Here is a 144,179-nt window from a genome sequence, read left to right on the forward strand (position 1 = left end):
GGAGAGCATTATACTAAGTGAAATAAGCCAGTCAGAGAAAGACAGGTTCCATGTGATTTCACTCATATGTGAAATCTAATGAACAAGATGAACTAACAAGCAAAATAGAGACAGACTTATAGATAGAGAGCAGGATGACAGCTGTCAGGGGAAGGCTGGGTGTGGAGAATACAAAGATTAAGCAAAAAAGAAAAACAAAGAGAAAAAAATTATGGACACAAGCAGTGTGATGAAAAGCTGGGTAAATGGGTTGTTCGGGAGTTAGAGGGAGGTATAAGGAGGATAAATGGTGAAATTTATAACACATCATCAGTGTATAGATGATGTGTTGTAGAATTGTGCACCTGAATCCTATATAGATTTGTTCATCAGTGTCTTCCCAATAAATTCAATAAAGAGGAAAAAATAAAATTAAAACAATTACCCTACAATTTTTCAGATTAAAACAACAAATGTATTATCTCACAGTTTCTGTAGGTCTGAAATTTGGGTGTGGTGTGGTTGGGCGATTCTGGCTCAGGGTCTCTTATGAGGTTACCATCAAACTGACAGCCAAGTCTACAATCAGCTCAAGGCTTAACTGGGGCTGTAAGATTTGGTTTTGGCTTTTTCACGTGGCTATTGAGAGGCCAGCTGGCTGTTGGCCACACTTCAGTTCCTTGCTATATGGACTCTCCATTGGGCTGCTTCCCCCAGAGTGAATGATCCAGCACAGGAAGGGAACTCATCACGGAAACCATCATTTTTTTGGAATCTAATCTCCAGATGTGACATACCATCACTTCTGCTGTATGCTATTGGTCACATAGACCACCCCTGGTGCGGTGTGGGAGGGTGTGAATCCTGGGAGTGGAGGAGTTGTTGGGGGCCTCTGTGCAGGCTGTCTACCACAAGGTATATGAGATGTCCAAGGGGAAATGTCATATAGACTGTTGGGTATATTTTACTGTAGCTCCCAGAAAAGATCTGGGCTACACATAATTATTTCAAAGTCATTCATCATGACATATGAAGCTGTTGGAAATGTAGGAGAACCCAGGGAGAGAAACAGATAAGGAAGGAAGAGAACCCTGGACCCAGTCTGGAAAAGCCCAACATTTAGAGAGCAGTGGAGGGGCCAGCAAAGGAAGATGGCCAGTGAGGATGGAGCAAACATTTGGAGATCAGTGGAGGAGGATCCAGCAGAGGAAGATGGCCATTGGGGATGGAGGCATACCAGAACAATGTGTATGCTGGCATTGACTTAAATGAAGGCAGGAAATACCTTGAATATGGCTAAAGTGAAAGAATTTCTGAAAACAAAAGCAATTTAATACACTTTAAAATGAGTATTTAAATTTTGACCCAGATAGAATCAAAGAACAAGGGATTGCATATACAGCTAGAACATTTAAAGTCTTGAAAAGTCTATGCTTGTGTACTTATTGCCCCCTTGGCCTGAGGGTTGGCTATAAGCTCTCTGGGGTTGTAGTAGTATGTAGAAAATCCCTATGTAAGGCTTTTAAAGGTTGATCTTGGAAATTAAGCTTGTAGACAAGATAATAAACTGTATTGTATGGGAGGAGCTACTGACTTTGGAAAAATATCCATCCTTGTTTTCATATGCTTTAAGTGCTATATGAGGAGTCTTTTTCTTCAATTGTCTTAAATATATCCAAAACACTAAGCTGATTAAGCTGTGCTCAGTGGTTCTATGAACTTCACTGTTAATAAGAGGACCTGAGATGGTTGTTGAATATGTTTTTCATATACCAGATGTAGCCTCCTTCCTCTGTTTTCTTTAGCTGCTCTTTGCAGTGGTCGCCAACCTTTTGGACCTCACAGACCACCAGTTGGCAACTGCTGCTCCAAAGGTTTCCTTAAACCAACCTTTCAGACCTCACGGACCACCAGTGGTCTGTGGACCACCGGTTGGCGACTGCTGCTTAGAGTATATTTTCAATTGTCCGGGTTTTTATAAAGAATTACATTTTACAAAATACCTTACACATTCCTCCTTTAACAAAAAAGAAAGAAGAAAGAAAGAAAGAAAGAAAGAAAGAAAGAAAGAAAGAAAGAAAGAAAGAAAGAAAGAAAGAAAGAAAGAAAGAAAAAAGTCTGTTCTCACTTGACCACCAGGCCAAACTGGCTTTGTGGTTCTACCTGCTTCATGAAAACAATATCTGCATATACCAGTGATGGCGAACCTTTTGAGCTCAGCGTGTCAGCATTTTGAAAAACCCTAACTTAACTCTGGTGCCGTGTCACACATAGAAACTTTTTTTATATTTGCAACCATAGTGAAACAAAGATTTATATTTTTGATATTTATTTTATATATTTAAATGCCATTTAACAAAAAAAAAAATCAACCAAAAAAATGAGTTCGCGTGTCACCTCTGACACGCTTGTCATAGGTTCGCCATCACTGGCCTATACAAATACCTCTGCCTGCACAACATGAGTCATGAGTGTTAACCATTTCTCTGTCCCCTCCAATTTAGGCATGGCCATGTAACTTATTTTGGTCAATCAAATATATGCGAAGTGACATGTGTTACTTGCAGATGGAAGCTTTAAAAGCCAGTGAGAGATTTGTCACATATTCTTTCCCTCTTCCAGAAAGACCAATTTTTAGATCATGGCTATTCTGTCAGCTTGGGTCGTGGGATGAAGACAATGAGCAGAATCCCCGTCACTCTGTGTTAGACACAGTGTGAACCAGAAATAAGCATTTGTTTTGATAAAGCCCTCTGCTTTTGGGATTTGGTTGTTAATGAAGCATACCCTAAGCCCAGGGGTGGGCAAACTTTTTGACTCGAGGGCCACAGTGGGTTCTTAAACTGGACCGGAGGGCCGGAACAAAAGCATGGATGGAGTGTTTGTGTGAACTAATATAAATTCAAAGTAAACATCATTACATAAAAGGGTATTGTCTTTTTTTTCAATAGTTTTATTCATTTCAAACGGGCTGGATCCGGCCTGCGGGCCGTAGTTTGCCCACGGCTGCCCTAGCCTATCCTAACTAATATACTCAGGTAAGGTCTGAGACACATCCTGTAAGGATTACAGGTCTCCAATTTATCAGACACCTTGGAGCCTAAGAGGGAGCCTAATTTAATAGGTGAAACACCTTAAAAGAAGACTGAGCCCTCCCTGAAGGGATAGCTTCTCCTTGTTGGCTTCATGAAGTAGGCAGCCATATTGAGTAAGCTCACATGGACAAGAGCTTTAAATGAACTTGCTAGACTGAATGCTTTTGTCCATTTCCCTCCCCCCAATTTATATGTTAAAGCCTAATGACTGATATGATAGTATTCAGAAGTGGTGCCTTTAGGAGATGATTAGGTCATCAGGATGGAGCGATCATGAATGGGATTAGTGCCTTTATAAAACAGGCCTAAGACAAATCCCTTAACTCTCTGCCGTGTGCCACAGCAAGATCCTGTCTCCAGAAACAAGGAAGTGGGCCCTCACCAGACACTGAATCTTGATCTTGGGCTTCCCAGCCCCCAGAATTGTGAAAAATAAAGTTCTGTTGTTTATCAGTCTATAGTACTTTGCTGTAGCAGTCCAAATAAAAAGCAGTCTGCATTAGCTGGTACTAAGTAAGCTCTCAGGAATTGTAGACAACCACTATGACCCAAGGACAGCCTTCATCTGAGAGGTAGCAATTAGCTGGGAAAATACATAGACAGTCGTAATAAAATAAATTCTGCAAAGAAACGAAATGAGCTTCAAAGCAGTCTTCCAGTTAAGCCTCCAAATGACAATGCAGCCCAGTGGACACCCTGACTGCAGCCTTGTGAGACCCAGAGCAAAGGAAACAGCTGAGCATGCCCAGACTCCTGCCCTATGAAAATGTGAAATAATAAATGTGTATGTTTTAAAGTGCAAAGTTGGTAGTGATCTGTTATAGGGCAAGATAAAACTAATATACTAATAAAGGATCTTTACTTTAATGCTCCCCCCCCCCGCCCCCGCACTATCTACATAATTAGATATTGTTTCTTTGGAATTTCAAAAAATGTGAGTACCCATTATCCCACTTTTATCCAACACCACTTTGTAGTATCAAAGAAAAAAACTTAAAACTCTAAATATTGGAAAGAAAACTGTCACGATTTATAAATTATACGTCTGTCCATGTAGAAAATCCAAAAAAAAATCTGCAGATAAATTATTTGAGTAAGAAAAAATGAGAGTTTAGCAAGATACTGAATCCAAGCTCAAAATGCAACGTAGCAATTTTATTTCTACAAGCTAACAACAAAAAGGAAATAAAATTGATTTTTTAAATAATTATTATAGGATCAAAAGTGTCAAATAAATGATAATAAATCTAAAAATATATATACAAGACTTCTATGGTAAATATTTTAAACATTGAGAATTAATGAGATCGACTATTAAGTAGTTTGAAAAATTCAATATGAACTTTTTCTCCACAATTTATTTATAAATTCAATGCAATTCCATCAAAACCCTTGCTGTGTATTGGTAGAGCTTGACTAGTTGATTATAAAAGATATATGGAGCACTTTCTTGCTTTCTTTTTTCTTTTTTAAAACATTTTGATTCAAAGGCCTGGGGACAAAATCAGGGAGGTGTTGTGCCCAGAGTGAGGCGCTGGAGCCTGGATGGAAGAGAAAGGTTTAAGCCTGGGAGGGCCTCCTTGCACAGTGTTGGAGCTCAAGTCAGAGCATCCCTGAAAGGTGAATGACAGGATGAGAGGTCAACGACTGAACAAGGTCAGGAGGCATCCAACAGAGGCAGGGCAGCCCAGCTTGAGCTTTCAGAGCCTGATGGGGCAAATCATCTGCAGAAGAGGTGGCCTGGCAGGGCTCTGAGGAAGGATGGGGTGAAGAGAGCATACGCTTTGGAGGGACAGCAGTTAGAGACCATCTAGTGTGGAGTGTTACAATTCAAGTGGGAGTGAGGAGGAGATGTCTGCATGTGGCAGGGACGACAGAGACTAGTTACAAACAAGACGATTGAACAAATAATCAAAGATACTGATGAAGGGAGCCAGCTTACTGTCAGGAAAGAAAGTTAAAATTGAAAGGGAAAAACTAGAATGAACCATGTGGGATTGGATTGGAATGGAAATATTGGTAAGAGCGCCTGCTTTTCAATATATTTTTTATGCAGAACTGCAGATTAATGTATGCACGTGTGTATGTGTATTTATGTATACACATATGACCCCTGCTGCTCACTGAGGGAGCCTATGAACAATGACAACCCCAATAGCGATATGCACTCCTACCACAATTAGTGCCCAGATCTGGTTTCTAAACATCACTGGACCCTGAAAGGAATCAGGGCTTTTATGAAAACTGACTGACTCTAGGGCTAGGCAAAAAGCTACAGGATGAGCTTGAAACATCTTATTGTCCAGAGAGTAAGGAAATGCTCAAAGAATAATAGGGACAGGTAAAAAAGACATGAAGTCACCTTGAAATGGCTACCACTGGCCCAATTTTGGGGAAATTAAGCACCAAAATAATAAGCTTTTCCTTCTCCCTCACTTGTTCATTTGTTTGGTTTGGCTTTATGTATTTATCAATGTAGAAGCAATGAAAGAATAAGAATATCATCATTTGGCAAACAACGTAATAACTAATTTAAACAAGAATCACCAATGGATGTTATATAAACTGGGAGAAATTCTGAGGAATAACCAAATATTTACGGAGACTCAAATTACCTCCACACCAGATATGTGTGAAATACAAAAGGTAAATAGTACTTTTACTGTGGACAAACCTGGCAGACACTTCTTAATCACATGATCAAAGTGAATGCTGTAAGTAATGGAGCTGAGCATGTGCCTGCAGATTTGCTGCATGAGGAGAACTTAGCATCGCTTGTGACATTCTTGCCCAAATGGCATAACCTGAAGCTACATGAGGAAACTTCATACAGACCTTGGCGGAAAGTCTACAAATAACTGGCTTTTACTCTTCAAACTGTAAAAGTCATGAAAAGTTAAGGAAGCCTAAAGAATTGTCCCAGATTGAAGAAGACTAGAGAAACAGGACAATTGGACACCCACATCATTTTGAGTTTTCTTTTACTATAAAGGCTATTACTGAGATGATTGGAAAAAACTGAATAAGACCTAATATTAAATATTAATACTGAACCAATTTTAATTCCCCAATTTTGAGAATTGTACTACAGTTCCTTTTTCTTAGGAATTACACACTAAAGTATTTAGGAGTGAAGAGGCACCATGTCTAAAACTTACAAATGCTTCATATATTATACATATTATATATATATTATATGGTATATTTGATATTTCTAATGGTACTATAACAATTGTAATATATCCAAACTTTGATGGTAGCTGTAACAGTGGATATAAAAATGATGTCTGTCTAAATCTTTAGGACAAAATCCTATCTAATAAAGAGGTAATATGCAAATTGACCATCACTCCAATATAAAAGATGGCCACCCCCATGTGGACACAAGATGGCCAGCAGGGGAAGGCAGTTGTGGGCAATCAGGCCAGCAGGGGAGGGCAATTGGGGGGGACCAGGCCATCAGGAAAGGGCAGTTAGGGGTGACTGGGCCATCAGGGGAGGGCAGTTGGGGGAGATCAGGCCTGCAGGGGAAGGCAGTTAGGGGCAACCAGGCTGGCGAAGGAGGGAAGTTAGGGGTGACCAGGCCATCAGGGGAGGGCAGTAGGGGGCGATCAGGCCTGCAGGGGAGGGCAGTTAGGGGCAATCGGGCTGGCAGGGAAGCAGTTAGGCGTTGATCAGGCTGGCAGGGGAGTGGTTAGGGGGTGATCAGGCTGGCAGGCAGAAGCGGTTAGGGGCAATCAGGCAGGCAGGAAGGCGAGTGGTTGGGAGCCAGCAGTCCTGGATTGTGAGAGGGATCCCAGATTGGAGAGGGTGCAGGCTGGGCTGAGGGACACAATTCTCTCCCCCCCGCCCCCAACCCCGTGCACGAATTTCATGCACTGGGCCTCTAGTATAGTGGTACAATTGAAAAATTCACAAAAGCTATCAATTATATAGCTAGAGTGTGAATGACAACTTGTTTGTTTGGGTGTTGTTCAAAGAGCTGGCATTTTGATAGTTTGAGTATGTAAAGCTCAACAGTGCTGGCTTTAGCCTACAAAATTTGCTTAAAAGTTAATTAGATGCCAGGAAACAGAGTTTAAAATACTATATATATTTTCATCACACAAATGTGATCCAAAAGTATTTTTCTTTAATAAAGATTTTACATGTCATGAGTTTAATGGAAAATAATAAAAATATTTTGTAAATAGTCCAGTAAATACACTTTTACTATTTATGTTTCAGATCATATAATTTTTCTTCAAAATCTGTACATATTCTCGTGACGTTTTCAAAAGTAAATCTTGATATGAATTTGACTGGTCAACTAATCCTACAGGACAAGCTCTATAGGATTCAGATTCAAATTCAGCAGCATCTGGAAAAAAAAGAAAGAGTTATATTCTTTACCTAAACTATAAATAAGTAAAAGTGTTAAGAAGAAGACAAACATCTATATATGATTACAGTACATAACATAAGATTTATTATGAAATATAATTTGCCCATGGTTGCACACTGAATTGGTTGATATTGTGGTTATCAAAGCTTCTAGTTTTCTTGCCCTTCATTCATTTATTCAACAACATGCACTAAGGTAGTATGACAAGCGCTGGAGTTACAAGACAAAGGTGACAGAGTCAAACTGAAAAGACAGATAAGTAGGCAGTTTCCACTCAGAGTCATATGTACTGCAAAAAAACACAAACAGGGCACCACTGGAGTACACAGAAGGGACATCTCAGTTTTGTGTCAATCTTGCTGGCTTTTTGGTAGAGGGATTGGTAAGTTCATACCTGAAGGACAAGGAAAAAGTATGCCAGAAAGTGAAATGCAGCAGATGCCAAGATTAGAGGTGAGGATGAGCACTGTAGAATTATAAGTAGTCCAGTTTGCTAGATGCTAGAGCAAAGGGCAGAGTAGGGTAAGTAGCATCTAGAAATAAGACTGAATTATGTGGCAAGAACTAAATGGATTGTGGTATTTTTACTCCATGCAAAGGAATCTGGAGATTTTCCTGAGGGTAAAAGGTAAAAAAATGACAAAGTCAATGCCTGGAGATCTAAATGTCTCCCCTCGGGTGAGAGCTATATGAACTGTAACTGCTTGACTAAGTATTACATCACTAGCGAAAACATGAGAAGTGGACGAAGCCCAGTTTTCTGACAGCTTCAGTGTGTATGTTGACAGTTCCATAGGGATGGCAGAGGAAAGGAAGGGGACAGCCAGAAATGAAAAGAGATACATGGACTTCTGAAATTTTTAAAAAGCTATGGAATGTGATGAATAAATGCAGAATAAGTGTATTCTTCCTTATGAATATTTATGCTTTCACATTTTTCATTCATTATGTATAAGAAAACATTTAATGCAGTCTATGTTACCCAAACATGGAAACAAATGCCACTTACTGTTTACAGTGAATTTCAGAAATCAATGCTACCTAATTTGATTAATAAATTTTGGCAACATACCTTCTTTTAGTTCTCTAGTTAGAGTTTCTTCAAAGTCCTGCTGCATCTGCAATAAGTCAAATATTATTTGTTGTATTTAGGTAAAACATGAGACATTATAATAGGAATGATAAACAGCCTATGAAAGATATCCCTTAGAGACCAGACCTAACTTGGGGATTATATAAATAGAAAAATAATCACATAACTAAAATAAAATAAATTCTTATTATAATTTTAGATAATGGAAACATGTATGTGTAATGCTATTTAGATTAATCTGATAAAATTATAATTAATATTGGTCTATTGCATAAACCTGATCTCACTGGTACAAAGAAGCTTAAACATGTCAAGCCATATTTTACACATAATGCATAACTCTCAAATTCTTAGTAAAACTGCCCTTTATAAAAATTTAATCAGAGACTTCCTGGCAAGATGGCAGTGTAGGTAAATGTAGTACTCGAATCCTCCCACAACCACATCAAAACTACAACTAAACTACAGAACAACCGTCATTCAGAACTGCCTGAAATCTATCTGAATGAAAGTTCTCCAACCAGGGATTTAAATAAGAAGCCACATTGAGACTGGTGCGAGGGGAGGACAGTGGAAACAGGTTGGTCCCACACCTACATGTGGAGGATAAAAATCAGCGGAGATATCTTGGCTACCGAGGTCCCCCTGAGGAGTGAGGGATCCCAGCCTCACATCAGGTACCCCAGCCCAGGGTTCAAGTGCCAGGAAGAGAAATCCCCATAACTTCTGGCTATAACAACCAGCAGGGATTGTGGCTGAGGAAGACTGAGGGCTGCTGGGAGTCCCAGGCAGTTCCTCTTAAAGGGACCATGCACAGACTTATGCTAGACTCACAGCCTCTGAACTCTAGTGCTGTGGCAGCAGCTCCATATGAGGAGGAACGGAATTGTCTGGCATCAGGGCAAGAGCTGGAGATGCAGCTTTCTGCCAGACAAAACTGCTGGCAGAGGCCATTGTTCTTATTCTAAGACCCACCCCGCTCTCCCACTGGCACAGAGAGGGCAGGCAGGCATCATATCTGAGGCTCCATCAACCAGGCTTGCACTGTTTGCATGCCCTGGTGATTCCTCGAGACCCCACCAAAACCAACATGTGACACCACCCAAGCTGTTTCCAGAAAGGGAAGGGGTAAGGGAAAGGAAAACAGGGCAGTTCTATTCCCTAAGCAGAAAAGTCAGCAGTCTCAAGGCTTGGCAAGATAAAGTGCTTCTCATGTGTTCTGGGAAGGCCACAACAAAGTAAAAAGGGACCTTGAGAATGAATCTATAGCAAAATATTTAGCAAAGGAATTTTGAAACCTATATACAGGAGGGTATATAACTCCTCGGACCCCCACCCAACTCACTCTTCAGATTAGCTGAGAGCCCAGAGCCCTCTGCACTTCATAAGCCAGATGTATAGGCTTGCTCTCTTTGCTCTTTAATAAAGGTGCATGTTTTTATTGCTTTAATAAATTGGCTTTACACAGCGCAGTCAAGGTCCCTCGTATTAATTCATTTATATGAGAAGACAAGGATTGAGGTTGGAGACAGCCCTCTCCCACTGACTCGGGGCTGTCCAGTATACCTCTCTGGTGTCTGTGAGAGGTGCCTCTAACAAAACAAATTCTGGAGCTAAAGAAGTCAATAAATGAAGAATGGATATATTAATAACAATGACACACAATGAAAACTAGTTGCTATTTCAAGCCTCCCTATCACTGCCATCTTAGTCATCAGTCATTCAAGGGCTAACAAGGCATACAGACATAGTGAACTTCATTTTAAAAATTCACAGATAAAAAATAAATTAAAAAAATTTTTAATTCAAGTATTTCCTTAATTTAACTATATAGAAAATGTAAAACTGCTCAGTAACACATTTGATAAAAATTGAAATAAAAATGCTATAAATAAAATAGCAATTAAAAATGTTTTCTCCCATTAAGAAGATGGCAAAAATTCTCATTTAAAAACAGAAATTAATCCTTTTAGTGTTACAAGTTTATTTAATTCATAAAAGGATTTATCTCAGTTTCATTTAAATAACTAACATCCAGATATGGATAAGTGCTTGGATGTCAATCATTCACTTATGCTTAGGGGTGAAAAAACCAGGGTGCAGCAAAACTTTAAAATTGTTATGAACCATCACCAAACACAAACCCATTAGAAAGGACGCTAAAGCATCTCCAAGCATTGATCATTAGGCAATAATACTTAATTTCTAAAATAAAACTTTAATGCAGTTTTTCAAGAAATTTAAAATGTATCACTTTAGTCACATTTATTAATAAAGTTAACGATAGGTATTTTTTATAAATGACAGGTTCAGGGACTTAAAAAAGACTGTAAAATTTCAGTCTCCTTTCTATGTAAGCAAAACAATGAAGACTTTTACTTAGTGTGCATTAGTCAATTAAACAACTCAATTTCACCAAATTAAATGCAAGAATTGTATAAAAAATCTGAAACCCAAGGGAAAAAAGATAATGTAACAAACCTTGATCAAGTAAGTCTCTATGCTGTTATTTGAAATCCGTGGCCTTGAGGTAGGAATCACCATGTTTTCTCTTGGAAGAGAATGTCCATAGAGTACAAAACTATTATTAAAGTTTCCAACACCAGGTGTCTCCAGGACTGGCCTCGTATTAGGAACACTGAGTAAAGATCTGTTCTGCTGTTTCTGCAGGAGAAGTTCGGTGCTGACCTCTGCTAGCCTCTCATTAGTCCTGTGGAGATAGAAAAAAAATGCTTAGTACTTACCTTTTCCCTAAGTGACTTACATTTTTTTAAGTTGCCACAATAGTAAATGGAATTCCCCATTAAACAGGATTTTAACACTGAAAATGTGTCAGAGCAGAACTACTATATGTAAGAATAGGTTCTAAATTGTTCTAAAGAAATACCTGTGTGGAATGGGGGTTCCTAACTAACAAGTAATCTAAAGTACAGAGGAGAGAGAAATGACTATTACTGATGTGAATGGCTCATCAAATAATACTTGCTGCCTTTTGTAAGGGCTATACTCAGAGATTCTTGAAGATGCCTTTGGACACACTTAGTGAACCAGTTTAGAGATTAAAAAAACACCTCTCTAAGATATTGTCAAGCATTTGCTTTCATCACCCTTGTACAATACACTCATTACCTTGGAGATTTTAATCATTTTGCCAAGGCATAATTTAGAACAACCACCTCTAAGGCAGAACAAGATAGCCGAGTAAATTGGTTCCAACCTGGGGCACACACCCCACAGGGGGGCAATTCGAGAATGAGTTATTAACAGTGAATTTTTTGCATTTCTTATGGTTCTAGCGACCTCATATACAGTATATAAACATACATTGACACATTTATGCATTTCAGTTCTCTATTTGTATGTTTTGAAACTTTATTTGTTATTTTTTTATATCACTTCATATTATTATTTTTTAACAATTTTTTTAGTGATTTCTTCTTCAATACTTCAACTGTCCTTTTGTTCTTTTTTTTTTTCATTGATGCCATATTCTTTGGAAGCTTGTTTAGACCAAGTTAATGGCCTTTTAGGCTTCCTCCACATGAATAAAAGTTCACTTTTTTAATAATAAGAATTATATGTCACAGGGGGTGGAGGGCACCAGGATTTTAGAGATGCTTAGGTGGGGCATGGCCAAAAAAAGTTGGGAACCACACTGGCCTAGCTGGTGATCAAAATGAATGAAAACAGCTCTGGAGGCAATCAGCATATAACACTGTTACCAAGGCATGAGAGGTGGGATCTGCCCTTTGTCTTCCACATCCCCCTCAGACAGACCACCTTATCACTTTTAGCCACTTCGTTAATTATACTGCCCTTCACCCCATGTTAATCTTTCCCTATTTAACACATATATCTCTATGTAAGGATAGTTTTCTCAAGGTGCCCTGTAGTGATAATAACAAAGGTCACAATCAAGAAAGTAAATTTGCCAAATGCCAGAATGTGTCCAATACTTAACCCTTTGGATTTAAGTTATTAACTTCAAAAAAAATAGTTAAACTCGTTAATATTTCTATTTAGGGAAATTCTGACAATTTTATAATAATATTGCTGTCTAAATTATAAAACTTTCAAAGCACTTAGCTTAAAGACTAGTAGATCAGGTTAGCTACATGAAAATATTAAGGGGAAAAATCATAAAGGCACATAAAACCAAAAATGAGGGAGACGCAAACTGTTCTGAACAAAGATTTGAAGGATAAGTTCATTTACTAACATCATTTTCCAAAATTATACTACTTAGTTTCCATGTTCTACTAATCTCATGAACCTGGTTCAATAAAAATTATGCTTTAGAAACTAATTAATGAGGTAAATTTATTTTCTCTGATTCTGCCTTTTGTCGTCCACACCTGTTTTGACTTACTCGTTTAGTTTATTTGCCAATGACTTTCTACCTTCTAATTCTTCTAGGTAGAGTTGCTTATATTTTTCCAAATCTATTTCTTTAGAATCTTGATATGTTTTCATTTTGAAGAGTTCATATTCCAGATCTTTAATTCTGAGTTCCAACTGACTTCTTATTGAAGTAATATGATTCTCTCTTAACTGCTCTAGATTTTCTTGAGATGCTGCTTGTGTCTAAAGCAATAAAAAGGATATATTTTAAAATAAGTATAATCTGAATATTTATATTTGTTTCCTTTATTTTGAGTCAATGATTAAGGGAGCATCTTTAAACATGAAAAAAAGCTTAAGTTTTAAAAATTTAATATCAAAGTTAACAAAACTAAATCTACATTATAAAGATAAAGTCTTTCTTTTATTAGTACTCATACATTTGGATAATTCAAGACTAATAGAATCAATTTAAAATTTTAAAAATTGAACAATATACCTTAACTAGAGGCCCAGTGCACAAAATTCGTGCACTGGGTGGGGGGGGACCCCCTCAGCCTGGCCTGCACCCTCTCTCAGTCCAGGACCCCTCAGCAGACATCCCTCTTGCAGTTTGGGACACCTCACTCCTTACCACTCAGCTCGCTGTTCCTTAGTGCTGCCACAGAGGCAGGAGAGGCTCCTGCCACTGCTAATGCGCTCGCCAGCCATGAGCCCAGCTTCTGGCTGAGCAGCACTCCCCCTGTGGAAACACACTGACCACCAGGGGGCAGCTCCTGCATTGAGCATCTGCCCCCCGAGTATTCAGTATGCATCATAGCGACTGGTCGTCCTGGTCGTTCTACCGTAACGGTCGCTTAGGCTTTTATTATATAGACTAGAGGCCGGTGCACAAAAATTTGTGCACTTGGGTGGGGGTGGGGGGTCCCTCAGCCTGGCCTGAGCCCTCTCACAGTCTGGGACCCCTCAGGGGATGACCATCTGCTGGCTTAGGTCCGCTCCCTGGGGGGATTGGGCCTAAGATAGCAATCAGACATCCCTCTGGCAGCCCAGCAGCCCTTGGGGGATGTCCACTTGCCAGCGGGAAGCAGGCCTAAACTGCAGTCAGACATCCTTAGCGCTACTGAGGAGGCAGGAGAGGCTCCCACCACCACTGTTGTACTGGCAGCCATCAGCCTGGCTTGTGGCTGAGCAGAGCTCCTCCCATGTGAGAGCGACCTGACTACCAGAGGGCAGCTCCTGCGTTGAGCGTCTGCCCCCTGGTGGTCAGTGTGTCATAGTGACCAGTCATTCCCAGTCTTTCTGCTGTTAGGGTCAGTTTTCATATTACCCTTTTACTATATAGGATAGAGGCCTGGTGCATGGGTGGGGGCTGGCTGGTTTGCCCTGAAGGGTGTCCCGGATCAGGGTAGGGGTCCCGCTTGGGTGCCTGGCCAGCCTGGATGAGGTGCTGATGGCTGTTTGCAGCTGGTCACACCCACTTCAGGGTGGGGGTCCCACTTGGGTGCCTGGCGAGCCTGGATGAGGGGAGGATGGCTGTTTGCAGCTGGTCGCACCCCCTTCAGGGTGGGGGTCCCCACTGGGGTGCCTGGCCAGTCTGGGTCAGGGGCTGAGGGCCATTTTCAGGCTGCCGGGTGACTGAAGCTCCCAACCTCTCCTTTTTTTCTTTTTTTTTTATTCTGGGATTTATTTACCTTCTATGGCTGTCACTGGAGCTGAGAGCCAGCTTTAGCTCTGAGGCTCGGCTCCAGCTCTGAGACCTCGGCTGTTGAAAGCAGGCATCTGGGTTTGTTTGGGTTCTATAATTGTAACACTGTTGCGGTCCTGATAGCTCGAGCTCTGACAGCTGAAAGCAGGTTTCTGGGGATTGTTTAACTTCTATAATTGCAACATAGTTGCTTAGAGTGCAAGCTCAGAGGCCGGCAGCGGCAGGCAGGGAACCTTGGCTTCCTCTATCACTGAAGCATGCAAGCCTCCTGTTCGCTTCAGCTGCCTGGCTGCTGGCCGCCATCTTGGTTGGCAGTTAATTTGCATATCGCCCTGATTAACCAATGGGAAGGGTAGTGAAGTTATGGCTAATTACCATGTTTCTCTATTATTAGATAGGATAATGGTATAATTTTTAAATTACATTTTTTTCTTTTCTTCCTAATAGTCTTGTTTTACATTATTGGTCTTAAAAATAAAATTATCCTTTAATAAAAACAATTCTGAAAGATTAATTTGGTGATAATGATGAAAAAGTAAATATTGGAAGGAGAAACAAAAGCCACCTTCCTTCCAGAAATCTACAAAACAAACTGCTATTAAGGGAAGTAGGAAAATACATACAAGGTAATTTACAGTGAAATGAATTAAAGCACATTAAGATCAATAAATTAACCTGTAAAAATAGATTGACTTCTTTTAATTTTTCTACTACATCCTGTCTTGCTCTTTCTTCAATCTTCCGTTTATACTGTTCTACTTCACCAAATTCTACCACATTCATTTCTAAAAGTCTATTGAGGTTTACTACTTCTTGTTTCCACTTCTTTTTTTCATTCTCTAGCTTTTCACATTTCTTTTGTATTGCTTTCATAGATAATAACTCCTGTTGAAGAAATTTATTTTTTTCATCCAGATGTATACACTTTGAAGATGCACTTTCCAGTTTTGCTGTAAGATCATCATTCTGCAAGAATAAAATAATATAGTTTGGTTATGAAGGTGTAGACTAAGAATAGTCTAACTCAACACCAGTATCAAATTTTGAAGCAAATTTAGTTGCAATCAAATGTTATCTGTACTGTTGTAGAGTCTTAGAATGTGGAATTTTGAATTATTCAAGATTAAGACCAAAGTTAAAACCATCAGGAGTCACAAAAATATAATTATTGTCATCTTTGCCACACAATGTGTACACTTGATTTTATACTCTTTTTTCTATGACTGTTTCATGTCTTTCCTCCACAAAATGACTATAGGTCACCTCTTAGTAGAAAGTCTTTACCTCTTCCCCAATATTAATTCTCCATATTTTTTAAAGACGTTTTAGGGATATCATATTGAGATATTTAGACCTGAATAAATAAATGCCTCCCCAAATAAGATTTTCAAAATAAGACTTTAATTAATGAATCTTATAAATACAGATTCTAATGTCATAGACTGAACTACCAATGTTTGATGCTAAGTTGAATTGTATTCAAGAAGAAATGATTACCAGGGTTAAATAGAAATCACATCTGCCACTATAAAGTGAGATGAGCCGTACATTTTTAAGAAAAATAACAACAAAAAGGCTTAGTTTAGTAGTGCTATCTTGAAATTGTTATTTTCCACAAAATAAGAGAACATACTAAACAACAACAACACAACAAAAACTTGCTGGAAATTCAGTCCTGACTTTGGGAAAACTACTTTCTTTAGATATGATGATGATTTAGCCAGACAAGGTGAATATTGTGGAGTTTCTAAAACACATCTACAAATTCTTTGGCACATCTCCATGAAATAGGTGCCTACTACTAACAGTTTCTAGTGAATAGAATAGGGTGGCACTGCTGTATGACTGCTATGTCTGGTGATACTCTCTCCCTCTAGGGAAGCTCACCCTGAGAACCCAGCCACCATCTTGTAAAGAACGAAGCAGCCCAGGCCACATAGCCAGTCCTCGTATAGGTGTCCAGCTGAGACTGCCCCAGCGAATGACCCAGCAAGAAGCCTGCTGCACCTGATAGGTGAATGAACAAGCCTTAAGATGATTCCAGGTCCCAGTTTCAAGTTATCCCAGCTGATGGCAAGTCAAAAAGAAATGAGCTGGCCTTACTGAGCCTGGCCTCACTGCAGATTTGTGAACAAAATTAATGCTGTTTTGAGCTACTAGCTTTGGAGGTGTTTTATTTAGCAGCAATCAATAACTGGCACAGATACTGACATTAAAAATAGAGTGTTAACACTAAAAGAGAAAAAAACACACACATGTGGAGGTACCTTTGAATAGGAGGCAGGTGGAACCTGAGATAATGTAGAGAAGCATGAGAATGAAAACCAAAGGGCCTCCAAGAAACAGTGAGTGGAGGCCTGATGGTCCCTAAAGAGGCTGACAGCAAGGGCTTCTAGGCAAGTGAACAAAATGACACTGAAACGAGGATGACAGGGATTCTCACCATGAAGCAGCTGAAAGTGAAATTGATGAGAAAGATAAGCTAAAGAAAGACTATCCTATATAATAAAACCCTAATATGCTAAGTGCCCTGTCATTCAGACGGGCATTAAACCAATCAAAGCAAGATATGCTAATGATATGCTAACGCTGCTCAACTGCTCGCAATGATATGCACTGACCACCAGGGGACAGACTGTTGACCGGTCGACCAGTCGCTATGACTGGCACTGATCACCAAGGGGCAGATGTTCCAACTGGTAGGTTAGTTTGCTGCTGGTGTCTGGCAGATCAGGACTGAGCAAGATGGGCCAGATACATCCTAGAACCCTCCTATGGTCCCTCCCCGGCTGGCCAACTTCCCGCATCCCTCCCCGGCCCTGATCATGCACCAGTGGGGTCTCTCGGCCTGGCCTGCACCTTCTTGCAATCCGGGACCCCTTGGGGGATGTTAGAGAGCTGGTTTTGGCCCAATCCCACAGGCCAGGCTGAGGGACCCCACTGGTGCATGAATTTGTGCACCTGGCCTCTAGTTAAATATAAGAGAACCAGGACTTACGGTTTCAAATATCCATTTTCCATTTATAGCTTCTCCCACATGTCCAATAATCAAATAATTTTAAAATAAACAAATGGCTTCTGGGCTAACATCAAATCCAGGGTGCTTCCTGGGAAACAGTCTAAGGATGACTAAGCAAGACTATAAAACCCTTAAGATCTCAGAGAGATTTATGTGGTACCTCACATTCCTCTAAGGATTTTCAGAATGTAAGAATTTTAAAGGCATTGTCCTCCAGGAAGCCCAAGCTATCTGAAAAACATTTATGAAAGTGGCTTTTCTAATGGCATGAACCCAATAAAATTCACAGGAAACTCAAAGCTTCTAAGAGAACTGTGGTAGCAAAACCCTGTTTGCTAGCTTGGACTAAAGGAGACCAAGACCATAAAGACCTGTGGGTGTTAGATGATGTTCTACAGGGAGGAAGCAGGCTAAGAAAGAGCTGAAAGCACAGGTCACTTCTTATGAAAAGGACAGAACAAAGAGCTCAGAGGGAACAGCCACGGCCATGGAGAATCATTCCATGTTCAGAACTAAGTTTTCATTTCCTCAGTGAGGAAACAGAGAAAATTATGAAATCATTTTAAATCTTAGTAGTAAAACAAATGCAGTGTTTTTTGGCACCATTTAAATACAATTTCTCCTCTACCGTACTTCAAACTTGTCTGTATTGGAGAGTAAGACCACCTCATCTTTATGTTATACTGCAATACTTCACCATAGCACACAAATTTGCTTTAAAATTTTGACATTTCAAATTGAGAGATTTCCAAAGAGGAAAGGTGACAGTCCAGATTTTAATCTTTTCCTCCCTAGGCAGTAAAATCTATCAATGAGTCTATGGATTAGGAGTTAAACATAGTGAAATAGATGACTAAGTCATATTAACATAAGAAACATTCAAACCTGTAAATAATTTTTGTAAATTTGTTTGAGCCAGGAAGCAGAATCTCAATGCATTGAGACAATACTCCTGAGAAAGGTGGTTTTTCACCTATTTTTATAAATTACCATAAAAGGTAGAGACATAACTGGGTTACATGTAATCCATTGGTGACAGAATAGGGAGACAGGAGAAATCAAAGGATAGGGGGGTCCTCTGGGATTGGGTAAAAAGTAAAATGATAGACACAAGTTTCTTTTACATAGGTGGGTATAGGATAGTTAAGTCAACAATTAACATAACAATAATCCTATATAATAAAGAACTAATATGCAAATGGTTATCATGCCATCAGGGTCATCACACTGTCACACTGTAATGGCTCAGACACTCAACACTGGGGAGAGAGGGATGGGGACCAGCCAGGCTGTGGCCCTGGAGAGGGATAAGCCACATGCCCAGCTGTTCCGGGTGCCAGTAGCTGTGCCTGTGCCTGCAGCCCAGGAGAGGGACAATCCACACGCCCCACAGTCCCCGTGGTCCTGGGTGCCAGTGGTTGTGCCTGTGGCCCAGGAGAGGGGCAAGCCATCTGTCCACGGTCCCCTGCGGCTGTGGCCGGCCCGGGAGAAGCCAGCCTGGGTCCTGGGTGCCTGTGGCTGGCCAGAGGGAGGGAAGCCCGAGTGCCTGCGACCAGTCGGAGGAGAGAATCCTGAGTCCCGGGTGTGGAGCGAGGCAGAGGCAGTTAGGGGCGATCAGGTCAGCAGGGAAGCAGTTAGGGGCTATCAGGCAGGCAGGCAGAGGTGGTTAGGGGCAATCAGTCAGGAAGGCAGAGGAGTTAGGGATGATCAGGCAAGCAGGAAGGTGAGTAGTTAGGAGCCAGCGGTCCTGGATTGCGAGAGGCAGTTGGACATCCCCCGAGGGGGTGTGGAGAGGGTGTGGGCTGAGCTGAAGGACTGCCTCTCCCTCTACCCCCCACCCCCCCCCCCGTGCATGAGTTTCATACACCAGGCCTCTAGTAATGAGATATTTTGTGGTCTCCATCCTGAGGGGTCTGAAAAAAAGGGAAGTTACAAGTTACCCTGACATTCCAAAGATATGTTATTTAGATGCAAAAAGACATTAGGCTCAGTTAAGATCAAAATTGATCCTTGTCAGGGAAGACACCAGCCTAAGATATGACTACCTACCATGCCGGGAGCCGGTCCATCCTTGCTGTTTCAAGGGACCTGGCATATATGGCATACGGTTCTTAATATGCTTGCTCACCTTCTTGGCGCTGTGTTTTAACCAAGGTCACCTCTCCGAGAAAGGTTGAATCCCCAGGTAGGGATTTTCCCCTGAAGTTAGGGAGGGAATAAAACCCCTCAACTAAGTGCCAGGCGGGTAATTAATCCCTTTAACTACGAACAATCATGCTTAAACTACATAATCTTTTCTCCCTGGAATGGAGATAAGAAACGCCCTAACCTTTGTAATAGAGATTGATAGGATTGAATCAACTGGTATAAATACAGTTGTAACAAGACAGAAATACTCAGAACTCAGAACTCAGGAGACAGAACTCAGAACACAGAACTGAGAACACAGGGCTTGGAAGACAGGACCAAGAGAGACAGAGCCTAGGCACAGAACCTACACAGAACGTTCTCTAGAGACAGAAGAACTTCGCTGGAGAGAGCATGCCGGAGGATCCTGGAGAGGGACTGGCTTTGGAGCCTAGAGACAGAGCCTAGCGGGAGAACATGGTAAGGGATCCTGGACTGAACCTGACTACAGAGATTGGCAGGAGAACCTGACTGGAACCTGGACACTGAACCTGACTGGAGAACCTGGACCGAACCTGGCTGGAGACCCTGACAAGAGAACCTGGCTATGATGATCACCTGAACACTGCCTCCATGTCCTTCCTTCTTCGCCGACTCCGTCTACACCTTTGGGAACCCCTGGACCCGCTGGGGCTGAACCCCGGCATATGGCGCCCGAACAGGGACCCCTAGGTAAGCGCCCCACACTCGGGACGGATCGGACTCCACCGTAGGAATAGGGTAGATAGTCTTCGCCGACTCCGTCCACACCTTTGGGAACCCATGGAACAGGATTCCCCTAGGTAAGCCGCCCCATTGAGAACCTCCACACTCGGGACGGATCAGACTCCACCGTAGGAAGAGGGTGGATAGTCTTCGCCGACTCCGTCCACACCTTTGGGAACACCTGGAAAAGGATTCCCCTAGGTAAGCCCCCCCCCATTGAGAACCCCCACACTCGGGACGGATAGGACTCCACCAGGGTGCTACAGACCCCCCTATAGAGGATAAGTAGGGTAAGAAGGTGGATAGTACAGAACTTAGATTGAGAAGATGTGCCATACTGAGTCCAAAGAAAGAAGACTCTGTATTGATTCTTAGATTGAGAAGATGTGCCATACTGAGTCCAAAGAAAGAAGACTCTGTATTGATCTTTAGATTAAGAAGATGTGCCATACTGAGTCTAAAGAAAAAAGACTCCGTATTGATCTTTTAACATATATGCTTGTTAGCAGAGGAATTAAGGTTACTCCCAGTCAGACAGAACATTTTATACAAGAAATACGTCCATGCTTTTCTGAGGAAGGAAAGGTGCCGGAAAGGTAAATGTAGAGGCATGGGAGAAGGTAGGCCCAAGGAGCCTTATCCTTAACCCCACTGCAGCCTTTCCACCCCGGGAAAGTGCAGGATTGGCAAGCTCTCCCTGGGGTGATAGATCAGGACTCAGGTAATAGCAGAAAGCGCCAATCCTACTCTTAAAATGGATACAAGAGAGCGTTTGAGGTTTTTCTTTTTAATGCCTGCTTTTAAAAAATAAAAAAGGGGGAATTTGCCGGGAGCCGGTCCATCCTTGCTGTTTCAAGGGACCTGGCATATATGGCATACGGTTCTTAATATGCTTGCTCACCTTCTTGGCGCTGTGTTTTAACCAAGGTCACCTCTCCGAGAAAGGTTGAATCCCCAGGTAGGGATTTTCCCCTGAAGTTAGGGAGGGAATAAAACCCCTCAACTAAGTGCCAGGCGGGTAATTAATCCCTTTAACTACGAACAATCATGCTTAAACTACATAATCTTTTCTCCCTGGAATGGAGATAAGAAACGCCCTAACCTTTGTAATAGAGATTGATAGGATTGAATCAACTGGTATAAATACAGTTGTAACAAGACAGAAATACTCAGAACTCAGAACTCAGAACTCAGGAGACAGAACTCAGAACACAGAACTGAGAACACAGGGCTTGGAAGACATGACCAAGAGAGACAGAGCCTAGGCACACAACCTACACAGAGCGTTCTCTAGAGACAGAAGAACTTCACTGGAGATCCAGAGCAGAACCTCTCTGGAGATCCAGACCAGAACTTGGCTGGAGATCCGGGCTAGAGATCCTGGCTAGGCTGCTGATCAACTGAACGCTGTCTCCGTGTCATTCCTTCTTCGCCGACTCCGTCCACACCTTTGGGGACCCCTGGACCTGCTGGGGTTGGACCCCGGCACTACCATACCTGCTTTTGGTTAAAGTTTAATTTCAGAACATTCTTTGTGGTTATTTTAGGTCTCTGAGTTTGCAAGGCCACCATGCAGGCATTTTCTGAGCTAGTCAGGTTAGCATGTGGCCCCTTTTCATCCAGTCAGCAGATCCTGTTACCAGAATTTCATGGAAATGGGAGTGAAGTGGGAGGCACTGGGTTAGAGATTAAACTTTTGCATGGAGAAAAAAGGAGTAGATATTACCTTTGTAAGCCTACTTTTCCATCACGTCACAGAGTCAGCAAAACATAAGCTGGCCACAGACTTCATCAAGAAGCAAAAAAAATCTTCACAAAAGTAGAGTTAAAAACATTCCACTACACTGACTTTTTATTATTACTAGAGGCCCGGTGCACAGATTTGTCCATGGGGGGGGGGGGTGTTCCCCTCAGCCTGGCCTGCACCCTCTTGCAATCCAGGACCATTTCGGGGAAGTCTGACTGCCAGTTTAGGCTAGACCTGCAGGGATTGGGCCTAAACTGGCAGTCAGACATCCCCTGAGGGATGCAGCTGTGCGCCAAGAAGCAGGCGGCCAGGGAGGAGCCTGAGCCAGCGTCGCACCACTCACGCACATCCCAGTCCGCTGTGCCTGCCACCGCAGCTTGGTAGCACTGCCACAGAGTCGGAAGAGGCTCCCGCCACTACTGTGCTTGCCAGACATGAGCCCAGCTTCTGGATGAGCAGGCACTCCCTGGGAATGCACTGACCACCAGGGGGCAGCTCCTGCATTGAACATCTGCCCCCTGGTGGTCAGTGTGCATCATAGCAACTGGTTGACCAGTCGTTCCAGTTGTAACAGTCGCTTAGCATTTTATATAGAGAGACTAGAGGCCTGGTGCACAAAAATTTGTGCACTCGGGAGGGAGGGGGCGTCCCTCAGCCCGGCTTGTGCCCTCTCGCAGTCTGGGACCCCTCGGGAAATAATGACCTGCTGGCTTAAGCCTGCTCCCGGGTGGCAGAGGGCAGGCCCAATCCCTAGGTACAGCCCCTGGTCGGGTTCAGAGCAGGGCTGATTGAGGAGTTGGGGCGCCGCCCCCTGTCATGCACAGAGCAGGGCGGATTGGGAGGTTGCGATGCCACCCGCAGTCACGCTCAGGGTAGGGCCGATTGAGGGGCTGGGGCACCACCCCCTGTCACACTCAAGGCAGGGTCGATGGGGAGGTTGTGGCGCCACCCCCTGTCATGCACAGAGCAGGGCCAATCAGGGGGTTGGGGCACTGCCCCCTGTCACTCACAGAGCAGGGCCCATCAGAGGGTTTGGGGCTCTGTACCCTGTCACGCATGGAGCAGGGTCGATTAGGGGGTTGGGGAGCTCCCCCCTGTCACGCACAGAGCAGGGCCCATCAGGGGTTTGGGGAGCTCCCCCGTCATGCACAGAGTAGGGCCGATAGGGGAATTGGAGCACTGCCCCCTGTCACAGAGCTGCAGGGCGAGCAGGGGGTTTGGGCGCTGCCCCCTGTCACGCTGATCCTGGTGCTGGAGGGCCTCGCGGCTCCGCTGATCCTGGTGCAGGGAGGCATATTACCCTTTTACTATATAGGATAGAGGCCTGGTGCACGGGTGGGGGCCGGCTGGTTTGCCCTGAAGGGTGTCCTGGATCAGGGTGGGGGTCCCCACTGGGGTGCCTGGCCAGCCTGGATGAGGGGATGATGGCTGTTTGCAGCTGGTCACATTCCCTTCAGGGTGGGGGTCCCCACTGGGGTGCCTGGCCAGTCTGGGTGAGGGGCTGAGGGCTGTTTTCAGGCTGGCGGGTGACTGAAGCTCCCAACCCCTCCTTTTTTTCTTTTTCTTTTTTTTATTCTGGGCCAGCTTTAGCTCTGAGGCTTGGCTCCAGCTCTTAGGCCTCCGCTGCTGAAAGCAGGTGTCTGGTTTGTTTGGGTTCTAGAATCGAAACACTGTTTCAACTCCAGCTCTGAGATCCCGGCTGGCTGAAAGCAGGTTTCTGGGGTTTTGTTTAGCTTCTATATTTGTAACAATGTTTCAAACTGCAAGCTCAGAGGCTGGCAGCGGCAGGCGGGAAACATTGGAGTCCTCCGTCACTGAAGCAAGCAAGCCTCATGTTCGCTTCAAGCTGCCTGGCTGCCGGCTGCCATCTTGGCTGGCAGTTAATTTGCATATCGCCCTGATTAGCCAATGGGAAGGGTAGCAGAAGTATGGCTAATTACCATGTTTCTCTTTTATTAGATAGGATACTAGAGGCCTGATGCACAAAATTCATGCAAGGGGCTGGGCCCCCGCCACCACTGCGGCTGTCTTGGCCCCTGCCACCGCAGCAGCTGCCTCTGCCTTGGCTGTGGCACTGGGGGCCTCTGCTGCCTCTGCCTCGGCCCCCGCCTGCCACTGTGGCCAGGGGCCTCTGCTTTGGCCCCTGCCACCGTGGCTTCATCCAGAAGGTCGTCCAGTCTAGTAAGCATATTACGCTTTTATTATTATAAAATAACTGGTAATATGCAAAATGACTGGGAAGGAGTTCTCATAAAATTTGATTTGGTACTGGCATAAGGACAGACTTATAGATCAATGAACTAGAAGGGAGAATTCAAAAATTAACCCTCACATTATCACCTAGAGCTTTCCAACAAGGATGCCAAACAAGTAAATCAGACATGAATAGTCTTTTTTTAACAAATTGTACTGGGACAACTGGATATTCACAGCTAAATAATAAAATTAGACATCTAACTCATACTATACATAAAAATTAACTCAAAATGTAAATGCTAAAACTACAAAACTCTTTGAAGGAAACATAGATGTGTATTTGGATGTCTTTTTAGTTGTGAAACCAAAAGACAAAAATAGATTAACTGGACTTCAAAATCAAAAACTTCTGAGCTTTAATAGATACCATCAAGAAAGTGAAAAGGTGAACTGAATGGAAGGAATATTTGAAAATCCTTTATCTAATAAGGAATTTTTAACTAGGATATATAAAGAACTCTTACAATTCAATAATAAAAAATCCAATTAAAATCAGGCAAAGGAATTGAATAGACAGTTCTTCAAAGAAGATATATGAATGGGTAATAAGCACAAGAAAAGATGGTCAACATGATTAGCCACTGGAAAAGTACAAATCAAAACCACAAAAAGATGTCACTTCACACCCATCAGGATGGCTACAATCAAGACAGGCAATGATAGTGTTGGCAAGAATGTGGAGGAATTGGAACTCCCATACATGCATATGAAAATGTAAAATGGTGCAGCTACTTTGGAAAACAGTCTGGCTGTTCCACAAAAGGTTAAAGATATGAATCAGCAATTCCATTTTATAAGTATATTCCTAAGAGAATGAAAATATATGTCCACATAAAAACTTGGGCATGGATGTTCATAGCAGCATTATTAACCAAGCCAAAAAGTGGTAACAGAAAGATCCATCAAATGATGAACACACAGGAAAATGTGGTTGCTCCAGACAATGAAATGTTATTCAGCAATAAACAGAAATGAAGTACTGATGATACATGCTCCAAAATAGATGTGCCTTAAAAACACTATGCTAATTAAAAGAGGCAGTCAGAAGGACCACGTATTGTGTGATTCCATTGACAGGAAATGTGCAGAATAGACAAATCTATAGAGACCAAGAGTAGAGTGGTGGTTCCTTAGGACTCGGAAGAGGAGAAAGTGGACACCCTGCACCGGCTTACTTTTTAAGGTGATACTAACGGGCATAGGGCTATTTTTTAAGGTGATGAAAATGTTCTAAAATTTATTTGTGATGATCATTGTATAACTCTTTGAATGTAGAAAAAGCCACTGCATTGTACATTTCAAATGAGTGAACTGCATGGTATTTGCATTATATCTCAATAAAGCTGTTACCCCCCCAAAAAAATTTTGATTTGGTGCTGGTGCCTGAGGACCTGTAATGAAATGGTATGCTTCTTATCAGGGTTCAAGATAGGAGAGTTAACAATATGCCCTTTTAATAGAAAAGTGATCAGGAAAAAAGCTCTTTTTCACTGATATCAAGTCTACAAAATTAATAGAAAAATCTATATTTCATTGCTCAAAGCATCAAGTGATATATATTTTCCCAACTTAGGTGATCTGTGGTCCCAAAACTGATTTAAAAATTACCTTATGTTTTAATATATTAATCTGAATATCCATTTCAACTTGATTCGGTTTTAAATCTCCAGGGAAACTAAGCTCTTCATTTTCATATTCATTTAACTTCCTTTTTGTAATTTTTAAGAGTTTCTTAAATCTGCAGAAATGTGTAAAATGAGTAAGTCAAATTCTTTAAGGATACATATTTAATAATTATTTAAACAGATATTATGTTCTGTAATATAAACCTATAAATTATATCCTTTCATTTGTCCCAATTTAATATTGTTTGAAACTATACTACTAAATTATATTATATAATAACATGAAAAAAATTTCATGACATATATGATAGAGTTAATATTGTAACTACATAGAAATCTTATAAATAAATTATTAATATTAATTTTAGTATATTAAATAAAACATTAACCTATAATTAAATATCAACTAGAAACCAGAGATCACTATCCAAGGTAAAATAGGAAAGTATAATTACATGTGAATGTTTGAAAAGACACGAAAATACCTTTGATACCTACTGACAAGAAGAAGAAAAGAAGAAAAGTACCAACAAAAAACATCAAGGAGGTCTTTCAAAATAGAAAGAGAAGCAGGAAAGAAAAATATTTGAAGTCTGAGTTGAAGGGAAATTCGGAAAGGGGCAGGGCTCTAGAAGAAAGTAAATCAGAGATAATGTGTAACAGTCTCTTCAACAGACTTTTTAAAAAAATAAAGATTTTAAAGCCATCAACTTTTTTCTTATATATATACATTTTTTATTGATTTCAGAAAGGGAGGGAGAGGGAGAGATAGAAACATCAATGATGAGAAAGAATCATTGATTGGCTGCTTCCTGCACGCCCCACACTGGGGATCAAGCCTGCAATCCAGGCACGTGCCCTTACCAGGAATTGAACCATGACCTCCTGGTTCATAGGTCGAGGCTCAATCACTGAACAACACCAGCCAGGCTCAAGACTGTTTTAGGAAAAGATACTTGCTAGCACAATCTTAACAAAATGAAAGGGATACAAAACAACTAGAGAAAGACAGTTAAATGAGGGAAAACACTGATGAGAATGAGAGGACAAACTTAAGTGCTCAGCGAATAAATAGGAAAGAAGCCATGTGGGGACTTCCCAGACACTGGGAAAGACCATTATTATTATTATTATTATTGTTATTAGCAGTAATTTAATCTTCACCCAAGGATGTTTTTATTGATTTTTAGAGAGAAAGAGGAAAAGAAAGCAAGAGAAACATCCATTAGTTGCCTCCCATGTATACCCTGACTGGGAATCGAACCCGCAATCTAGGTATGTGTCCTGGCCGACAATCTAACCTGTAACCTTTTGGTGCATGGGATGAAGCTCCTACTAACTGAGCCACCTGGCCAGGGCCTATTTTTTTATTTTATTGATTAATAAAAACATGATTATACAACTTTCTAAAGTCATATATACATTTTTGTATATGTGATATATTTATCACTAAAAATGGAGAAAGACATGTAAGCCAAAGCAAGATAATGTTTGATGCTGTTAAGCAATGACACAGATATTAAACTATTTGAATGCTGAAGGAAAGCACACTCCTAAATGAAGGAAAGATTACCACAGAGAGCAAAGATATCTTGCAAAAATAAAAATTCAAGGTAGACTTGAAAAGTGCAGTTGACAGGATATGTAAAAGGTATCCTCATTACCTTTAGGAATCAGTAAAGACTAAATACAATATTTTGGCACTCAAAAAAGTTTCAGATTGTTCTCTGAGTTTCTTAAGTAAATTTTTAAATAGGGTAATTTGTTTAAGTATGAAAATTACAGAGAGAATATAAATTTGTATTTTGGCTTTAATAAAGTAAAATGACAGCTGAATATTAATGAATGCTAGGAATGTTCTGAAATATTAAAATCTTACCTGGTAATCTCTTTTTCTAATTGATCATTTTTCTTCAGTTCTTGATCCAAGCTATATTCCAAAGACTGTTTTGACTCAATATATTTCTTTAACTGTTCCTTTTCATCCTGAGACTGAAAAACATTTTTAAAGAAAATTAACTTTTTAAAATCTAAAGACTCACCCTTCTTTCTTAAAAATATAATTTCTCATGAGTTCATGAATAATATGTGTAAACAGGTTTATAAACCTGATGCCAATAAGGTAGATTTAAAAACTAATGCCTTTTTACAGCTGCTTAAATTGATTTTATATTTTCATCACTTTTTTTCTGGAATTTAAATTGCCAGCATTTGTTAAAACAGAGGTTTTTATATATAAAATACTAAGTCTTAAAATTTTTTTTAAGAGAATGGCTATATTGACATTTTAGTTTCTAAAGATGCCTTAGAAACATTTTCAACAATAGTTCAAGATATTCTAGGTTCTATTAAATCCCATCTTACTAAAATAATCTTTGAAATTCCCACAGTATCCATTTCTTTATAATGACAATCTGACTTTAGGATGAGCTAAAGACTCTCATTCTCTGTAAACTTTCTTCCAGAGGGTTCAATTTCTCCTTTTCTATTAAACATGTTTCTCTTTAAATAAAGTTTGTCTTCTCTATATTTTACAAAAACATAACTTTTACTTGATTCTTATAGCTTTTCTACCATCCTGTTTTCCCTTTTGATTAAACTCTAATATTCTATAATGCAAGGTCTCATCTGCATATTCATATTTTCAATACTTATTCTCTTCTTTTACATAAGAATCTGATTTTCAATCCTATAATTGCACTAAAAAAATTTGAGGGCCATCTTTTTCTTTAGTCCTGATCTTGCCTTACTTCTCAGCAGTAACTGATAACAATGATTACACACACACCTTCCCTCTACTCCTCTAACCCCAATTTGTTTCCAAATAGTAACCCTGATGTATAGGTATTGACTCTATTACTTTTTAAAAAATTCTGAGTTCCTTAAATTTCAACACTTCAAACCAGATTCCCTAGTCAACATTTCTAATTTGATCCCTTTACTGAGGTTATCTGTACTTTTCTTTCTCCCTTCTAGTTCCCAATAGACAATATCCTTAACCACACACTTATAAACCATAACTTTGTATGGGTTACCTTTGTAGATAGGTAATCTTGTACATTTTATGTTCTTATTGGTGTTATTTTTTTAAAATATATTTTATTGACTTTTTACAGAGAGAAAGGGAGAGAGATAGTTAGAAACATCTATGAGAGAGAAACATCGATAAGCTGCCTCCTGCACACTCCCCACTGGGTATGAGCCTGCAACCAAGGTATATGCCCTTGGCCGGAATCGAACCTGGGACCCTTGAGTCCTCAGGCTGACGCTCTATCCACTGAGCCAAACCAGTCAGGGCAATATTGGTGTTATTTTGAGTGTAGTATTATTTTTCTGATCTTGGGGCCACCTTCAGCCTTAGGATGTTGACCAGCATTCTGTATCTGGTTTTCCTCTTATAATGCAAATGTTTTTCACAAGCATCAGATCATCAATTATTTGCCTTTCTAAAAAACTAGAAGCCAGTGCACAAATTTGTACACAGTTGGGGTCCGGCCGGGCCACCCTGATCAGGGCCTATCAGGCCGGGCCAGCCAGGGGGAGGAGCTGCCATGGGCGGTTGGCCAGCCGGCCCTGCCCCCTGGTTGAACTCCCGGTCGAGGGGAAAATTTTCATATTAGCCTTTGATTATCCTATATATAATAAAAGCCCAATATGATAAGTGTCCAGTCGTTCAGTCGTCCGTCCAACCAACAAAATGTAACATGCTAATGATATGCTAAGGCAGCTCAACTGCTCGCTATGATGTGAACTGACCATCAGGGGGCAGACACTCCAACCATTAGGTTAGCTTGCTGCTGGGGTTCAGCCGATTGGGACAGCAAGACAGGCCGGCCATGCCCTCGAGCCCTCCTATGATCCCTCCCCAGCTGGCCAACCTCCCGCCTCCCTCCCTGGCCCCAATCATGCACTGGTGGGGTCCCTTGGCCTGGCCTGCGTCCTCTCGCAATCTGGGATCCCTTGGGGGATGTTGGAGGGCCAGTTTTGGCCCGATCCCGCAGGCCTATGGAAGTTTTCTGAAGTTCTTTTCATGTGCATACTCAACTATATAGTTTAAAGGTTTGAGAAAACTAGAGCTATCTTCTTGCCAATTCAGACTCTTCACCTCAATATTGTGTTGGTCAAATATCCTAACCCAGATAGTCTCTGGCTTGAGAATTCATGAGATGAGAACCTTCCAGAGAAGTTAGGTCTATTGATTAAATTGGTTGAAATGTTTACTCTATAAATTTTTTATTCACAGGGTAGGCCTTAAGGTGGCTAATAATTCTATGTCATAAACCTAACTGGAATCTACAAAAAAAATTCCTCATTATTTTTGTATAAGTTTAATCAATTTTGGGTATTCTTACAAATTTTTCAATTTTTGATACCTTAAGAGATTTTTGTATGAAATTTTAAGGTGACAACTCCTGGCACTCTAATTCACAGAAGACTCCTTATCAATATATCATTTCACTTGTATGAAAAGTATGCTAATACAATATGACTTATTCATATAAAGTCTAGAAAAAAGTAATTTTAAATGTTTCTTCAGCCATAATAAGGACCAGTGAACATAATGTTCTAGTTCCCCTGATAAGTATATCTTGAATAATGAAACTGCATGAACCTAGCTATTGAGACTGAAAGAAACTAGTTGGTAGGTGCATCTACCAGACTGCTTAAACTTCGGGTTCACAGTGCAATCTTCTGATCTTAAATCATAGGTAGCCTCTCCTACAGAGGAGAGTATGAATGGAAGGAGAAACCTGTTCTGCTGGATAATTAGTTATGCAGTTTTCACCATTCATTAAAAAATTGAAATACTGGATCACACACCCATCTTTTCTGAGATTGGATTGTTCAATCTTTGAAAGGCTGATTAGCACAAGTGAATGGAAAATAAATAATCTGCAAATTTGTAGTGCTAGAAGTAATATGTTGCTATGTAAGGCCCTGATTGAGCAGCCTTTCCTACTTTTCATTGGCATCTCTTTTCTTTTTAAAAATCCAGCAAAGGGCCCACCTAGTGTGGTTCAGTGGCTGAGTGTCTACCTGTGGACCATGAGGTTGCAGTTTGAGGCACATGCCTGGGTTGTGAGCCTGACCCCCAGTGTGGGGCATACAGGAAACAGCCAATCAATGATTTTCTCTCATCATTAATGTTTCTATTTCTCTCTCCCTCTCCCTTCGTCTTTGAAATCAATAAAAATGTATTTTTTTAAAAACTGGAAAAATCCAGCAAAGGGAAAAAATATACTCCTTTCAAAAAACACTTGCATGATGACCTAGTATTCATTCTTGATGAAGAGAACAAACTAGAACATTAAAAGTAATTCATTTACAAAATCTCACTGGAGGGTTTTTATTACAAGAGAAATTCAGAATTGTAGATTAGATCATTACTCAAATTTCTGGACTCAAATAAATATCTGTAATGTCTATATCAGCATTATTAACAATAGCCAGAAGCTGGAAAAAACCAAATGTTGGACAAATGAATAAAGAAAATGTGATATACATCAAACATTGCTTCTAGATCACAATATTTTTATTAAAATCTTACTATAAAAACCATTAATTTTATGACTTCAGTAAACTTCATCTATAAAGAGGAATTACATTACTAGAATATAATAAATATGAATACAATAAATACTTTAATCTGTGAGACTTTCATGTTGTCCAAAATATCTTATATACTACTACTAGAGAATAAAAATTCATTTTCAGTGTGTGGAAATTAAGAGACTGACTTACCGAATTTTTCCCCAACAGGTTTGTCTGAAGCTGTTCAATTTTGTGTGCTTGTTTTTTTATTGTAACTTTTAACTTGTCATTTTCAATTTCAAGCCTAAAATATATATTTTGCAAATAATTATTCTCACACATAATATAAAAATACCAAATAATTTCTGAAAAAGACTTCTGAAGGTGCAATTACATAAAATCTTAAAATTTAAAAAGTAGATGATTTGGCAATTAGGCCATTTTTCTAGTTGTGTTTTGTGGATAATGTGCAAAATTTAGAGACAATGTACACAAATTACGTATTTCAAAATAGCTCAAAGCTAAAATATTTATCCAGCTTAACACAAATGTTTTTCCTACAATAACTGATCTATTTCTCATATTATACTGCTCATTTGCTTTATAAACATTTTCTGTGCTGTTTTAAATTATACTTTTGCATGTGCTCTTGCGTCTCCTCCGCACATTTTACAGCCGCAGTACATCGATCTTGTGCTTCTTGCAGCTAAAAGAAAGAGAAAAAAATACTTTTAACTACTGATAGTCTAGTACAAATCTACCAGTTTTTGTAACTAAAATTTTACTGCATCACAGCCACACTCTTTCATGTGCACTTTTTTATGGCTACTTTGTGCCAAACAGCAGAGCTGAGTTGTGACAACAGAGACCTCATGGCCCACAAAGCCTAAAATATTTACTACCTGGCCCTTTCCAGAAAAGTTCACCACCTCTCCTCTAGTACTAAAACAAAAACATTATTCAGGTTTTAAAATTATATCTATCAAATAAATATACAAATTTATAAATTGGTCAAATGGGTTAAAATAGAAAATTACCTTATGATAAACATTTATATTTTGTATTCCAAGAACCATATCAACTATAATTTTAAATATTCACAAATGTGAATGGCCATGGCTATTCCAGTGCGTATGAGAGTTAACATGCCGCTTTCGTTGACACCTAGAAGTTTCATGGAATAGCTTGAGACAAACTCTAAACAGGAGCCAGAATGCCTGTGTTTGCATCCCAAATCCCCCAGTTATTAGCTGTGTGAACTTGAGCAAATTACTTAAAATTCTTGTGTTAGTTTCTTCATCTGTAAAATGGAGATAATAATGGCATTTACATCACTAGGATGTTGGGAAGATTAAATTAGGGAATATACATAAAGTACTTAGAAGAGTATGTGGCTCATGGTACACGCTAAGGGTTTGTAGTTAGCATTATTATTGTTGTATATTTTATATTCTAATAAAATTTTATACTTTAGGCAAATGGCATGTCAATGGAAGTGGTCTCTTGTATAAGTTACTCTGAAACTTTCACCAATTCTACTAGCCAATAATAATTTTCTGCTTATAATCTACACTAATAAAATAGAAAAATGTTAATTGGCGTACGGCGATACCCTTTTCATTGGCTAATCAGGGCTATATGCAAATTAACTGCCAACTAAGATTGGCAGTTAACTGCCAACAAGATGGTGGTTAATTTGCATATGTAGGCACAATGCAGGGAGGCGAAAGGGAAAGCAGGAAGAAGCCCCCTGCCACTGACAGTGATCAGAAACCCAGGGGGGAGCTAAGCCCCCTGCCCCCCAGCCATGATCCGAGAATCAGGCGCCTTTTCCGCCCTGGCCAGTGATAGCAGGAAGTAGGGGTGGAACCAGCGATGGGAGTCCCGGTCAAAGCTGGCAGTCCCGGGAGCTAGGGGTCCCTTGCCTGGGCCTAAAGCGAAGCCCACGATCGCGGGGCTGCTGCAGCTGCGGGTCCCCGCTGCCCAGGCTGGACACCTAGGACAGAGGTGTTAGGCCTGGGCAGGGGCGGAGCCTGCAACCACGGGGAGCTGGGGGTCCCCTGCCCAGGCCTGACACCTCTGCCAGAGGCCTCAGGCCTGGTCAAGGGGCCGATCCGGTGATTGGTGATCGGAGGGTGATGAGGGTCAACTCCTCTGGCCGAGGCATCAGGCCTGGGCGGGGGCCGGAGCCAGTGATCAGGGGGAGATGGGAGTCCCCTGTCCAAGCCTGACACCTCTGGCGGAGGCGTCAGGCCTGGGCAAGGGGCCAATCAGGCGATCGGAGGGTGATGGGGGTCTACGCCTCTGGCCGAGGCATCAGGCCTGGGCAAGGGGCAGAGCCAGCAATCGGAGGGGTCTGGGGGTCCCCTGCCCAGGCCTGACGCCTGGGCCAGAGGCATCAGGCCTGGGCTGGGGGCAGAACCAGTGATGGGGGGAAATGAGGGTCCCCTGCCCAGGCCTGACGCCTCTGGCCCAGGCGTCAGGCTGGGCAAAGGGCTGATCCTGCAATTGGAAGGTGATGGGGGTCAACGCCTGAGGGCTCCCAGTATGTGAGAGGGGGCAGGCTGGGCTGAGGGACACTCCCCCCCCCCACACACACACCCAGTGCACGAATTTCGTGCACCGGGCCCCTAGTAATTTATAACATACTTCCTCTCTGCACTTCTCAGTGGACAATCATCACGAGCTACAATGCAAACACGAGCTACTTCCTGGACTGAGAACATGACTTACAGGAGAAAGCCGCTAACATGGAGCTAGCGGACTCTATTGCTAAATCAAAGTTCCCAAACCCATTCATTCCCAGGAACTGTTTATGTTGGGCTGCTTTAGTAAGTACTCTGATAATTAGGTTAAGGTGATGTGGTATAGCATACCAGAAAAGCTGTTCCAGTGTTTACAAAGTGCTATAAATCTGTATATCCCAGTTCTGGCTGCATAGTCAAGGAAGGCTGATTTACATTTTTTTTTCTTACAGTGAGGGTAAAAAAGATGAGCTTCTGAATAAACAATTCTCTATTATATTTATATTTAATTGCTTAAAATACATTGAAAACAAATGATTAATTATATCAACATCTACAAGAAGAAAGTATGGTGTAGTATAAAGTATTTAATTTTATCCTAATAATTGTTAAGCTAAAATATTTTCAAGGTATACAAGGATAGGAACCATCATATCTAATAATATGCCCCCCAAAACAAACTTATACTTAGAAAGACAAGATTATCTTTCGTGAAAATAATGAAAACAATGTAAAACTAAGGGCCAAATTGTTCTGGACAGACAAGATGACAAGTGCTGAAAAGAATGAGGTCACTGAGTGTTTGAACAGTCAGAGCATGCCTCATGGAGAAGGAGAGATTGCACATACATGAGATACACAGAACAGGCAAATCTATAGAGATAGAAAGTAGACTGGTTGTTGCCTGCTGCAGGGTGAGATGAGAAGCTGGTAGTGACATCTAAAAGGTGTGGAGTTGGTTATTTTGGAATAATACAGATATTCCATAATTGACTGAGGTGATAGGTAGACAACTCTCTAACTATGTTAAAAAATATTGAATTATACAATTTAAATGGGCAAATTATATGATATGTGAATTACATTAATACAGGTGTGTTTTTTAATCCAATGGTGGATCTAATTTTTGTTTTCTTAGTTGTCTGTTGTACATACTATAATGATCTGAATATTTCCATGTTTTTATAATATTTCTAAGGGAGAGAAATCAAGGATATGCCTACTTCAACTGTTTTGTATAATGAACTTCCTGTATAAGTTATTCTGAAATCTATGATAAAGATTCTAGATCCATTCACCAAAGTGAAGATAAGAAATAAAAAAATTTTCTGCAACATCCCATTAAATATTATCCTCTGATTTCACCTGGCTGTCTCATCATGATAATGGAGATATCACTAAAAATACTTTTTAGTAGAAAAAAGTCTCTTGACTTCTATGAAGAATCATGCATTTTTCTCAACTTTCCTAAGGGCAAATATTATAAGAAAAAAAACCTATAAAATGTAAGTAGCAGAATTAAAGCCAGGGTCTAAGAAATAAATGCATTATAAAGACAATAAAATTATAATTAATTACAATAAATATACAAAAGAAAGCTGCCCATGAAAAGTAGTACCCTAAAACACTTTATTATTTAACCAGCTACAGATTAACTGACAGGTTAAATTTCATACATACCTGACTTCTGCTTTGATCTAGTTCCTTCTTTAACTCTTGTTTCTCATCTTCTAAATTCATACGATAACGTGATGTAACCTCCAGTGAGGCCTCTGACATAGACTGTTTTTTCAGTGTATCAGCCAGTTCTTGTTGAAGTTGTCTCACAGCTGCCTAGGTAAGATATTTCTGATTTTATAAATTATATTATTTTTAAATTGTTAATAATAAATAACTTCACATACAGGATGAAGCAAAAGAAGGTTTAAAGTTGTGAATACGTGAAACACTGAGTTTATTCTTGTATTGTTATTTCATCAATTATTGTATTTTTCTCTGTCTGAACAACTATAAACCTACTTTTGTCCCATTCTGTTTATACTTTGTTAGAGTCACATGTTATTAGCATCAACACTAATAAAAGAGAAAAATGGTAATTGGCGTACGGCGATACCCTTTTCATTGGCTAATCAGGGCTATATGCAAATTAACTGCCAACAAGATGGCGGTTAATTTGCATATGTAGGCACAATGCAGGGAGGCGAAAGGGAAAGCAGGAAGAAGCCCCCTGCCACTGACAGTGATTGGAAACCCAGGGGGGAGCTAAGAGCTGGGGGGCAGGGCAAAGGCGGCCCTGGGGCCGCCTTTGCCCTGCCCCCCAGCCATGATCGGAGAATCAGGTGCCTTTTCCGCCCTGGCCAGTGATAGCAGGAAGTAGGGGTGGAGCCAGCGATGGGAGCTGGGCACGGTCGAAGCTGGCAGTCCCAGGAGCTAGGGGTCCCTTGCCTGGGCCTAAAGCGAAGCCCACGATCGCGGGGCCGCTGCAGCTGCGGGTCCCCGCTGCCTGGGCCGGACGCCTCAGCCAGAGGCGTCAGGCCTGGGCAAGGGGCCGATCCTGCGATTGGAGGGTGATGGGGGTCAACGCCTGAGGGCTCCCAGTATGTGAGAGGGGGCAGGCTGGGCTGAGGGACACTCCCCCCCCCCCCCCACACACACACCCAGTGCACGAATTTCGTGCACCGGGCCCCTAGTAATATATAACTGGAAAAATATCACCACCTACATCAATTTGCCTTCTTTTTCTCATATGGACACATTTCTGTTTGCTCAATCAGGTTAAAGACAGAGAAAATGTAATCCTCTTGCCTAATCAGTATTAGGTTACTCAGACAATTGATTCAACCCCCTTCCCCCTTCATAATTCCCCCCTCATGAATCTCAAATCTTTATAATCTACTGATGTCTGAAAGAGAAGTGGGTATATAGGTGAATCAAGTGGTGGGACATTCAATATTGCAGAACATTCTCTCTCTTTTTTCTTTTATCAGAGGCTTCAAGTAAGTTTAGAGTTCCTTGCATATTCAATCTCCTGCTCAAATCCTTCCAATAGTTTCCTATCTTAAAAGAAAAGTGAAGTCATTCCAATGGCCTTGACCTCCCTCCCTGCTACACATAAATCCTGCCACCCCTCACTAGTCTGAATAGAGATACAATGCCAAATTAATAAATCACAGAAAGCTACAATTTTCTCTTTGGAGAAACTTATCTTTAAACGATAGTAATTTGGCCTTGAAGTGAGAAATATGAGTAAATTACTTGTAAAATATTCAAAGAAAACCACAAATAGTAGTGGAAAGATTAAATCAAGTATAGTTTTGCTAAAACTCGTCATACTTGACCCAAAATATGACTTGATTAAATAGATACTGCCGAAACCGGTTTGGCACAGTGGATAGAGCGTCGGCCTGCAGACTGAAAGGTCCCAGGTTCGATTCAGGTCAAGGGCATGTACCTGGGTTGCGGGCACATCCCCAGTAGGAGATGTGCAGGAGGCAGCTAATCGATGTTTCTCTCTCATCGATGTTTCTGACTCTCTCTCTGTCTCCCTTCCTCTCTGTAAAAAATCAATAAAATATATTTAAAAAAAAAATAAATAGATACTTCTAAAGAATTGACAGGTCATAAGAATATATTACTTGAGACTGAAACACTTCCAAATTCCATTCAAATTGACATGAATAAAAATAACATTATAACTACTAAAATGTCTAAGAAGCCACTCAAGGAAAGATATTATGCGATATAACATCTACACTTCAGTTCATCTGAGAAATCTGAACTTAACTGTCAAGATAATACATTTAATTGAATCTTAATTTCAAAATGCTAATTTTAGGTATAGCATTTCTATTTATCTGCTTTCCAACGGTATTAAAATATGGTGACAGAAAGATTAAAATTATTATTTATCAGTATAAGACTAAATTATTAATATCAATCTATAAACCTATTAACAATCTATAACTTAAACTCTTAAAATTTCATGGGCAACACAATGTCTCTACTCAAAACAAAGTACCTCTCAGGTTTAATGTTCATTTGCTGGATACAATGTCTTCTTTTAAGCTGATCGAGCAAATACATTTGTAATCTATATATGTTTAATATTCAGCTAGATTCAACATTTAGCCATCATCAAATATTACTTTGAATTTTCTTTTAGAAAATTTGAAAAATATTTATCTTTCAGGATACTTACATCTCTTTCTGCTTTATCATTTTCATACTGATACATTCTTTCTTTTAAATGATTACATTCATTGATTAACTCCTTATTTCTTTCATTCAGCATAAGACCTTGCTTTTCACTTTCGGCTTGAAATATTTTTATGATATCCTGAAACTGATCTTGGATATTAATGACTGTCTTTTCTTTACTGTCAGCTTTGTTGTGAGCATCATCCAGTTGCTGTCGAAGCAACATATTTTCACTCTGTAGGTGAGATAACCTCTCCTCTAAGGATCCCTGCTTTCCAACATATTTATTCACTTTACCTTGTTCCTTTTGATACATGTGTTCAATTTCCTTCTTTTGACACTGTGTTTGGCTTAGGTCTCTTTGTACACCTTCTAAAACCAATGTTCTTTCTCTGAGAGCATCTCTTGTGTGATGAAGCTCAATTTCTAGGCTATTGAGTTTACTTTCTGCTTTAGAAAGCTGTTGAGCAAGAACTTCATTGCTATCGTTTAGGTTAGACATATCAAATTTCATTTTGTCCCGTAAACAAAACCATTCATCTCTTTCTCGCTGGAAAGCAAACTGTAGGTCTCTTTTTGATGTCTGACAGTGCTCATGATCCTGTATAGCAGTGGCCAGTCTAGACCGGTATGATTCAACTTCTGCTTCCAGTCTTTCTCTATTTTGTTTTTCATTCTCCAGTTTAGAGTTTAGCATTGTATTCTCAGCTGTCAGAACATCAAGTTGTCCGTTATGTTGAAATGCTGTTCTTGTTAATGTTTCCTCATTCAGTTTTATTGTCTTTTGAAGATGGTCATTCTTTTCTTTGACAATTGCAATGTCCTCAACATATTTCTTTTCCATTTCCTGGTTCTGATTTTTTACTGTGTCTATTTCCAGTCTTAGCTTGGTAATTTCATCCTGCAACATGTGATTTTCATGCAACAAAGTTTTTTCTTTTTCATAATTATCAGAAACCTAAGTAATACAAAGAAGACTTTAAGCTAACACTCATTGAAATGACATATCATGATATCTTCTAAAATTAAAGGGTAACCTATATGTTTATATAATAAAAAAGGTTGCAATAAGTGGATACCCACTAGAAAAAATGGAGTTGGATCCAAATCTCTAAATTTATATAATTCCCCAAAGTTCAAAAATTTAATATATGATGATGAATCCATAAAAGTGAAAGAGGAATCATAAGAGAATTTTTAAGAGTCTCAAAATTAGAAAGGTCTTTCTCTGAATTATCACAAACCCTGAAGGCATAAAACAAAAGATTAATGAATCTGATTACATTTAAAAATTGAGTGCATGGTCTCAGCCCTGGCAGTGTGGCTCAGTTGGTTGGAGCATCATCCCATGGACCAAAGGGTCTCAGATCCAATCCCCAGTCAGGTCTTGTGCAGGAAGCAACCAATCAATGTTTCTCTTCACATTGATGTCTCTGTCTCTCTGTCTCTCTCTGTCTCTCTCTCCTTTGTTCTCTCTCTAAAACCTATTTTAAAAACTTAAACAAACAAGAAACAGAAAGAAAAGGTTCATAGGATTTATATTAGCAGGTGGAAATCTTTAAAATAAAATAAAATAAATAAATATTGACTGTACATGCTGAATATACAGCTACCCCACAGTAAGAATATTAACCCTGCATATATTAGGACAGATTAAATTTCCTATAATTCTTTTTTTCCTGAGAATAATCCATATACTACTTTTCTAATACTTTCATAGTCAGTTATAAGAACTACATCTACTAATAACTGATCATCTAGGCATTGTCCTAAGCACTTGTACATATATCACTGAACTCATTCATTTATCACAATCTTGAATGGAGAGGTTAAAAAGACAAGCAAATTTAGGATTTTGTGTATTGTGCACAAACACAGAGATAGGCTTTTAAAATCCTCTATACTTTCCATTATATACAGTATTGGTTTTTTAAACATATGCACACAAATATATGTACAAGACCATTTGAAAATTAGTAAACAAAATACCTCAGAAGTCATTTTCTTATGAGCTATTTCTATTTCCTTTTCTTTGCATAGGTGATTGGTCAGAATTCCATCTTGTAATATTCTGGCATTCTGTTCTCTAGAAAGTTGCCTCTGAATGTCATTTCGTTCTTCTACAACCTAGAGACACATTTCATTAGGTTTTTGCACTCATACCATTAAGAAGTTATAAGCTTAAGAGCAGAACCTTTAAAAATCTGTTCAAAGAAGATAGCCTTTTTAAACACAAGGATCTTACCTTCCATGAAAAATTCAAATCTTAACTTAAATCACAGCTAACTTGTTAAAGAGCAAAAAAAACAGTGCTGTGAAATGTCTTTACGAGACATTTGACTTCTATCACGGTCTCAAGGCAACCCAGCCTGCATGCTAAACATTTTAAAAAGCCAAAATTAGTATTTATGTTAATGGTTAAACTCAATTTACCTTCCATTTCTTCATTTAGAAAAGATAAACATAGCATTTATTAGATGTCAAGAGTTGCAATAAATTGATAGTTTTAATTATATGTGTCATAGTTCATATTTTAAATGAGATAACATTTTTTAATTGTTTTAAACTTAAATAATATAAATTAAACCAAAGGGACATTATAAATATTGATGAAATACTATAAGAAATAAGAAATTTCACCAAAGATAAATTTACCTGATTTAAATTCTTTCTTATAATTTTCAATTCCATCTCTAGTGTTCTAAGAGTGGTTTCAAGTTGTTGGTTCACTTCAACTTCTTTAATATATTGCTCTTCTTTATTTCTTAACTGCTCCCTAATTTTGTCATATAACAAATCAGTATTTCTTCTCTTCTCTTTTTCTTCTTTTAAGGTAAATCTGCAGTTAAATACACATCTTAAAATTCATTTTATTAGAAAATAAAATGTACATTTTAAATATTTTATTGATTTTTTACAGAGCGGAAGGGAGAAGGATAGAGAGTTAGAAACATCGATGAGAGAGAAACATCGAAAAATGTCCATTTTATAATATGGTTGTACATATGTTGGTTTATTATCCTAATTAAATTTCTATGTTCTTGCATGTTTTTATTTCTCATTTAAATCTCTTCTAAAAGTTATATATACCTGAAAGGCAGCAATGAGAAAACATTCTTCTACTTATTAAGCTTTAGTCAATAGTAACTCTGGTAAATAATATAGGAAAGGAAATTTGAAATTATTCAGTGAAGGTAAAGTTGAAATTAGCCTATTTCCGCAGTCATAATTACTCTTCCATTAGGAAAAATAACTTAGTTACTAATTAGAAGGAGCAGTTGTGTACAAACAAGTTTATAAATTCACTAGAAATAAAATTTCAGCTTGACAAAATATATAGGTACCCCTAAAATGATTTACAGTGAAAGTCAGCATCTGCAGATATCTTTTACAGAAGACATCCACTGACTACTGTACTCTAAGACTAGTCTAGGAGTCTATTATCTGTTACTCTATACTTTCTGTTGTTGTTTTTTTTAGAAGACTTTCTTCTTTGCCAAGGATATGCTTACTGATTTGAAAGAGAGGGCAAGAGAGAGAGAGAGACAGAGAGAGAGAGAGAGAGAGGGAGAGAGAGGGGGGGGAGAGAGAGAGAGAGAGAGAGAGAGAGAGAGAGAGAGAGAGAGAAACATCATTGTGAGAAAGAACATTGATTGGTTGCCCTGACCGGGGGTTAAAACCCACAACCTAGGTATGTGCCTTGACCAGGAATTGAACCCACAACCTTTAGGTGTATGGGATGATGCTCCAACCAACTGAGCCACACCTTCTCTTGTTGGTCATTATTTACTTTATAGTTCACTTTAAAATCCTTATTAGCACAAAATAGAATTCATATTAAGTCAACAATAAAGAGTAATACATATTTTCAGTATGGCCCTTTTAATTAATTTTATCTATGTATAAGATGTTGAATAAACTAATCAGTCATCACTTTCTATTTTACTTTTCATTTCATGCATAGATCACAACTAAAACTGCATTAGTTTTTTTTTAATTTTCTGTCTTGATAAAAGTGATCATTTAATAACTCTTTTGGTGGGAATGTAAATTAGTACAAATTACCTTGATAACAATTTAGAAATATGAATTAAAATCCTTTTTAAAAGTTCTTACATGTAACCAAATAATAATACTCTATTAAATAATTTATTCAGAGTATATAATAAAAAAATATAGAAACAAACATATATGAGACATTCCTGGAAGCATTAATTATAATACACAATAATGAAAAACAATGAAAATTCAATTTATTAAATAAATAATGAGGTTTCCATTTGGTGAACTTTTATATGGTCATTCAAATGATATATAAAAATATACATTAACTTATTACTAGAAGTATGCACTATTAAAAATTGCTATATTATTTCCAAAAATGTCATACTCCATACCACTAAAGAAATGTTCTTCCCTATAAAATCTTAGAAGGTAAGAAGGCAGTTATAAAACTTTTCCTACATATATGTAGAATAAAAGTAAATATTCAAATATTTCTTTAAAACCAAATTATTCAATACCTCAAATTGCAGAGTTCTTGTTCCCATTCCACCTTTTGATGCTCTAATTGTGTTTTCATTTCTTTTGTTTCTGATAGCTCCTTCTGCAGTCCACTAATCCTCTTTTCCATTTTTTTAATTTTTCCAGTAAGCATTTCACAGTGATTTTTTCTAAGTTCTATTAATCGTTCATATGAAAGAACTGCATCCTGGATTTTCAATAAGCTAATAGAATCTGCATAAGAAAGAAAACAAAAATAGAAAGATATATGAATTATTTTTGTGTATAAAGAACTGTGCATATTCACATTCATTCATACATTGAAGGGGACCTATCCTGTGGAAGACTAAGCTCTGCACATAAAACAGACAAAACCCCTGGCTCTTATTTAGCTGAAAGTCTAGCAGCGGAGAAAGACAAATAAAATGATCATCATAAATCAGATAGATACCTAGAAAACAGAGTTCTATGGTCACATAACAGAACTTGATCTAGACTGGGCCCAGGGAAGATTTCCCCATGAGTGGATGGCTACATTGACAAAGGCAGGATGAGCAGGAAGCCGTCAGACAAAGGAAGAAGGAGAGTATACTCTACAGCACATGCAAAAGTTCTATGCAATCTGTCTCTAGCAAGATGGAGTAACAGGTATTGATTTACCTTCCTACCTGAAATGAGCCAAAACGAAACAGACAAAACACATTAAAAACTTATTTGCAAGACAATGGACTTCAGGCAATGAAGGGCAATGATTCCTGAAACAAATGAAGTGAGCCTAACCAATGTCCCAGCTCACTGCCTTGAGAGAATTTCCAGGCCACAACGCAGGGAGAAGGAACTGAGGTAGAGTCCACCAGACTCCTTGACTTAGGTGATGAAGCTGATGGTCTGGTAAAACAACGGCAAGTGGAGATCACAGGTCTAGACCCTGGGGAAGAGGGAGCGGAACAGAAAAACCCTGGAGATCTGCAGAGGGTACTCAGCTGAGTAATGCATAATGCATACTTGTGAGGAAATCACTTGAGACCAGGGAAAACAAACATCTGAAAAGAGTAGAGGAAACAGTGCCTGGTACTCACTCAGCACCAGGAATACTGTCTATTCCCATTAGCCAGGCTGAAAAGCTCATAACTCTCAGGACAATGAATAGAGCAGGCAGAAAGGACTCTCCTTAGTACCTAAGAGAAAGCCCAGAATTGGCAGACAAAAGAATGGGGGACTAAGCTACTTCCCATGGGACAGTAAAACTCAGCTGAAGCAAACAAACTCAGTTCACTTCACATTTTTTTAAAATGCCTTTTTCTTCCTCTTTTCTCTTTTTTTCCTTCTGTTTTTTGTTTTCCTTTTTCTCTTTTTTTCCTTTCTTCCTCCTTTTTTAAACTGATCTTATTTATCTGTCTACTTTACTAATCTGTTATTATTCTAGTCTCTGTTTTGTTCACATATCTAATTTCCTCTTCTCTGTTCCTTTCCTCTTTCCCTTTCTCTTTCCTTTTTTCCCCTCGCTACTCAATTTTTTTATTTCTTTTTTCTCTCTTCTCTTTCTCTTTTCTTCTCCTAATGTCTTAACTTCACTTCCTAAATTTAGACCTATCTGGTTTCTCCTCTATACTCCTTTTCAAAATTTTTTTTCTTGTCTTCTCATTTCTTTTCTCCCTCTGTTATTCTAAACCATGGTCCTTCTCCTATTCCTCTAAGTCCTTAACCTTATTTTCTTTATTTACGTCCTGCATCTACAGATTTTGTCTACTCTGCCCCCTCCTTGCTGGGTGTGTTTTGTTCATGCTTTTTGGTTTGTTTGTCTGTTTTGTTGTGTTTTCTCCCCATATCTTTTCTTTCTTTTTTTCTATCATACGTATACTCTTTCCAAATTCTCTTTTCTCTGGTGGTCACTTTTGTTGGGGCCATAAGGGTCTTGTGTACAGTCTTGTTCTGTTTCTTCTGTGTCATGTCTTGTATTGTTGTATTTTGTGCTGTTCAGTCAGCACCTCCACAACAATGGCTGGCATGATATAGTAGGGAGTGAACCACATAATCAGACACCCTGATTGGAGACTTCATCCACGAATGGGACAATAGCACATTCAAAACCCAACTACAACAGGAGAACCCAAATTCACAAGTACAGGGCCTCCCTAGAATACCCCGCTCAGGAGACCTGAGAAACTGTACCACTGGATCCCACAAAACATCTACTACATAAAATCAATTTGAGTGGAATAGCAATTTGATCTAATATATAGAAACAACTTGAGTAGCATAGCAATTTGATCTTATACAGAAACAAATACAAAGAAACAGCAAAAAATGGGGAGACAAAGAAACAACCCCCAAATGAAAGGAAAGGAGAAATCACTAGAAATGGAACTAAATGAAACAGAGGCAAGTAATTTTTCAGAGAAAGAATTCAGAGTAATGGTTATAAGGATGCTCAAATGTCTGGATGACAAATATACATAAACCAGTTAGAATTATAAGGAGCTGAATGAGAAATACACCACCATGAGTAAGAATCAAGAGGAAATGAAGAATGGCATAGCTGTAATAAAGGATACCATGAAAGGTTTCAATAGTAGATTAGAAGACTGAATCAGTGAGTTAGAAGACAAGGTAGAAAAAAAAAAACACTCATTCAGAGCAGCTGGAAACAAAAATTAAAAAGCAGGAGGAGAGTCTAAGGAAAGTTTGAGACAACATGAAATGAAACAACATCTACATAATAGTGGTCCCAGAAGGAGAGGAACCTGAGCAAAGAATAGAAACTTGTTCGAAGAAATAATGACAGAAAACTTCCCTGACTTTGGGAAGAAACAAGTCACACAAGTCCAGGAAGCACAGAAAGTCCCAAACAAGATGAACGCAAAAAGACCTACACCAAGACGCACGATAATTAAATTAGCAAATGTAAAAGACAAAGAACGAATATTAAAGGCTGCCAGAGAGAGACAGAAAGTTATCTACAAGGGATCTTCTATTAGACTATCAGATAATTTCTCAACAGAAACACATCAGGCAAGAATAGAATGAAAGTGATGAAAAGCAAGGAACTGAATCCAAGAATATTCTATCCGGCAAGGCTATCATTCAAAATTGAAGGTGAATTAGAAGCGATGCAGAGAAAAAAAAGCTAAGAGAGGTTATTACCACCAAACCAACAATGCATAAAATGCTAAAGGGACTGCTGCAAAAAGAAGAAATAGAAAGGGAGGAAGGAACACAGGCATAAAGAATAAAAATGGCAATAAGTACCTATCAATAATAACCTTAAATGTAAAGGAATTACATGCTCCAATCAAAGAACATAGGGTAGTAAATGGATAAGAAAACATGACCCATATATATATTGTCTACAAGAGACCAATCTCAGAACAAAGGACTCATACTGCCATTTGTGGCAACATAGATGGACCGTGAGAAGACTATGCTAAGCAAAGTAAGTCAGAAAAAGCTAAGAACCACATGATTTCACGCATGTGTGTTATAAAACTGAAACTCATAGACACAGACAACAGCATGGTGGTTACCAGAGGGAATGGGGTTGGGGTAGTAAAAGGTAAAGGGGGCCTAATATATGGTGATGGGAGACGATTTGACTTTGGGTGGTGGGCACACACTGCAATATAGATTATGTATCATAGAAATGTACACTTGAAACCTATATGATCTTATTAACCAATATCACCCCAATAAAATTAATTTTAAAAGAAACAAAAAACAGTAATGAAAGCCCTGGCTGGGTAGATTAGTTTGTTTGAGTGTTGTCCTGATGCAATCCCCAGTCAGGGCACATAAAAGAATGAACCAATGAATGAATAACTGGAATAACAAATCGAAGTTTTCTTTCTCTCCCTTCCACCCTCTCTAAAAACCAATTTTTAAAAAAAGGTAATGAAAGAGAAATTAGAAAAAATTTGAACTAAATTGCAATGAAAAACAAAACATTAGATTTTGTGGAAGGCTTCTACAATAATATTTATATAAAAATTTTAGCAATGAATGTCCATATTACAAATGAAGGAAGATCTCAAATTATGACCTTGGCTTACACCTTAAGAAACTAGAAACAGAAGAGTAAATTAAACTCAAAGCAAACAGAAGAAAGGAAATAATAAGCATCTATGGGGATCCTGTTCGAGGCGTCAGGTATGGGGGGAATGGCGTTCTCTCTTCTTGTGACCAGCGCGGAAAGAGAGAACTCGGAGGTTGCTGAAATCTTGAAATGAACGTGACGAGAAAAATTGAATAAGAAAAATTGAATAAGACAAGACTGAGACAGAAATAGAGGAAAGCTGGGACTGGGTGTGGCGTCTGCTCTCTGATATATGAACAGGGCCTAGAACCAGCGCAGCAACATTTATTTATAGCCAATTACCAGGAAGTTTCACTAAGGGTAAATAAAAGGGGGATGTGTGCGTTCTTGTAGCTTCCTCGTAAATAGTCACCTCTGGGTGGGTCCGAATCGCATTCTTTCCTGGTACTTGACTAGATTTAGATAAGAACGCTTTTCCTGGCACCTGGCTTTGAAGGTCAACTGAGGCATTCCCACCTCTTGGTTGGATATACCCCCAAGATAACGTTCTGCCTTCATCATGGGTTCAGTCAACATGAATTTAAAAGAAAGCCAGTGCCTTCCCTGGCAGAGGGCCTTCCACAGTAAATTAAACTCAAAGCAAACAGAAGAAAGGGAATAATAAGCGTCAAAGACTAAATCAATAAGGAAAAAACAATTAAAAAAGGAAAGAAGTCAATGAAACCAAGTGCTTTCTGAAGATCAGTAAAAGTAATAAACCTTCAGCTACTAGACTGATAAAGAAAAAGAGAGAAGATACAAGTTACCAATATCAGAAATCATATGACATTGCTACAGATCAGGGGTCCTCAAACTTTTTAAACAGGGGGCCAGTTCACTGTCCCTCAGACCGTTGGAGGGCCGGACTATAGTTTAAAAAAAAACTATGAAAAAATTCCTATGCACACTGCACATATCTTATTTTGATGTAAAAAAACAAAACGGAAACAAATACAATATTTGTATTTGCATGTGGCCCGCGGGCCGTAGTTTGAGGACCCCTGCTACAGATATTAAAAGAATAACAGAGTAATATAAAATTTATGTAAATAAATATGAGGATTCAGATAAAGTGGGTCAATTCCTTGAAAAGCAGAAATTACTGTAGCTCAATCAAGAAAGAACAGGTAAAAGAACCTAAAGTCCTGTTAAAGACCTTTCCAAAAAGGAAATTCCAGAACTAAATGCTATATGGTGAATTTTACCAAACATTTTGGAAAAAAAATAATACCAATTCCACACAAACTCTCTCAAAAAATGAAGAGTAGAAATATGCCCCAACTTATTCCCTAGTACCCTGAAACCAAAGCCAGACAAATATGTTATAAGAATGAAAACTATGTCATGAGCATGGAGGTAAAAATTCTGAACAAAACATCGAAAATCAAATTCAACAACAGATTAAAATAACAACTTGTCAGGACCAGATAGGGTTTATCCCAAAAATGCAGGGTAAGTTTAACATTCAAAATTCAATTAGGATAAAGGGGCCAAATATACGCTGATGGGAAGTAGACTTTGAGTGCAAAGCACACAATACAGTATACAGATGTATTGTAATGTTGTACACCTGAATTTCGTATTATGTTACTAACCAATATTACCTCAATAAATTTAAGTAAAAAAAGATCTTTCCATATCAGCACCAAATTTTTTTTTTCCAATTAAAAGATAAAAACAAATCCTATAATCACAGGAAGGAAAATTTTCAGTGGGAGTGGGACGTGAATCTTTAGCTAACTCATATATTATGCACATCTCAGACATCTAATATATAAAAGGCTAAGTGTCTGTCCTTCCTTCCGACTGGTAGCTATGATGTGCAATGACCACCAGGGTGCAGATGCTCCAACCAGTAGCTATGATGTGCATTGACCACCGGGAAGCAGACGCTCAACTTAGGAGCTGCCATGAGGCGCACTGGCCATTTAAAAATAAACAGCACCATGGACCTGGCGCTGACAAACCAACATTCAGCTTCCTCCAAGTGGGACACAGGCCCCGCCACCACCCTGGAGTAACACCCCACCAAATCGCAGCCAATGCTGCCAAGACCCCATGGCGGAAAATGTGGCCCACAGCCCAGCCCAGCCCAGAAATGGTCACTGTGGGAGCCAGATAATGATATCATGTAGCAATGCCCAGCTTCCTTTCCCTAGTGACTAGCCTCCTTGGAGTTTCTTCAGCCCAGGAACCTGACTTGCTTTAAACATTTTACAGTTTAATCAAAAGTTTGTGAAGCATTTTCCCATGCCTCATCTCATTTGATCTTCACAGAAGTCCTGGAGTAGGTAGATAGGAGAACCAGTAGAATCCTATTTTCTTTTCATTAGCAAGACAATGGAGATTTAGAAAGCATAGGAACTTTACCTGACTGAAAAGAAGTAAGAAATGGTAGAACTTGAAAATGACTTCAGGTTTTCTCACTGCACAGAATATAGTTAAACACTGCTGCACTTAAATATTTTACCCTTTGTTCTCCCTGTGTGATCTACAATAATAATCTGCTTCATGGTGATATTTACTGGTGTGTTGCTGACAATTACTTGAAAGAGAAGTTGGGGTGCTTCACTGGGCTGGAAAAAGTTTAGCTACATCAGAAAGCAGGTCTAATTAAGTTTATCTATACTAATAAAAGGGTAATATGCTAATTAGACCAGAGACCTTCCGGGAGACCGGATGTCCTTCCGGACAAAGCCATGGTTGGAAGGGCTGAGGCAGAGGCAGTTAGGGGCGAGCAGGCCAACAGGGGGGGCAGTTGGGGGTGAGTGGGCTGGCAGAGGGGGACACTTGGGGGTGAGCAGGCTGGCAGGGGGGCAGGTGGGGGTGGTCAGGCTGACAGGGGGGACAGTTGGGGGCTATCAGGCTGGCAGGGGGGCAGTTGGGGGTGATCAGGCTGGCAGGGGGGACAGTTGGGAGCGAGCAGGCCAGTGAGGGGGGGCAGCTGGGGGTGAGCAGGCTGGCAGGTGGGGGCAGTTGGGGGCCACAGGGCTCAGGCCTAAACTGGCAGTCAGATATTCTCCGAGGGGTTCCAGATTGGAGAGGGTGCAGGCCGGGCTGAGGGACACCCCACCCCCTGCATGAATTTCGTGCACTGGGCCACTAGTCTACACTAATAAAAGAGAAAAATGGTAATTGGCGTACGACGATACCCTTTTCATTGGCTAATCAGGGCTATATGCAAATTAACTGCCAACTAAGATTGGCAGTTAACTGCCAACAAGATGGCGGTTAATTTGCATATGTAGGCACAATGCAGGGAGGCGAAAGGGAAAGTAGGAAGAAGCCCCCTGCCACTGACAGTGATCGGAAACCCAGGGGGGAGCTAAGAGCTGGGGGGCAGGGCAAAGGCGGCCCTGGGGCCACCTTTGCCCTGCCCCCCAGCCATGATCGGAGAATCAGGTGCCTTTTCCACCCTGGCCAGTGATAGCAGGAAGTAGGGGTGGAGCCAGCGATGGGAGCTGGGCACGGTCGAAGCTGGCAGTCCCGGGAGCTAGGGGTCCCTTGCCTGGGCCTAAAGCGGAGCCCACGATCGCGGGGCCGCTGCAGCTGTGGGTCCCCGCTGCCCGGGCCGGAGGCCTCAGCCAGAGGCGTCCTGCAGGGGCAGGGGCGGAGCCCGCGCGATCGCGGCGCCCCCCGCTGCCACTGCAGGTCCCCGCTGCCCGGGCCGGACGCCTAGGCCAGAGGCGTCAGGCCTGGGCAAGGGGCCGATCCTGCGATTGGAGAGTGATGGGGGTCAATGCCTGAGGGCTCCCAGTATGTGAGAGGGGGCAGGCTGGGCTGAGGGACACTCCCCCACACACACACACCCAGTACACGAATTTCGTGCACCGGGCCCCTAGTCTATAGGTATAAAAGGCTAAGTGGACTCACACATGCACAATACATATAAAGCTCTTGCTGGCACCAATCACATGCTTGTGTTTTGATCCGTCATTGTGGATGGTAAATTTGGTTGATACGTCACTTCTATTATAGAGAAAGGGTGAATAGTGATATTGAAATATTTCTTCTAATTAATTTCCTTTCAATGTGGATGAATCTGTGCACCAGGATACTAGTTCCATTATAAAAGTCTACTAATTTTGTTGATTATTGTACTAAGAGTACAACTAGATGGATGTTTGTGAATCTCAGTGTGACCAATTTATCACAAGCAAAGTCAAATTTAGCTAATTATCCATTATAATACAATAGCAAATTAAGTTTTTATTTCGTTTAAGACTCTTTCAAATTACAGCTACTTAATCCAGCCTCTTACCAAGTGAGAGAGAAAAAAATGTTTTTCTTTTGAGCTGCATAGTCCTAAATTCGTCTTTAAAAAAATAGTTACAAATGGGTACAGGGTTTCTTTTCAGGGTGATGAAAATGTCCTTACATTGTGGTGATGGTTGTACAATTCTGTGAAAACACTAAAAACTACTTTATTGTGTTCTTTAAATTGATAATTTGTATGTCACATATTATATCTCAATAAAGGCATTTTTTAAAGTAAAAGGAAATCAACTATTACTCACCATATTAATAAACTTATGATCATATTAGTAGGGGGGGGGAGCACTAGACAAAATTCAAAAAGTATTCCTGATAAAAGCTTTCAGCAGACTAGGAATACAAGGAAACTTCTTCAATATGATAAGAAAAGATCTATGCGAACTCTACAGTTGACATCATAGGTAATAGTGAAAAGCTGAATTCTTGCCTAGGAACAACACAGGAATGACAGCTTTTACTCCTATTCAGCACTAAATCAGAGGTCCTAGTATAATTATGCAAGATAAAGAAACATAAGGCATCCATATGGGAAAGGAAGAAGTAAATCTGTCTTTGTTAGCAGACAACATGATCACATAATAAGACCCAGCAAACTCCCACCTGTGGGTCAGGTTGCTTATTTTAGTAAATTAATTTTTATGGAACTATAGTCATGTCCATTAATTTATGTATTATCTATGGCTACTCTCATGCTACAATGTCAGAGTTGATTAGGTGTAACAGAGAATATTACAAGTCTTAAATATTTCCTATCTTTAGTAAAATAGTAGTTTAAGAAAGAAAGTTTGACAACCTTTGTTTATGTAGAAAATCTACTGAAAAGCTACTAGAATAAATGAATTTAGCAAAGTGGAAGGATAGAGAATCAATGTACAAAAATCAACTGTATGTCTATATATTAGTAATGAACAATCAGAGATTAAAATTTAAGATACATTAATTACAACTGCATTGATAAATAAAAAATACTTATGAGTAATATAATAAAAGATGGAAAGACCTATACAATAAAATATTACTGAGAAAATAAAAGAAGACCTGTATGTTTTGATCAAGGGTAGACAATTCAATATTATTAAAAAGTCAATTTTTCAAAAATTAATCTGTGGATTCAACATGATCCAAACCTAATTTTGAGAATGCTAGCAGACTATCTTTAGAAATTGAAAAACTGATTTAAATTTCATGTGGAAATGCATCAAGAATCTAGAATAGCAAAATGACCATTAAAAATAACATATTATCTGATTTCAAGAATTTTTATAAACCTAAAGTAATTAAAATACATTGTTATTGGTATAAAGATGGCCAAATAGATCAATGGGACAGAATGGAGTCCAGAAATAAACCTACAAACATATGCTCAACTGATTTTGACAAAGGCACAGTAGCGTGAAGTAAATAAAATATAGCCTTTGTAACAAATGGTGCTGGAACAACTTGAATATCCATGAGCAAAAAAAAAATTAATTTGGATCCATACTCTGCATCATATGTAAAAGAGAACAGAAAGTGAATCATAGGTCTAAACACAAAACCTGTAAACCTTCTAAGGGAACTCTTTAAAGAAAATGTGACCTTGTGCTAGGCAAAGTATTCTTAGACATGAATAACAAAAGCAAAGTCTATAAAATAACAAAGGATAAATTGAGTTTCATCAAAAAGAGAAAGAGTTGCTCTTCAAAAGACACTGTGAAAACAACGAAAAGACAAGCCACAGATTGGGAAAAACCCTTAGAAAAAATATAACTGATAAAGGAATTGTATCTAGAATATATAAAGAATCCTCAAAATTCTACAAATAAGAAGACACCCTAATTTTCAAAATGGCAAAAGATCCAGATGGACAGTTCAGAGAAGATTTACAGATGGCAAATACACACATGAAAAGATGTTCAACATTATTGTTATTAGGGAAATGAATACTAAAACCATAATGATATATACACTACACACCCATCAGAATGGCTAAGGTTTTTAAAAACTGACAATACTAAATGTCTGTGAAGATATCATGCTCTGCTGGTGGGAATGGAAAGTGGTATAACTACTTCAGAAAACAATTTGGCAGTCTCTTAATAAGAGATATAAAGGGTCATGATGAGACTTTTAGGGGTGATGGATATGTTAACTATCTGGATTGTGCTGATGAATTCATATGTGTTCACATATATCAGAACTATAAAGTTATACACTTCATATATGTGTAGTTTACCTAACCAAGCTTTTGAAAAAAAAAGCTCTACTACAGGAAAAAAACACATAAGACATTGGCTATAACATTGGTTCTCAAGCTTCCTAATGCCGCAACCCTTTAATACAGTTCCTCGTGTTGTGGTGACCCCCAATTTCATTGTTACAAATTGAACATAACTAAAGCATAGTGATTAATCACAAAAACAAGATGTAATTATATATGTGTTTTCCGATGGTCTTAGGTGACCCCTGTGAAAGGGTAGTTCAACCCCCAAAGTGGTCGTGACCCACAGGTTGAGAACTGCTGACATAGATGATACAAAATGAAGCTAGAGGATTATGGCCTTTAATCTTAAAGCAATGAGAAATAATAGCTTGGTCTTAAACATGATGAGATCTGAATGTTTAAGTGTATAATAATAATGGTGGCAATATAGACCAAGGTTCCAGGAGGTGGGAAGGCATACAATCACTCATTTTATCTATATACTAGAGGCCCGATGCACAAAATTCATGCAAGGTGCTTGGCCCTAGCAGCCCCGGCTGCCTCAGCCAGCCCTTGCAGCCCTGGCTTCGTCCTGAAGGTCGTCGGGACAGTCATTCTGCTGTTTGGTCTAATTAGCATATTAGCTCTTTATTATATAGGATATATAAAAGCCTAAGCTACTGTTTGATAGTATGACCATTTGACCAGTAGCAATGATGCATACTTACCACCAGGGAGCAGATGCTCAACACACAGGCATGGAAACATGGAATAGACTAATGAATCTCAGAGGGAAGCGGGGAAGAGATTAACCAAAGATCTTATATGCATACTAGAGGCCCAATGCACAAATCTGTGCACTGGGCTGGTTTCAGCCTGATCCCCACAAGCCAGGCCGAGGGACCCCACAAGTGCATGAATCTGTGCACCGGGCCTCTAGTTATAACATAAAACATATTTCCCAGATAAATACCTCAACAATATATCCTCTGTGGTGCAGAACTAGACAAGGTGTGCATATATTTCTACATTATAAAGAAAAAGGCTTTACATTTATACAATGGTGTTACCTTTACAATTCATGCCAAGTTGTTCAATTAGCAACATGGAATTTTTATAATTGGAGTAAGGCACCTCGCAATGTTCTGAAATTATTTCAGATGACTGAGTTAAGTCATCAAGGTCATCCACGGAACCAATTTTCTCTTTAACCTACAAATAAATAATACTGTTTTCAAAATGTTGATAAAATATACTAAGTGTATACTGTAGGGATAAATATCCACCTTTTTATAAAAGCAAACACATAGGTATTCTTAAAAGAACTGATTGTTATCAAATAGGTACTTTTATCAATAACTAGTGTTTCTAAATTTTTAAAATAAATGTCTCTACAAAAAAGATTTTCTACTTTTCATTATATTTTTATAATGCATTTTTACTACAGATAATAGTTTTGATAATTTAACTTTTAAAATACCTTGTTCTCTTCACTAGATGTTTTCTCTTCACTAGATGTTTGCTTTGCTGACCTAAAAAAAAATATAAACATTTCTTTTCAGGCGAATATTAAATACTTAAAATACAAAGAATAGTTAACCTATTATTTCTTATATAAAATCTCTGAATTTGTAATTAACTTTCTATAAGGGGGATTAAACAATAAACAAAAAGAATAACTAACATTAAGGGACAAAGTAGATAATATTAACACAACCTATTAAAATTAGATCAAGATGATAGTCAAAGCAAAAGGAAAAACATAATGTTTATTAACAATATACCATGGTTTTTATTGTCATGTTCAATAAAAACAAGTTTTTATTGGCCCTGAGACCTATTTGGAAAGTATGACTTAAGTTCTTATGTGAAGGAAACCCTTTTATAGTAGTTATATTAGCTTCTTGAGGACTTACTATGCATTATTATGAGCATTTTACATGTCTTAGGAACATTTTATGTATGTATGTACGTATTTATTTATTTATTTATTTATTTAATTGTCTAAAGTTTTACATATGTCTCATTTTTCCCCAATTGACCCCCCACCCCCCAGCCATTCCCACCCGGGCAAGCCCCCACTGCCCCAGTGTCTGTGTCCATTGGTTATGCTAATATGCATGCATACAAGTCCTTTGGTTGCTCTCTAACCCCCTTCCCCTTCCCCTGCCATTTTTCTCTGGATATACTTTGTTTATCAAATTATGTTGATCATTATATCCCACATATGAGTGAGATCATGTGATATTTATCTGTCTCTGATTGGCTTATTTCGCTTAGCATAATGCTCTCCAGTTCCATGCATGCTGTTGCAAATGGTAAAAGTTCCTTCTTTCTTATAGCAGCATAGTATTCCATTGTGTAGATGTACCTTTTAGGAACATTTTAATCTTCACAAAAACTCTGGGAGGTAGGCAATATGTTAGGTATTTTACAGAGAAAGAAACTGAGGCACAGAAAGGCTAACTAGCCAGAGTCTACAGAGCTAGTCAATAGCAGAACCAGAATTCAAACACAGAAAATCTGGTTTCAGAACATGCGCTTCACAATATGCTTTGAAAGTAATACTTATTTTTAAGAACCTCATTTTTCCATGTATAAGACACCCTCATGTATAAGACGCAGCCCTTTTCCAACCCACAATTAAAAAAACCAATATTTTAAACATTTGCTGGTTTTCCTCTTAAGGCCTTCTGTTTTGGCATCTTAAGGAGTTGTTCTTCCTGTTTTCTCCAATGTCTAATCATACATACAGTGGAAGGAGGTCCAAACTGTCTTTCTGCAGCTCTATGTCCATGCTCTCTGGTATAGCTGATTACATTCAGCTTGAATCTTGCAGAGTAAGACAATCGCTTATCGGTATTTATCTTTTTATTTTTTTACATTTTTATGAACTCAAAACCCTCTGGTCTCTATTGCATCTGCACACTCTCCACCACCACCTTAATTAGGGCATCAGCTGACATCAGTAACAATAAGGCCTGTGATTGCAAACAGGAGGAAGCCTGTTTGATAAGGCATGGGCAGCTACGCACCTGCATGGTGCCCTCCTTGGCTGACTCCCGTGTATAAGATGCCCCTCAATTTTCAGTGTAATGATTTGAGAAAAAAATAGCACCTTATACACAGAAAAATATGGTACTATGATGGCAAATGAGTTTATATTATTATTCAATTTCTACCTATAATTATAAATAATTTCTAAATATACATATTTTTTAAATAAAAAGGAATTTATATCTAGGCCATATTGAAAATAGTTTTTCAATAAACTAAAGATTTTTTTAAAATTGATTTTGAGAGAAAGAGGAAGGGAGAGGGATAGAGAGATAGAAACATCAATGAGAGAGAAATATTGATTGGCTGCCTCTTGCATGCCCCTTAATGAGGATCGAATCCACAACCCAGGCATGTGCCCTGACTTGGAATCAAACCAGTAACCTCTTGGTTCATGGGTGAATGCTCAACCACTGAGCCATACCAGCCAGTTAAGATTTTTTTTGATAAACAAATTCACCAACAGTCATTCATTCATCCATTCAAAAATTTATATATGCATTAAACATACATATACTTATTGAGAATGTAGTATGTGTTAATGACACTGTTGTTAGAGAAGGCATGGTTTTTATATTTCAGAACTTTATAATCTAAAAGTGATAGATTGTTACTAGTTTATTTTTCCATTGTACATACATAAAATCTTCACCCTAGCCCAGTGATGGCGAACCTATGACACGCGTGTCAGAGGTGACATGCGAACTCATTTTTTTGGTTGATTTTTCTTTGTTAAATGGCATTTAAATATATAAAATAAATATTAAAAATATAAGTCTTTGTTTTACTATGGTTGCAAATATAAAAAAATTTCTATATGTGACACGGCACCAGAGTTAAGTTAGGGTTTTTCAAAATGCTGACACACCAAGCTCAAAAGGTTCGCCATCACTGCCCTAGCCTCATAATCTAAAAGACTATTAAGTTAATTTAACCTAATACTTTAGAGTATGTTACAAAATCATAGCTATTCATGATGATACTGTCAAAGGCACTATAATAGCTAGAATCTTTAAGGGATGATTAAATTCTATTCAGTATGGTCTCAATGTTTACGTTTATCATTACATAATTTTTAAAAATGTGTATGATCGTATAAATTTTAGGTAATTGTCTGCATATTCAACATATGAGAATAATCGAACCATGACTTCCTGGTTCTAGGTCAATGGTCAACCACTGGGCCACACGAGCTGAGCTACTTTATGCTGTTTTATTTCCAGAAAAAGTAATTATCGATAATATTCTTTCACCTAGAAACAAAAAATGTATAGATGTCACCTTCTACCATCCTAATCTATTTTATTTAAACATCTGTTATCATTCACTTGAGGTAGACTACCAGTTAGTGAATCAGCCTTCTCAAATGTTGGTGTAATCACAGGTTCTTCTAATGTCCATTTTTCATTTTTCTTTACTTCCTTCATTTGCAAGCCATTGACTACTACTTTTAAAAAATCCATTAAAGAAGTCAATGTTTTCTAATAACCCTACTGATAAAAAATTTTAAACTACTATAAAATTCCAAATCTTACCTATCTTAATAATCACTTATTAATTCATACAACTGTTACGAAGTACCAACCATAGGCATACACATCCCTTGCTAAAAAGACCTCAGAAATACAAGTATAATACTATGTGGTATTGTGGAGTTCACATATGAAAAGTTTTACGGGAACATAAGAAAGACTTTACAGAAGAGGAGGTCACCAGGAAAACAAATGGTAGAAAGCAATGCTACTTAGAGATCAGAATGTGAACATAAAAATTAGGCACATAGCATCAAGGTGTGTCCTAACTTGAAAGAAAAAGTATCCTATATAATAAAAGGGTAATATGCAAAAAGACCGAACGGCAGAACAACCAAACAACCAAAGAGTAATATGCTAATGATATGCTAAGGCTGCTCAACCACTCACTATGATGTGCACTGACCACCAGGGGGCAGACACTCGACGCAGGAGCTGCCAAGCGACAGCAGCTTTGCAGAGTGCCCTCTCCCACTCTGGGACCCCTCGGGGGATGTTGGAAAGCCGGTTTCTCCCCTATCCCTGTAGGCCAGGCCAAGGGACTCCGCCTGCCAGAGCGACCTCGCTTACTCTGCAGACACCCTTTGAGCCATGTCACCGCCCCAGGTGCGACTGGCTGGGGAGGGACTGCAGGAGGTTGGCTCCAGGGCATGTCTGGCCCATCTCGCAAAGTCCTGCCCGCCCTGCCAGCCACCTTCTAATTAATTTCCTTTCAATGTGCACAAATCCGTGCACCAGGCCACTTGTATATAATAAATGTCCTTAGAATGTGTGTGTATGTTTATACAAGTCATGTTTTCCTGTAGAATCTAGTTCTAGAAGTGAAGCTGTTGGGATAAAGGGATGACACATTTGAAATTTTGACACATGCTGCTAAATTTCCCTTCAAGAAAGATGTACCAATTTCATCTACCAACAGTGTGTGAGAATGCCTTTTTTCTCCCATTTGCCAAACATGGTTGTTATTTTTTAAATAAGATATTTATTATTATGACTTCAAAAAATGGTAGCTCATTGTTCGTTAATTTGAATTTTTCTGATTACCAGGCAAGGTTGAATATGCCTAGTAGAAATAGATAATTTGTTGATCATGAATATTAGCTCAAATTAGGATTTGTTTTATAGGGAAATAATTACCTACTGTCCCTCCTACTATTAAATATTGCTTTAGGCTTACCAATCAGCATCTTCATTCTCCATAGTAGGAAATTGCTGGTTATCAGTTTGTCCTCTCTTTCTTTGTTGAATCAATTCATCGCTGTCATCAGCATCAGCATTATGGAAGTTTTCTGTAACTTCCATTTCACAACCTCTGTGCATCTTTTTTTCTTCTTCAACCTTTAATGAAAGTTGGATATTAAGGATAATTGTTACCACTTTATTCATTAAAAAGACTTTTGTGTTTTCATTAATTTTATCATTTGTCTCTTAGTTTAACTGCCATAACTTATCAGTAAACATATTTTTGTGCTTATTTTAATTTTATCATTACAGGTCTTTGAAATTTTTATAAATTCTGCTTTATTTCTGTTTCAGTAAAAAAGCAAAATTTTCCAAGATTTCAGAAAGGGCTTTCTTAACTTTGTGCTCTTATTCACATCTACTTTTTACTACATAAAAGCTACCCCCCCCCCCCCCCCGCCCCATTCCCCTTGCATTTGTCTAGGAGAGGCAGAGAAATAAAAAGACAAAGACACAAAAAGTGTCCTCTTGTGTCTTTCCCACCTGGGTTTTGCATTGCACAGCCAGATTTAGAAGATGTGACATTGTGCTTCAGGAACAAATAGGAAGCTTTCATCTTTCTGAACGAAGCGAATTATATCAATACATACATTACCATAGTATATCATTTCAATTAAAATTTAGGAATTTGCTTGATTGATTTTAATGATTTTTGGCTCCTAATAATTTAAAGTTTGCCTCTTCAGTTATTTTTTATTCTTTTTTTAAAATTTTATTCTTCGGTTATAGTTTACATTCATTATTATTTTGTATTAGTTTCAGGTATGCAGCATAGTGGTTAGATAATCATAAAAATACTCATAGACACACACATAACATAAAAAAAAAATGAAAAAAAATTGTATCATCTCTTTTGGTGCCATAAATGTTAGGTAATGCATCTTTAGGAGCTTTGGGCAGATTATTTAACCTTTCTTGGTTTTATTCACATTATCAGCAAATATGGGGCTAAAGTAGATAATTACTTCTATCCCATACCTTCTAGCTATAACATTTTATTTATTCAATGTGAAATTTGGGGAGCATTGCTCATTTTCCAGAGTTCTACATTATCTAACAATTGCTCTGCTCCTGTAATGTGGTAAACTTTGGTTCATATATTTTTATAAATACCATCACTTTTTTGATAACCCCAGGATCTAAGAGCAAAAAGAACTGTAAAAGGCAATGGGGAAAAGATTAGCTCTGAAAGCCTAGCTTGAAAGGTAATTTCAACTGGACTACGTTGCATTTTTAAAACATAGAAAACAATATTATACTAGAAGTTTGAATTTTTACATACCTGTGGATGGTTATTTTCACTTCCATTAAGCCTTTCTTGTTCTTCCTGTGATGTCATTTCTAAGTCTAGTTCTGCTAACAAATCTACATATTAGTTAAAATGAACTACTCAAACCAGTTAAATAAAATCTATAATAATTATAAAAAATGGAAAATACATTTTATCAATTGAGGGATAAATTAAGCTTAATCTTTAGCTGAATACGTATTTGAGAAATACTTCTAATCATTGTAAACTTCAACAAAGCACTTAGGAAACATTAGATATCACAAATTTCAAAGCACAGAAACATCTCAAATATTCATTCATACAAAATCAATGAATAAAACAATCAGAAATAAAACAAAGTTAAGAAATACAGTACAAATATATACAGTCACACTATATTCTCTACCTCATAATGGTACTTTTTTTATCATATCCCTACATTTCAACTGCCATGTTATTCACAATTTTCAAAATCTGTCACTTTTTATGCCTTTATCAGTGTACACCGTTGTTATATCTGAAATGTTTTCCTCTACTATTTTGACAAATTTCTTTTCACCTTTTAGGACTTGGCACTGGGGCTTAAAGAACATAGATAAGAGGCGTCAGGAATGGCTTTTCTAGAGACATGCCTGAGCTGAGACTTAAACAGTGAGGTTAGCCAGAATCAAAGGGGAAGAGAGCAGGAAAGGGAGACAGACAGTATGCAAAGCTATATCAAGACAGGGAGAGAAGCATACAATAGAATCAATTTTATCTAAAATACAGAGATTGGCAAGGAGGGCATCACCAGTAATTTAGTAAATGAGCTAAAGATGGAGAGTTAGGCAGAAGTCAGATTATAAGAGCCTTATATGTAATTTTAAAAGACCTGGTCATTAAATATCTATATTTTTAAAATCCTCACTCAGCCCTAGAGAGTTTGGCTCAGTGGATTGAGCGTCAGCCTGCAGACCAAAAGATCCCAGGTTCGATTCCAGTCAAGGGCATGTACCTTGGTTGCAGGCTCCTCCCCGGCTTGGGTACTGATCAGGGCTCATGCAGGAGGCAACCAATCAATGTTTCTCTCACACTGATATTTCTCTCTCTTCCACTCTCTTTAAAAATCTGCTCTTTCATCGTTCAATGATGTTCTCTCATCATGGACGTTTCTATCCCTCTGTCCCTCTCTCTTCCTCTCTGAAATCAATTAAAAAATATTTTTAAAAAATCCTCACTCAAAGATATGTTCATTGATTTTAGAGAAAGAGGGATATATATATATATGTGTGTGTGTGTATATATATATACACGCTAGAGGCCCAGTGCACAAATTTGTGCACGGGTTGGGTCTGGCCAGCCTGACCCCAATTGGGGAGGATCAGGGCTGGGCCTGTCGGGAGGAGGTGATGGCAGGAGATTGGCTGGCCGGCCCACCCAGATCAGGGCTGGCCAGCCATGGGGAGAGGCTATGGGCCATGGGCCAGCCGGCCTCACCCCCAAATGGGGTAGGGGGTGCCGACTGGGAGCCAGCAGCCTGGAGGAGGGGCCATGGGTGGTTGGCCGGCCGGCTCTGCCCCTGATCAGGGTGCGGGGGCCAATCAAGGGTGGGACTGGCGGGGGGGGGGGGGGGAGACTGCGGGCCTATCGTGGTAGGGCAGGCTGATTGGGGGTGGGGCTAGCTGGGGAGAAGGGGTTGGGGCATTTGGCCAGTGGGCCCTGCCCTTGATCAGGGTGGGAGAGTCCGGGAGTGGGCAGTACTTATTAAAGGATACTTCTGAGAACAGTAACTGGGAAGAATGGGAAAAGAGCAGGTTTGAGCAGAGGAATAAGTAAAGCTGCAATGCTGGCCAGGGATCAGCTTCAGCTAACCATATAGAAAGCTCTTGGGTCAGTGGGGAAAAGAGGAGACATATGTACCTGATCAGGCTGGTTCACTGGCCACAGAGGGCATCACGTCATAGCAACCAGTTGTTACGGTCGCTGGCTTTTTATATATATAGAGAGAGGGGTGGGGCATACACGAATGTGACAAGTATCAATCCGTTGCCTCCCTTACATGTTCTTACCAGGGATCAAACCTGCAACCTAGGTATATGCCCTGACCAGGAGTATAGCCTGCAACTTTTTGGTGCACAGACTACACTCCAACCAAATGAGCTCCTGGCCAGGGCAACATTAATATGTTTTAAACAGTGGCCTATTGTCATATTTGCATCACTCTAAATGCTGTCAAAGTGAGAATTTGAGGGACATATAAATAATGGAGGATGATGAATTAGAAGGCAATACTGCAAAATAGAGGATACAGGCCTGAAATGAGGAAATATTTCCAAAAATAGTTAAGATATAAAAACTTCAGGGGACAGTATATAATAAATCTTTATTCAATGAATAAATATACAAATCTTGGGTCAACTTGATTCTGCTCATTACTTTAAAAAAGGTATCAACTATGAAGAAAAAACAACTAAAACTACATTAACTGTGTTCAGTTACTTGAGTTTATTTTGCAGTTTTTCGGTTTCACATATTTCTGTGATGAGGGAGCTTATGTAGGTATTTTCTTGTATCTACCAAGTTCATGAAGAAATGAAACCCTTGTATAGACAGGTAAATAACTGAATTTTAGCTTGAAGTTACTACTCTAGGAGATAATTCAAAATCTTTTGTAAATATAATGTTAGCTCTAGAGGTAAAGATAGAAGATGAAATTGTAGGGGTAAAAAATACATGTTTATTCTAATACTATACACCTGATCATATGACTTTTAAAGGGTACTAAGTTAATAGTACATAAAGTGGACCAAAGATGTGGTTAGTCAATAGAATGAATAATCTAGTAGAATTAAAATTGGCTTTCCATGCATTAATTTTAAATGATAAAGTGCTCCTTAAAACCAAAATTCTTCGTGAATGATGTAGTTGTTAAAAAAATAAAACAAAGTGACGGTCGATATGGACACAGCTAAGAAGCAGGTACTATGTAGTAAATTCTCAATGATTCCCATTACTGCTGGAAAGCCTATTCTATGTATCAAGCCATAGAAAATATAAGAAAAATTTTAATATTCGGTTTTGGATGGTGCTTTTTCAGTTACATTTAATATAGTTATAACTAATACTTATAAATTGAGAGCTATAAAAATATAGCTAAGAAACCATGTTTTGTTTGAGTAGGCAATCTTTAGATCTCTTAGTTTTCCCATCTAGTCTCAAAGTTCTAAATTTAATTCTGCTACCCACCCCCAAGTGTATGCTAAACACTAATGGAAAGGAGCTTACTCTTCCTCCTAATTCTCTTTATTATTTAAATATATGTTACTTTGATTACAGTACAGGAAGAATGCAAATGTCTTGTTAAAAGATATTCTGTTTGGTTGTAGGTCCCATAAAAGGAGAAAACATAAAGTAGATTTTGCCACAAAATGATTTTTGAAAAGTCAAAACTATGATGAGGTCACAGAGGTGGTCTAGAGATGAACTCTGTTTCTTTTTTCTTTTCTTTCTTTTTTAATCCTCAGCCGAGGTTATTTTCCCACTGATTTTTAGAGAGAGTAGAAGAGAGGGAAAGACATAGAAAAACATGGATGTGAGAGAAACACACTGGTTGTCTCCTGCAGGAGTCCTGACTAGGGCCTGGGCCAGGGAGGAGACTGCAACCGCAATATGTACCCTTGACCAGAATAGAACCTGGGACCTTTCATTCTGCAGGCCGACACTCTACCCACTGAGCCAAACCAGCTATGAATCTGTTTTTTTATTACCATCTTTGCCCTCTTTCTTTGCTGGTAGCTGTGATTCATACAGGTCATGGAGACTATAATTCCCTAACAGAAGCAGAGCTCTGATATTAACCTTTTCTTTATCTATTAAGGTCATCTGCCTAAAGTCTGTGGATGCTGACTGACTTTTGATCATTGATTATAATACTAATGGACATTTATCATCAACTTTAAAATCCTCAGATCTATGACAAGTCTCATGATTGAGAGTCAAACTACTAGTAGACCCACATTCTGAAGAACCTGAAAATAAGGTTTCCATTAGAATGTAAATAATTATACAAATTTGCCAGACTTGTAAAAACTCTTTTTTCAGAGAAGTAGTTCCATGTACACTTCTTCCCAAAAACACACTATTCCTTCATTGGACGTTTTACTTTATGTGTTCTATTCTTGCTGTTCACATAGAGAAGTTTAACTAAATGTTGTCTCTCATTTTTGTACTTTTTTTATTTTCTCATACTACTTACTTTTATTCACTCAGCAATTTCTATTGTATATTCTGTTTTCCATAAAAGCTCTGTTTGTCAATAGTTAAGATTCTTCAAGGTATACATTTTTTGTTATTATAAAAATTTATGTCTGCCAAAGCCGGTTTGGCTCAGTGGATAGAGCGTCGGCCTGCGGACTGAAGGGTCCCAGGTTCGATTCCGGTCAAGGGCATGTACCTGGGTTGCGGGCACATCCCCAGTGGGGGATGTGCAGGAGGTGGCTGATCGATGTTTCTCTCTCATCGATGTTTCTGACTCTCTATCTCTCTCCCTTCCTCTCTGTAAAAAATCAATAAAATATATTTTTAAAAAAATTATGTCTAACAACTTATTTTAAGTTTAAATATGGATGACAAAACATGGGTTTAAAAAACATTTTAATGAATGGTACTACTTCAAAAAAGAAATTTCAGCCCTAGACAGTTTGGCTCACTGGATAGAGCATCAGCCTGCGAACCAAAGGCCCTGGATTCTATTCCAGTCAAGGGCACATACCATGGTTGCAGACTCTTCCCTGGCCTGGGCCCTGGTCAGGACTCCTGTAGGAGGCAACCAATTGATGTTTCTCTCACATCGATGTTTCTCTCTGTCTTTCCCTCTCTCTTCTTTCTCTAAAAATAAATGGAAAAATATCCTCAGGTGAGGATTAAAAAACAAACAAAAAGAAATTACATAATTACAACACAATGGTCTTTTCTATGTGCATGAGTATTTTCAGAATTCATTCTTAAGCCTTAGATAAATATAAATTCATATGAGAAGAGAGAGCCTTGAGTGACCTCATTGTTTTCATGCAAAAATAGAATCAGTCTGGGTCCACACTACATACAATGAGTAAACAGTGCATGACATAGGAAATGAATATAACAAAAATATTTTCCTTTTATGTCAGATTTAAACTTTTTAAAACAAGTGAAGGCAAGAGGCAACAAATGTATAAATAAAGCTTTAAAATTGTTTCATCACAAGGGTCCCTTTATCATTTGACATCCATGAACCTCATACATGATTTAAAACAGTGATATTCAAGTATCACCTGAGAATCCCTTGAGTCCTAAGATACCCTGGCTCAGGGGGTCCAAAGGTTCAAGACTGTTTTCACAGTAACACTAAATATTTGCCATTTTCACTCTCATTCTTTTGTAAGTATACAGTGGAGATTTCCACAGACATGATATGTGACAACATCATAGCTCTAATGGTTAATAAATTTATGACTGTATTTAAAATTTTTCAGTTTGAATTTCTAGTATTGTAAACGTCAATAGGTACTTCCCACTTAAAAATAATTCTTTGGAATTCTCAATAATTTTTAATAGTATAAAAGAATCCCGTGTACAAAAAGTTCCAGAATTACTGTTTAAAAAGATGTATCTACCAAATATTCACTATGATTAATTACGTCCCCCATTTTTAATACTCAAAGACACCATAAACACACACACACACACACACACACACACACACACACACACACACACACACCCATACACGCTGAGTCTGCTATCAGAACATCTGGTTGGTTTAAGATCATCAGTGTAACAGCTCTAAGATGAAATAAAGTTAAAACACTATTGACATGTTAGCAAATGAAGCTTTACTCTAGATAAAGGTCAGAATTCAAGTAAGTATTTTATAACAATGGGAAAATCTCACAGTCTAAAAATTAACCTCTGGGAATCCCTAATAAGTGTAAGGATTCCAAACTTAGAACTTTAGGTTACCAAAACAAATGTAAAAACATCTTCCTTAAAGCTTACATTTAAAAAAATCTTTTAAATTTCTGTAAATTTCTCTTTTTCAAACATGGATACCAACAATGACATCTACATTACTTATGTCAAAACCCACAATTAAACTTCCAAAGCAAAAAAAGAATTAGGGCCCATCCGGTGTGGCTCAGTGATTCAGTGTCAACCTATGAACCAGGAGGTCATGATCTGGTTCCAAGTCAGGGCACATCTGGACTCGTGGGCTCAATCCCCAGGAGGGGGGTATGCAGGAGGCAGCTGATCAATGATTCTCTCTCATCATTGATGTGTCTATCTCTCTCTCCCTTTCCCTTCCTCTCTGAAATCAATAAAAACATATATTTTTTTAAAAAAAGGAATTAGGAATAAAAAGACTATGAGCATGTCAAGTATTTTCCTGATTCCTTCCCAGAGTTAAATATGAATTACAGAATTCACCTGATTTGAATGCTTGTACACCCTTCATTCCTTCTGCTTTGTTGGGAACAGGATCTGTCACTACAAGGGTAGGCTGAATGGGTTTGAAATAAGATGATTACTAAATAATGTACTTTTCATATGATCTGTAGTTAATACTTAAATGTAAAAATATAAAAGTTATTACCTTCAAGTGAGAATATTTTCCAGGAGAATCTAAGAGCAAGAGACATATACTCAATTACATGAAAATATGGAAGCCAATTATACATTCATGCAGAGTTAGTACGCAGCTGAATCCTCATGCTTAGCTTTGGAAATGATTACTTTGGGTGTTAGTGGGGTTTTTTGTTTTTCTTTTTTTCCCCCCAGTGGGCAGGCGGATTAGGACAACAACTAGGCAGAAATATGAATCTACCATAAATACTGAAGAAAAAACAGGAATATAGGTTTAACAAAACATGCAGTTGAGATTTCAAAAGTAAGATTATATTTCAAAAGACTGTAACTAAAGTAGAAGTGTGGATATACCAATGTGAACATAACAGTTGATGGGAAAAAAGTGATCTTTAATCAGAGGAACAAACCATGACCCTGACAGGATAAATGTGAAACAGAATGGAACAGCGTATCTTTAATGCAATACATCAGAATCACTTATACCGTTATGCTACAGGTATTTATCATGTTCTTCAATCTGTCCTGTAATTTAGGAAGTACACAACTGTGAAGATAGTTCAGTTGAATGCATAATCCATTTATCAACAGAGAAAGTGTTATGAATTGATCAGTTTGGGTATACATTAAGAGAAGACTAGTTAATAAAAATATTCATATTTTTCATACCAATGCAGGCTACTGGTATGCCTATATTTCTTGTATCCTCTACTTTAGCCATCTTAAAGTTTCTTGATCCACTCATACAAGAAGGTATATAAAGCACATCTAAGAAATAATGTAAAATAAGCTTTCAATTTTGAAATATGGTTACTAAAAATTAAAAGAATTTAATTGCCACAGAAATATTAGATATTAAAAATCTTTATTTCTAAATCTGTGTAATATATATTGAAAATAACAACTGTAGCACTTAGGGAATATACTCTACTTTCTTCTCTTTCCAAAATCAGTTTGGTATATTATACTAGTCTTTAAATGAGTTTTATAAAACAGCTATCCTTTCAAAACCTGAGTTATCATTACAAAACAGCCAATGCTTCTATATTCAAATTACTCTCACTGGAATAAAAAATACTGATGTAACATATATCGTTGATGTCCCATACGCATGAGGAAGATAAATGAGGAGCTAGTTTACCCCAATTCTAGCACTCCCTCCTGCTACCAGTATACTCTGGAGCAGCAATTATCTAATCTTTTGTTTCACTGCCAATATCCTAAAGCTATCTAAAGTAAGGTCTCTCAATTTTCCTCAACTCCAAAATGACCTTAGCTAATGCCTTTCTTTCCTCCCTCCTTCTCTTCACTATCCCCTTTCCTCTTCAAAAGTAATTTCTAGATCTGAGGTCTTAATTCTTCCCCTATTTCCATTCTTTTGTGAATTATTCCCACCATTTCTTCTTCCCTGTTTAGCAGTAGTATCTTACATCTATAATTTCTACTTCTTCATCTCTTTGCTTCCCTTTGGCTATAGACATGCTCAGAAATAAACACAAAATAATGCTTTTCATGAATCCTTTCATGTCTTAAACTATATATCTAAAGGCTCTTCTTCCAGATTTCTCTGAAGAGAAGTCTCATGCCTTCGACTTGGACACACATGGTCTGAGGACAAGCCATGTTGGTGTCACCTGAGAGCTTGTGAGAAATGCAGAATAGCAGGCCTGCTGTCATCAGTTCTTTAAAACTGAATCTGCATTCAAAGCCATAAACTTTCTACTGGACTTTTTATCAGGTTATAGCTTCTTTGATCTCCCCATAACTGATTCTGCTCTCTCCTTTCCAATGCTCTTATTTTGGAACACATAATACTAACCTATAAAGTAGCAAAATTTTATGACTTCAAAAGTATAGTTATTTATAGCTGACCATATATCCTTACGCTCATCCATGGTAGATAAAATACAGCTCTACATGATCTGATAACTCAATCCTTAATGCCTTCCCAAAAGTGGGGAAAAGAGTAAGAGTGGGAAACTTTTGCTGTACTTCTCTGACAAGTTTTGGCATTGGAAGCTGTCTTTATAGTCTTCCCACATTTCAAACACTCTGCTCTTTTTTTTTTAAAGAATTATTTTATCACCTCCCACTATATATATATACCTGCTTCTTTTCCCTTCATTTACTCCTTGTAATTTCTGCCTTTCTCATTCTTCACTCCCTATTTAATTCTTCTCCTCTTCCTTACTTCCTGACTTTCCTCAGGTCTTAGCATATCTTGAAATGGAACAGATAAGTTAGCTCCTGCAGTGGCACTCTCAATCTCATAAGATATACAACTTTTCGCCTTTTCACTTCTCACTATGCATCTAACAGGTGATTTTCTTTGGCTATTAGAATATATAAGTATTCATGTTTTAAATCAACATTCTGTCAAAGGGCCTTTTTATAAAATACAGTTCTTACCTTCTACTTGTTCATTTAGTATATATTTTCCTCTTTGATCTGCAGCTTCAGATAAGTGATCAACAAACTTCTGTGGAAGACTTGTAGAGAAACTCTGTAAAAATTTATATCAATAATGAGTTACATAAGATTTCTTAAGCCCTTTCTAAGAAAAATCTCAATTACTTACTTTAAAAGCAATTAGACTTAAAAATAAAATAAGCATGTGTTGACCAAAACATTTAAATAGAAAACCTCATATATGCTCTCTGCATCAAATTTTCATTTATCTTCATTTGGCTACTGACTGTATATTGAGCATGGAAAGCTAGAAAAAATGCTTTCATAGACAAAATACTGATATCTATGCACATTTTAACAAAGAGGTAACTTCAAAACACCTAATTCTACTTTGCATTACCCACCAAAATAAGAGGACATTTTGAAAAAATACCCTTTTAAACAAATTATTTAATAAGTACACTTGCTATGAATTTAAAATGACATATTAATGACAGAATTCTTTTTAGTGTTAAAAAAAGATACTTGAGCCCGGTCTGTGTGGTTCAGTGGTTGAGCATTGACCTATGAACCAGGAAGTCATGGTTCGATTCTTGGTCAGGGCACATGCCCGGGTTTTGGGTTTGATCCCCGGTAGGGGGCATGCAGGAGGCAGCTGATCAATGATTCTCTCTCCCTCTGCCGACCTCTCTGAAATTAAAAAAAAAAAGAAAAGAAAAAAAGATACTTGACATGATAGGAAACCTTGGATTACATTATGTTGAATATAAACAGAACACTGTAGAACTTGCTTCATTTAGGTACACTAAGGCTTAGATAAAGCTATTATTTGATAAAATTTTTGACAGGAAAAAATGGTTGAATAAAATGTCAAAGTAGTAAGGAAAACTTGTTTAAATAATTGCAAAAAAACTGTACATACTATTATGCAACTCTTCAAAAAATTATAGCAAGCTTTATAAGAGAAGAATAAGAACATTTATTCATTAACCACCTAAAATGTGCCAGGCACTTATTATTATGCACATTTTGTTTCTTTTCCACACACAATGTTAATAAAATGATATGACAACGGTTAACCTGCTTCCTGCTCATTCCAAGATGTTAGAGCAAAATGATAATCAGATGTGATCTACTGTCCTCTATGTCCAGTATGTCCTTCTCCTAGTTCTTCACATGATTGGCTCCTTTACTTGGCTAATTTAGTCATACTTAGGAAGATCTTTTCTGACCACCTAAATTCAATTCCCACTCCCATCCTATCTAATAAAAGAGAAACATGGTAATTAGCAGTACGTCTGCTACCCTTCCCATTGGCTAATCAGGGCGATATGCAAATTAACTGCCAGCCAAGATGGCGGCCGACAGCCAGGCAGCTTGAAGCGAACATGAGGCTTGCTTGCTTCAGTGACAGAGGAAACCAACGTTCCCCGCCTGCCGCTGCCGGCCTCTGAGCTTGCTGTTTGAAACATTGTTACAAATATAGAAGCTAAACAAAACCCCAGAAACCTGCTTTCAGCCAGCCGGGATCTCAGAGCTGGAGTTGAAACAGTGTTTCGATTATAGAACCCAAACAAACCAGATACCTGCTTTGAGCAGCAGAGGCCTCAGAGCTGGAGCCAGAGCTAAAGCTGGCCCAGAATAAAAAATAATAATAATAATAATAAAAAAAAAACAGAAAAAAAGGAGCAGTTGGGAGCTGAGCTTCAGTAACCCACCAGCCTGAAAACAGCCCTCAGCCCCTCACCCAGACTGGCCACGCACCCCAGTGGGGACCCCCACCCTGAAGGGTGTGTGACCAGCTGCAAACAGCCATCATCCCCTCACCCAGGCTGGCCAGGCACCCCAGGACTACCCTGATCCAGGACATCCTTCAGGGCAAACCAGCCGGCCCCCACCCGTGCACCAGGCCTCTATCCTATATAGTAAAAGGGTAATATGCCTCCCAGCACCAGGATCAGCGGAGCCGCAAGGCCTCCCAGCACCGGGATCAGTGTGACAGGGGGCAGCGCCCAAACCTCCTGATCGCCCTGCGGCTCTGTGTGTGACAGGGGGCGGGGCCACAACCTCCTTATCTGCCCTGCTCTGTTCGTGACAGTGTGCGGCGCCCCAACCCCCTGATCGGCCCTGCTCTGTGGGTGATAGAGGGCGTGGCCCCAGCCCCCTGATTGGCCCTGCTCTGTGCATGACAGGGGGTGGAGCCGCAACCTCCCCATCGACCCTGCCTTGAGTGTGACAGGGTACGGTGCCCCAACCCCCGAATTGGCCCGACCCTGAGCGTGACTGCGGGTGGCATCACAACCTCCCGATCGCCCTGCTCTGTGCATGACAGAGGGCGGTGCCCCAACTCCCCAATCGGCCCTGCTCTGAGCCTGACCAGGGGCTGCACCTAGGGATTGGGCCTGCCCTCTGCCACCCGGGAGCAGGCCTAAGCCAGCAGGTCGTTATCTCCCGAGGGGTCCCAGACTGCGTGCGAGAGGGCACAGGCCGGGCTGAGGGACCCCCCTCCCTCCCGAGTGCACAAATTTTTGTGCACCGGCCCTTAGTCCTATATAATAAAAGCCTAATATGCTAAGTGTCCTGTCATCTGTTCAACCAATCAAAGCATAATATGCTAATGATATGCTAAGGCAGCTAAACTGTTCCCTATGACATGCAGACCCTCTGACCAGTAGGTTAGTTTGCTGCTGGCGTCCAGCTGATCGGGACTCAGCGAGACGGGCCAGACACACCCTGGAACCCTCCTGCAGTCTCTCCCCAGCTGCCCAACCACCCGCGTCCCTCCCCAGCTCCAACAGTGCACCAGTTGGGTCCCCGTGCCCTCTCGCAATCTGGGACCTCTCGGGGGATGTTGGAGAGCCGCTTTCGGCCTTATCCCACTCAACGCAGAAGCTGTCCCCTGGTGGTCAGTGTGCTCCCACAGGGTGAGCACTGCTGAGCCAGAAGCCAGGCTCACAGCTGGTGAGCACAGCGGCGGCAGTGGTGGGAGCCTCTCCAACTTCCGCGGCAGTGCTAAGGATGTCTGACTGTCAGCTTAGGACCGCTCGCCCCGGTAGGCTCCCAGACTGCAAGAGGGCACAAGCCGGGCTGAGGGACCCCTGACCACCACCACCACCGAGTGCAGGAATTTCATGCACCAGTTCTCTAGTTCTAACTATAAACTCCCCCCATATTCTCTAACCCAGTGGTTCTCAACCTTCCTAATGCCGTGACCCTTTAATACAGTTCCTCATGTTGTGGTGACCCCCAACCATAAAATTATTTTTGTTGCTACTTCATAACTGTAATTTTGCTACTGTTATGAATCGTAATGTAAATATCTGATATGCAGGATGTATTTAGGTGACCTCTGTGAAAGGGTCAGTCGTTCGACCCCCAAAGGGGTCGCAACCCACAGATTGAGAAATGCTGCAACCTAACATTCTCCATTTTCTTTATATGAAGCACTTGTAGTGACTTATAATAAACTGTTGTTTACTTATTTTTCTACTCTTCCCACTCATGATAGCCTAACCCCTCAACCTATACATTCAGTGTCTAATTGCCCAGCACATAGCTGCAATTCAATAACAGAAATTTACTAAGGACAAAACATGTAAGATCTTATTAAGAAGGCCTCAAGTACCAAAGCAGTACATACCTATAGGATATCTCCATTAATAGTCTAAAAAAATTCATCCCCCAAATTAGAAATCCTCATACCCAAACTTTCCCATTATTTTCTTGATACTACTGCCATTTTATTGTCCTTCAGGTTTATAAAAAGTGTCCTTAGTATTTAGTAAGTCACTGAATACCACTGTGATCTTACATTACATTTCCATAGTACCCTTTACAGTTTATAAAATGTTTTCATATTGTTACCACAATTGTTCATCTCACATACACAAAAGGTAGATACTACAGTGGAACCTTGGTTCTTGAACCTAATTTGTTCCGGAAGGCTGTTCGACAAGTGATTTGTTCAAAAACGGAATCATTTTTCCCCATTAGAAATAATGTATACTGAACTAATCCATTCCAAATGATCCCTTCCTTTAACCTTTCTTATATATAGTACATGTCTAATGTACTGTTTAATCCATAAATAAACAATTCTTTTCTTAAATTTATCAAGCCCCTCCTACTAGCCTTAAACAAATTTTTCATATATCTCTGGCTCTGAAATGCTATCACTGGCTAACTGCTTTTCAGCTAACTGCTTTTTCATTTATCCAATGAACAGCAGTGTTTCTACCTATTCAAGTGCCTGTGATTGTTGTTTTGTGAGTACTTTCACACTGCTAGCAACACTGGCACTCTTGATGGTCTGTCTATGTTTTTAAATTGTGCTAATCCTCGATTTTGCCAGCAACAAAAGCATTCTTTCCTTTGTTGTGTGAGAGATGCTTTCTGTCATGCTGAGGTATCAGCAGGAAAGGGTTATCCGGTCAAAAACTGAAGTTTTGGTCGACGATGGAAACATTTTTTCTGAGACTGGTCGAGAACCAAATTGTTCCAGATGGGAGAAATTCGAGAAATGAGGTTTGACTGCAGTGCCATTATTATGAATGAGGTCACCAACGTTCCAACAGGTTAAAACAAGTTTTCCCAAGATCCCATAGCTAGGCAGAGACTGTTCCATGATCTTAGACATCAAATACAGTGTTTGTACTATTAGGCAGCAGATGCCTGTACCCAAAAGATCACAGCTGTCACCTTAGATCAGCTTATCATGTTTTTATATTTATATTACTACACGTATGGCTGTCATAAAGGTACTTAATGCATGCTGTTTTAACCATACAAAACAACTATTACTTACCAAAACACCACTAAACCAAATTGTTATTATTATAATCCTACATATATTACTATTCACTATGCTTTACTTTCTCTGGAAATATTCCTTGCAGATCTACTTGACAATCCAAATAGAATAATACTTCGAAGTCCCAGGCATTTTCTTTTCAAGTGCCAAGTTATTAAAAAAACACACACACACACACACAAAAACACCACAACTACAATCTAAACTGTCCTCTCTGAATCTCATCATTAGGAGTTTTACACATCCATATAAATCACAGAAACATACATTTGGCCATAGAGTTGACCTGGAATAATTCTTTAGTTTTTTGATAAACTTAACTTCAGAACCCAAACCGATACTTATGACTTCAAAGCCTTAGCATTTTATAGTATACTATCCTGATTTCATTAGGTAAATCTTGCAAATTAGCAGAATTGTACTATGCAATATTATTATACGGGGTGGGGCAAACATAGGTTTGCAGTTGTAAGTATATGAAGCAGAGTTTATTCTTGTATTATTATTTATTAATTATTGTATTATTTTCCATATGAACAGCTATAAACCTACTTTTACTCCTCTCTGAATTTAGCACATAGTTCTTTTATTAATTACTAGAGGCCCAATGCACAGATTTGTGCACCGGTAGGGTCCCTCAGCATGGCCTGCAGGGATTGGGCCGAAACCAGCAGTCCAATGCTGCCTGCCGCTCCTGTCTGCTGTTCTTGCTCATCTTGGCCCTGCTGTGCCTGCCGCAGGCTGACGCCCAGTCAGTACCGATTGGAAGAGGCTTGTGCTGCCACAGGGGCGCTCGCCAGCCTTGAGCCCTGCGTCTGGTACCCATCAGTCAGTGAGCGGTGCACCCGCTGTGGGAGCGCACTGACCACCAGGGGGCAGCTCCTGAATTGAGCAACTGGTCAACCGGTCATTCAGTCGGTTAGGCTTTTATATATATATAGATAGTTAGAAAACATAAGAAAATAATTTTTACGGGCAAATGTAGAGGTGAGAAAAGTAAAGTTAAAGCATCCCTTTTATGTTTTAACATCATCAATGCTGATATTTAAAATAATAAGAATAATAATGGTAGACAGTACCTCAGAATCCCAAGGTGATTCTGTATCTTCGTCTTCTCCTAATCCTAATGCTGACATTTTATCTATAAAATGTAGTCACAGATACATTAATGTGAACATTTTTACTATGAATTTTAAATACATATATGTCTATCTCCATTTATGAATATTTCAATAAAATAAAAATAATAGCAGAAAAGACTTTCAGCAAGACGAAGCATTTGCAGGAAGAAAAAGATGGTAGCAGTTGGGATACTTCTGAATAAAGATAGCAAAAAAATACTTCTAAAAATGGATAACATTTGGATCTATTCAAATTAGATTTGTTTATAGCAACATTTAAGGATAGGAAAAAATTCATAGTCACTAACTTACCACTATTATTTTTGTGTTCTCCATCAACATAGGTCAAATTGTCATTATTTATTTGGCTCTTTGGAGCACTTTCAATAATATCAATACCATTTTCTTTTTTTTTAATTGTTGGCTTTATTGCATCTTCCTATAAAAAGGAAACAAAAACCCAACTTTAGAAAATGTCATATTCATTCACTTGCTCAAGTCACTCAGTAAGACAACAAACATTTACTGTATCTATCAATCATAGGCACTAACCTAGAAGCTATAAATAAAAGATTTTGTCCTATAGTCTAATAGGGGTAGAGATACATGAAAACAATAAAAAGAAAAGTATCATTTGCTAGTTCTACAACTGAAGTGAATAAACTACAGTAAGGGCGCAGATGAGATAACAGTGGGTGTACCTGGGAAGCTCAGGAAATGATAGAAATCAATCTTGAAAGATATACTAAGTGCAGTAGGAGGGCGTGAAGGGCATTCTAGAAAGAGCAGCATGAACAAAAGTATAAGGTCTGAGACAACACAGTAAGTGAGGATACCAAAGTAATGTGATAAAACTGGAATGGTGAATGGAATGGAGAGAGAAAACTGGAGAATCAGAGCCTAATCAAAAAAGGAAAGTGTCTTGCTCGCATATGAATTTTACCAACAAGTAATGGAGAGAAACTAAATCAGCAGAGAAGCTACATCATCACAAATATATTTTAGAGCAGTCACTCTGGCAGCAATGTAAAGATGAACATAAGGGGAGCCAAACTAGAAAGAATATTTAAAAATTAAAAGTGAGAAAGTAAATTACTGATATAAAAATGGTAGCAGGTAGAAAATATTAAATTACTTGAGTGACTAAAGGTGGTGATTTCAGGGAGGATTGGAGTCCAGGATTTTCATGCTTCTGTAATAGTGCTGCTATGTAGGAGGACGGGAAAACAGATGACAATAGATTACAGAGAGTCAGGGAAGAGAAAGGGTCAGAGGCAATGTCTTCAGTTTGGGACATAACAAATTTGAGGCACCCAGGGGACTTAGAATAAAGATCTAGATAAATACCCTTGAAGTAAAAATAGATGACCTTATTCATGAAAAGCATGTGATGTTAAAAAGGTAAAATATACTACACTGATATAATTCAATAATGCAAACCTACACAGAACTTCTGAAAATGAAAACAAGAGCAGGGAAAAAACAATATGTAATTCAAATGTTTAATTATACATTTGCTTCAAAATTTGCTTCAACAACATAAAATAACCTTTTACAAATATATGCAAATATTTCTGGGAAATTTTGGCAATAAGCATTTTAAGTTTAATGAAAATGTAATGGTAAAACACCAATTCACAATTGTAGGAGACTCCTTTTTAAAAATTAAGTTTAAAAGGAAAGTTTTAAATTGTAGAAGAGAAATGCTTATGTGACTATAGAATTATGAGGCATTTTTAAGTATCACTATGATGTAAGAAAGAAAACCCTATTTAAAATCACATGACTTTTAAAAAAATATATTTTATTGATTTTTTTACAGAGAGGAAGGGAGAGGGATGGAGAGTTAGAAACATCGATGAGAGAGAAACATCGATCAGCTGCCTCCTGCACACCCCCCACTGGGGATGTGCCCACAACCAAGGTACATGCCCTTGACCGGAATTGAACCTGGGACCCTTCAGTCCACCAGCCGATGCTCCAAACCAGTTAGGGCTCACATGACTTTCTTAATGGCTCTAACTGCCTGTCTACTCGATACAGAATGCAATTAAAGCTGTATTAAAATATCTAGTATAAAAACTAATAAAACTGAGTACCCAAGTTAAAGACTGAAATCTTCAAATTCTTCTATGATTATCAATGAGCGAATGAAAACGGGACTAAAAAAATCAAGTCACTAGGATGTCTGAGATTTAGATATGAAAGAATTTTTATTTTAGGTTTAACAATTATGAATACCAAAGTTAATAAAGTTTCTTAAGAATAATAAGAAATGCACCCATTGCTGGAGATATTTGAAAAAGTAAAAATTATCTTTCCTTTTTTATTTTATAACAGCATTATATATATCAAGAAAATAATAAATTGTGATTTCATTTATTTGATATGTGCATGTGTCCATAAATTGAAGATATTATCAGGAAAAGAAAAATCAGAATCTTTAGCTCCAAAAGGCTAGGTGAGCTGCCCACAGTCTTGCAGTGTAGGAAATGGGACAGAATGGGCTCAAGCCCAGGCTGCCTGTCTCCCAAGCCCACCCCTAGGACCACATTCTGCTCTACCATTCCTCTCCCTCCCTGCTCTGATTTCATGCCTACCTCTGATTTCTTCTTCTTTTTGTTCCCATTCCTGAAGAAACCTTAAAGTAAAGCACTGTTTTAGGCACTCAGAGAACAAAGAGAGGGAACGTGTTGTAGTCTGTGTGCCCTCCTAGCCCTGCTCAGTCTGATCCTGTCCTGGAGGAGGCTACAGACAAGAGCTTGGAGATGTTCTATGTATCATTGTTTATAATGGGAAAACAACTAGCTATCCATCCATAGGGGAGTGAATAAATAACATGTGACTTCTGCACAATATAAATCTTTGCAGCCACTGCAACAAACCAAGTAGCTGCTTAGAAAACAATGTTAACTGATATGTCTTAAATGAGCCCACTTGATGGTTTTAAAATGTAAAACATGATCTGATCTTAAGGAAAATGACTTTAGCTTTTTCCATTAAGTACAATTTTAGCTGTGAGTTTGTCATAGAGGATTTTTATTATGTTGAGGAATGTTCCCTCTATTCCCACTATGCTAAGAGCTCTTATTGTAACTGGATGCTGGATTTTATCAAATGCTTTCACTGAATCTATTGATATGATCATGTGATTTTTATCCTTCCTTTTGTTTATTTGGTATAACACATTAATTGATTTGCAGATATTAAACCAACCTTGTATACCAGGGATAAATCCCACTTGACCATGGTGTATGATCTTTTTAATGTATTGCTAAATTTAGTTTGCTAATATTTTATTGAGGATTTCTACCTGTATGTTCATCAAGAATACTGGCCTATAATTCCCCCCCCCCTTTTTTTTTTTTTTTTTTTGGTAATATCTTTGTCTGGTTTTGGAGTCAGGATAACACTGGCATCGTAAAATAAGTTTGGGAGCCTTCCCTCCTTTTGAATTATTTGGAATAGTTTCAGAAGGATAGGTGTTAGTTCTTCATTGACTGTTTGGTAAAATTCACCTGTAAAGCCATCTAATCTAGAACTTGTGTTTGCTGAGAGTTTTTATTATTATTATTATTATTATTATTATTATTATTACTGATTCAATTTTATTGGTAGTAATTTATCTGTTCAGATTTAATATTTCTTGATTTAATTTTGTAATATTTTGTTTCTAGGAACTTGTTCATTTCATCTAGATTGTTCATTTTTGGGGGCATATAATTGTTTTTAGTATATTCTTATAGCCCTTTGTATTTCTGGGGTATCAATTGTCACTTCCCTTTCATTTGTGTCCTCTCCCTTTTTTTCTTAATGAGTCTCATAAAAGATTTAGCAATCTTATTTATTATTTTAAAGAACCAGTTCCTGGTTTCATTGATTTTTTGTTTTGTTTTGTTTTTTTCTTATGGATTATACTTCATTTATTACCACTCTGATCTTTATTATTCCTTTCCTTCTACTCTTGACTTTGCTTGTTGTTCTTTCTCTAGTCCCTTCGGGTATAAGGTTAAATTGTTTGATCTTTTTCTTGTTTCTTAAGGTAGGTCTGTATTAGTATGAATTTTCATTTGTCTCAAGGTATCTTATTTCTTTCTTTATCTCATTGTTAACCCATTCGTTGTTTAGTAGCATGTTACTTAGCCTCCATGTGTTTGTATGTTTTTCAGTTTTCTTCTTGTACTTTGTGGTCAAAGAATATGCTTGATATAATTTCAGTCTTTTAATATTTATTGAGACTTGTTTGGTGGCCTAAAACATGGTCTATCTTGGAAAATGTTCCATGTACACTTTTAAAAAATGTATATTCTTCTCCTTTGGGGTGAAAACTCCAATTAAATCCATCTAGTCAAATGTATTGTTTAAGTCTGCTGTCTGAAAATTCTATCTATTGATGTCACTGGGGTATTAAAGACCCCTACTATGACTGTATTACTATTGATCTCTCCCTTTATGTCCATCATGATTTGCTTTATATATTTAGGTGCTCCTATGTAGAAAGCATACATGTTTACAGAGACTATATTCTCTTGTTGCACTGATCCCTTGATATATCATTATGTAATGTCCTTCTTTGTCTTTTACTATAGACTTTTCTAAGTCCACTTCACCACTTTTATTCAACATAGTATTAGAAGTTCTAGCTACAGCAATCAGACAAGAAAAAGAAATAAAAGGCATCCAATCTGGAAAGGAAGAAGTAATACTATCATTATCTGGAGATGACATAATACCATATACAAAAACCCTGAACAATTACACCAAAAAACTACTAAAACTGATGCCTGATTTCAGTAATGTAGCAGGATACAAAATTAATATTCAGAAATTGGTTGTATTTTTATACATCAATAATAAACAACCAAAAATGAAATTAAGAAAACAATCCCATTTATAATTGCATCAAAAAGAAATAAAATACCTAGGAATAAATTTTTAAACATATTTTTATTGATTTAAGAGAGGAAGAGAGAGGGAGAGAGAGAGAAACATCAATGATGAAAGAGAATCATTGATTGGCTGCCTCCTACATGCCCCCTACTGGGGATCGAGCCTGCAACCCAGGCATGTGCCCTTGACCGGAATCGAGTCTGGGACCCTCCAGTCCGCAGGCCCACACTCTATCCACTAAGCCAAATCAGCTTGGGCAAGGAATAAATTTAACCAAGGAAGTAAAAGACCTGTACTCAGAAAATTATAAGACACTGAAAAAAAAAAAAGTAAAATAAGATGCAAATAAATGTAAGCATATGCCATGCTCATGAATAGAAATAATTAACATTGTTAAAATGTCCAGACTACCCTAAACAATCTACAGATTCAACATGGTCCCTGAAAAATACCAATGGCATTTTTTACAAAACTAGAACAAATAATCCTAAAATTTATAAGGAATCACAAAAGACTTTGAATAACTACAGGAATCTTGAAAAGGAAGAATAAAGCCGGGGGTATCACTCTACCTGATATCAAACTATACTACAAGGCTATAGTAATGAAAACAGCATGGTACTGACATAAAAACAGACTCATAGACCAAGGAAACAGAACAGAATACCCAAAAAATAAAGCCATGCTTCTATATTTAATCAATATATGAAAAGAAAGCAATAGTATACAATGAAGGGAAGACAATCTCTTCAATAAATGGTGATGGGAAAATTGGACAGATAAATTTTTTAAAAATCTAAAACCCTATACCACCCTGTTATGCCATATATAAGGATAAACTCAAAATGGATTAAAATAATCAACACTAATAAAAGAGAAAAATGGTAATTGGCGTACGAGCTACCCTTTTCATTGGCTAATCAGGGCTATATGCAAATTAACTGCCAACTAAGATTGGCAGTTAACTGCCAACAAGATGGCGCTTAATTTGCATATGTAGGCACAATGCAGGGAGGCGAAAGGGAAAGCAGGAAGAAGCCCCCTGCCACTGACAGTGATTGGAAACCCAGGGGGGAGCTAAGAGCTGGGGGGCAGGGCAAAGGTGGCCCTGGGGCCGCCTTTGCCCTGCCCCCCAGCCATGATCGGAGAATCAGGTGCCTTTTCCGCCCTGGCCAGTGACAGCAGGAAGTAGGGGTGGAGCCAGCGATGGGAGCTGGGCACGGTCGAAGCTGGCAGTCCCAGGAGCTAGGGGTCCCTTGCCTGGGCCTAAAGCGAAACCCACGATCGCGGGGCCGCTGCCACTGCAGGTCCCCGCTGCCCGGGCCGGACACCTCAGCCAGAGGCGTTAGGCCTGGGCAGGGCCGGAGCCTGCAACCACGGGGAGCTGGGGGTCCCCTGCCCAGGCCTGACACCTCTGCCAGAGGCCTCAGGCCTGGTCAAGGGGCCGATCCGGTGATTGGTGATCGGAGGGTGATGAGGGTCAACTCCTCTGGCCGAGGCATCAGGCCTGGGCGGGGGGCTGAGTTGGGGATTGGGGGGATATGATGGTCCCCTTGCCCAGGCCTGAAGCCTGGGTCAGAGGTGTCAGGCTTGGCGGGGGGTGGAGCAAGCGATCAGAGGGAGATGGGGGTCCCCTGCCCAGGCATGATTCCTGGGCCAGAGGCCTCAGGCCTGGGCAAGGGGCCGATCCTGCGATTGGAGGGTGATGAGGGTCAATGCCTGAGGGCTCCCAGTATGTGAGAGGGGGCAGGCTGGGCTGAGGGACACTCCCCCCCCACACACATCCAGTGCACGAATTTCGTGCACCGGGCCCCTAGTTAAATATAAGACCTGAAACCATCAAAGTTCTAGAGAAAAACAAAAAACAATAAATTATGACATTACTCTTAGTAAAATTGTTTTTCTGATATGTCTCCTTGGGCAAGGAAAACAAAAGAAAAACAAACAAATGGGACTACACCAAACGAAAATGTTTTGTACGGCAAAGAAAACCATAAACAAAGCAAAAAGACAACCTACTGAATGGGAGAACATGTTAACCAATAATACATCTCCTAAGGTGTTAATATCCAAAATTTATAAATTAAACAACTCAACACCACCACCACCACAAATAATCTAATTAAAAATGGGCAGAAAACCTGAACAGATTTTCTCCAAAGAGGACATATAGATGGCAAACAGACATATAAAAAGATACTCAGTGTCACTAATCATCAGAGAAATGCAAATTAAGACCAGTGAGAAATTACCTCATACCTGTCAGAATGGCTAATCAACAAACAACAACTGTTGGTGAGGATGTGAAGAAAGGAAACCCTCATGCAGTTGTTGAGATTGCAAATTGGTGCAACCCATATAGAAAACAGTGTGGAGTTTCCGCAAAAAAATTAAAAATAGAACTACTATATGACTTAGCAATTCCACTACTAGGAATATATTTGAGAAATCCAAAACACTAATTTGAAAAGATATATGCATTGCACCCCTCTGTTCACTGCAGTGTTTTTTACAATAGCCAAGATATGGAAGCAACCCAAGTACCCATCAATAGACTATTGGATAAAGAAGATTTAGTAAATATTTACAATGGAATATTACTCTAACATAAAAAAGAATAAAACCTTACCATTTGTGAAATGGATAGACCTATAGGTAATTATGCTAAATGAAATAAGTCAGACAAGACAAATACCATATGATTTCATTAATACAGTGATGGCGAACCTTTTGAGCTCGGCGTGTCAGCATTTTGAAAAACCCTAACTTAACTCTGGTGCCACGTCACATATAGAAATTTTTTTATATTTGCAACCATAGTAAAACACTTATATTTTTGGTATTTATTTTATATATTTAAATGCCATTTAACAAAGAAAAATCAACCAAAAAAATGAGTTCGCGTGTCACCTCTGACATGCGTGTCATAGGTTCGCCATCACTGCATTAACATGTGGAATTTAAAAAATAAAATAAAGAAACAAAAAAACAGAAACAGACTCATACATAGTGAACAAACACTAAGGGGTTGCCAAATGGGAATGGAGTGGAGGAGATAAGGGAAAGAGGTGAAGGGAATAGAAATTTACAAAAAATAGTCAAGGAGATATGAAGTACAGCACAGGTACTAGTATTACCAGGGGGATAACTTTATAAATTATATAACTGTCAAACCACTATACTATCTATTTTGCTGTTGTTATTAATCCTCACCTCAGGACATTTTTCCCATTACTTTTCAGAGAGAGTAGAAGGTGGGGAGAGAGAGAGAGGCAGAGAGAGAGGCAGAAACACTGATGTGAGAGAAACACATCAACTGGTTGCCTCCCACATGTGCAAGTGGGGACAGGGAGCAAATCCACAACCCAGGTACCGGCCCTTAACTGGGAATAGAACCTACGACACTTGGGTCCAAGGGCCAATGCTCTAACCACTTAGTCACACTGACCAGGGATATGCTGTACATTTGAAACAAATATTAAATAACACTAATTGCCAATGGTAACTTTAAAATTATAAATAAAGTGTAACATGATCTTAATTTAATCGATTAGTTGTTGTTATGACAGTATTCTTTATTTAGTGAGGTAAAGTTCATAAAACATAAAATTAACCTTTATAAAGTGAAAAATTCAGTAGTATTTGGTACATTCACAATATTGTGCAACCATCACCTCTATTTCTAAAACATCTTCAATCACCCCAAAAGGAAACCCCATTCCCATTAAAAAGACACTCCCAATCCTCCCACCCCTAACCCCTGGCAAGCACTAACCTGCTTTCTATCTCTATAGATTAACTTATTCTGGGTATTTTATATAAAAGAAATCATACAATTAAAAATAATTTTTAAAATGAATCTTTACAGAAAAAGGTAATTATTATTATTTCTTTTTATTTAGGAGAATTTCAGTTTAAAGTTTGTCATTTAATGAACAGAGATTAAGAACCCCATTTACGCCTGGCTGGTGTGGCTCAGTGGTTGAGTGTCAACCTATGTACCAGGAAGTCATGGTTTGATTTCAGGTCAGGGCACATGCCCATGTTGCAGCCTCAATCCCTAGTAGGGGACATGCAGGAAGCAGCCTATCAGTGATTCTCTCTCATCATTGATGTTTCTATCTCTCCCTCTCTCTTCCTCTCTGAATCAATTTTAAAAATATTAAAAAACAAGGAAAAAAAAGAAGCACATTTACATAATCATAATTTTTTATTTTAATTCATGAAAAAAACTAAATAAAATGCTTATTTATTTTCTCTCTTTACTGATAAAAAAATCTAAAACACCTACCCAGATTATACCAAACAGTAAGATAAGTTAATTTAGAATGTTAAGTATATACAAAACAGTGAGATGATAGAAACAGCAAGAAAAAGAAGGGCCAAAAATTCATACTTCTTATAAATCTTGTAAGACCTAAAACAGATTTCAAATTGCATTATTTAGGAACATAGGTTTTGCTAGGTAAAATATAAGATGTCAACTTATTAAACTTCAATGTGAGGATTTTAAAAAAAACATACTTCAAATTAAAACTTCAATAGAGCCCTGACTGGTGTGCTCAGTTGGTTGGAGCATAGTTCCTTGTACCTGAAAGGGAAACCTTTTTTCTGCCAAGGGCCATTTGGATATTTATAACAACATTCGCAGACCATACAAAATTATCAACTTAAAATTAGCCTACTATATTTGATCAAACATTTAATTAACTCACACCTACTGCCCTAGCAGGGCATGACCAAATGATTTATTGGGCTTTATAGGGCCCACAGGTTGGACGTTCCCTACCCCTGAGTCAGGGCAAAATACCTAGGTTGCAGGTTCAATCCCTAATGGGAGCACATACGAGAGGCAACCAATTGATTTTCTTTTTCTTTTTCTTTTTTAATTTGCTGGATTTTCTCTCATACATCAATGTGTCCATCAAATCAGTAAAACATGTCCTTGGGAAAGGATTAATTTCAAAAATAAAAACACATTTCTAACCAAACAAAAGTGAGAATTAAATTTCCTTCAGTTCTTCATAAAAATCAGCTATAAATAATTCATAGGAGTCTGAGAACTTTTTTTTTCATTACCTGGCTTTCTTTTCTTAATTTGCATTTAAAATTATTTCTATCGTATTTCATAATATAGTGAGTTCCTACCATCACTTAAGTCCCTATTTCTGTTGTGTCTTTATAATAATCCCCTTATCTTCACTTTCTTATTAAATATTTTTTTTTATCTTGCTCTTCTTAAATGAATTTTTCCCCTTCATCATCTTCACATTCATCCACCGGTTCTTTCTAGTTGCTTTCTAATTTCTTTCCTTCCATTATGGCATACGTAAGAACTGTTTATTCCCACTAACCTGTATAAGTCCTAATCCTGTGCACATATTGCTCTACTTATTATACTTGTTTTCTATTAAGATCTTGAGGACTTCTATTTCTTTCTGGGATCCTTTTCATTACTATAAGGATTAGGGGGATGGTATGTGAAAAATCATTTTACATGCAAATTAAGAAAAGAAAGCCAGGTAATGAAAATAAAAGTGCTCAGACTCTTCTGAATTACTTACTTATAGATGATTTTTATAAAGGAAAAAACTTTAAAAAACAAATAAAACAACTTACCTTTGTAAGACCAATGACTGCTGAAGACATAGGAGAAGCTTTTAGAACAGGTTCAAGTAATGAAAAGGCAGGTTGAGAAAAGCCCTGGATTTGTTCTGATGTGTTGGGAAAGGTTTCAACCACATCTTCATTTTCACTATGAAAATTATTGTCCTCATATAAGGTCCTATTTTCTGATCTCACAGTGGCATATTTTGCTTCTCCTACAGTAAAACAAAGTAAAGAATACATAAAAAATATCTGTAATTTCAAATCAGTGAATAACATCAAGAACAGTCTTCAAATAGCTTACTGTTTTTCTGGGATTGTTGAATAGCAGTCTTTAGCTTTGCTAAGCTCGGCTTCATGAAATTCTAGAAAAAAAATCATATCTTTAAGTATCAAATTTAATAACAATAATGATAATAGTCACCATTACTATATAATCTCACACAAAAATGGAATCATTCAGATGTAGAGTTGTATTCCAGTTCTGCCATTTACTAACCTACATCTTCTCATGGGGTTAGGTTTATGAGATGACATAGCAAGCCCCAAAATGTTACCATTTTTACCTGTAAATAAATATGACCCAAATACTCTGACAGCAATAGATTATAAAATTTATCCCTAGGTAGTTTATAGGACTGTTGCAAAAAAACTAGTATTAAGAAATGTAAATTAGTTGTTGTATTTTGTAATGTATTTGCCTGATTTATATTGACATGAATTATCTCTTGTGGGGGAAAGTACGAGAGTTTAGTTTTTAGTAATATCATGTTTAAATGGGTTGGAATTGCAAACAGTATGAAGTTGTTTCTTCTATTCTGTTTATAAAAAAGCTAAGAAGAAATGATTGTTTAAATTCAACTCCCTCCAAGAAAGAGAATATAAAAGACTAAATCTGTGGGGCAATGACTCACGACTGAGAATAGTAAATAGAAAGCCATGCCCAAATATGTTGATAATGGAGACAGAGATGGACTAAAAACACAGACACTGAAGAAATGCTTTCTACAAGGGAAAAAATAGGCTGGTGGTAAATCAGAAGGAAAAAGGTGGGAGAAAAGAAAGAAAGGTATAAAATGAGAAATAATCAGTTAATCAAGTAGTATAAGCTTAAGACAAGAAAAACAAGGAAAGCATAAATACAATATAATATGAAGAGAAAAATATATAGAATTTCAGTACATATGAATATCTTTATAATCCCTGAAGAATATATTAATTGGTGTTATTAGGACTATGAATAAAAGCCTGTTTTATATTTAATTATATTAAAGTACACAAAATTTTATAAAACTATATAAAATATTATATATAAAATTACATAAAATATATAAAATTTTATAAAATAAATATATTACATAATAGATATAAAATGTATAAATATATAAAAATACATAAAATAGAGGTTTTTGTTCATAATATAACCCTAATAAACTGATTTAAAGGAGAACTGTATGGCTTGAAAAAACATTTAATGGAAGATGAGATGGGGCTAAAACATTAAGAGAAGGTTAAAACATTTTAGTCTAAAATCATAAATTGAAGGATACAAAAAAATACTATAATTCAGTATCTACATATCACAAAATTCTCATTTCCTTCTTATTTATAACATATTTCCTCAACATAACTCAATAGAACTTATATATCCTAAACATTAAAAGAGACTATATGGTTAAGCCATATTTCTAGAAATTCAATTAATGTAATTAGGTTGTTTGATGTCAATATATATTTCTTGCAACATTTCATTACACAGCTCTACATCTGTCTGTTCATTTATATACATTTAAAAATATTAAAAATACTTCTTAAATTAAGACCTTGTAGGTGCTCCAGGATATGCACAATTATGTTTCCTAACCACTAGTAGCTTATAGTGATGTGGGGAATTTAAAATGAATATTTAAATAACTATAATAATAAAAATCTGAAATTTGAACTTTTAAAAAGTGATATAGGACTTTGGGTAACTATTCTTTTTAAATATAATACAAAACTTTATTTTCTTGGCTTCTGGTCAAGATGGCGGAGTAGGTAAATGCTGTGCTCAACTGCTCCATAACCACATCAAAATAACAAATTGTAGAACCACCACCCTTGAGACCCACCTGAAGACTAGCTGAGCAGAATTCTTATAGCCAAGAATATCAAGAAGAAGCCAAAGACTGGTAGGAGGGGCAAGATGTAAAATGGACTGGCCCTACACCCATGTTTTCCAGTTAAGAATTGGGAGGGATATCTTAGCTTCATTGGTCTCTCAATGACTGAGCCCAGAGCAGCAGTATTGGGAAGAGGAGTCCCCACAGCATTTGACTTTGAATATCAATGGGAATTCCATCCTGTGAGACAGAGGGCTGCTAGAGTCCCTGGTGTTTCTCTTAGAATCCACACACAAACTCACTTACTCACTCACTGACACACTCACTTTGAGCTCCAGAGCAAGACAGCAGCTTGAAAAGCATCAGGGACATAGAAGTAGGAACTGAATGGTCTGATTTCAGGGCAAGGGTGGAGGAGAAGCTCTCCCCACCATTTTGTTCTTTTATTTAGACCTCTCCACACAAAACTGGCAGGTGTGGGTGAACTCCCAACCTCAGTCTCCATCAAATTCCCCACACCCTGGTGATTTCCTGAGAACCCATCACAGCCAATTCATGCACAGGCCAGAACTTCTCTCTGTGGCTCTTATTAACAAGCTGCTAAAATCTCATAAAGGTCCAGACCATGGCACGCACGCCCTGTAACTCTTGCTAAGCAGCCCTCAGTCCCAACAGTGGCAGCCAGATTCGGATCACAATATAGCTTCTCCCAGGAGCCTCCAAGCCAAGCGCAGGCACCCACCAACCACAGATCACTTTGAAGCTCCTACCAGGTGTCCCCAGGCAAGCCATAAGCAGGAGCTAACAAGGTACTGCACTGGAACCCTTCCCAAGAGGCCCCAGAACTGATTCATCCAGTGACAAGCTTCAGATCACACTAGAGCACCACCCAATTAGCTCCACAAACCCAAAGGACAGACTCAGCAGGCACCGGAGCCCGCCACAGTAAATTTTACTCCATGAGGTTGATCCCCGAATACAACAGCTCATCCACTATAGTCAGGACCAGTCATCACACACATCACCCTGAGGTCCAATTTCACCCACTGATGTGGCAACAGCAATCAAGGCTCAAGTACAACAGGAGGGCACATACAACCCACATAAGGAACACCCCTAAAGCATCTGCCTCAGGTGATCAGAGAGACTATACTATACCACTGGGCCCCATAGAACATAAGGTCACCCTGCCAACACTGGGAGACTTAGTAGCTCTACCTAATACATAGAAAAAAAAACCAGACAGGCAGTCAAAATAAGGAGACAAAGAAACACCCCAAATGAAAGAACAGGAAAAAATTTCAGAAAAAGAAATAAACAAAATGGAGGCAAACAATCTACCAAATAGAGTTCAAAGCACTGGTTATAAAGATGCTCACTTGATATAAAAGATGAAGAGATGAACCCAGTGAGAACTTCAACAAAGATAGTAAACACACAAAAAAGACATAGAAACCATAAAAAAAATAGTTAAAACCGAAGAATACAATAATTGCAATGAAGAATACATTAGATAAAATCAACAGCTGATTAGATGATGCAGAGGATCAATTCAGTGATTTGAAAGACAAGGTAGCAGAAAATACCCAAGCAAAACAGAAAAAAGAAAATCCAATAAAAATGAGACTAGTTTAAGGGATCTCTGGAATGACATCAAGCATAAGAACAATAGCATCATATGGGTACAAGAAGGATGAGGAGCAAATAATTAAAAACCTATTTGAGGAAATAATAACTAAAAACTTCTCTTTCCTGGCAAAGAAAATAAGCACACAAGCCTAAAAAGTATGGAGAGCCCCCCCAAAAAAGATGAACCCAAATAGACCCACATCTTAAAAGGAGCATAAAAAAATCAGTTAGTTATATATAAGGGAACTCCCATGAAAGACTGTCAGTTGATCTCTCAACAGAAAGTTTGCAAGCCAGAGGGATTGGTACTAAATATTCAAAGTAATGAAAAGCAGGGACCTATAACCAAGATTACTATCCTCATCAAGGATATCATTTAGAATCAAAGGAGAGATAAAGACAAGAAAAAAATGAAGAGTTCATCACCACCAAAACAGTATTACAATAAATGTTACAGGGACGTCTTGAAAAAAGAAAAAATAATAAAGAAGTAATAACTACATACCTATCAATAATTACTTTAAAAGTAAATGAATACTCCAACCAAAGAACAGAGGGTGGCTGAATAAATCAGAAAACAAGCCCCATTCATATTATAGACTCCAGCTGTTCACAAATTTGTGCACCAGGCCTCTAGTATGGTTATAAAGAACTGCTTCTAGAACTGGTTATTATTTTAGGCAAAACATGTATTTTTCAATTAAATAAATAGTGTTAAATAGACTCTTAATGGAATGATTTAGAACACAGTGGAATTCCTTTGTAATACAGTTTTCAAGAGAGAGAATTTAAATTTCTAAGTTTACATATTTTATAATATTATTTTGGTTCAAATGTGGAACCCAGGTTAGAAATTAAAAAAAAAATAACTCACATAATAATTATATGATACCAAAATAAATATAGTTCAAGAAAAAAATAGATATTATATGATATTGTTTTGGAACTGAGAAGTACTAGGAAGATTTCATGATTACTACAATAAGTAATTAGATCCATTTAATAATTCATTTAGGCATATTATAAAAGTCATGTTGGTATGATTTAAAAGTCACATTAAAAATTCTTATCCTTGACAAAATTTCATATCTCCTCTATTATGGGAAACTTTTCCCCAATATAATTTTCTATCACTATATATTTTCCAGCTCTTTCTCTTTTTCAGCCCCTACCTTCAGTACTTACTAAAGTAAATAAGAAATGCAATGCATCATATTTCTACAAATACTAGAGGCCCAGTGCACAAATTGTGCACTGAGGGAGGGAGAAGGGTGTCCCTCAGCCCAGCCTGCACCCTCTCCAATCTGGGACCCCTCAGGGCATGTCCGACTGCCAGTTCATGCCCAATCCCTATGGGGATGTTGTGAGTCAGACATCCCTCTCATAATCCGGGACTGCTGGCTCCCAACCGCTTATCTGCCTGCCTGCCTACCTGATTGCCCTTAACCGCTTCTGCCTTCCAGCCTGATCACCCCTAACCCCTCTCTTGCTGGCCCAATCACCCCCAACTGCCCTCCCCTGCCAGCCCGATTGCCCCCAACTGCCCTCCCTTGCTGGCCTGATCGCCCCCAACTGCCCTCCCCTGCCAACCTGTTCACCCCTAACTGCCCTCCCCTGCTGGCCATCTTGTGGTGGCCATCTTGTGCGAGGGTGTGACAGTCAATTTGCATATTACCTCTTTATTATATAGGATAGTTTTCTCTAACCAATTTCCCATTATAATCATAAAATAATGATAGATAGACCACTACTAAATTTAAAGAGTAAGTACTGCACAAAACTAAATTCAGAGCAGGGAAATTAATTTTATGACAGAGCATTCACCTTGGTATCAAAATCGAAGTCTTCATCCTCTGATGTAGGCCATGAATCATCAATGCCAGGTTTGCTGGAAAATAACCAACAAAAATAAGTGAGTTCATTTATTTAAAAGATCAACCAAAAAGTTGAGTGAAAGGTCAGCTATCTGTGTATTAGATGAAGTTTCTTGATATAATTAAATTTTGGCCTGTTTTTTAAACAGTTTTTAGTTACCTATTTCTACCTCCACCACTCCTCCAGCCTGTGAACTATTCAATAAAGGCACACTCTAAGTGTGCCTTTAGGACATAGGACATAGACCTATGTCCCTCCTGCCCAACCCTGCCTGCACATGGGAAGCACACCAGCTAACTGGGAAAGGAAGTAGAGGTGAGAAGACACCTGCCTTGGGACATAGGTCTATGCAGTTCAGCATCTCCAGTCCCCCAGGACTCAAGGGGACCTAAGCCCCACTCTGTAAGTCAGAATTCAGGTAGATGATACCAGTCCTGTTTGCAATAAAAAGAATCTTTCCAGTGGCTCAAATGATTTTAATATCTTTCTACAGAAATGGTGACTTTTGATAGTTCCTCCAATTAAAGAAACAAAAGACCAGCAACTTCTTCAGGACTCCCTTGATCCCTTTATTTTATTTTATTTTTTAAATATACTTTTATTGTTAGTATTATAGATATCTCCCTTTTTCTCCCTTTATCCTCCTCCTCCCATCCTCTACCTCCCCCTCCTTCCAGGTTTTCACTACTGTATCCTATTGCCCGTGTCCATGGGCTAGGCATATAAGTATGTAAGTTCTTTGAATCCTTTATTTTAATCTGCCTTTCTATACAACTCCTAACATCCTCTGGTCTTCCTTGCTGTAACCTATCTTTAACTTGTCATAAATCCCAATATTCTGATCTTTTTTTCCCTTACCTGATCTCTCATCTCTTTTCTAAAATCCATATTCCTATTCCAACCCAATGTTGTTCCTCTTGAAACTTGGATTTACCTGTTCATTTCATTCTTATCTTCCTCCATTGCATTCACTAAACACACGCCCTACTTTTCTATTATTAAAACACTAACCTATAGGATGATAAAAAAGAGTACTAAACTTGAAACCTGAATTTACATCTCATGTCCACCACTTAACCATATCCAAATAAGTCATTTTAATTTCTTTGAGTTTCAAATTCTTCGTGCAAGTAACCAGTCGGCCAGGATGTTAAAAACAGGCTGAAGTACTAAAGGGTGTTTTGATTAATTAATTGCTAAGATTCCTTAAGCTCTTGAAATTCTAGTTGCTTTTGATTCTGCCTATAGAAAAATGGAGAACACGTAGCTGACAGAAGTGGAAAAAAATAACACGAGAAAAAGACCAAGAACAGCAGAGAAGAAAATAAAAAAAGCAAAAAAAGTCATTAAAAAAAAGGACTCTAGGAAAAAACTTCATATAACTAGGCAAAGTTAGTAGCCTGAAGGGAAAACCACACTAGGAAGTCCATGAGTAGAGAAATCAATTAGGAATATCCTCTTAATAGATGCTGAATACAATTGACATAGTAACATGGTCCATACATAGATATTCTTCACTTACAGAGAAATAATTCATCTCAAGAAGAACAGATACCATTATACTTAAAAACACTTGCCTGATTAGGGCTTCCATAGGTAAAACCTTTGGTCTGGCCATAGCTAACTGAGATGTGCCATAAAATCTTTGATGGGTAAAAGGAGGTACTATTTAACACTGCAATTGCCAAGTATAGTAAGACAAATGCTTGGACTAATTGGGCATCTTAGGAAAACTCTAAATCAGAGTTAACACAATTAGATTTTACTTTCTGAGTTGCCAGAAATTGAGTTAACACAGATTTACTTTCTGTATCTCGATGCTAGTGCTACAGAGGAACTTATTAGTGTTTGTTGAAGGACAACAGAATAATTTGGGAGCCAAGTAGATTGATAGTCAAATCATGGGTCAGCCATTTGCTAACTATGGAATCATGGGTCAATTAATCAACCTCCCTGAACCACAGTTGCCTCATTAATAAGAAGTAGGCGACAATAGTACAGCTACTTTGCAAAGCTATTGTGATGACTATATAACATATGTTAATTACATAATATAGTGTCTAGCCCAGGGTAGAACACTCCAGAAATGTTAGTTGCTTTTCACTGCATTCCCTTAGTTAATATATAATTTTTAAAAATCCTACCTCCTTAAAGAGTCTTCTTCAGAGCTCTCATCCGCTATTAAAGAAAAAATAAAATACATTTAAAAACAACAACAGAAAAATACAGGACTTTGAAAGTACCAGACTGATTCCTGTGAGACCTTGTTGGAATCACACCTGAAGACTATACTAGAGTGAATATCAATGATACTATTGGTAGGCCGTTAATACATTATTTCCTCTCCTTTATATATCAAATGCAAGAAAAAAACAAAAAACAAAAACGGGATCTATCATAATTTGACACCTACAAGTAAACTGCTATTTACAATTATCATAATCTTAATCAAACCCCATCAGATTGACAGAAAATGGTATCATTAGCAGAATCAGTATCATAAACTAACAATGTCAAACTTAAATAGCATGATTTTTCTCAACTCCTTCCATTAAGAGCAGTTAGAAGAGAGAGTACTTATTTTGCTGTAACACAATACAACTTTTCCAGCTCTTCGGTGAAGACTAGCTATTTCAGGATGAAACACTATCACAAAAAAGCTTGGTTGCTAGGCACTATATTTTGCAGCACAGCAAAACATAGAAAACAGACTCTTTCTGGCCCTATTTCCAATTGCAAGATACATATGAAAGACAGTGATTCCAGTTGTATAAAGTATAACCCCTTGAGATCGTCTCCTTCCATTGATAGAGTCCACCTAGAACTACCTCACAGAGCAGGGTGGTCCAAACTGTTAGTGCTCTGCAGTAGTGCGTGAGGTCATTTTTCTCAACCCTCCCCATTATATGGCAAATGCCTGTAGAAATCATGCTTTTTGAGCTCATATGGCATATGTCATGAGATCCTATGCTGATGAACAATAACAATAAACCACAACGGTCAAAGAACATCTTGGATAACTACGTCCAATTACCTTGAAATTTAAATTTTTTAAACATTCAAAAAGATATCCTCTGCATACTCCAACTATATAACATTCAGGAAAAGGCAAAATTAAGGAGACAGTAAAAAGATCAGTGGTTTCCATGGTTTAGGGAAAAGGGAAGGATGAATAAGCACAGAACAGAGGATTTTTAGGGAAGTGAGATGATTCTACATAATCCTGTAATGTGGGCTATGTGTCATCACACATTTGTCAAAACCCATACAATGTATACCACCAAGAGTGAACCTTGATGTAAACTATGGACTTTGGGTGATAATAATGAGTAACTATTTAGGCTGATGTGTGATACATGATGACAGTCAGAAAGTTATTTCACAGAATACCTGTCCTTAAATTAGTTTTTCTTGATACTTGTTTTAGAGATTCCTGTAGATCTATACCCATTTGAATAAAGGCATGAAAGGGATAAATGAAACAATGATGTCAGAAAATAATGTGAAACAAGCAATAATCTTATTTTAATCAGAATAAAAAATAAAGAATTCTAACGATTGACCACATATTCTATGGTATGAAACTTTCTGTAAAGAAAATAAAAACACGACACTGCCAATTTTCTCCAACTAAGCATGGTTTAATTTCTTTTTATAATACTTGTGAATCAATCAAATAAGTGGGATAACTACAGAAAAACAATAATTAACATATACATTATAATTGTGTAGTAGTAATTATAGAGTCCTTTTTATTTGTTCCTAATTTTTTCTTATTTTCTTGTTAAACTAAAAACATAGCTCACCTATTAAAGGCAGCTGTTGATATGGTCAAATCAAAAAGTCAAAAAAATTGCATCCAAAATGTAGGATGAGTTATCCATGGATATTCTATCAAACTAAACATGTATAGAAAAAAAGCTAATCTTTCCTGTTGACCTGTTGCTCTTCCCTGTTCATGTGATAAAGTCCTGTTCTTCATGTCCAATTTAAATGCCAGTGCACAACCTGGAAACCTATGAATCATATCGATTTCTCTCTCCCCATTAACTTTTTTCATTCAATCATCACTAAGTCATATTAACTGTTCCTATTTTCTGTCTCAGCTTTATTTTACCACTTCCTTTGCCCTAGTCAAACACGGGCTCTTAACAGATGGTTTTCCAGGAGAGGTGGGGGGAGGAACAAAACATTACCAATTACTGTTGCTATTTCTTAAATAAATAAGATTTTTTTAGCAAAACAAATAAAAAACATATAGGCCTAGAAAAAGACCACATTTTAAATTAAATAAATTGAGCTTCCTGATTTTCTTATTTCAGCATGGATAGGTGAAAACTTCATAATGGACTGATGCTAGTCCAAGGAAAATTCTATCCACTTTTTGAAAACTTAACTCCCCATTATACACTTAAAGTGTCTGGCACACCATTATACACTTGAAGTGTCTGGCACATATTATGCAATAATAATAATAATGAGCTCCTAGTGGGCGCTGGAACCTAGTAAGCACTGAATAAAGTACAGCAAATAATAAAAATTGCAATAACAACAACCTCTTAGAGGGTAGGGACAGTATTTTTAAAATGTCTGTATTCCGTAGCATCAGAATAAAACTTAGTGCCTGAAAGACAATTGAGAATTAAATAGCAAACCATTAAGCAAACAAATTAATAAATGAATTTTGAAATTTTCTTTGAAAATTCTGTTTTAAAAAAACCACAGATATAAACCAGGTCCAGGTCTATGATATGACAAGCACCTTAAAGGTCAAAATCTATTTCATCATTGTTTCTATAACTTACAAATCCAACCTATACAAGTTCTTTGATAAAGGTCTACTAAGTCCAAGTGGTCCTTATATAGTTCAGATTGCACAATGAACTAGGTGCCACATATGAGTAGCACAGTAGCATTTTTGTTATTGTGAAACTAGAGGACGGGTGCACGAATTCGTGCAAGGGTGGGGTTCCTCAGGGTGCCCTGCAGGAATTGGGCCAAAACCCGCAGTCCAATGCCGCCTGCAGCTCCTACCTGCCGCTCCCACTCATCCTGGCCCCACTGTGCCTGCCGCAGGCTTGCACCCAATCAGTCCCGATCGGGAGAGGCTCACACCATTGCAGCAGCACTCAACAGCCATGAACCCTGAGTCTGGCGCCCTCCCAAGGGGAGTGGCCTGTGGGATCAGGCTGAAACCAGCTCTCCGACATCCCCCAAGGGGTCCCGGATTGTGAGAGGGGGCAGGCCAGGCTGAGGGACCCCACCAGTCCACGATCAGGCCGGGGAGGGACCACCGGAGGGTTCCAGGGCATGTCCGGCCCATCTCGCTCAGTCCTGATTGGCCGGACCCCAGCAGCAAGCTAACCTACCAGTTGGAGCATCTGCCCCCTGGTGGTCAGTGCACATCATAGTGACTGGTTGACCAGTCGACTGTCTGCCCCCTGGTTATCAGTGCATGTCATAGCGAGCAATTGAACAGCCTTAGCATATCATTAGCATATTACGTGTTGATTGGTTGTTCAGTTTTTCTGCTGTTTGGTCTATTTGCATATTACCCTTTTATTATATAGGATATTTTTGTACTTTTATTATAATTTGTTGAGTCCTGAGTTGGGCTATTTGAATATTTATTATGATTACTTTTTTGACCAATGGCTTCAGAGCATCTTGTTCTAAAGAAATTAGTGTCACAGCAATTATGCAACAAACAGAAGGAAACAACTTCTTTTAATGAAGACAACATATCTCATTGTTTTGACTTCTGAAGAATGAAGCAAATAATAGTGAGACCTTGTTGGTATAACAGTATGTAAAATAACCTATGCTTCTCAAAAAGGCACTGTCTTTCTGACTTCTGTACTATATTGTAAATATCTTTAAAAAAACAATTTCATTGGGATTGCAGCACACTGGACAAATATAGTTCTTATTGTTTGCCATTTGTTTGTGGTACCAGGAAAAGTATTAAGCTCCTAGTTTTAGTTACTTTTTTTATTGAAATAAATCACTATGTAATAACAAGGATTCATTTATTAAATGTAATCCATTTGCTGTAAAAAATAAACAAAAGATCACCCTGGCCAATTTTGCTCAGTGATTAGAGCGTAGGCCCACAGAAGAGTCGTGGATTCGATTCCCAGTCAAGGGTGCATACCCTGGTTGCAGATTCAATCCCAGGCCCTAGTTGGGGCATGTGTAGGAGGCAACCAGTCAATGTGTCTCTCTCACAGTGATTTTCTTGATGCCTCTCTCTCTCTCTCCCCCGCCCCCTTCTTTCCCTTCCACTCTCTAAAGATCAATGGAAAAAAATATCCTTGGTGAGGATTTAAAAATCCTATATAATAAAGAGTAATATGCAAATTGGCCATCACTCCAACACACAAGATGGCCGCCCCCATGTGGTCCAAGATGGCCAACAGGGGAGGGCAGTTAGGGGCAATCGGGCTGGCAAGGGAGCAGTTGGCATTGATCAGGCTGGCAGGGGAGTGGTTAGGGGCAATCAGGCTGGCAGGCCGGCAAGCGGTTGGGAGCCAGCAGTCCTGGATTGTAAGAGGGATCCCAGATTGGAGAGGGTGCAGGCTGGGCTGAGGGACACACATCCCCACCCCCAACCCCCGTGCATAAATTTCGTGCACCAGGCCTCTAGTATAATAATAAAAAAATAAACAAAAGATTCATTTTTATAACAAGTCCAATTTGTTATAATGTGTTTATAGAGGAAATATACAACATCCTAACTTTAAAATCTTTTTTCTTTTTTACATAAAGACATCATATGGGATTTTAGGGGTAATGACTAAATAAATGAATTTCTTTTCAGACAATATTGCCCCAGATTTTTTAAATTACCTACAATTACTTTTTAAATAATTCTGAATACTAAACTATTTTAATGAAATTAAGAAAAAAAACTATGCATACAATTTATACATTGTGTTTTTTTGTGTTTTTTTTTCACTGCCCTTTCATTATCAAAATTTCCTTGCTCTTACTTTATCTATGGTAGGATCATCAAGAATAATTCACTATTAGAAGTCTTACCAAAACTTTTGCTACTTTCAGAAGACTTTTTAGCTCTCCTTTCTTCTTTATATTCAGAAGTTACTTGTTGATTGCTGTGTATAAAAAAATGGTGATAAATAATATTACTATCTTAATACTAACATAAAAATTTTTTCTAAATATATTCTTAGGATATTTCAAACATCAAAGTTAATATTAAAATTTTAATTTTATACCATACACTTCAAATTTGTTAAGTTCTATAAACTTTTTATTAAGCATGTAATTTTAAAAAGTAACGTGAAACAGCTATGATTTGAGGGCACTATACAGTGGGGCCTTGACTTATGAGTGTCCCAACTAACGAGTTTTTTGAGATACCAGCTGTCTCTCGGCCGATTTTTTGCATTGAGTTAATAGAGTAATTTGAGTTAACGAGCTCCTTAACAAGCTCCGTCTCGGAACGAGTTAAACTCGTAAGTCAAGGTTCCACTGTATATAGTTCAGTTAATTAGAGTTAGCTTGACATAATGGCAAGTGTCTTGAACTCAGACATCCTAGTTCTACAATGAATAGCTATTTATTCTCAAACAAGTCACTTTTCTTTGGCTCAAAGTCCTCTGCAAAATAAAAATCTTACTGCCTTATTTTATAAGGTTGTTAGGATGATTAAATGAGATAACACAGCAAAAAGTGATGCTCAGAGAAACAGTAAGACAAAGGAAAGTCTGTTCATGAACTTAATTTGTTGAAACTATTTTGGAATCCCAAATAAACCCCAAAGTTGGTTTTTCATAGTTTGTAACATTCAAATGTTACAGTTTTGGTTATTAGCTGTTCTTTCTTTGTGGTTTATAATTCAGGGTATCTCAGCTATTCTATAATTTGGAAACTAAGTTTATTTATAAATATACTAGAGGCCTGTTGCACGAAAAGATTTGGGCAACAGGCCTTCCCTTCCCCTGGCTGCCGGCACCAGTTTTCCTCCGGCACCCGGGACCCAGACCTTCACTCCAGCCGGAGCCGCCTTCAGTCTTCACTGCTCCGGCCAGAGCCACCTTCAAGCCTTTGCGGCTCCAGCCAGTGCTGCCTTCAGTCTTTGCTCCACTGCTTCGTGCCTACATATGCAAATTAACCGCCATCTTTGTTGGTGGTTAATTAGCATAACGCTCTGATTAGCCCATGGTAGGCATAGCAAAGGTACAGTCAATTACCATGTTTATCTATTATTAGATAGGATTACCTCATGAAGTCCCATAACAGAATGTTACCCTATCTTTATAGCAAATGCAGAACACTAATATAAGTCAGGACTTGGCCTGGACTACTACTATCCCTTCTCTACCTACTCAAACTGTGAACCAGCAGATCTTTATGAGAATGATGCTTAATCTCCCTGTCCACCCCCAATTGGCTTGGAAGATATAATCTTACATGTGGATACTGATGAGTGATGGAAGGGACTTTAGCAATTCTAAGGATCAATAACTTTTGATTCAATAGCTTTCTGTTGACTGGCTCCCATCTGAGGCACAATTTAAAATACTTTGAAACCTGAGGTAAATTCAATTTACTTGGGAAAGTTTCATTGTTATAGCAAAGAGATCACTTGAGGGACCAACCTCAGTTATGGAACCTCAGGCAAGTTGGTGCCTACTACTCTGGGAAAGGCGATAGGAGACCTTCCACTATCTAAACAAAGATGCTACAGATATAAAGTACCTTGGGGTACAGATCTGGTAACAAAGGAGAAAGGAAAGTCTGGTCTTTTCCTGCAGGATTATTTGAACCTCTCTGACAGCTTAGAATGGTTCCTAGCAAAAAACAAACAGGAAATTCAAAGGATGACTCATCCACAAAGGTCTGGGCTAAGAAGTGAGTTCCACATAGGCTTTCCAGTGTGTGTGTGTTTGGGGGGGTGGGGGGGGGCGGGGGGGAGGCGGTGGGTGGCTAAACTAGGAGGCCCAGCTTCCAGAACAGGGTGCTGGTAATTGGAATAGTGACTGAGCATACAAGCATCTGTATGTAAACTGAAAAAAGCTGTAACTTTCAAGTGCAAGTGCAAATCAACATGAAAACTCAGGAATCTGGATCAGCAATGGTGACCTGGGAGCAAAGGTCAATCATGACTACAGAAACAGTTTCAATAGCAACTCTGTATGTAGCAATAGAATCAATAGAAAACAACAGAAAGATTAGACTCTGCTTTTTTACCTCCATCTGACTTGTGAAAGAAGATTGTCTCCCTTGGACTTAGGTAATCCTTTAGGTTCTTGAAAAATTCACAGGGGAAATATAGGAGATGGCCCCCAGAAAACACAGATTTTTCTGCTAAAGTGAATACTTCAAGACCCCAAATAACTAGTTAGAAAAATCAGTTATTTGTACTCCAAGCATAAGAGTTCTACATGGAATGAAATAAATAATGTTAGGAAGCCTAAAGATAAAGGTCTTACAAGTTCTGAGATAAAGAATCTGGCCCATTGCTACTTCTAACTAGGCAAACCTTTTGCTAGGTTTCTGGCTGATGACATAGACCCGGGGTCGGCAAACTGCGTCTCGTGAGCCACATGTGGCTCTTTGGGCCCTTGAGTGTGGCTCTTCCACAAAATACCACGTGCGGGCGCGCACGTACAGTGCGATTGAAACTTCGTGGCCCATGCGCAGAAGTCGGTTTTTGGCCTGGGTGAGTCTATTTTGAAGAAGTACTGTTGATATTTGGCTCTGTTGACTAATGAGTTTGTCGACCACTGAGTCATAGACTAACTCACTGCCATTCCCAAACTGCCTGAACCAAACTATGAAATCTCACCTGTTATGTAAAAAGTAACAGTGAACTTATTTTAAACCTCAGTTGAGTGATTACTAGCATTTTAATTTAAACATTTACAAATTAAAACCACAACAAAAGCATATTCTTCTGCAGGCCACCCACAGTTATCTTGAGAAAAGATATCAGTACCTTGCTGAAAGAGAAGTCTATTTTTTCAGGCTCATCATTTACAGCAAGCATGAGTGTTGTATATATAACACAGAGATCACTTTACCCTCAGGAACTTCAATTATGTTATTTAAACAGATAATTTGATAGACTTACTAAGTCAATACCCTGTTGTCTATCTAGAATTGATCATTTCCTTGCTGAAGTGTTCACCTTTGTAAATTACTTCCAAGGCTAAAATAAAAGGACAAAAAGGAAGCCTCTTGTCCTACTTGGGTATTGCATAGTAGAAGTTGCTAATTTAAAATCCTCAAACAGATAAGAAACTATGTGGCGGTCACTAATCTGAAGTAGGTGAAGATTTAAATGAAGAATTTCCTGATTGATCCTTAGTCTGATATATTGTATTTCAAAGTGAGCTAGAAGTCAGGATAGAAAAGCTATTTGGCAGGCTTAAAACAACGTTAATTATAATTATAACAATAATAGCCATATGTAGAGTTAATGATGTTGTAAGCAGGTGCTAGACCAGGGGTGGGCACACTTTTTGACTCGAGGGCCACAATGGGTTCTTAAACTGGACCGGAGGGCCAGAACAAAAGCATGGATGGAGTGTTTGTGTGAACTAATAATAAACATCATTACATAAAAGGGTACGGTCTTTTTTTTCAATAGTTTTATTCATTTCAAACGGGCTGGATCCGGCCCGCGGGCCGTAGTTTGCCCACGGCTGTGCTAGACACTAAATTAAATGCTAGATAATCTCGTACATGATCACCCTGGAAGGATATAATATTATTCTCCATTTTATATCAGGGAACATATTTGATGATAAGTAATTAAATACCAATTAAAAATAAAAACATCAAAATATACCAGAAATGAAAAAGGATAAAAACTGATGAGCCCACAGTGTCTGGTAGCAGTAATTCATAGTCACTTAGGGATAACATAATAAAAAGGTTAAAAAAAACTGCAAGAGAGACTACGTCCACTATCTATATATATATAAAAGCCTAATATGCAGTGTCCCCTCGGGAATTCGACCAACTGGGAGTTCGATCACTCACTATGACATGCGCTGACCACCAGGGGGCGGCGCAGAACGAAGGAAGGCTCTGGCCGGCAGCTTGCAGCCAGGGAAGGGAAGCCCCACCAGCAGCCGGCAGCCACTAGGTACCCTAACCGTGCACTGGGCCTCTAGTTGTATCATAAAGTAAACTAAGAGTCCATATACTATAAAATTAATAATAAGCCCCTCTATTTAATGTAAGACCATATGACCCAAAAAATCATATTACAAATGACATCAGTTAATATTATAAATGAATATGAATCCTGCAGTATATTGTTTTTCCAGTTGCCCAGTAGTCAGAATAATTGCTTTTCTATCTAACTGATGTGTTGATATTGTTCACTATATAAAGATAAATTAATCCTCTTCTTATTAACTTAATTTCTGACTTGAGTGATTATGACCACTCTAGAACAGTACTAAGGTTTTATAAAAACGAACTGTACCTTTCCATCTGATGATCGACTGTGCGTATTCTTGCACCTCTATTTACTAAAAATTCCACCATTTGCTCTTTATTTTCACTTTGAACAAGTGAAAGTGGTGTGAGGTCTTCCTGTAAAGCAGCAAAAACAATTTATAATTTATAAAATTAGATATATCCAAACTGAATTTTAAAACTTATAAAAGATCCTCTGGACTTAAACATCCTATATAATAAAAGCCTAATATGCAAATTGTCCTCTTGGGTAGTCATTCGACCGGGAGACCAGGAGTTCAACCACCAGGGGGTGGTACAGAACATGGCGGGCGTCGGCGATGTGCTGCAACCTCTCACCAGCTACCTGAGGGTGGGGGTGACAGGGACGAAGGTACAGTGAGAATGCAGGGTGTCCACCAAGCTTGCTCTCACTAACCCTCTCCCGGGATGCCAGGGCTCATGCGCCGGGGAAGCCCCCGCGCTCAGGTGCTGGGAGCCCATGAGGAGCCTGCCCCACACCCGCATAGCCTCTTCTGGGTGAGCTAGGCCACAGCTGCTGGGACTGCAGGGGCCGGTCTGGCTCCCCATGGATTCGCGCAGGAGCCGGTCTGTGAGGCTGGCCGGGAGAGAGCGCGCTGCCCATCTGGCTTCCATGTGGCGCCGCTGGGCAGCCACACTATGCCTTGGCCCGCAGCGTCCGGCCACGCTCACCACATCTCCGCGTGGGGACTCAGGCACTGTGACTCAGGCAGAGGGGGTGTATGGGGGCCCAGGTGCTGCCCAGGGCCCAGGGGTCAGCTGGGACCTGCCCTTCCATGCCAGACACTCACACTTTGATCACCGACCAGGCCTAGGGACCACACCTGTGCACGAATTTCATGCACCAGGCCTCTAGTATAATACAGAAAGTAAATAAAAAGTAACCCCTTCCTTCTAACCCCTGTGCTGTTACTGACTGCTCCTTCTCTTTAAAATGCCCTCCACTCCCTCCTTCAAAAGATTAGCTGCAACGCCATTCTCTAAAACTGTTCCTATCACATAACCTATGGTGCTATAGTGTCATTATTTTATTGCTTCCCATCTAAACCAAGAGCTTGAGGGCTGAGGCTATTTTTTTATCTCTATGTCTCCATACTATAAAACATAGCAGTAAATGCTTTAAGTATTTTTACTGAATAAATAACCTAAATGATTAGCTCTAGAGTAGTGTTTCTTTAATTATATTTCAAAGAATATGTAGTTTACCAGAAGTTCAGTACTTTACCCCAATAGAAAAAGAATCCAGAAAAAGCATGTGTTTAAGAAATATTATAAAACTATACACTGTATTCCTAGTTCTAAAAATGTTTAACTTCGCTTAATCCTGATTTGACAATAGTTTTCTGTCACAAACATTAACATTTGAAAAATTACAGGGTTTCAGGTATACAGTTTTGAGAACTTTTCAACAAAGGTGAAGGTTTTCTCCAGGTTACACACAGTTGATTCTCTTCTACCAATGCTATCAGGATCCCAGATGTCAACATCAGTCACTCCTGCTCCAAAAAGGTCTCTGAAAAAATTGACTAAATTAATAGTCTTCAAATGAACTCTGATTGCTTATTACTTAGTGGTCAATGGTTTTCTTCTTTTATGACAGGATAGCTTTTTATTTTAGCTGTACATAGCTCAATACAAAACTATATTCTCAATTATGTTGATAATCTTGGGATATTGTAGTGAATCTTTTGAAGAAAGGAGGGGAGGGCATTCTAAAGGGAAGGAGCAGCCAGTGACAGCACAGGGGTAAGAAGGAAGAGGCTCTGTTTTCTTTGCTCAGTAGTTCACCCCTAATCCCCTTAATGGCATGCTTTGCTCCACCCCCCCCCCCATGTTTTTATTGATTTCAGAAAGAGAAAGGGAGAAGGAGAGAGAGAACATCTATGTGAGAGCAGAACAGCAATCTGCTGCTTCCTGCATGTCCCTACCAGGGATCAAGCCCACAACCCGAGCATGTGCCCTGTCTGAGAATCGAACTGGCAACCCTTCAGTACATGGGAGGATGACCAACCAACTGAGCCATACTGGCCAGAGTAGAATATATACCTTTTTAAAAATTTTAATCCTTATTTCATTTTAATTGTACTTAAAAGTATTTTATATTTGAGGCAAAATATAAATCAGAAGCAAAAACATAATGGCTTTTCAATGAAAATTTTAACACTGATCTATATAAATTATTTTTAGCACAATGAAAGCTACTAAATCACTTGCATTTCTGAGGAACAATGCTGAGAAGAAAGATATAATACTGTCTGGAATATGCATCCCCTATACAACTCTAACAATGAGACTTATAGACATTCCAATGAGAATATGATTATTTACAGGACATATAAAGAAAAAGAGTTTTTTAAAATAATAACCTACAAATTCTAACTTGAAAAATTCCATTCCATTCCTGGGGGTTAATATAAAATATATATTATAAATTAATGTAGATGACCTTGAATATCTTGAAGTCTTTAATAAAATATACTATAAAATAGGAATTATAAACTCAAGCGCTTATGGAGGCAAAGTAGGTGAGCCAAGTAAGTGAAGAATCTAGGTGAGGACGGCAGCAAACTAGAGAACACATGTTTCAAATGCAAGGGGCAGCCTCTGCACAGCATACCAAAAAGCAGTGGGGGCTTATGGGATGCCAGATTTGATTCTATAAGAGAAGCTTGAAGTTCATATTTCTACAAGAGTCTTCTAAAATTTTAATGTTGAGTCAACTTATGAAGGCAAACTAAACATATGCAGAGCCCATATTTAGTCAGGAGCCCACTTGTGTTTTTATATTTGCTGTGTTTTTAAATGGTCATGCATGAAGCAAATATTTTGTATTTAAAACCTTTCATTTGTATTATGTTTTATCAATATTTTTGACACAAACATGTAATAAAAATCATTATTTGCTGGAACCGGTTTGGCTCAGTGGATGGAGCGTCGGCTTGCGGACTGAAAGGTCCCAGGTTCGATTCCGGTCAGGGGCATGTACCTGGGTTGCGGGCACATCCCCAGTGGGAAATGTGCAGGAGGCAGCTGATCGATGTTTCTCTCTCATTGATGTTTCTAACTCTCTATCTCTCTCCCTTCCTCTCTGTAAAAAATCAATAAAATCACATTTTAAAAAAAATCATTATTTAGCTTGATAATACCCATTATAAAAAATGTTTCTAATACATATTAAAACTACAATTGATTTATATTTATTTCCCCCAGATTTGTTGATGTGGGACAAATAAACAATTAGTTCATAGAACTGATGGAACTAAATTACTAAAGCCATTCTCATCTTTATTGTTATTAATGTCATGGTTTTTGATGTATATCTTCTTAATAATTTATTGATTTTTTAGAGACAGAGAAAGGGAGAGGAGAGAAACATCAATGTGAGAGCACCAGTTGCCTCCTACACACCCCCTACAGGGATCAAGTCGGCAATCAAGGCATATGCCCCTATTGGGAATCGACCCAGAAACCTCTTGGAGAATGGGACAATGCCCAACCAACTGAGCCACACCAGCCAGGGCGGTTTTTGATGTTTAAAACTGCCATCCTGATTATGCCAGGGCTCTGTGAAACTAATAGACATACTGAGACAATCTATCACACAGCTTCAACTAAAAAGAAGGCTCAAGACTTACGATATTGCAGGAAAATCCTGCTTGTAGTAAACATTTGTTTATCTAAGGACTGAATGAGAAAGAATAAAAAATTCTTAAAGGGTCAGATTCTACTTCTTAACAGACTACCCATAAGTAAATTTCTAAAGACTGTGTGCCAGTGAATGACTGATGGCTGAAAGGAAAAAGATGTTCTTTAAGTCATTAGATATCACCAATAATGTTCCCTATAACTTTTCAAGAGAAGTGGTAGAACCAGTTGAAAGTCAGACCAATATTCCTGAAAAGGGAAGAGTTGAAGGAAGTATCACCTATCAAATTCCAATTCTTCTAGAGATTTCTTAAGTTTGTGAGAATTGTGAATTTATATATTATACTTATCCATTCAGTAGTTCTTAACCAAGAATTGTATCAGAATCTCAAGGAAATATTTCTACATATACATGTCCAGGCCTTATTAGATTTACTCGATCTAAATCTTCAGGGGAGAGCGGACGTTTGTAAACTTAAGTTCCTCAGGTGATTGTGATTCACCAGCACAATTCTAGCTGAGAACTAGTGCAGTACACAAACACTTTATTCTCATCTCAGCAGTACAATTTCTATTATAGTATAAAATGCTTTGCTATGTTTGAGACTTAAGATAATGACTATTTCCGTGGCAAATTTTGCCCTCTTGTGTTGTTTTACATTAATTAGAAAAAAACTCAGGTGCAAAAAAATATTTTTAAAAAGAGTTTTGCCTCTTACAAATTGTGTTTTCACAATTATTTGTCATAAGGGCATAAAAGAGAGCTGTAATATCTACTGCTTCTTCAGAAATGTCATTATGTAAAGTGAAATCCTAGACAATTAAGTTATTTCAAAACATTTCAATTCAGGGAATGTTTGAGCTTCCAAATATGTAAAATTGACCCTACCTGTGTCAGCCAAGACCATTCCTGTCAAGGTTGCAGTGGTGATATGTAATGTATGTCCAGAAAAAAAAGCAGGTGAACAGCTTTGCCATCACCTGCTCCCTATGTAAAACTACAACCCCGCTGAGGAGCTACATGAGGCTTATATGGAAAACCCCAAGGTGGTATGTGGCTGGCAGAGTGGCTACGAGCATAAGTGGGTGTACTTGCTAGATGTTAAGACATGACCTGACTCTTTCTGCAATCTTCAGGACCTTGGGTCCTGGAGAGTTCAGGGCCTGTGGGCTGCTGCTTCCCCTTCCCACTTGCACTCCTCCAGCTCCCCCTGCTGAGTACTAGGTCTCCTCCTCCCACCCATTCCCAAGAGCACCCATTTCCTAAGCCCCTGCCTGCATAAGAGCCAGCCCCCACCATCACTTCATTCCCCCAAGCCTTCAGTCCTTTGTGGGCTCTGAGCCTATCACCCACTCCCAGGCACTAACACAGGGGTGGGCAAACTTTTTGACTCGAGGGCCACAATGGGTTCTTAAACTGGACCAGAGGGCCGGAACAAAAGCATGGATGGAGTGTTTGTGTGAACTAATATAAATTCAAAGTAAACATCATTACATAAAAGGGTACGGTCTTTTTTTTTTTTTTAGTTTTATTCATTTCAAACGGGCCGTAGTTTGCCCACGGCTGCACTAACAGGAAGTTCTTCCTTCTGGGGTGGAAGGGAGACAGAGCTTTGCTCCTTCCGTGGACACTACATTTCTCCAACCCTCCCTGACTGGGCTTTGGAGTAGTTTCCATGGTGTCAAGGTCTGACAGTGTATGTATATGAGAAAGAAAATGCTTTTGGCTAAAGTAAAAACATGTATTTCAAATATTTTGAAAATAAAGTTACCTTGTTTCTCGCTTCAATATTTGCCTTGAATGAAAGCAGCTTTTCCACTATAGCTATATTTTGACCAAGGACAGCATAGTGGAGAGCAGTATTGCCATCGATGTCCATTATGTTTGGATCAGCACCATGATCTAGTAGAATAGTTACACATTCCTCTTCCTGGCTTTGTACGGCCTGTCAGTATTATACCAAAAAGTAGATTATAAATTCTAGTAATTTAAAGTAAACATTCCACAATTTTTACCAATAACAGTTAAATGAGATAAATTCATTTTTATCCTAAGTAATTGAATCAAATCCATCTCATGTTGACATAGTTGGCTACTACATACCTTAATCAGAGCTGTCCTGTTTTCATTATCACAGAGGTTCAACAGGCATTTTCTGTCTGCTAGGAGAGTTACCACTCCTGGATGGCCATTGGCACAGGCCAAATGTAGAGCAGTCCTATGAAAGTGAAAGGACTCCTTAGGAATTTAGAGCACACTATCTCAAAACATACAATTATTCATGTAATTGTAGACATTACATGTTATCCCTATGCCTTTAAAACAAATATTTATTTAATTTTCTTCTGGAGACAGTACAATAGTTATTAGTTCTTGTTAATGAAGAAGCAGCCTATTTGAACAGAGAGAGGATGACCTGGGAATTCAGCTAAACTTGTGTCTGATCCTATTTTAACTGTCATGTATTAGCTACCTATCACTTGGCCTTTCTGAACCTCAATTTCCTCATCAACAAAATGGCGATAAAAACAGTAGTAATCTCACCCAGCTGGCATGGCTCAGTGGTTGAGTATTGACCTATGAACCAGAAGATCATGGTTTGATTCCTGGTCAGGGCATATGCCCTGGTTGTTGGCTTGATCCTCAGTGTGGGACATGAAAGAGGCAGCCAATCAATGATTCCCTCTTATCGCTGATGTTTCTATCTCTCTGTCCCTCTTCCTTCATCTCTGAAAGGAATATAAATATATTTAAAAAAATAATAGTGATCTCACAGATCACCATTGTTTGCTTAAATAAAAAGCTAAGCAGTGTTTACTATAGTTCCCAGCACAAAAAATCTCAATAATTTTTAGATTGTATTATTATAATTACTACTATTGCTACAACTTTACAAAGACATATCAATTAAGTAAAATCATATCTACTTTGCAGATGTGTTTTAAGAATTAAAAGTACACTGTATTTCAATGATTCTAATATGCTCATTTTTTCACATTTTAACATCTCTGCCATTGGGATGCAATTTATAATTCAGAATGTCTTACAACTATAATTGGCAGCAACTTTAAAAAAAATTCTTATTGGTATATTGGGCATCATACCATCCACGGTGTCTTATGTTAAGTGAAATAATGGTAAATACAATAGATCTTTTGCAGTTCTAGTCAAACGTTTAGGATTAAAACCATTTTTAGTTCTTAAAAGCATTATAGAAAAAGAGGACTAAAATATCAAAACAATAAAGTATTTTTTTAAAGTAACTTTTACTTTGGTCTTCAAGAAACTTAAAGCCAAAGGAAACTCAGAATTCAAATGAACAGGGATGGCTCATTTTATTCAATATTTAGATTTATAGATTTATGAAAATCAGATATTTCCAATGATCAATATTAGTATTTAATACTAGGATACATTTCAAAAGAGCAGGTAAAGATTATCTTTTATAATTTCCTACCTTCAGAAATACTTTGGTTTGAAAGGATGAAGAAAAAACTTCAATTAAGATTAGGTCCTAATACTTCCATTTCAGGTTATATTTCATGAATAGATAAATTGAAAGAATGAATAAATTTAGTTGGAGAGTTCAATATTTTTAAATAATACTTTTAAAAGTAAAGCAATACTTTTGCAATATAATAGTAACATATTTGCTATGTTTTATTGTAATAAGAACATAACTAAATTATTAATTTACTAGAGGCCCGGTGAACAAAATTCGTACACAGGTAGGGTCTGGCAATCAGGGCCGATCTGTGGGATGACTGGCGGGGTGATCGGGGGCCCCAGCTGGCACGCGCCTCAGCTGGCCTGGCGCGGCTCACCCACCGGCTCCACCCCCAGCCGCTGCCGGTTGCCTCCCTCTGTGGGGCAACCAGTGGGGCAATCGGGGGGGCGCCTTTGCTGGCACCCACCTTGGCTGGCCTGGGGCCTGTGGGCTGGGGGCAGCTACTGTGTTGAGCATCTGCCCCCTGGTGATGAGTGCACATCATAGCGACCGGTCGTTCTGCCATTCAGTCAATTTGCATATTAGGCTTTTATTATATAGGATAATCACTTATATATTATACCAGAGGCCCGGTGCACAAATTCATGCATGGGTGGGGTCCCTCTGGGTGGCCTGCAGGGATCAGGCCGAAACCCGCACTCCAATGGTGCCTGCAGCTACTACCTGCCACTCCCGCTCATCCCGGCCCCACTGTGCCTGCTGCGGGCTCGTGCCCAATCAGTCCCGATCGGGAGAGGCTCACGCTGCTGCAGCAGTACCAGCCAGCCATGAGCCCTGCATCTGACGCCCTCCCAAGGGGAGTGGCCTGCGGGATCGGGCAGAAACTGGTTCTCCAACATTCCCCAAGGGGTCCCAAATTACGAGAGCACAGGCCAGGCTGAGGGACCCCACCAGTGCATGATCGGGCAGGGAGGGACTGCGGGAGGGCTCCAGGGTGTGTCCAACCCATCTCACTCAGTCCTGATCAGCCGGACCCCAGCAGTAAGCTAACCTACCAGTCGGAGCACCTGCCCCCTGGTGGTCAGTGCACATCATAGTGAGCAGTTGAACAGCCTTAGCATATCATTAGCATACTACGCTTTGATTGGTTGTTCGGTTGCTCTGCCGTTCGGTCTATTTGCATATTACCCTTTTATTATATAGGATGTAATAAAGAAAGCTATATAAAGTAAAAAAATATGTACAATTAGATACATACATATACTCTATAAACACAGATAAAAAGATTCCTTTTACTTCTGAAGAGGTTAAAATTTGTCAGAAGGTGCCAATTCTCAAAAAGATTTTTTTAAAAAAGTGATGAATTATTTTTTATCTATGTAAGATTCATATTCCTGCTCTTCCCCAGGATTATTTCTATCATAATATACTTTTACTAGAATTTCTATACTTGTTCATTTTAAAAATCAGATTTTTTGAACTGGAAATGTTCAGTTATAATACAAACTAGCGGCCTGATGCACGAATTCAAGCATTGGTGGGGTACAGCTGGCCCACCCCAATCTGGCCCGATCGGGATGGGCCGGCTGGGGGGAGGGGTCACAGGCGGTTGACCAGCTGGCCCAAGCCCTGATTGCAGTGGGGGGGGGGCCAATCGGGGGTGGGGCTGGTCAGGGGAAAGGGCCACAGGCAGTTGGCCAGCTGGCCCAGCCCCCGCTTGGGGTGGGGCCAATTGGGGGTGGGGCCAGCCAGGGGGAGGGGCTGTGGGAAGTTGGCCGGCCAGCCCCTACCCCGATCAGAGTTGGGGGGCCAATTGGGGGCGGGGCCGGATACAGGTAGGGGCTGTGGGCAGTTGGCGGGTAACCCCGCCACCTGGTCCAACTCCTGGTAGAGGGGACAATTTGCACATTAGTCTTTTATTATATACTAGAGGCCCAGTGCACAAAATTCGTGCACTTGGGGGGGGGGGTCCATGAGCCCGGCCTGCACCCTCTCACAATCCAGGAGCCCTCAGGTGAATGTCCGACTGACAGCTTAGGCCCGTTCCCATGCCAGCAGTCAGACATCCTTAGCACTGCTGCAGAGCCGCTGTACTCGCCAGACGTGAGCCCAGCTCAGGGTTTCTGGCTGAGCAGTAGTCCCCACACTGACCACCAGGGGACAGCTCCTGCATCGAGTGTCTGCCCCCTGGTGGTCAGTACGCATCATAGTGACCAGTCGTGCCACCGGCCGATTTGTATATTAGCCTTTTATTATATAGGAAGGATGTTCAAAAAAAATTTTATCGCATTTTGCACATTTTTTTAGCTAATATAGGATCAGTCTGTGTGTATGGCTAATCAAAGTGATTTTTCTCTCCCTTTCTGAACTACCAAAGTACATCTTTTCATGTCAACATATATCTCTTATCTATACCACCTTCAATGGTCATATATTCCATCCTATGGATGTACTATAATTTTGAAATAAAATCCATTTATATGAGGTCTTCTTAATACACTGCTATTATGAGCAGTGCTGAGAAAAAAAATTTTTCTGTAATTTAGCTAATCCTATCTAATAAAAGAGAAACATGGTAATTAGCGTACGACCGCTACCCTTCCCATTGGCTAATCAGGGCGATATGCAAATTAACTGCCAACCAAGATGGCAGCCGGCAGCCAGGCAGCTGGAAGCGAACATGAGGCTTGCTTGCTTCAGTGACAGAGGACGCCAACGTTCCCCGCCTGCCGCTGCAGGCCTCTGAGCTGCAACTCTAAGCAACTATGTTACAAATATAGAAGCTAAACAAAACCCCAGAAACCTGCTTTAGTCCGCCAGGCTTCAGCCAGCAGGATCGCAACATTGTTTCAAATACAGAAGGTAAACAAAGGCCAGAAACCTGCTTTCAGCAGTGGAGGCCTAAGAGCTGGAGCCAAGCCTCAAAGCTAAAACTGGCCCTGAATTTAAAAAAAAGGAAAAATGGAGCGGTTGGAGCTTCAGTCACCCGCCAGCCTGAAAACAGCCCTCAGCCCCTCATCCAGGATGGCCAGGCACCCCAGTGGGGACCCTTACCCTGAAGGGTGTGTGACCAATGGCAAACAGCCATCATCCCCTCACCCAGGCTGGTCAGGCACCCCAGTGGGAACCCGCACCCTGATCCAGGACACCCTTCAGGGCAAACCAGCCAGCCCCACCCATGCACCAGGCCTCTATTCTATATAGTAAAAGGGTAATATGCCTCCCAGCACCGGGATCAGCGGAGCCAAGAGGCCTCCCGGGACCGGGATCAGTGCCCAAACCCCCTGATCGCCCTGCGGCTCTGTGTGTGACAGGGTGCGGCGCCCCAACCCCCTGATCGGCCCTGCTCTGTGGGTGATAGAGGGCGGCGCCCCAACCTCCACCCATGGGCCCTGCTCTGTGTGTGATAGGGTAGAGCCATAACCTCCCCATTGACCCTGCCCTGAGTGTGACAGTGGCGGCACCCCAACCCCCTGATCGGCCCTGCTCTGTGGGTGATAGAGGGTGGCGCCCCAACCCCCTGATCCACCCTGCTCTGTGTGTGACAGGGGGCGGTGCCCCAACTCCCCTACCGGCCCTACTCTGTGACAGGGGGGAGCTCCTCAACCCCCTGATCGGCCCTGCTCTGTGCATGACAGGGAGGAGCTTCCCTACCCCCTGATGGGCCCTGCTCTGTGCGTGACAGGGGAGAGCTCCCCAACCCCCCTGATGGGCCCTGCTCTGTGCGTGACAGGGGGCAGCGCCCCAACCCCCTGATTGGCCCTGCTCTGTGTGTGACAGGGGGTGGCGCCGCAACCTCCCCATCGACCCTGCCTTGAGTGTGACAGGGGGCGGTGTCCCAACCCCCTAATCGGCCCTACCCTGAGCGTGACTGAGGGTGGCATCGCAACCTCCCAATCTGCCCTGCTCTGTGCATGACAGGGGGTGGCGCCCCAACTCCCCAATCGGCCCTGCTCTGAGCCTGACCAGGGGCTGCACCTAGGGATTGGGCCTGCCCTCTGCCACCCGGGAGCAGGCCTAAGCCAGCAGGTCGTTATCTCCCGAGGGGTCCCAGACTGCGAGATGGCACAGGCCAGGCTCAGGGACCTCCCCTCCCCATCGAGTGCACAAACTTTTGTGCACCAGGCCTCTAGTCTATAATAATAAAAGCATAATATGCTAATTAGAGCGGACATCCTTCCGGACTAAGCTGGGGCTGCAGCTGCCATGGCTGCAAGGGAGGGATCCAGGCAGCCGCCCATGGCTGCGAAGGCCTACTCTTGCATGAATTTTGTGCATCAGGCCTCTAGTTATTTTATAAAGATATTTTAGTATAAATAGAATTAATGGGCAAAAATAACATAAATTTTTAAATGTGGTACTAATAAACAAGTTGTCTATTTGAAAAGTCAAAAGTAACTTAACCTTTAAGCAGCAGTATAAGTACCACTGCTGGTCATCTTCACAAACTTTGTGCATGGAAAATGGTATTTCACTCCTTTTCTTACCAGTGACACTAAATATCTTGACACTAAATATCCATCATTCCCTTGTACATATGCTAAAAACACTTTGTCCAATTTTAAATGAGTTTTTTTCTTGTTGATTTCAAAGTCTCCTCTGTAAAATAAAGATACACTTTTTCTCCAATGTGCATACATTGTAAATATTTTGCAAGTGCATCTTCTTAATATTACTTTCTTACATTGCTCACCCTCCTATTTTTCTTGCTTTTAAGATCTTTGTCAACTTAAAAATATATCTATCTATCTATCTATATAGATAGATAGATAGATAGATAGATAGATCTGTATATAGGCATTTATGTTTTCTTCTGGTAATTTTCATATTTTATATATTTGAAATTTTAATCTATATTCCACCTGGAACTTATTTTTCTGAAATAAAATCTAGCTAGTTTTCTCCAAATACTTAGCAATTATTTCGCAACCATTTATAAGTAAGTCATCTTTTCCTACAAACATCAAATGTCACCAGTATCAAGTTCTAAAGTTCTTACATACATTTGGGTGTTTAGACATTTCTAATCTGTTCTAATCATTTCTGTCTTTTCAGCTACTGATAGACAAATAACTTGTGGAAATTTATAGCACATGTTGATATCTAAAAGGGCAAAGCTTTACCTACTAACTACACAGTAATTTTCCTAATTTCACCACAACAATAAAGACAGCATCTGTGACTCAAAATTTTAAAACCATACTTTATTGTTTATGTAAAATTAATAAATATAGGAAGAACACATTTTGAGAAAATGAATCTTCCTATTCAAGACCACAGCTATCTTTTCACTTCAAAGTTCCCTTTGGAGGTCCCTCAATAAAGAACATAGGTGTACACTGTTTTATATTTGTTATTGGATTTTATCTGAAGAATTTTTAGGCCAAAAGTTGATTATGGGAATTATTTCTCTCATTATGTACTTGCCTATAATATACAGCATTATGGTATAAAAATGTGAACATCAAATATATAATGCGAAATATACTTAATTTCGTTTCTATTATTGCTATTTAATTAAATCACGTAAAAATGTCAGTACGTGCTCTGTAAGAGGAATTAGGGGCGGGTCCTTAAGTTTTTGTTCTTAAGGACCTGGGCGCTAGACCCCAGGTAAGGCGTCCACCACCGACCGGCCCGCGGCGCGGGAGGGAAGCCGGCCCAGCACCTCGGTGACAGCAGGGCTGCGCCCACCTGCGGAGCCGGCCGGCGGGGTGCGCTTCCCCCAGGGCCGCCCGCCTCCTCCCGGCGGCCCGCGGGAGCCGCGCAGGCCTTATTACCTGTTCATCTTGTCTCTATCATTCAAGCCATTTATCCGGAGCAGCAGAATCTGCTTCACTCTGGCGACGCTGCCCACGCTGGCCGCTCTGTGGATCTTGCCCAGGTCTCGGTCTCGGACGTGGTACCCGCGCTGCGAGGCGCCTCTGCCACCACCCGGCGGCCTCTCTCCCAGGCTGCGCCCGGGGCTGGCGGACGCGGCCAAGGGCGACACCCCCTTCCTACTCCCAAAGCCAAAAATCTTCTTCATCGCAGAGCGCCTGAGGGCTGCAGCGAAGCCTCACCTTCCCCGCAGCTTTCCGCGCCGCCCCCCGAGTCCAGCACTATGGCTCCAGGGACGCTCCAGAGGCCACGGCATCCGGCGGGGCAGCGCTGCGGTTTGAAATCTTTCAGCCTGCAAGGATTGTAACCCAGCAAAGCCCTCTGCACGCAACTGCGCGTGCGCGCCTCCGAGCCGACGTCACTGCGCGTGCGCACTAAGTCCCTGCGGCCAGAGCTACCCAGCGCGCATGTGCAAGGTACAGACTTCTAAAATCTCAGGGACCGCTTCTGGTCACGGTTCTAACAGCGATGGGAATTGGCCGGATCTTGTGAAACATTTGCAAAGGTTAGACTCACCCCAGTGGAAAAGGGAGTCTTTACCCACTGGGGCTAGGGTGGCGTGGAACTTAAGGATGCCAAAGGCCTCCTCCCGCAGAAAACTCCCCTAAAAAAATTTATAAATCTGTTTGTTCCTCTTCCACATCCCTCTGGGCCCCAGTCTCCAGGGAATTTAGCGGATGCAACAACAGAAAGATGTTCCACACGTTAGAGATTGTGGCAATATGTGTATTCAAGTGCAAATTTCTGAGAAACAAATGTACCTTCTCCAGATGAAATGAAAGCACATTTCTGAGTGCCTCTTAGTCCTCCCTTTGGCCCACCCATACATTTACATTTTCTTTACTTTTATTTCCCCAATTAAATCTTTAATCAACCCAATATTTATTTTGGAGCATGGAGTAACATTTAAGAACTTAAAAAAAAAAAAAGCTATTGTGGAAACCATGCCAGGACCACAGATAATCAAGGCCAGTGGGAGCACTGAGGCCTTATTATCAATACATCAGAATGACCAAAGGCTGCTCTGGGCATGTGCCTAAATGGAATGTTCTAGGACTCTGAGCCTGGGAATCCTAATCAGGCCACGATACCATGAGCGGGTGCAAGGACACACAGTACACTGTGCCCTTCAGTAGCCAATATGATTGATGTAACTATTGGCACAAAGCCTTTGTCTAAGTAGTATAAAAGTAGGTTACTGACCAGCTAGTTGCCTGGAGTCGGCTGAGGATGGAGTGAGGAGAAGTCTGCTAGAGAGAGCATCTAGGATGGAGTGTGGGAAGAAATTTGCTAGAGAGAGCAGCAGGGCAGGAGAGACAGGGGAAGCTGCTGAGCCAGAGAGCTCAGGTACTGCTGTGACATGAGGCAGTGAGTCTAGGAGGCAGCGTGTGGCTGCTCAGATAATAGCTGTGGGTACAGAGACTGATGCTGTTTTATGGGAAAGATTGATATTCACCAGCCGGTGTCTGGCTGCCTGCCTGTATGGACTTTGCTGTGAGGACTGTTCTTGTCTGATGGCTATATGGCCACTGGATTCAGCAATAAAGACTCATACAGCCACAACTTCTCCATCTCCTTCTCCATCTCGCAAGACCCTCTGCCAAGCTCTGCCCAGACTCAGAGCAGCTGTGCCCTTGGGCAGTGCTCTGAACAGCTATTCACATGTCACAAACCATCTTTTCTCACATAGTTTAAAATATACTTTATTTTGCACTAAATTCATGGTATGTTTTTTTCTGTTTCTGGTGTTACTGTTCTGTTCTACTGAATGATCTTATTCTTGCAAAAGAACTCAAGTATTTTAACTTCTTTATAAAATACTAGAGGCCCAATGCATGACATTCATGCAAGAATAGGCCTTCCTACCCCCAGCTGCCGGCTGTCGACACTGGCTTCCTTCTGGCATTCGGGACCCAGGCTTCCCTTTGGCACCCAGGACCCAGGCATTCCTCTGGCCACTGGCAGGCACCCGGGACCCGGGATTCCCTCGCAGCCCTGGCTTTATCATGAAGGATATCTGGTCTAACAAGCATATTATGCTTTTATTATTATAGATATTATACGGACTCTGTTAGTTACTTCGTGATACAACTGGAGGCCCAGTGCATGGTATTCACGCACAGGTAGGATACCTAGTGGCTGCCGCCTGCCGCCTGCGGCCTATCTTCCCCGGCTGCCAGCTGCCTGCCAGAGCCTTCCTTCATTCCATGCCATCCCCTGGTGGTCAGTGCATGTCATAGAGAGCAATCAAACTCCTGGTTGGTTGAACTCCTGAAAGGACACTGCATATTAGGCTTTTATATGTATAGATAGTGGACTTAGTCTCTCTTGTAGTTTTTTTTTTAACCTTTACTTTGTATATAGTTTTCCTTAAAAAAATGTATATTAAGCATAAATAGTTGATTTTGTCTTTTGGTGATTCTGCTTTAGATTTCTTTCTTTGATGAATACTAATGTTATTAGGTTATCTGGTCTAATTAGCATATTATGCTTTTATTATTATAGACTAGAAGCCCGGTGCATGAAATTTGTGCACTGGGGAGGGGGGTCCCTCAGTCCAGCCTGCACCCTCTCCAATCTGGGACCCCTCGGGGGATGACATACTGCCAATTTAGGCCCAATCCCTGTGTGATTGGGCCTAAACCAGCAGTCAGACATCTCTCTCACAATCTAGGACTGCTGGATCCCAACCACTCACTTGCCTGCCTGCCTGATTGCCCCTAACCACTTCTGCCTGCCAGCCTAATCACCCCTTAACCATTCCCCTGCCAGCTTGATTGATGCCTAACTGCTCCCCTGCTGGCCCGATTGCCCCCAACTGCCTTCCCCTGTGGGCCTGATCTCACCCCCAACTGCCCTCTCCTGCCCTCACCACCATGGCTTTGTCCAGAAGGAAGTCAGACATCCGAAATATGGCCGATCAACCTGGTCTAATTAGCATATTACCCTTTTATTAGTATAGATAGATTATATAGGATAGGATTGCTTAAATGGGGGGGGGGAGCCTTTTTCAGCAGGAGGAGATGCTCTTGGCAGACAAAAACACATAATCCCTATATCTGGACTGATAGCCGGCCATATGCACTATACTGCCAAAGCAGTCATTAAAAAATTGAACTGCTTTCTTACACCTTATACCAAATAGCTGTTGCCCTTAAAACCTCTCCTCAGCCCCTACCTTAGGTTCTGTCTTCACAGTTCACCCAGATTAGTTTCTGATTGGTCGGCTTCGATGCCAGTCACCATCAAAAGCTCCACCTCCTAGGCAGCCATTGGCTCCTGGCACTTCTCCCAGATTTGGTTCTGATTGGTCAGTTTCTATGCCAATCAGCGTCTCCGGGACTATCTCTGGGCCTGATCAAAGAGCGGGGCTGATTAGCAGCTCCCGCAGAGACCAGAGAGAAACAGAGGAGGGGCTTCTGGGGAAGCCTGGAGAGAAAGAGAGGCAACAGCTGATCAACAGCTGCCACAGGGGCTGCGGATCAACCCTGCCTCTCTCTCTCTGCAGGCCTCTCTCCAGGCCTGATCCGCAGCCCCCTCAACAGCCAGTGCTAGGTCCCTGCACCAGCACCAGCTGCAGTCAGTGCTGGGTCACCATGGCAACCCAGCACTAACTTCCAGTGTTTGGTCGAGCCTTTGGTCTATGGACCCTGGCTCTTTATATGTGTAGATATGTTCATATCCATTAGAGACCCAAAGTTTCTCCTTCTTATTCTTTTAAATGTTCTCCTGGCAATGTTTACCTTGAAATTATTTGAGGTGAATTTTAATTAGGTTGAGAGTTTTAGCAGAGTATAAAAATCTTGAATCAGTGTTTAGGTACATGTTATGTCTCTCTATTTAATTCTTATTTTATGTCCTTAATTAGCCTTTGGTAGCTTTTTCCTTCCTGCTTCTTGATATATTTATATCTGGGGATTTTTCATTTTCTATTGTGATGGTACATTTTTTCATTATAATTTATAAGTGATTATTATTTTTATATCTGTGTTTTTATTAGACAAACATTAGATAACTTTTTTTCTCTTTTCTTTAAAAATTGATTTTAGAGAGAGGAAGAGAGAAAGACAGAAACATCTATCAGTTGCCTCCCACACCAGCCCTGACTGGGAATCAAACCTGCTACATTTTGGTATACAGGAGGATGCTCCAACCAACTGAGCCAGGGCGTGAGTAACTTTTTAAAGCTATCTTCTTCTATATATATATATATAAGCCTAAGTGACCAAATGACATGTTGACCAGTCGCTATGATATGCAATGACCACCAGGAAGCAGATGCTCAACACAGGAGCTGTCCCCTGGTGGTCAGTGCACTCCCACAGCCAACCTCCCAGTCAGCCAGCCCCAATCAGCCCTGATTGGGACTGGGCAAGATGGCCCCAATCAGCCCTGATTGCTGGCCAGGCCCAGGGACCCCACCCATGCACGAAGTTGTGCACTGGCCCTCTACTCTCTTTATATATATATGCATGCCTAAGCGACTATCTGACCGTTTGACCATCTGACCAGTAGCTATGACACACACTGACCACCAGAGGGCAGATGCTCAACGCAAGAGCTGCCAAACTGCGATGACTTGGCAGCTGCAGTTCTGGGGTGACGCACCCAAAACCAGAGAGGAGGGAGCCCGATTCTGGGGTGCGTCACCTGAAAACCACCCTCTCGCAATCCGGGACCCCTCGGGAGATTTCAAAGAGCCAATGTTGGCCCAATCCCTGCAGGCCAGGCCAAGATACCCCACTGGTGCACGAATCCATGCACCGGCCCTCTAGTATGATATAAATCTTTCTCGGTCTGACTTATTTTACTTAGCATATTACCTCTAGATCTATCCAGGTTTTTGCAAATGGAAAGATTTTATTCTTTTTATAGCTGAGTAATATTCCATTGTATATATATATAAAGGAGTAGGCAAGAGTAGGTTTATAGTTAATACAATACATTATACAATCTAATCTAATAATAGACAAACATGGTAAATGACCATACCTTTGCTACACCTCCCATGGGCTAATCAGTATGATATGCAAATTAACCACCAACAAAGATGGCGGCTAATTTGCATACAGCAGGCAGGGCGGGCCAGCGCGAGCCACCATCCGGGCCCCCACGTGCCGCCTAAGCCCCGCCCCCAGCCGGGACCCCTGTGTGCGGCCCTGGGCGGGCGGGACCCCCATCTGCGGCCCTGGGCGGAAGGGCTTGGCTGCGTGATCGGCCCAAGGAAGCCCTATTCTTGCAGGAATTCTCCTGCAAGGGGCTTCTAGTCCTATATAATAAAAGGCTAATATGCAAATTGACTGAACGGTGGAACAACAGTTGCTACGGTGCACACTTACCACCAGAGGGCAGACTCTCAATGCAGGAGCTGCCCCCTGGTGGCCAGTGCACTCCCATGGGGGAGCACCACTCAGCCAGAAGCCCTGAGCCGGGCTCATGGCTGGTGAGTGCAGTGGCAGTAGCGGGAGCCTCTCCTGCTTCCATGGCAGCACTAAGCATGTCCAACTGCCAGCTTAGGCCCACTCCTAAGCTGGCAGTCGGACATCCCCTGAGGGCTCCCGGACTGCGAGAGGGTGCTGGCTGGGCTGAGGGACTTTTCCTACCTCTGAGTGCATGATTTTCATGCACTAGGCCTCTAGTAATATAATAATTGATAAATAAATAATAATACAAGAATAAACTCTGTGCTTTGCATACTCACAGCTGTAAACCTATTTTTGCCCACTCTGTATCTGTGTACCACATCTTCATTCATCTATTGATGGACACATATCTTGGCTATTGTAAATAATGCTGCAGTGAACATTGGGCTGCATATATCTCTTTGAATTCGTGTTTTTTACTTTGAATAAATATCCAGAAGTGGAATTTCTGGATCATATGGTAATTGAATTAATTTTTTGAGGAGCCTCCATACTGTTTTCCATAGTGGCTGCACCAATTTACAATCCCACAAACATCGTACTCTTCCCCCAGCCATAACCTCAGCCTGAAAACTTCTTCCTTTCCCCATCGGGCTTGGGCAATTCTGACCATTAAGGTAGTTGGACAGAGTTGTCACCTAAAACAGCCCACCTCCAAATCTTAAATTCCATAGTCTCAAGGCTCAGTTCTGATCACAGCCTCCAGGTCCTTCACGGTCTTCCTCCCCCAGGCTCTGTAGGGTCAGGGCTGCATCTTCTTGTGTGCTGTGGTATGCCTGGCGCCTAGGGTACAGAAGAGATACCCATATGTTTTGAATCTAATTAAACTGAATCCTACTATACTTTCTTTTCTATCTCATTAAGTGATCTATTCTCTCAATCCTTTTTTCCTTAGTTATTCAGTGGACAGTTGTTTTCCAAATATTTATCCTATGCTACATAGTCCTTACTCTCAGAGACAGAGGATGGAGATGATTCTTTATACCTTAATGGGGGCCAGTGGTAGACAATATATAGGCAGTTATTGCAATAGTGTAGGGTGCTCTATATATTAAGTGGTGTTTTGTTTTGTTTTTTTCCATCCAGAATGTATTCTAATTGAACCATGTTTTTTTCTAAGGATTCCTCACTCCCACAGCTCTCTTAACTTTTTTATACACTTGCCATGCAAACCACTAAACTTAGATTAATATGTGCTAATCTTATGGCTGGTACTCCCAAATTGCTGGTGTCCCATTTCAACCGTATTGTCGGCTACTATTCTGAAAATGGAACTCTCTCCTCAGATTTCCCACCCCACCCTACCCGGAGGTGCCCTTGCCATCTGTCTCACCAGTAACTGTTTTCCCTTCTTACTTGCATGTTTCCCTTCTTACCTGCAACTGCACTCACCTTACTTCCTTCCCGCCTATTTTAGAAGTCAAGATTTCCTTCTGCCTGTCTCATCTGTCTTAGCTCATGGAGTATCTTCTCTTGCCCTCTGTGTTGTCGCTTTCTCCACTGCATATAAGTATGCTCACATCTCTGCTATTATAAAACAAAATCTGTTCATAACCTCTTCTTTCTCTCCAGCTACCATGTCATCTTTCCTTTTCTATAGCCCATTTTTTTAAAGTGTCATGTTCATTCTGTCAACCAATAGTTGTTGACACCAAGTCAATGCCAAAAGAAACCCCTGATTCGTGGTGTGGTGAAGAAGGAAACTTTATTTAGAGCAGTGGTTCTCAACCTTGGCTGCACATTAGAATCACCTGGGAGTCTTTTCAAAATCCTGATTTCTGGGCCTCAGCCTCTGGAAATTCTGTTTCTTTGTTACTAATGTTGTGGCTTTCCGGAGGATGAGGCTCAGAAATCAGGATTTTAAAAAGATTCCCAGGTGATTCTAATGTGCAGCCAAGGTTGAGAACCACTGACTTAGTGCAAAACAGCTCAATTGTGATACAGCACAGCTGTGGAAACAGCACAGCTGTGGAACAGCTCTGGGGCCAGGTGGCCCTGGGTCTAAGCCCCTCTCTGGCTAGACAGCTCTGCTCCATGCCAGCTTGCTTTGTGCTGTGCTGGTCTTCTCAGCTCTTCTCTGGTGAGACATCTTCTGGTGTTTCAGCTCAGCCAGGGAGATGCATATTTCAGTTGAAAGGGGAAGTTGCCTGATATGGACAGGAGCCCCCACCCTTGGTTCCTGATTTGTTCTTCCACATGCACATAAGGACTTTAAATCTGCACAGTTTGATTGGTCTAAAAAGCACTGCTCTGATTGATCAGAAGAGAGCCACTCTGATTGGCTGGAGCTGCATAGCTCCAATTGGGTGGGGAAAGCCTCAGTGCTATTGGTTGAAATATGGTCCAGGAACTCCTTTATAAGGGCTGGCTCAGATGGCAGAAACACTGTGCAGGCTTCTCCATGAAGTGAAGTTTGTGTGAGAGGCCCCAATGCAAAAAAATGGTTGTTAGGCTCTTTTCTCTTTTTCTTTCTTTCTTTTTTTATTTATTTTATTATTTTATTTATTTATTTATTTTATTTATTTTATTTTAGTCCAGTTTACCACCAGGAGCCCTTCTTAGTAGGTATCTTTTTTTTTTTTTCAAAGGATTCACAATTCATAACCTATATCCCCTCATCTCACCAACACTAGATTAGGGGACACAACCATGTCCCCACCTGCTCTGTTGATGTATCTAAGGACATCCATAGTCCAATAGAAAAGTCAAGGTTCAATTCTTCTGACTTAATCTCTGCATGGCATTTGCATTGGGTAGTGTTAACACTTCCTCTTTTCTTTCTAGAAAAGAAACTATGGCTTTTTCACTTATTTGGATTTTTAAATAATTACAGATGCTCTACATAACAAATGAAACAGCACATAAATCTCTTAAGAAAAAGTGAGCACCCTCCCTCTCCTGGCTTTCCATCGTCCCATGTAAGGGATCTTCTACAAGGTCTCTACCCACAAACACTCACAGGAGAGGGGTTTCTCCTCTTTTCTCCCCTTCTAACTCCTCCCCTTCCCTTGTCATCTTCCTCTCATTTGATGTCAATTTCTTGTTCATATCCTCTGCTTGGTTTTCCTGTCAGTTATTACCCAAAGTACACCCTCCCTCTCCTAATGGTCAGTCCACGTGGGGACTCTCCTCCCCTTCACCTGCTCTACCGTGGCAGAGGCCGTGTGACCTGTCTGATGGTGAAATGGAGAAACTTTAGTGGGTCCTGCTCAGCTCATCTTCTCGCTTTCCTGTGGGGAGGGTCTGCTCTATGGCTGCGCTGCTCTCACAGGGGACACATTGTCTACTTCTCATACTCAGTGTTAGGAAGACATTTTCTCTCACACTAGAATGTGTTTTCCATCCCAGCCTCTATTTAATACTAAACGTGGTTTTGGCACCCATCTGCCTTACTCTCAGTCAAATATCTCAATTTGTTCAGAATTCAGGTCAGAAAGGGATGAAGTGACATTTGATCAAACATCTAAGCATTTAATGAGTTATTTCTCTCTCTCTCTCTCTCTCTCTCTCTCTCTCTCTCTCTCTCTCTCTCTCTTTTTTTTCCAGTTAGGCTAGCCCTTTGTATATTAGGTGTAAGTACTATCACTCTATCTAATGTACCTCAGAGTATATTGTCTTATGACTTTGTTAATGCTTTTTCTCCCTTCATATGTGTCTAATTTTTATGTATTCAATTATCTTGATCTTTTCTTTTTGGCCAACTCAGAAGTTACACAGATATTCTTCTAAATTTTCTCTTAGGGTTTATTGCATATATTTTGATGTTTAATACATCTAAGACTTATTTGTGCATATGATTTGAAGTGGGGGGCCCAGATGGATAGTCAATTATGTCAGCACTATTTCTTAAAACAACAACAACAACCTTTCTCCATCAAATAACTGTTTTTAACATTCAACAAGAGCCTCAAATTTAAGATTCCCCCCTCTCAACTCATTAACTGTTCCCTTTTCCACATCCTTCAGTTAATCAGTAACCTCTACCTTAATCCTTGTCTCTCATATTTCCAGGCATTACCTGACTTCTTTTCATTTCTCAAATGACCATAACTTTTAAAACTTAAAGCAATAAGTATTTATTATATAAAAATTAGCAAATACACATAAGCAGGAGGAAGAAATTTGAAACCTCTATTATCCCAACTCTCAGACATAACCATATGGTATATGTTATTTTAGCTATTTTCCCTTTTTTCATAGTTTTTTTCCCCCCATGCACCCTCCACCCCCTTCAAATTACCTTTTTTCCATAGTTTTTAAAGGAAGATGGCTATGTCCCTGTTGTCTTCCTTTGGATCCACCAAATCCACCCTCCACCACCTTGCCCTCTGCTCTCTGCCTAGGAGCTGCCCTGTGGACCATGTCAGCAGGTTCCAGGGCTCCTCCAGGAAACCTCACTGCACAGCTCTCCTTCTGTGTTCCTGTGGCTGCCCTCTCCCTTTCCCCTTTGGGTCTAGGAGTGGTAACAGCTCCCCTGGTACATCACTGCGGTACCTCACTGTCCTACATGGTTCACCTGAACCCTACCCATAGCTCTATAAGCTTTCCTTAGTTAAACTCCCCTCGGATCATCCTAATTTCTCCTGTCTGGTTCCTGGTTGTTACGAGAGGGTAGTTAAAAATTATTCTTGATGTAAAATATTTGAACAATTTTCAAAAAAATAAAAACATATACCTTAACCTTTAATTTCTCAATTGTAGTTCCTGCCTCAGAGATAACTAGTGTTTTCAGTTTGGTAAATGTCTTTCCAGATCTTTATTTCTTACACTTACATATATGAGTGTATAGCTAAATACAGGTTTTCATGTATTCATTGGTGGGGTGTGTGTATATGTGTGTTTACATCCGTGGTATCACACTGTACATATTGTTCCATAATTTGTTTTTTAAAATTTGTCTTAAGGAATTTTCCACTTCAGAACAATACAAAACCTAACACTTTTTCTTTTTTTTTAATTAAATCTTTATTGTTCAGATTATTACAGTTGTTCCTCTTTTTTTCCCCCCATAGCTCCCCTTCACCCGGTTCCCACCCCACCCTCTACCCTTACCACTGCTCCCACACTGTCCTCATCCATAGGTGCACGATTTCTGTCCAGTCTCTTCCTGCATCCCCCACACCCCTTCCCCCCCCAAGAATAGTCAGTACATTCCCTTTCTATGTCCCTGATTCTATTATAATCACCAGTTCATTCTGTTCATCAGATTATTGATTCACTTGATTCTTAGATTCAATTGTTGATAGATGCGTATTTGTTGTTCATAATTTGTATCTTTACCTTTTTCTTCTTCTTCCTCTTCTTAAAGGATACCTTTCAGCATTCCATATAATACTGGTTTGGTGGTGATGAACTCCTTTAGCTTTTTCTTATCTGTGAAGCTCTTTATCTGACCTTCAATTCTGAATGATAGCTTTGCTAGGTAAAGTAATCTTGGTTGTAGGTTCTTGGTATTCATCACTTTGAATATTTCTTGCCACTCCCTTCTGGCCTGCATAGTTTCTGTTGAGAAATCAGCTGACAGTCATATGGGTACTCCCTTGTAGGTAACTGACTGTTTTTCTCTTGCTGCTTTTAAGATTCTCTCTTTGTCTTTTGCTCTTGGCATTTTAACTATGATGTGTCTTGGTGTGGTCCTCTTTAGATTCCTTTTGTTTGGGGTTCTCTGCACTTCCTGGACTTGTAAGTCTATTTCTTTCAGCAGGTAGGGGAACTTTTCTGTCATTATTTCTTCAAATAGGTTTTCAATATCTTGCTCTCTCTCTTCTTCTGGCACCCCCATAATTCGGATGCTGGTACGCTTGAAGTTGTCCCAGAGGCTCCTTACACTATCTTCATACTTTTAGATTCTTTTTTCTTTTTGTTTTTCTGGTTGGGTGTTTTTTGCTTCTTCGTAATTCAAATCTTTGACTTGATTCTTGAGATCCTCTAGTCTGCTGTTGGAACTCTGTGTAATATTCTTTATTTCAGTCAGTGTATGGTTAATTTCTAGTTGGTCCTTTTACATAACCTCGAGGGTCTCACTAGATTTCTTGAGGGTCTCACTAAATTTATCGGCGGTTTCTAGAAAATTCTTGAAAAACCTTATAAGTGTGGTTTTGAACTCTATATCCAGTAGTTTGCTTTCCTCCATTTCTGTCATTTGTGATCTGTTTCTTTGTCTTGGCATTTTTTATGCTTCGCTGTGTTGATAGAGTGGCTTTCTGCACTAGGTGTCATATAGGGCCCAGTGGCTCAGCCTCCCCAATTACCTGAGGTGGACACTCTTGGTGCACTCCTTTGTGGGCTTTGTGCACAGTCTTGTTGTAGTTAAGCCTGGATTGTTGTAGGTATCACTTGGAGGAATTGACCTCCAGGCCAATTGGCTGTGAGAATCAGCTGTGTCTGCAGTGGGAGAACTTCTGTGCTGGAGACACCCTTCTGGGGCAAGACTTGCTTCAATGGGGCTTTGGTGCTCACTGAGTCTGCCCCCTGAGTGTGTCCCTTATGGGTCTGAGGAGTTGTAATCTGGAGTGGTCCCACTCTGACCACTGGGTACACTGACTCTTGGATCTCTAAGGAGGTGCTAATTTAGCCTCTGCCTGAGGCTACCCAGCAGGAGCTATGGAGAGATCGGCAGATTCCTCTTCTTTGTTTTAGATTTGGAGGTGCCCAGATGACGCCCAGCTGTGAAGCAATGCAAGCTGCTGTGGGGCCTTGGGCCTTCTTTTGGAAGTTCTGTGTCTCTCTGACCCAGCTGCAGTTTGTTAGGTAATTTTCAAATTGCAAAGGGCCAGGCCTTTCATATGTAAAAGCCTCTGCTCACAGCTTGGGTGGGGTGTGGTCTCAGGGGATCAACAGGGCAGAGCAAACAGCTATGGCTGGTCCTCAGCCCTGCCCTAAGAGACCCTGCGTCTCAGTGTCCCGTGGTAATCGCTGCAAGCACCTCTGAGAGAAAGCCGCCCTCGAGTTCTGACCAATGCCAGACAGTCCAGTTTCTCCCCGTATGAGTCTGGGTCCCCAGAGACTCGCCCGGAACTGGAGTTCAGAGCGGGAGTGTGTGTCTCCCTCTCGATTGAAAAAGACAACCGCATCCTCAGTTGCCAGCCCTTTCCACGTGCGCCTCCATACCTCTGCACTTTACTTCCACACCTCCTCTGAGTCTTGGTATGCTTTTCTCTTTCCTTCTAGTTGTAGAATTTCCACTCAGCCAGCCTTCCTGTGGTTCTGGATGATGTCTGCTTTGTCTTTTAGTTGTGTTTTTGAAGTGGTTGTGCGAGGCAGCAATTTCCGGTGTTTACCTGTGCTACCATCTTGGTTTTGCCTCCCTAACACTTTTTTTTTTTTATTTTTTTTTTATTGCTTAAAGTATTACAAAGGGTATTACATATGTATCCATTTTATCCCCCCGCCCTAGACAGTCCCCCTAGCCTCCCCTATCACCCAGTGTCTTATGTCCATTGGTTATGCTTATATGCATGCATACAAGTCCTTTAGTTGATCTCTTACCCCCCTACCTCCTGCCCCCCAACCCTGCCCGGCCTTCCCGCTGCAGTTTGACAATCTGTTTGAGGCAGCTCTGCCTCTGTATCTATTATTGTTCAAAAGTTTATAATGGTCTCTATTGTCCATGAATGAGTGAGATCATGTGGTATTTTTCCTTTATTGACTGGCTTATTTCACTTAGCATAATGCTCTCCAGTTCCATCCATGACGTTGCAAATGGTAAGAGTTCCTTCCTTTTTACAGCAGCATAGAATTCCATCGTGTAGATGTACCACAGTTTTCTAATCCATTCATCTACTGATGGGCACTTAGGCTGTTTCCAGATCTTAGCTATGGTGAATTGTGCTGCTATGAACATAGGGGTGGATATATCCTTTCTGATTGGTGTTTCTGGTTTCTTGGGATATATTCCTAGAAGTGGGATCACAGGGTCAAATGGGAGTTCCATTTTCAGTTTTTTAAGGAAACTCCATACTGTCTTCCATAGTGGCTGCACCAGTCTGCATTCCCACCAGCAGTGCACAAGTGTTCCTTTTTCTCCACATCCTCTCCAGCACTTGTCGTTTGATGATTTGTTGATGATAGCCAGTCTGACAGGTGTGAGATGGTACCTCATTGCTGTTTTGATTTGCATCTCTCGGATGATTAGTGACTTTGAGCATGTTTTCATATGTCTCTTGGCTTTCTGAATGTCCTCTTTTGAAAGGTGTCTATTTAGGTCCTTTGCCCATTTTTTGATTGGATTGTTTATCTTCCTTTTGTTAAGTTGTATGAGTTCCCTATAAATTTTGGAGATTAGGCCCTTATCAGATATGTCATTGGCAAATATGTTTTCCCACACAGTGGGTTTTCTCGTTGTTTTGTTGATGGTTTCTTTTGCTGTGCAGAAGCTTTTTATTTTGATGTAGTCCCATTTGTTCATTTTTTCTTTAGTTTCAAGTGCCCTAGGAGCTGTATCAGTGAAGAAATTGCTTCGGCATATGTCTGAGATTTTCTTGCCTTTGGATTCTTCTAGAATTTTTATGGTATCCTGTCGTACATTTAAGTCCTTTATCCATTTTGAGTTTATTTTTGTGCGTGGTGTAAGTTGGTGGTCTAGTTTCATTTTCTTGCATATATCTGTCCAATTTTCCCAGCACCATTTATTGAAGAGACTATCTTGGCTCCATTGTATGTTCTTGCCTCCTTTGTCAAATATTAATTGAGCATATTGGTTCGGGCCGATTTCTGGGGTCTCTATTCTATTCCATTGATCTATATGCCTATTCTTGTGCCAGTACCAGGCAGTTTTGAGAACAGTGGCTTTGTAATACAACTTGATATCTGGTATTGAGATCCCACCTACTTTGTTCTTTTTCAGGATTGCTGCAGCTATTCGGGGTCTTTTTTTATTCCAGATGATTTTTTGGAAAGTTCGTTCTAGATCTCTGAAGTATGCTGTTGGTACTTTAATGGGAAGTGCGTTGAATTTATAGATTGCTTTGGGTAGTATGGACATTTTAATGATGTTGATTCTACCAATCCATGAACACGGTATGTTCTTCCATCTGTTTATGTCTTCCTCTATGTCTTTTTTCAACGTCCTGTAGTTTTCTGAGTAGAGGTCTTTTACCTCTTTAGTTAAGTTTATTCCTAGGTAGCTTAGTTTTTTCGGTGCAATGGTAAACGGGATTGTTTTTATAATCTCTCTTTCTGAAAGTTCACTATTGGTGTATAGAAATGCCTCAGATTTCTTGGGGTTAATTTTGTATCCTGCTACATTGCCAAATTCATGTATTAAGTCTAGTAGCTTTTTGATGGAATCTCTAGGGTTTTGTATGTATAATATCATGTCGTCTGCAAATAAGGACAGTTTTACTTCCTCTTTTCCAATTTGGATGCCTTTTATTTCTTCTTCTTGCCGAATTGCAATGGCTAACACTTCCAGTACTATGTTGAACAGGAGTGGTGAGAGGGGGCATCCCTGTCTTGTTCCTGTTCTTAGGGGAAATGGTGTTAGTTTTTGTCCGTTGAGTATGATGTTGGCTGTGGGCCTGTCATATATGGCTTTTCTTATGTTGAGGTATGATCCTTCTACTCCCACCTTGCTGAGAGTTTTTATCAAAAATGGGTGTTGAATTTTGTCAAATGCTTTTTCTGCATCAATTGATATGACCATGTGGTTTTTTTCTTTCAATTTGTTTATGTGATGTATCACGTTTATTGATTTGCGGATATTGTACCATCCTTGCATCCCTGGGATAAATCCTACTTGGTCATGGTGTATGATCTTTCTGATGTACTGCTGGATCCGATTTGCTAAGATTTTGTTGAGGATTTTGGCATCTATGTTCATGAGGGATATTGGCCTGTAATTCTCTTTCATTGTGTTGTCTTTACCTGGTTTTGGTATTAGGGTGATGCTGGCTTCATAGAATGAGCTTGGAAGTGTTCCTTCCTCTTGAATTTTTTGTAGTAGTCTGAGGAGGATAGGTTTTAGTTCTTCCTTGAATGTTTGGTAAAACTCCCCTGTGAAGCCGTCTGGTCCTGGCTTTTGTTTGATGGAAGCTTTTTGATGACTGCTTCAATTTCTTCCATAGTTATTGGCCTGTTGAGATTTTTAGATTCTTCCTGATTGAGTTTTGGAATGCTGTATTTTTCTAGGAATTTGTCCATTTCCTCCAGGTTGTCTAGTTTGTTGGAGTAAAGCTGTCCATAGTATTTTTTAACAATCATTTGTATTTCTGTGGGGTCTGTTGTTATTTCGCCTCTATCGTTTCTGATTTTATTTATTTGGGTCCTCTCTCTCTGCTTCTTGGTGAGTCTGGCTAGAGGTTTATCAATCTTGTTTATCCTTTCAAAGAACCAGCTCTTGGTTTCATTGATTTTCTGTATTGTTTTTTTGGTCTCTATGTCATTTATTTCTGCTCTAATCTTTATTATCTCCTTCCTTCTGCTCACTCTGGGGTTTTCTTGTTGCTCTCTTTCTAATTCTTTGAGTTGTAGAGTTAGATGATTTACTACCATTTTTTCTTGTTTTTTGAGATAGGCCTGTAGAGCTATAAACTTCCCTCTCAGGACTGCTTTCAATGTGTCCCATAGGTTTTGGATTGTTGTGTTTTCATTGTCATTAGTTTCCAGGATGTTTTTAATTTCTTCTTTGATCTCATTGGTAACCCAATCAATATTTAATAGCATGCTATTCAGCTTCCAGGTGTTTGAGTATTTTGGGTTGTTTTATTGTAGTTTATTTCTAATATTATGCCATCGTGGTCTGCGAAGATGCTTTTTATGATTTCAATCTTCTTGAATTTTGGGATACTTTGCTTGTGACCCAATATGTGGTCTATTTTTGAAGATGTCCCATGAGCACCTGAGAAGAACGTATATTCTCTGGCTTTGGGGTGAAGTGTTCTGAAGATGTCTATTAAGTCCATCTGATCTAGTGAGTCATTTAGGATTGCTGTATCTTTGCTGGTTGTTTGTCTATAGGACTTATCCAGTGCTGACAATGGTGTATTAAAGTCCCCTACTATGATTGTATTGTTGTCGACCTCTCCTTTGATATTTTCCAGGAGTTTTTTTATGAATTTGGGTGCTCCTACATTGGGTGCGTATATGTTTACCAGGGTTATATCTTCTTGTTGTATTGATCCCTTTAGTATTATGAAGTGGCCTTCCTTATCTCTTGTTAAGGCCTTCACTTTGAGGTCTATTTTGTCCGATATAAGTATTGCTACCCCAGCTTTCTTTTCCTTTCCATTTGCCTGAAAGATATTTTTCCATCCTTTCACTTTCAGTCTGTGTGAGTCCCTTCTAATGAGGTGGGTTTCTTGTAGACAGCAGATGTATGGGTCATGTTTTTTTATCCATTCAGCCACTCGATGTCTTTTGGTTGGAGCATTTAGTCCGTTTACGTTTAAAGTTATTATTGAAAGGTACTTGTTTGTAGCCATTTCTTTTTGTGTGTGTGTGTGGCTGTTTTCTTTCTGAGGTTTTTATTTCTTCTTTTTATACCAGTCCCTTTAGCATTCCTTGCATTGCTGGCTTGGTGGTGACAAACTCCCTTAGTCTTTTTTTGTCTGTGAAGCTTCTTATTTCCCCTTCAAGTTTGAATGATAGCCTTGCTGGATAGAGTATTCTTGGATTCAGTCCTTTGCTTTGCATCACTTTGTAAATTTCAGTCCATTCTTTTCTGGCCTGATGCCTAACACTTTTTCTTAAATTGCTGCTTAGTACGTTGAAGTGTGGAGATATAACTTTATTTAAGCACTCCCCTATTGACTGACATTTAGAGTCTTTCCAATTTTTCACTATCATAAATAACGTAACTCTGAAAATGCTCATACTTCCCTTTTAATGTTCATGGGCAATCACTCCTCGAAGGCAGAGGCTGAGAAATAAAACCCGGGCTGAAAGTGAAGTGCATTTTTGTCTTTTATTTTAGCAGGTACTCTCGAAGTTCCTCCCCCAAGGTCCATACCTTTTCCTGTGTAGATTCACATGTATATGTGATGGGATGCCCTGGAAGACTAGACACTAAGGCAATATTTTTAAGAGAGGGGGCTTTTATTTAAAAAATTTCAAGAAATAGTCTGTCTCTGGGAATTGAAGCTCTAACTTTGGGCTCTCTGTTTCATTGTAAAGTGAGTGTGAACCTCAGGCCACCAACTCAGATGTGCAGACATGTCATCAGATTCATAACCGTTTCATTTCTGTATCAAGTCCCATCTGCCGGGCACCGGAAACGCAGTCAAGTGAGGGCTCTCCATCTAGTCCCTGTGATGCTTGCTTAGCATGGGGTCCCCTCCCCGCGGGCGGGTTGCTGGTTTGTGGGGAATGCAGGGGGCGCTGGTGGGAGTGGGCTGGGAGAGGTGCGGGTCTCCCGCGCTGTCCTTTACTCTCTTGGGCCCCTGCAGGCGTGCCCGCCCTCCCATCTGGCCCTTGTGGAACTGTGCCCAGCTCTGTCCCAAGGCCTCGCCAGGCCTGGCTGTTTCCCAGCTCTCGCTGACCTCTTGGGGGCAGAGAAACATTTGGCCGCGCTCCTTGCCAGCTGGGCGTGGGCAACTGCATCAGGCTTGTCCATCGCTCTGCACAGCCTGCTTTGTGGCTACGCTCCCACACCTTCTTGGGGCGCCCTGGGAGCTTTATCCTAAGCAAGGAGGAGTAGAAGCTCTCCTCTCAGTTCCCAGGCATAGCTGTGGATTCTAGAAACCCTCACCTTCACCTGGTCCTGGGCGAGGGTGGGAAGTGGGGAGTGAGACCCATGTGTAGGGGGAACATGCATTCCTCTGGTTCGCCTGGGACAGTCCTGGTGTGTGCCTGTGTTCCCAGCATAATTAGTGCCAGAACTCCCTTTCACACTTAACAGTGTCCAGCACATTAAACTATATGGTCCTCCTCCCACACAGAATCTAAGACACCTGCTCCCTTTCCATCTCTCCTCCCCTCCAACCTAGAGAATCTGTATCTCATTTCGGCTTGGGATACCTGACCTTCACCATCACATCGTATTCTTTCAAATCTAGTGTTTATGGCCTAAAATTAATGCTGTATCTCTTTCAAGGCTGGCTTTTGATTCTGAAAAGTCCAGATGTTTGAACCTCCTAAAAGCATTTCCTCTGCTTCTCAGATGTAATGGCCCTTCCCTGGAATGTACAATGGAGGCCTCACACTCCACTTTGGGAAAGGGCCACAAGGTAAAAATAAATTACCAGTAATGAAAGACGCATTGTATAGTGTGGGGGGCCCCCCCGGGCAAGGCACAATGGGCGTTCTTAAAAATATTGTCAACTGAACCCAGGGCGCAGGCAGAGCCATGCCTTGGGGGCGGTCCTAGCCAAGAGGCAAGGAAGCCACTCAGTCTGACCTTTCCAGCCCAGGTGCTAGGGGTGGATCTCATTATGTCGCCAGGAACTCAAGGCCCACCCAGATGTGATGTAACCTCCTGGTATTTGGGTATAAATTAAACACATGGTTCCAGTGCTGGGCCCCCTGTCTGTCCCTCCATCAGAGGGCAGAAGCCCACCCGGTCCCAGCTTCTCCTATTTCTGTGTCTTGTCTCTGCATTTCATTTGTCAATCTCCAGCGCCTCTACTCAAAGAACCGGTTCATTTCTCTTTCCGTGCTGGATGCGGAGAAGAGACTCCCGCGATAGTATAGGATTCTAAAACCTTACCTTACCACATCCCCCATCCCTCTTGTAATCCCCCTGAACCTACAAAGAAAGTTGACTTCTTGTTAGAGGTATTCTCTGCTACTACACTCCCCAAGGCATACAAACTGGACCTAAACCGGGTTCTCTGGGGAGTCAGTTCCACTGCAGGGAACCGGCTGGGCTGCTGGGCTAGGGCCATCTAGGGTGACTTTAACCACACAAGGGACAGAGGCCCATTCTGGTCATTAGCACCAAGCAAAGGCCCAGGAGTTAGACTCAACCCTGGGGAGAGGGAGACTCTGAATGGAGTGGGACTACCCTGAAATAACTGGAGTGACGTTTTTCCAATCCAGTGGAATGGGACCACAGAATAGAAACTAAGTAGACTTATGAAAAAGTAAAGTTACATTTTTTGCATATTTGAGGTATGGCCCAAGCCTCACTGACCCTACTGCATATAGGGGTTCATGTGGGATTTATAATAATAATAATCATAATCCAGTATGCCCTCCATATCTGTGAGTTCCATATCAGCAGGTGCAACCAATCATAGATTGCAAATATGCAGCAAAAAAGTTACATTTTTGCTGATGTCTACTAAGTAGACAGGCCTAGTATGATTATGTCTGTACTGAACATGTACAGACTTTTTCCCTGTCATTATTCCCTATACAATATAGTATAACAACTATTTACAGTGTATTAGGCATTATAAGTAATCTAGAGAAGATTTAAAGTATATGGGAGGATGTATTAGTATGTACATCATATGCAAATTAGTACACCATTTTATATAAGATACTTCAGCATCCATGGATTTTGGTATCTGAGATGGGTTCTGGAACCAATCCCCCATGAATACTGAGGGACAACTGTAATATTTATTGACTGCTTTCTATGCACCAGGCTCTGTTCTAAGGGCCTTACATGTTTTTCTGTAGATACTATAAGTTGACTCATTTTACAGAAGCAAATCGAATCACAGATTAAATAACTGACCGAGGTCAAAGTACACATATGCTCTATAGACTGATGATAAACCCTAGGATGGATTTAGAGTAGGTCACTCCTGGACATGAGAAAACTGGTGTGCAGAAATGAGGTGAACTTCCCAGAAATTGTTGATTCAGGAGCAGTAGTGGGCCAAGATGAGACTGCATTTGAAAAAATGCAATAGTCTCTGAATCTACACAGGACAGTCAGCAAAAAGAAGGAATTTCGGAGTAAGAAAAGGAGAATTTAAAAGCTCTTCTGGGAATTCCTAAGTGCCCTGAACTTTGTCCTGGGGACAGACAGACTTTGTAGCTGGTAGCTCAGAGCTTCACATCCCGGACCCCACCTCTGACCACCAGGTAGAGGATCCCCAGGCTGCAGGCAGACTGGCATCCCCTTGACCTGCTGTGAATTCCTGAAGCCACTGCAGACAAGATGTGCATGAGCAGAAGATTCTAGTTTACAAGACTCATAAGGCAAGCAAACTGGGCAGAGGCCATCCTATATAATAAAAGGCTAATAGGCAAATTGACCAAACAGCAGAACAACTGGTCATTATGATGCGCACTGACCACCAGGGGAAGACACTCAATTCAGGAGCTACCCCCTGGTGGTCAGTATGCTTCCATAGGGGGAGCACTGCTCAGCCAGGCTCATGGCTGGCGAGCACGGTGGCAGTGGTGGGATCTTCTCTGGCCTCCACGGCAGCACAAGAATGTCTGGCTCCCAGCAGGCCTAAGCCATCAGTTGGACATCCCCTGAGGGTTCCCCGACTGCGAGAGGGCACAGGCCGGGCTGAGGGACCCCTCAAGTGCACAAATTTCGTGTGCCGGGTCTCTAGTGCATTATATATTTTTAAATTTCAAAACATATTTTTATCTTTATCTAACATCAAGATTTATGAAATTCTTATCTTTTTTTTCATCAAAATGCTTCAATGTGCCTTCATTTTGAACCTAGTGTATATGAGAAAAAATTATTTCTTCTCCTGATTTCCTTTCATTTAAATTAAGTGTTCAGCTGAGCCAGAGGTTTGGATCCCCAGTTGGGGTATGTATAGAAGGCAACCAATCAATCAATGTTTCTCTCTCTCTCTCTCTCTCTCTCTCTCTCTCTCTCTCTTTCTCTCTTTCTTTCTCCCCCCCCCCCCACCCGCCCTCCCTTCTCCTCCCTTTCTCTCTCTAAGCATATCGTCGGGTGAGAATTAAAAAGTAAATACTTTAAACAATAAAGAATTTAAATTAAAAAAAAGAAATTGAAAAAAGTATGTAATTAAATTTAAATCCTTTACAAAAAAAAATAAAGTAAATAGATAGATAAAGTGTTCAGGGGAACTTATATTCCAGTTAGCATGTAAAGTCCTATTACTAGAATAAGAATGACGTTGGCATCCTCTACCATCCTCAGTACATTTTCTGAGTACTTACCTTTCTAAAACTGGTCTTTAGGAAGTTGTGATATGAGTGGTTCCTGGTTGCAAAAACTAATCACTATCACAAACTAACATTTTATAGAAATAACTTGAAAATGTCAGGGATAAATCAAATGAGTGTTCAAGACCATACTTACCCCTTTCTAAGTTTTTTAGTTAGGGATCATTTTTTTCTAAGGTTCTGTGTGAACTTGGACAAGGGTAGGGACAGCACTTCTTACCAGCCTTGCAAGTTCTACTTGTTTTATTTGCTCTCATGTTCGCCCTCTGCTGGCTGTTAAGAAGAAGAACATGAATGATTAGAACCGCTTTCTTTGACCCTGTGAGCTTTTTTTGGTTTGTTTTTGTTTTGAAAAACAAAATTCCAGTTGAACTCCCTAATTATAAAAATGTTAAAAGAAGCCATGTGAGTTTTAATTGGATTAATTTTAATTACTGTAATTGTAGATAAGGTGTGGTGGTGGAGGAAACCATCTTGACCTTTTTTTAATATGTTTTACTGTTTAGTTCTTCAAGTCTGAATTTTCTCAGTTTTATAATAAATTTATGAATTCAGGTTACATCATAAATTTAAGGAGTAGACCGTACATGAATATATATGTCCTGGAACCCTGCCAGTCTTGGAACCCAGGGCTGAAATCATCTTTTCACTCATTCTGAAAATCAATGGAAAAAAATATCCTCAGGTGAAGATTAATAAACAAACAAAAACAATATAGCATTCTGCAGAAGATGGCAGAGATTAGTGCCTTGTTAAGGATCTTAAGCATATAGCTGTGCTGGCTCCTGTCACATCTGTAGTTACTGTACCAGGCTGGCCCCTGCAGCACCTGATGGATCTTGGAGAATGACTGAAGACTGTGACAAGCTCAACCAAATAGCCCCCATTGCAGCTGCCAGGCTGGGCTTGGTATCTTTCCCAGAGAAGATTAATACAGCCTCAGTTCATGTTATGCAGCCATTGATTTAGCAAATGCCTTCTTTTCTATCCCATTCATAACAGAGGATCTGAAACAGTTTGCAATTATATGGACTAGACAATACACATTTACAGTTTTTCCCTAGGGCAATTTAAATCACCCATTGTCATAATAAAATCCGAAGGGATTTGGATCACCCAGACATGATGTAGAACATGAAACCGACCTGTTACATTGATAATATCTTCTGACTGGACAGGATGAACAAGGGTTGCTAGCAGCAGGAGGCCTTGGTAAGACACATGTGTTCCATAGGGTAGGAGATAATCTTCGTGAAGATTCCATGGACCTCTGTCACTTTGGGGTGTCCAGGGATTGGGGTGAACTAGGACATCCCTTTCAGATTAAAAGACAAATTGCTGCATCTTGCATCTCTTATCACAAAGAAGAAAGCACTTACCACTGCATGTAGGAAGAAAAGTAGCCCAAGGTGAGGGTTTATATGAGCTCATGGCTGTAGTGAATAGCCTGACTGACTAGTAAAGAACCTGAAAGAAAGCGCTGGAAGATCGGAGGCAGAGAGGTCTGGAGTAGAGGCATGTCAAAGAACATTCGAGGTGGGCATGGTGATTTTTGTATGTGTCCTTGCAGCTTCTCCCATCAGGTGGTGGGTCTGTCTCCCCATTTCTTACATTTGAATTAGGCTCTGTGACTTTGACCCATAGGACAACAGCTAAAGGATCCAAGAATAGGCTTTAAAAGTGCCTGTGCAATGGGGCTTGCCCTCTCTAACTTCTAGAAACACTTCTGCCACCATGGAAAAAGCCTGACTACCTAGCTTTTTGGAAGATGGGAGCACAGAAAGCTTCTGCCATCCCAGCCTTCCCAGCGACAGCCCAAATGCAGGAGTGAGCCCTGCTGACAAGGCAGGAAGCAGAGGAAGCCGTCCTCGGTGAGGCCCAGTCACATCACCAACCCGTAGGGTCAAGGGCAGATCAATGCTTGTACAAAATCACTAATACACTGTAGGTCCATCAGTGCTGTTGCAAATGGTAAGATTTTAATTATTTTTTATGGCCTGAGAGGGGGAAGTCACCAAGAGAATATTACTTAAGAAATAAATTTATAGAAAACACATAAACAATATTTTCTAAATATTATTTCTATTACTGGAGTTGGCAAGAAATGAGAGAAACAGTTATGCATTGCTGGTGGTAGAATAGATTATACAGACATTTTGGAAGGCAAATTGGCAATATCAACAAACAAAATTAACATGAATCTACTGTTAATCTGAGCAATTCCATTACTTTGTATCAGTTCTAAATGTGGGGAAACACACAGACAAAGAAACATGCACAAGCTGCTAACTGCAACATTTTAACAGCCAAAAAAAAAGGAAAACAGAGTAATAGTCATGTAAATGACGGTGGTATGTCTATATTGTGGAACATTATGTAATAGTTAAAAAGATTGAGGTGAATCTGTTTGGTTAGAAAAGGTGTCCAAGGTATATTTTTAGGTGAATATATCAGTTAAGAAAAATGGGGAGGGGGGAGTGGCTGGGGAGGGGTCGAAAGGGGAAAAGGAGACATATGTGATACTTTAAACAATAAGAAAATAAGAAAAAAAATGCAAACTTCTACTACAGGTAAACACCAAAATCTCAGTGGCTTATCAATGGAAGGTTAATTTTTTTCCTCATATAAAGCACAGCGAGCAGCCAAGCAGAGGGTGGATCTGCTCCACACAGTCATGCAGGACCTCAGGACAGAGACTCGTCTTTCACCCACAGTGTTTGAGGCCACCCCAGGCATTTGTATCCAGCCAGCAGATGGAAGAAAACTGAGGAATCCTCTGAGGGGCTTTTTTTGGGCCAGTCCTAGAAGTGACACTCATTATTTCTGCCCATATTTCATTGGCCAAAATTCCATCACATGGCTACATCTAACCAGCAAGGTTGCTGGGAAATGTAGTCTAGCTATGAAGAAGGAGAAAAATAAATTTGGCACAGTCTGTGCCACAAACACTGTTAAAATTCATTTCCACATGTTTATCTCAGTTTTCCATGGATTATCATCAAAATCTGTGATTCTTTCAGAGTGTTTTCCGTCTTCTCTGTGAGGGATGTACTTGCCCTCCAAAGTTTGCTGGGATCTGATTCTGGTTATGGGTCTAGAGGGCAAAACCATCTCAGCTGAGGAAACTGCCGGGTCTTCAAGCAAAAGGAAAAGTTCTCTTCAGACTCAGGAAAGGGGCTGCTTTCATCAAGGCGGGGTCCACCCTGCTTAGATTCTGTGCAGTCACTGGGGCCACACACACTCTCTCCACATCAGTTCCCCAACTTTAGCCTACAGAAGACCCAGAGAAGCTGTGATTAAACATGGATTGTAATTTTGCAGTCCCTAGACTCAAACACTGGGCCTGGTTTCCACATTCACTGGCCTGGCAGCTACAAGAGACAGGAGGCCCCTTTAGGGCAGTCACGGAGGCTCTTTGGACCTCTGACCAGGGTGTTAGTGGACAATCCCACGTGCTGAGCTGCCCATTTCCTTTGCTTCCTCTGCAGGGCAGTGAAAGCAACCAGCCCACTCTCGATGCTCTCAGTATGTGTTTCTATCATCCTAAAGTTCTTGACATTCCAAAACATCAGTGTTCCATTTTTTATTTTCAGCTTCAGATCTAACCAGATCAAATACTTTATATTAAAACCCTTTCTGGATAAGAGATCCTAGCAGTCAGGGTTCAGTCAGGAAACAGAAATCCTTCATGTTACTTAAACTGAAAACATTTCATTCACGAATTTGGGGCTCACACAACTGTTGAAAGGACTCACAAAGCCAGTGAGGAAAGACAATAACAGCACTTGGGAAATCAGGAAGTTTGGGAAGCACAGGGAAATGCCAGTGATGACCTCAGCTACCTGCAGCCCCCAATCGGAGGGCTGCCCAGAAATCCCGGCAGTCTAACAACCACAGTTACCATCTGTGGAAGCCACTAATCTGCCTGTTTCTAAAGCAATAATGGCCTCTGCTTCTCTCCCACCTTCCAAATCTCAAGCAAGGGACCTGGGAGCTGAACTGGAAACAAGCTGGCCAGGGAGCCTGGGAAGTGCATTTTCCAGATTCCCCGCCCCCACAGTGCAGGGAAGAGCAGAGAAACAGGCAGAGATGGTGTTGAGAGAACAACAGTCAACCTATGGGGGGAAATGGTTGTGGAATAGAATACACAGAATAATGCCAGTTATGGGAGAAGAAAAACTTCGCAAAATAAATGTTTATCACATAGCTGAATAAATACACAGACAGAGGAGAGGTCTAGAGGGAAGCACCAAACTGATTACTAGTGGATACTTTGTTGCTGATTGGTATGAGTGTAATAATAGGCAGACTTGAGTTTTACTCAATTTTTGGAAATTTTTTTTGCAGTGAGAATATGTGTTCAGATAAATGAAATCAATTAGGTGGTAAAGGATGGAGGAGTATAAAGTAAACACTTGAGAGGGGTTGGACTAAGGAAGCTTTAAATTTGTTTGCAGGATGCAGAGTCCTGTGTATATGTAAAGACTAAGGGAAAGAGCCAAAGGTTCTGCAGAGGTGGACGTACAGAGAGGGAATGACTGGTGGAGCAAGATCTTAGTGGAGTCTGCAGAGCATGGGCTCTAGTTCAAGGTGAACATAGCCTTGGGGACTGAGGATAGACGATAGACCGGCAAGAACAGGTGCTGTTGCAGGTTACTTGGGAGCAAAAAGGGAAGAAAGCTGAGAGAAATTGGGCTCAATGGGCAATAATTTCTCAGAGGAGAGTAAGGCCTCCAACTGAGAGTGAACAGGGCAGTGAGCAGTTATGGCCACTGTGATATTCGGAGTGGTAGTGTGACCTGGCCAGAACCCGCTGAGCGTGTGGAAGTGTGCTGCGGGGTGTGCCCAGCCAAGGAAGTGGGTGGAGTGCTTCAGAGCTGAGAGGTTCAGGCATGGAGCTTCTGAAGATGAGTAAGCTCTCCCATGGCACATTATGGAGAGCAGGATTTCTCAACCTCAGTATTATTCACATTTGGGGGCAGATAATTCTTTGATGTATGGACCTGCCTTGTGCATTGTAGGATGTCTTGCACCATCCCTGGCCTCTACCCACTAGATGCCTGTAAGTAACCCACACACACAAACTAGTTATGACAACCAAAACGATCTCCAGACATTTCCAAGAATCTCCTGGGGGAAGGAGCAAAGTCTTCTCTGGTTAAGAAGAACCACCGGTTTAAAACTAGAGTTAGTGCCCACGGGCCGGAGCTAGCGCTCAGCACTGTGCAGGCTGGGAATGGTCTGCCCCGTCTGCCTTTGTGGAGGGTGAGGGCGCCTTTGGAATTTGGGCAACTGTATTCACAGGGAAGCCCCGCCCTGACTCGCAGTGCTATTTGTACTGCAGGCACCAACAAGTTTGTACTACAGGTGTTCCCTTAAAGCCAGGAGTTGCCCAGTTAGCCAATTCTTCTCTTAAGTGACTTCTCACTCACCACCTTAAGAAGAGGAAAAGAAAATTAAGTCATTGTGCAATATCATAATTTTCAGCACATCACATCACAAAATATTCCCCTCTCTCTTCAGGAATCTCCCTTTTCCTGTCTCCTCATTTGAGAATGTATTGACACCCACTGCTTTCCAGGCATTATATCGGGAACTGGATACTCAAATATAAAATAAAGCATGTGTACTTCCTGTCATTGAGGACTTGGAACTTATATAAAAAAAATATTACATCATAAATATTAACGGAGCCACATAGCCAGTATCTCAAAAATACCACAGAGGGGGCTGTCTGGAGGCAGCTGTGGTCAGGAAGGCTCTCAGGGGTGGTACTATTTTGGTTAACTCCTGAAGGATGCTTAGGTGTTCAGACAGCCAGCACTGGAAGAGCATTTTGGGCAGGAGAATGGATTATGCAAACCAGTGAGTCATGACCACATGTGTTTGCAAGCTTTCGAAAAGGTAGATGCAACTGAAGTGCAATGAATAGAGAGACAAAAATCAAGCAGAGACCAAATTATGAAGGCCCTGGCCAGCTGTATTAAGGAATTTGAGCTCCTCTTGTAAGTAAAAGCTGTTTTAGGTGTGGGAACTCTCCAATTACTGGGTCCTGCTCTGATCTTGACCACTCTGGGTGGTTCACCCTTTCCTCCTTCCTTTTAGTCCAGCGGTTCTCAACCTGTGGGTCGCGACCCCTTTGGCGGTTGAACGACCCTTTCACAGGGGTCGCCTAAGACCATCCTGCATATCAGATATTTACATTATGATTCATAACAGCAGCAACATTACAGTTATGAAGTAGCAACGAAAATAATTTTGTGTTTGGGTCACAATATGAGGAACTGTATTTAAAGGGCCAGAAGGTTGAGAACCACTGTTCTAGTCTAAGATCTAACCCATTGGCTTCAAGTAAGTATAACCCAGCCATCCACTTAACTTCCTCAGAGAAATTTCTTCATAGTCTTGTTTTTCTTTCTGTTTTTACTGCTGCAAAGCAGACTTTGTGTAATTTCCATCAATCCACCTCCTAGGGTTTTTGCAAACTGTTATCTTCTATTTTCTGCTTTTTTCTCCCCCTCAAAATATGTTTTCATTGGTTTTAGAGAGAGAGGAAAGGAGAGGGAAAGAGAGAGAGAAACATCGATGAGAGAGAAACATTGACTGGCTGCCTCCTGCACACCCCCTACTGGGGATTGAACCTGTAACCTGGGCATGTTGGGTGATGTTATGGGCACGGAGCAGGTTCCAC

The 144,179-nt window shown here is 39.9% G+C and overlaps 1 protein-coding gene across 1 annotated transcript; it reads right to left on the reverse strand.

Annotated features, from left to right (window-relative positions):
* Positions 1–7,189: 7,189 nt before the first annotated feature.
* LOC132242583 (ankyrin repeat domain-containing protein 26-like) lies at positions 7,190–116,340 on the reverse strand. Its single transcript, XM_059711365.1, has 33 exons — positions 115,919–116,340; positions 108,794–108,908; positions 108,462–108,635; positions 103,031–103,140; positions 98,608–98,681; positions 93,711–93,744; positions 91,516–91,579; positions 86,265–86,325; positions 85,973–86,175; positions 75,776–75,902; positions 75,422–75,483; positions 69,533–69,626; positions 67,793–67,891; positions 67,134–67,162; positions 66,968–67,040; positions 60,536–60,609; positions 59,189–59,349; positions 54,903–54,954; positions 54,493–54,634; positions 42,917–43,130; positions 41,049–41,232; positions 40,383–40,520; positions 38,395–39,351; positions 35,877–36,029; positions 32,307–32,377; positions 31,882–31,975; positions 28,019–28,131; positions 26,123–26,252; positions 15,276–15,566; positions 12,921–13,135; positions 11,033–11,261; positions 8,531–8,576; positions 7,190–7,434 (listed from the first exon to the last, which is right to left on the reverse strand). Exons 1-33 carry the CDS (start codon positions 116,164–116,166, stop codon positions 7,298–7,300), a joined length of 4,968 nt encoding a protein of 1,655 aa, XP_059567348.1. The 5' UTR covers positions 116,167–116,340; the 3' UTR covers positions 7,190–7,297.
* Positions 116,341–144,179: the final 27,839 nt, after the last annotated feature.

Source organism: Myotis daubentonii, chromosome 1, assembly GCF_963259705.1.
Source record: "Myotis daubentonii chromosome 1, mMyoDau2.1, whole genome shotgun sequence".
Taxonomy (NCBI): Eukaryota; Metazoa; Chordata; class Mammalia; order Chiroptera; family Vespertilionidae; genus Myotis; species Myotis daubentonii.

Coding starts and splice junctions, on each gene's coding strand:
- LOC132242583 (XM_059711365.1), bottom strand. CDS start 116,166: ATGAAGAAGATTTTTGGCTTTGGGAGTAGGAAGGGGGTGTCGCCCTTG. Junction 43,131..54,492: donor ACTTGGCATGAATTGTAAAG/GTAACACCATTG, acceptor TTTCTTATGCAG/ATTCTATTAGCTTATTGAAA. Junction 32,378..35,876: donor TAGATCAAAGCAGAAGTCAG/GTATGTATGAAA, acceptor TCTTTCTTTTAG/CTGCAAGAAGCACAAGATCG.